Source organism: Danio rerio, chromosome 1 (assembly GCF_052040795.2).
Source record: "Danio rerio strain M-AB ecotype USA chromosome 1, GRCz13ab, whole genome shotgun sequence".
Lineage (NCBI taxonomy): Eukaryota > Metazoa > Chordata > Actinopteri > Cypriniformes > Danionidae > Danio > Danio rerio.
In genome coordinates this window covers 54,239,572-54,383,750 of record NC_141021.1, presented here as the reverse complement: position 1 = coordinate 54,383,750, position 144,179 = coordinate 54,239,572, and the positions used below count along the sequence as shown (strand labels likewise).

General features: G+C 35.8%; 2 protein-coding genes and 5 long non-coding RNA genes across 39 annotated transcripts in view; 3 read left to right on the top strand and 4 right to left on the bottom strand.

The window, feature by feature from the left end:
- The window catches only part of nfixa (nuclear factor I/Xa), a 253,724-nt gene extending 215,200 nt beyond the window's left edge, over positions 1-38,524 (bottom strand). For 19 of the 28 annotated variants that reach the window (XR_015475478.1, XR_015475479.1, XR_015475480.1 and 16 more), the window contains exon 1: positions 12,262-13,118. Coding sequence is in view for 8 of the 28 variants with exons in the window: in XM_087235002.1 (XP_087091128.1) it covers positions 12,262-12,264 (3 nt within the window). In the remaining 20 variants the exon portion in view is untranslated. Of the gene's footprint in view, positions 1-12,261; positions 13,301-38,438 lie in introns of those variants that run through there. The other 9 variants (XR_015475493.1, XR_015475500.1, XR_015475495.1 and 6 more) reach the window with 2 other exon arrangements.
- LOC141375087 (uncharacterized) lies at positions 12,323-23,645 on the top strand. 2 transcript variants are annotated; one of them, XR_015477026.1, is made up of 4 exons: positions 12,323-14,378; positions 14,616-14,729; positions 19,698-20,123; positions 20,263-21,269. It is a non-coding gene; the product is annotated as an uncharacterized LOC141375087 (long non-coding RNA). The 2 variants fall into 2 exon arrangements; XR_015477027.1 differs by lacking the exons at positions 19,698-20,123; positions 20,263-21,269 and adding an exon at positions 23,374-23,645.
- Positions 38,525-59,920: 21,396 nt separating the features above from the next.
- dand5 (DAN domain family, member 5) lies at positions 59,921-62,158 on the bottom strand. Its single transcript, NM_212969.2, has 2 exons — positions 61,591-62,158; positions 59,921-60,638 (listed from the first exon to the last, which is right to left on the bottom strand). The coding sequence occupies exons 1-2, from the start codon at positions 62,044-62,046 to the stop codon at positions 60,363-60,365; spliced, it is 732 nt and encodes a 243-aa protein (NP_998134.2). The 5' UTR covers positions 62,047-62,158; the 3' UTR covers positions 59,921-60,362.
- Positions 62,159-63,175: 1,017 nt separating this feature from the next.
- Positions 63,176-136,120, bottom strand: si:ch211-145g9.7. 5 transcript variants are annotated; one of them, XR_015477019.1, is made up of 5 exons: positions 135,888-136,120; positions 135,218-135,349; positions 63,860-63,944; positions 63,740-63,786; positions 63,176-63,653 (listed from the first exon to the last, which is right to left on the bottom strand). It is a non-coding gene; the product is annotated as a si:ch211-145g9.7 (long non-coding RNA). The 5 variants fall into 5 exon arrangements; XR_015477018.1 differs by having other exon boundaries at positions 63,723-63,779; XR_015477022.1 differs by having other exon boundaries at positions 135,230-135,349.
- LOC141375090 (uncharacterized) lies at positions 110,681-113,513 on the bottom strand. The gene is made up of 3 exons (XR_015477023.1): positions 113,479-113,513; positions 113,208-113,366; positions 110,681-112,276 (listed from the first exon to the last, which is right to left on the bottom strand). It is a non-coding gene; the product is annotated as an uncharacterized LOC141375090 (long non-coding RNA).
- On the top strand, positions 120,358-121,827 carry LOC141375089 (uncharacterized). The gene is made up of 2 exons (XR_015941920.1): positions 120,358-120,697; positions 121,122-121,827. It is a non-coding gene; the product is annotated as an uncharacterized LOC141375089 (long non-coding RNA).
- A 3,193-nt stretch (positions 136,121-139,313) lies between the features above and the next one.
- On the top strand, positions 139,314-141,186 carry LOC147837520 (uncharacterized). The gene is made up of 2 exons (XR_015477017.1): positions 139,314-139,628; positions 140,641-141,186. It is a non-coding gene; the product is annotated as an uncharacterized LOC147837520 (long non-coding RNA).
- Positions 141,187-144,179: the final 2,993 nt, after the last annotated feature.

The following is a 144,179-nucleotide window of genomic DNA, read 5'->3' as shown; positions in this document are numbered from 1 at the left end:
GATTCGAACCATTTGAACCCATTATCTCCGCATGCTAGTCTGGAACTCTCAACGCTTCAATAAATCACTTCTTGACACCTCAACCCTACAACCTGGGGTTTAATACCTCAATTTGCTCAACTGCTTCTTTGTGGAAGCTTTTCCAGAGCTATACATAAAGAATGACTACTAGGTGTCACTGTAGAGACGGGTTTTGAAACGTTTCCAAGCTTCGACAAATTTGCTTTGACTGTTTCAGTGTCGAAGCAACCCCAACCTAACAGTCTACTTATAATCTGAAGATCATTAGTTGGCATGTAGATGCAATGTAACTTAAATTCGACAAACGGACCATCAAAATAAAGTGCTTCCAATTAGGAATGGCTAAAGTGAGACTCAGTGTCGAAATCTCGAAGTGCAAGTGTTTTGAAACTGCACCGAAGCATGATCTGAACTACCCAGGTCACGTGACTAAGTTGATTCGAAGCACCCAGGTCATGTGACTAAAGCGATTCAAAGTATCAGTCATTTCAGAAGTGCTTTGAGATCTGGCGACTCGGTCTAAAAAAAAAAAGTACTTTTTCATGTAGCCTAGTGGACCAAGCGTGTGCACAGAGTAACTGTATTACAAATGGCCTGTGTTCGAATCCCGACTTGTACAAACACTCTGATATTATGACTTGATGTATTTTAATAATGTAACCTTTTTATGACCAAAACAAGACATATTTATTCATTCATGTTCATGTCAACCAATGTTTAAACACATTACAAGAACATCTATAGCTGCATCACTCTGGATTCGAACCATTTGAACCCATTATCTCCGCATGCTAGTCTGGAACTCTCACCGCTTCAATAAATCACTTGACACCTCAACTCTAATACCTCAATTTGCTCAACTGTTTCTTTGCTGAAGCTTTTCCAGAGCTATACATAAAGAATGACCACTAGGTGTCACTGTAGAGACGGGTTTCGAAACGTTTCCAAGCTTCGACAAATTTGCTTTGACTGTTTCAGTGTCGAAGCAACCCCAACCTAAGAGTCTACTTATAATCTGAAGATCATTAGTTGGCATGTAGATGCAATGTAACTTAAATTCGACAAACGGACCCTCAAAATAAAGTGCTTCCAATTAGGAATGACTGAAGTGAAACTGACTCAGTGTTGAAATCTCGAAGTGCAAGTGTTTTGAAACTGCACCGAAGCATGATCTGAACCAACCAAACAAGACATATTTGTTCATTCATGTTCATGTCAACCAATGTTTAAACACATTACAAGAACATCTATAGCTGCATCACTCTGGATTCGAACTCCCAGCTGCCGGAAATAAAACGTAAAATTACGTATTTTTTTACTTTACTGTGAAATTAAGGTCAATTTTTTTTACAGTGCAGAAATGAATGACTACACATATAAAGTCGGTCTGATCTGTCTATTTGGGCTATTCTTAGATGTCTATTAGATTTTCACTGACAGCCCAAGTTTAGCCTTGTTTTAGCCAAGCTGTCTCCGTTTAGACGTCTATTAAACATAAAATAGTTAGCTGGGAACTGTAAGGTTTTAAGCAGCGACTGCAGATATAAACGTTCTCCTTATGTGGATTTGAGGTATCGATTGACTCAAGCGTTCACGTCTGTTTAGTTTCAGAGTATTGATGACTCTCATTTTCCAGGAAATCAATGAAATCTCCAAGCAGAAACCCTTCCCACCGGCTCACTCGATTTCTCTTAATTGAACTGACTCGATCCTCAGCTCTTAAGATAAACCGGCAAATTAAAGCCGTCAGCGAGAGCAGGCCTCACAAAGCAGCTGAACAAACTCAAGCCGAGCGTGTTTCGCGGCGCTGAGATCATCCGTTCATTTGTCTTGTCCACAGATGGAGAGCAGAAGTCTAGGTTGGCGCCTGGAGGAACTCAGACTTTCGCTATTATGCTTATTTTCGAGAGGAGGAACCTCGGCCTCCAAAAAAGCTCCTATTTTTTCTGCAGCGAGCTATTAATTATATATGGGCTGTATGCATATGGAGCATATGCAGGGTCCATATGGCCAGCCCTCAGCCAGAATCTCAAGCCTCTTCTTAATTAACATTTTAGAGGCGAAGCGCACAGAGAAAAGAGGGACATTTCAAAGCGGCTCTGGGAGCCTCTGACCTAATTGGAGTCAATGGAGATGTATGTAAATGTGTTAATTACGACAAGTTTCCGCGCTCTCACCGATAAATAGCGCTCTTTGTTTAAAATGTTTAATTGGTGGGAATAAGGGAATCAAACGAGGGGCTTCCTCCATAGGTCCTAATGGGAGAGAGAGAGAGAGAGAGAGAGAGAGAGAAATGTGTATATGGGATTTGAGGCATATGGCAATATGTTTGTGGTTTAGTGGCATGCGTAAGTGGTTAAATTCCTGAAATCAGAAGTTTCTCACACACACACTTTTGTGGTCTGTAGTTTAAGAGTGAAGTGTGTAATTTCAGCGTCAAACAGAACTGCAGAATTAATGAGTGTTTCGACTACTTTTAAACCCACAGTGCCTATTGTTTGGATCAACTGTTAGCCCCACCCCTGATCTTATGCCATTGGTTGAGTTGATGTTCTTTGAAAAAATAGCCTGTATATAAGCTCTTACCTGTAAACTGTACACTTTCAGGTGATTGTCTGCACTAATGTTGGTCAGTGTATTGCTTTGCAGTTGTTAATGTGTTCTGGGTTGTCGTGTAAAGACATAGTTCACCCAAAAATATCAATTTGGTCATCTCATGTTTTTCCAAACAAACATTGGACCCCATTGTCTTACACTGTAATGTCTTCTTTGCAGTGTTAGGGGTAACGCATTAGAAGTAATGCGATTTACGTATTAATATTATTTTTTTTAAAGTAACGAGTAAAGTAACGCATTACTTAACAATATTTGAGCAAACACATTGCTTTCAATTTTTATCAATCTGTATATACGGCATGTATGGCGCCAGGAAGTTCTTAGGAGTTAATAAATTTGTTTTTTTGAAAGGTAAATGAAGGTGTAGGTTATACAGCGTGCTGTAAATGCAGAGCTCCTTTATCTAAAAAAAGTAAAACACTCAAGTTCTGAAAGAGATGAAGCCTCAGGCAGGTATAAAAAAGTAACGCAAAAGTAATGTAACAGATTACATTTCATAAAAAGTAACTAACGCAACTAGTTACTTTGGGGAGTAACTCAATATTGTATTGCATTACTTTCTAAAGTCACTTTCCCCAACATTGGAGATTGTCTGGTCTGGTCATCTCATGTTTTTCCAAAAAAAAAATTGGACCCCATTGTCTTGCACTGTAATGTCCTCATCACAGTATTGGGGGTAACGCATTACAAGTAACATGAGTTATGTAATAATATTACTTTCTAAGTAACGAGTAAATTAATTCATAAAATCAAGTAATAATATTTGAGTTATTTTTAAAAATTTAAGTCGAGTTACTTTTTTTAGATTAATTAAAACACTTTAAAAAATAGTTTACTGAATTAAAATGAGTGTAATCACGTTAAATCACACTCTCAATGAGAAAATTTGCTCCCTGTGGCTTATTTTGAGATGATCAAGTTTGAAAAGTAGACGAAAACTAAATAAAAATTGAAATAAAAAGTGATGATGACTACAACTATTATAAAAACATACTGACATTTTTGTAGACTAATAAAATTGAGAGGAGAATGTGATTGGGGGATGTTTTTTGACAAATATCCAATCAGAATAAATCTTGGTGTGTGATGCACGGTGCACATGCACACATTTGAAAATTAACTGATCTTCAGTAGTGACGGGATGCGATTACATCATCATAAGAGCAGAGGAGATTTAGTCGACTAGAACCTTATGAAATTTAGGCGACTAAAACTAGACTAAAACTAAAATGATTCAGAAGACTAAAATATGACAAACTATAATGGAATTTTAGTCAAAAGACTAAGACTGAAACTAAATCAAAATTTGCTGAAACAAAAGTAACGTGAAGCAATACATTCCATAAAAAGTAACTAAGTAGCGCAACTAGTTACTTTTTTGGGAAGTAACTCAATATTGTAAGGCATTACTTTTTAAAGTCACTTTCCCCACCACTGGAGATTGTCCGGGCTAATGTTGGCTGATGTGATGCTTTGCACTTGATGTTTTCTTGGTGGTCGTGTAAAGGCATAGTTCACTCAAAAATATAAATTTGGTCATCTCATGTTTTTCCATACATCTTAGGACCCCATTAGCTGACACTATAATGTCCTCTTTGTATAAAAAATAAGTCTAACAAGCTTTAAACATCATGACAGTGAATAAATAATGACCACATTTTAATTTGATTTATTACAAGAGGCACCAGTGCGAATAATATTTAGTAAAAACAGACAAACCAAAACCCACAATGCCTTACAGAAACCTATATGCATTTATAGAATAAACACACATTTTACATCGAGTACTCAAAACTAAAGAGTAATTCCCACTGACTGAATCAAATGGCTAACCTTCCAAGTTATCAAGACAATTTTATTCTCGCTCACTCGCTTTCCTTTGGCTTAGTCTTGATTGATAGAAGCTGTTACATTCATTCATTCAATTTCCTTCGGCTTAGTGTCTATTACAGAAGTTACCACAGTGGAATGAACCGCCTACTATTCCAGAATAGGTTTTACGCAGCGGATGCCCTTGCATTCGCAACCCAGTGCTGGGAACACAGTCACATTCACACACACTCATACACTACAACCATTTAAATTTTAATCAATTCACTTATAGCGCATGTCTTTGGACCGGGAGGGAAACCGGAGCACCTTGAGGAAATCCACACCAACAAGGGGGGAAAATGCAAACTCCACAGAAAAATGCCAAATGGGACTCGAATTAGCGACAGTGAGGCAACAGTGCTAACCACTAAGCCACCGTGCCACCTAGTAAGCTGTTACATTCAACCCAAATAAAAAGTTAAGTACAATCTGTTCCAGAAAAAATATAATACATATATAAATTATAATTAAGTTGATTCATCAAAAAATGAACAAGTTAATCCAAATCAAAAGTCAAATTACAAATCGTAATTGAACATAATCCACAGCTCAATTTTCTGAGTAATCAAGATAATTTAGTTATTACCTCTTATTTAAAGAAAATGACGTTTCAATATTAAGCTGCTGTAATGATAACAACAGAATAAACAATTGAATATTACAACTTCGACTAAACAGTAACTTTTTATTTCAAGATTGAATGGGGTACATGGACAGCTAGTGTTTTTCTGCCAACCTCCGGTAAAAGCTTAATGTGACTATTTTCAGTTTCATAAGGTTCATTTACAGCATCAGTGTAGTAATGTAATTAAAATACATTCAGTTAAATAGACAGTTAAAAAGAATTTATTCAAGCATAAAACGAGACTGTGCAGGATCAGCAGGCGAGCGCAGAAACTCCATTGAAAATACTGTGATTAAATAAACACCATCATATTTTAAAGACATGGCAGAGGAAAATGAAGTTTAACGCAGTGCTTCTTGTCCAGTCTAAGACACACTCTATATCGTATATCTATCAGGCAGTGAAGATCAATGATTTTTTTTTAAGAAATCAAACATTAAACACTGCAATTTTATAATGGAAAGTCATGCACTGGAAGCACTGAGGCTGGCTAGATGAAGTCCATGTGCATAAACTCCATTCCAGTTCCACATTTTAAAGTATACTACAGTAAATACTCCATTCCACTTCCACATTTTAAAGTATACAGTAAATACTCCATTCCACTTTCACATTTTAAAAGTATACTACAGTAAATACTCCATTCCACTTCAACATTTTAAAGTATACTACAGTAAATACTTTATTATAATTCCACATTTTAAAGTATACTACAGTAAATACTCCATTCCACTTCCACATTTTAAAGTATACTACAGTAAATACTCCATTCCAGTTCCACATACAGTAAATACTCCATTCCAGTTCCACATTTTAAAGTATACTACAGTAAATACTCCATTCCACTTCCACATTTTAAAGTATACAGTAAATACTCCATTCCACTTTCACATTTTAAAAGTATACTACAGTAAATACTACATTCCACTTCAACATTTTAAAGTATACTACAGTAAATACTTCATTATAATTCCACATTTTAAAGTATACTACAGTAAATACTCCATTCCACTTCCACATTTTAAAGTATACTACAGTAAATACTCCATTCCAGTTCCACATACAGTAAATACTCCATTCCAGTTCCACATGTTAAAGTATACTACAGTAAATACTCCTTTCCACTTTCACATTTTAAAAGTATACAGTAAATACTCCATTCCAGTTCCACATTTTAATGTATACTACAGTAAATACTCCATTCCAGTTCCACATACAGTAAATACTCCATTCCACTTTCACATTTTAAAGTATACTACAGTAAATACTCCATTCCAGTTCCACATACAGTAAATACTCCATTCCAGTTCCACATTTTAAAGTATACTACAGTAAATACTCAATTCCACTTTCACATTTTAAAAGTATACAGTAAATACTCCATTCCAGTTCCACATTTTAAAGTATACTACAGTAAATACTCCATTCTAATTCCACATTTTAAGTATACTACAGTAAATACAGTAAAACAGTACATCTTTTTCCCCAACACGCCGGAAAATACATACCAAAGTTTAATATTTAAGGGATTTGAAATAAGAGCAATGGTAATACCTCATCTAGCGTTTGCTTACAAAAAAAAACACTCAGCTCTTCCACACAGCTCCAAAAGACACACATAATAACTCATATCCACATCAATGCTGTTATCCATTCACTCAAACACAGGCTAACATATGTACCAGCTAACTTTACACACAATATTCCCACTCATAAACACACACACACACCTGGCAGTTCTCCACACACTGAAAAACCAGCTGGCTTGAGAACAATCAGCACAGGTCTCACTGATTTTCACTCGTTATTCTTTGTTTTTTTTGTGTGTGTGTGTGTGTTTGTCTCCAAACGACACAGCAATTACTATTAGCACCATTGTTTTTATCATTATTATGATTTACTAGCCACCAACTCTGAGCCAAATCAGCCAGCATATAAACCTGTCCTCTATGGCAACCGCATCAAAGAAAGAGAGATGGAGAGATGGAGAGGAAAAAAAAAGAGAGAAGGAGTGCTATATAAAAAGGATGAAGCGTCCTTTCTCTGTGTGTCTGCCAGTAGCACCTCGGGGAGAACTGTTGGAAAAATGTGATTTTTCACACCAGCATCTCAGAGGCAATAGCAGAAGGAGAAGCGGAGAGACAGACCGATAGAGAGAATCTGGAATGAACGACAGGCTGCTAATTATTAAAGCTCTGTTTGGGGTTTTGACATGAGTTTTTCTGGCCCGTGCCAAACCCAGTTTGCACCCGGCACCTCTGATCTCATCTTTCCTCGATTGGTGTTCAGGAGTGCTCCAGGTGTATCTAGGAGTTTGCGCATGTTGAATAGCAGTGGTGGAAAGAGTACTGAAAATCATACTCGAGTAAAAGTACCATAAATTGTCCGAAAATATAGTGTAAGCAGTGTAAAAGTGTCTGTTGTAAATATTACTCAAAGTACCAGTAGAAAGTAGACCTTTTAAAAGTAGTGAATATTGCGCTGTGAAAGGCTAATGCGTTTACATGCAGTTTGTGCAGGGATGTGTAAACGTAACATTCTGTAGAGCATTTAGTGATCTTCCTATATTTGTTCGCTCCTTTTCGCTTCTTTTATTCAATTGTTTGTTCGTCCCTTCATTTGTTCGTTCCTTCCTTGGTTCCTCTCTTCTGTCGTTCGCCCATTCATTTGTTCATATTTTGTTCCTTTCTTTATTTAGTCATTTGTTCATTCATTCGTTCATTCCTTCCTTCTTTAGTTTGTTCAGTCCTTCCTTGAATCCTTCCTTCATTTGATCCCTTCTTCGTTCCTCCCTTCATTTATTCATTTGTTTGTTTATATTTTGTTCCCTTCTTCATTAGGTCCATTGTTTATTCATTCGTGCCTTCCTTTCATAGTTTCAGTCCTTCCTTGAATTTGTTCCTTCCTTCATTCCTCCTTTCATTCGTTCACTCATTGATTCGTTCGTTCATATTTTGTTTCTTTCTTCATTAGGTCCTTTGTTCACTCATTCGTTCGTTCTGTCCTTCATTTGTTCAGTCCTTCCTTGAATGCTTCATTCATTTAGTCCTTCATTTCTCCCTTCATTCGTTCACTCATTCATATTTCGTTCCTTCCTTCATTAGGTCCTTTGTTCATTCATTCATTCGCTCATTTGTTTGTTCATTCCTTTCTTTCGTTTCTTCAGTTCTTCCTTGAATCCTTCCTTGATTCATTTGGTCCTTTCTTCGTTCCTCTCTTCATTTGTTCGCTCATTCATTCGTTTGTTCGTTCATATTTTGTTCCTTCATTAGGTCCTTTTTTATTCATGCATTTGTTCATTCCCTCCTTGCTTAGTTTGTTCATTCTTTCCTTAAATCCTTCATTCATTTGGTCCCTCTACGTTCCTCTCTTCATTTGTTCGCTCATTCATTCGTTCATATTTTGTTCCTTCCTTCATTAGGTCCTTTGTTCATTCATTCATTCGCTCCATAATTTGTTCAGTCCTTCCTTGAATCCGTCATTTATTTGGTCCTTTCTTCATTCATCCCTTCATTCGTTCATTTGTATTTTGTTCCTTTCTTCATTAGGTCCTTTGTTCATTCATTTACTTGTTCGTTCCTTCCTTCCTTCCTTAGTTTGTTTAGTGCTTTCTTGGGTCCTTCCTTCTTTTCTTCCTTCATTCGTTTGCTCATTTATTCGTTTGTTCAATCTTTTTTTGTTCCTTCCTTCATTAGGTCCACTGTTTATTAATTTGTTTGTTTGTTAGTTCCTACCTTAGTTTGTTCAGTCCTTTCTTGAATCCTTCCTTCATTCGGTCCTTCCTTTGTTCCTCCCTTTATTCGGTCATTCCCTCATTTGTTTGTTCTTTCATATTTCGTTCCTTCCTTTTTAGGTCTTTTTTTAATTCATTCGTTCCTTCCTTCCATAGTTTGTTCAGTCCTTCCTTGAATCCTTCCTTCATTCGGTCCTTCCTTCATTCATTCGGTCATTCATGTATTGTTCCTTCCTTAATTTGGTCCTTTGTTCATGTATTCATAAGTTTATTTGTTTGTTCCTTACTTCCCTACATCAGCCCTTCTTTGCATCCTTCATTCATTTGGTCCTTCCTTCGTTCCTCATATTCATATTTTGTTCCTTCCTTCATTAGGTACTTTGTTCATTAATTAATTTCTTCCTAGTTTGTTCAGGCCTTCCCTGAATCTTTCCTTCTATCATTAGTTCGGCCCTTCCTTCCATTCTTCCTTCGTTCCATTTAGTGATTGTTTAAGGCTGTTTGATGATTTCAGTCATCATAGAGCAAACATCCTTCATTTTCTCATCAGTGACACGCAGTCTCTGGGTCAATGTGTGTAAGGATTTTGGACATCTTCCTGGACATTTTAATGCCTTCAAACGGTTTGCTGCATTTATAAATGTCTTGAGGTTATTCAGTATCGTGCAATTTACTTTCTATGTGCTATTTGATTGGACAGGAATCACAGGACTGATTTTTCTACTTTAGCCAACCACCATAGCTAAGAAAGAAATGAAGTAGTGACTGCAGGTAAAGAAAGTAGTGAAGTAAAAGTACCAATACTGCACTAAAAAATGTACTCAAGAGAAAGTAAAATACACATTTTTAAAACTACTTAGTAAATTACAATTGCTAAGGGGGAAAAACTACTCAATTACAGTAATTGGAGTATTTATAATTTGTTACTTTACACCACTGTTGAATGGGCTGAATAAACGTGCATGTAGGTGGCTTTGCGTTATGGCATCTCATGTGCCAACACAGATGCCACAAACACAAAACGTCCTCCCATGAGAAGTTTACACCCAGAAACAAGTTCATGCAGCAGTCCACCAATCACTGCAGGGCACTGCATCCATGGCAACCCTGGCATGCAGACAACCAGTCAATCTAGAAAAGACGTTTCTGGAATTCACTGCCTCCATAACTAAGTCTGTGAGCTCTTTTTTTGCTTAATGTGAGCAAGTTTCCCGCCGTCCAGACACTTTAATCTGTCTTGAGTGCCTGACCTCGTTGACGGGGAGGAACGGCTTTGCATTTTCTTTTATTGCTTCGATCGCACAGGTGTGCTTGGGTGAAGAGGATGTTCATGGCTTTGAAAAGATTTGTCATGATGAAAAAATGCTTGCTGCAGGCAAATGTGGCGTTTCATATTCAGATCCAGCCCCTTACAGCCTGCAAAGGCCTGTCAATCTCGCATTTAAGGTCTGACTTAAAGCGCAAAATTCCCTATCTAAACACACTGCCTGATGTGCTTGCCGTGCAAATATTTATTCAGACACAATTACTAGAGCGTATAAGTGCTCGACTAACAAATAACTGGAAATTAAGTTGCCCAATGCTCGAAACTCAATTCAAAGCTGAGTTTCTTTCTCACACTCTGTAATTATACAGATTTAAAGAAGAAGATCTTAAGCATTCCTCTTGCATATATTATGTAGTGTTTGCGGCAGAAACTCTGTCAAGAAAGCAATCGTGCACTGTAAAAAATAATCAATTAGTCCTGACAGCATATGTTTTAAGTCATATTAGACTCAGTTAATCATCTTCTAACTTAATTGTATGAGCTGCACAAGCTGTTTTAAGTCAGATTAACATAAGTTCCATGGACTTGAAAGGTTGATTTAATTTAGCTTAATTTAAGGCAAATAGGTTTTTTTTTTACAGTGTTGTTTAAACTATCACTTTTTGTGCATGAAAACAATGTAATTTTCGTTTAATCATATTGTTGCTTTACCTCAACAAATTCATTCTGGCTTATTCATTTTGCAACCTTTATATTTTTTTGAAGATGAAAACATTTTGTCTAAAATATCTTGTATACACACTGTACACACTACACTGTATCATTATTATTATTACTACTACAACTACACTAAAAACCCGGTTGCCTTAAATTTTTAAGATGAATTAAATTAACCTTATGAGTCCATTGAACTTATATTATCTTAAACTGACTTAAAACAGCTTGCGTAACTTATAAAATTAAGTTGGAACTTGATCAACTTAAAGTAAACATGTGCTGTCAGGACTAATTGATCATATATTTATTTTAGTGTACATGCTAACCCCCTAAATAAAAATCTAGCGAGAAAACCCTGAACCCTGAGTCTATTTGTCTTGAAACTTTTAATGCCAAAAAATAAATCAACTGTCTTTAAAAATCAATAAGGCAGATATGGTATTGCAACATGATGTGTGACTAAATTTTGGTATTTATACACCTGATTTGCTGATTGTTTCAGAGCTGCTGCTTTTTATAGGATGATGGCTTTTCGATAAAGGTTAATATTCAAGTACAGCTTTAAAATATTATAAAACTAGCAAAACAACATATAGCTTTGAACAAATGACCTGCTGCATTATTGAATGTAGACTTTTAAAGACTGACAGATTATATGATTATATATAACTATATGCTCATCTTAGCTTATTACTCATTTTTTATATTTGTGGATGTTGCCTATACTGAAAAAAACTATATGATCAATAGTCCTGAAAGACTGTTTTTAGGTCATTGTAACTCATTAAACTAAGATAATTATGTTCTAACTTAATTTTATAAGTTAAGTAAGCTGTTTTAAGGTCAGTTAAACATAATATAAGTTCAATGGACTCATAAAGTTAATTTGATTTAGCCTAAAAATTTAAGGTAACCGGGATATAAGTGTAGTAGTTGTAATAATAATGATAATAATAATAATTATTACACTGTAAAAAGTGAGTTAACTTTACTTTTGAAAATTGAGTAAGCACTGCCTATATATTATTATAGATAAATGAGCTGTGCGTAAATATAAAAAATAAGTTACATGAGTTAAGTTGCAAGAGAAATACTTTACATTTAAGTAAAATCAACTTGTCTCTTCTAAGGCAATGTGTTTACTCACTTTAAGTAATTGCTTTTTACACGTGCTATACAAAATATAGTGCTATTGATGCTTTATCCAAATAGCTACACGCATTTTTATAACAGATATTCTCTGCTTTATTGATATTAGCTGCTAAGATTTGGAAAATAGGTTATACTTTTATCCCTCAGCGATGAGTTGTGCTTTTTTTTATTTCTAAACAACTCTCCTTAGACATCTGAAATGTGTTGGCGAAGATTTCTGAAAACAGTGGGAAAGATATTGATTCTCATAGCACGTACCATTGTAGTTCAGGGGAATTTGCCAGCTCTCCTCAAAGACCCATTTTTCTTTAAAACCTTCAGCGTCCAAAAAAAGAGGAGAGGGAGCGGGCGCACCAGTCGGTTTCTTCGGTGATACCGGAAGCGAAAAAAGAACTCAACAAGTCGGGCTGTTTCCCAGAGTTTCTTCCGTCTGAATAAAAAAACGTTAAACAGAAAAGAAAAGAGTACAGCTTTCTCCGGAACGATGGATTATCGACCACTGCTCGTATAACCCGAACTGTTCCGTCAACAAAATAGTGTTTCTCCCGCTGTCATCAACCGAGAGACCGAGCCCCGCTGTCAGCGCCGACCGGGGAAATTCACAAGCTCGGTAAAAATTCTCCGGTGTACTGCTCGCCTGAAGATGTTCTGCGCGACAGTGAGTGATTTTCCTCGTCTTTATGTCCTCAAGTCAGTTCCTGTTCGTCTTGACTGCATCTCCCTTTTTCGATCCACCGACTGTCCGCACCATAACGGGACCCCCGCTGTTACCGGACAGACGAACGCGAGAGGCGTCCTCAAATGCCGTCGCAGTCAAGTCAGTCAGTCACTAACACGGGCAGTGCACATTGCGACAGTCTAATCCGTAGAAGCACCGGAGGGATCTTGCTTGTTGGCTAAAAGCTTATACTGACGCTGCGTTTAAAAGGCACGGGATGAGTAAACGTCCCCTCCGCGTGAGTAAATATCGCTTATCGCCTCGGTCGACCCGGGGTAAGCGGGTCGGGGAGGCGTCGAACTGGTAAATTATTGATCAATGTAGCAACTGGCAGCGTGTGGCGCTCCGAGGCCGGCCGGTGTGGCAGCTGCAGCTTTGGGGCATTAGTAAGGGCTGTGGGAAAATCATGGACGGCGCGGATTACTGAACACCAAGACAGACTGTACACACACACACATACAGGGTGGAAAAAAACAACTGAAATAGAGCACGAGCAAAAGTGCGAACGCACAGAAATAACCAAGAGTTCGAGCTCGCCTGTCTGGTGATCGGCGCACTGATTGTTCAGTGAGATTCAGGGGGGGGGTCGACATTTTAAGAAGAGTTTCTGTTTGTAATATCTGGACGCAATTTGCTGAAGTTCGGTTCGCGCGGTCCAAATTGTCTTTTGGCGCCCCTAGCGCAGTTGTTTGACTCGATTATTTATTACAAGACGTTTAAACAAAACACGATTTTTGCGATTTATGTTTGATAACGTCAAAAATAATGAGAATGTAGGGTATTATGTCAGCTACATTTAAAAATATCCAGCAGCTGTTGATGGTTACCATCTAGATTTGATGGCTATAGGTTTAAGCTATTTATTATAAAATAGTTCTAAGAACTTTTTCGAAAATTCGAACGTTGCTTGGAATGAGTGACGAATAATTCTATCTGGACATATTTCCAATTTGGCGGGTAAAATGTTAAAACTCTACTCTGTAAAAAATTCAGTTTGCCTTAAATTTTTAAGCTGAATCAAATAAACCTTATGAGTCCATTAAACTTATATTATGTTATACGGACTTAAAACAGCTTACTTATAAAATTAAGTTAGAACATGATTAACTTAATCTTAAGTTTAATAAGCTACAATTACCTAAAAACATGTGCTGTCAGGGCTAATTGATCATATAATTGTTTATAGTGTGAAAAGTTCAGATGCAAAAACCTCTAAATCCCGTCTGAATTTTTCTCCTAAAATAAGCATCTTTTTCAGCCTCATGGGTTTATGTTCAGTTATTTTACTTAAAGGCAAAGAAGAGAACATGTTTGCCACTATAAAACTAAAATCACTGAGCCTACACCCAGGAGTCTGCGAAAAATGATAATTGTAGAAGAAAGCATCAAATGGCATTTTGGTTTTTGCATCTAAACTTCTTAATTTTAGTAGTCAACTTAAGACACAGTTTCAGTTCTTGCTAGCATGGCTAGTACTACACGTGAATAGGCAGTGCCATGAGGTATCCCGTACAGCCGGTGTCCCGCTGAGTGCCGGTGTCTCGTGCCATCCTTCAGATTGTGTTACTTCTAAAAAGCCACAAAAGAGCAGCAACAGCCCATTAATAATACAAGAAAGTGCATCATCATAACCTTCCGATGGGAAACCGTCCAACAGGTGCAGCATCACTTATTTATTTGAATTAACAAGAGTTGCATAGCATGTTTATATTTGGGCTTTTATAACTTCAGCCCTGATGGTGCAAAGTAGTCTCATTATAAATGTGATAGCCTTCGATTTTCCTTGATTTGTGCTGATCAAGATTCGTGTATGCAGGACATAAATTGTGATTTAAATAACTTCTGATAGATATAGTTTATTCGGAAGATTAATTTCACAACCCATATTTTCCAGGAAAAGTGTTCTGCTCTGATGTTTCCTCGGCCAGATTTCTTAAGGGGATACATGAACGGGAATGATATGAGCCACATGGTGCAGTTCTTCTTTAATTTACAAAATATGTATAAGGTATAAAACTCTGGATTTCTAAATAGTTTAATTTATTATTTATTTAATAAATGGGCTAAAAATTTAGTAGGCTTACCATAAATCTTCACTCAAAAATTAAATAATAAGCCAAGCAGTTTATTTGAGATTGTATTCAGAGTTGTTGTTAATATAGCTTATAATACATTGGAAGTACTGTACGCTTTTTAATGTTTATTACAAATAATTTAATGAATGATGCTCATGCAAATTTAGAATTTTCTGAGATAATTCACTTAGTCTTTATTATTATTATTATTATTATTATTATAAGGTGTAGTCTTTATAAAAACATGAGGAAGACTAAATGAGAATAAAAATCAATATATAATTACAATGATGTTTAATAATAATTAACTAAAAAATGAAATAATAGATCTTTTTATTATTTGTTCCTGTTATATTGAATGAAAAAAATAATATGAACAGTAAAACAAAATTTATCCCTATATAAATTAATATAAAGCCATACCCCATCGTTTATATATTTATCTTTTTAAACGAAATGATTAAAGTAAAACGTATAATTTAACTCTATGGTTTTGTAATTTTATCCATCTTACAACTGCTCTCTTTTTGTGAAAAGGAAAAAAAACGTATTAATTTTAACACTAACAATGCATTACTAACAAAAAATAACTTATAAAAAATAATGTACCATTTTGTTTTGTGCTTTGTTTTTGAACAGAACTGATTTAAATATTTAACCCTAGTGCCATTTATTTAATGTTTTAACGAACACAAAATATGCGGGTATGGATTGCATTTTATAGAGTAGTTTCATTTAGACATAGATTTAACGAAACTAAAAAGAAAATATCGAATAACAAAATAAATCTTATGATTTTTACTAATTCAATATTCAGATAAAATCAGCTTATATTGTCCAGTGCAGCTAATAGCCTAAAATTCTAATACATTTCCATTCAGTAAAGCAATTTCACACATAAAAAAATTCTGATTTGACATTTGATGATCCAAATGATACATTAATTCAGTGTATTTCAATTAATAATAATAATAATAATAATAATTATTATTATTATTATTATTATATACAGAACAATTTAATCAGCTGAATAAATCCAATAGACTTAAAGTATAGCCTAATGAATTTTACTAAAAAAATTATACTAAATGTCAATAATAATACTAAAAATAATACAAATTATCACTTGTGACTCGATTGATTACTTAAATTAATACTCAACAAAAACATCTTAATAATAATAATAAGACAAAGTGCAATATAACAGATAATTCAAGGATCATTGTTTATTATAGCTTACTTTATTAGGATAAACTCATCGAAAATATTTTCAGCAGCTATTATTGTGCCGCTTTTTAACTATTCGGGGTTTTTACGCCCTATAAAGGATTTACCCATATTTATGGCACCTATATTATGAACACATAAATCTGCAATTGCAAACAGCCACCGAAAAGACAATTCAAGCCCAGTTTTGATCCTCAAAAGGTGCGTTTATAATCTTATAATGCAATTCTGTTAAATGCACGACGTGCGTTTATTGCAGCGGAGCTGAAAACACTGCAACTTCTCTGAGAAATCATCCCCGTTGGCTCTATTTTCACACGGGACAATTAGAGCCAACAGTAAACTCGAGTTTTAACGATGGAATAATGCGTTCCAGGTCGATTTTGGAGAGAACCGGGCTCTCCGGTAATTGCGTTTGCACAGCGCAGGAGAAAGTGCGAGCGACGCGGGTTCAGCATCACTGAAATCCCGCTGCAAGTTAATGAGAGTCTCTGTTCACCGCAGCGCCTCTTAATATGACCGCAGTGCAGCACCGGCTGAACCACGCTGTTTTAATACCTGGCAGAAGACAAGACAGCAGCTGTAATAAACTCTCGGTGCAGAAACCCGACCTGCAGCGGACTGTGAGGCGTTTTTATTCAAATGGGTCACTGGAAATTTTAGCTGCGCTCAGATGCGAGGAATTTTCACAACACCGCGCTGAATTATGACAGCATAGGTTACTATGACTTTACTGTAAAAACAGTGACGATGTTACAAGCATTAGGGGTTTCCATTATACACAATCATCGTGTCGTTATATTTAATAATGCTAATATAATACAGCTAAATCATTCAATTCTATTAATACCATATGAATATTGAAGGTTATCACCGCAAACAATTAAGTCAATGGCTATAGTACAATAAATAATTCTGTAGATACAAAAAATTAAACCTCAAATATAATATTAACAGGCCAAACTGCGTAATTAATTACACGGTTTAAAAATTTGATTAATTTATAGCTTTTTAAAGTGGAAGGCTAATAAAAGCTTTCGTTTACACATTTCGTTAGCTTTTTAATTGTTACAATTGTTATGATCTTATTGAACAACCTAATCATTATTTTAACAGTAAAAAATAGAGAGACACTTATGGCCTTTGAGTTCAATATAATATCAGACAATATTATGAAAACATTAATATTAAAATAATATTACAATATTGGTTTCCTAAATTGTGAAAATATTTACAAAAATGACACTACTCTGTTAATAATCTATACACTCTTAGAAATAATGGTATAGGAGCTGTCACTGGGGCCTTTTCAAAAGGTACAAATTTGTACCTGAAGGGTTCAAATTTGTACCTTAAAGGTACTTTTTAGGTACATTTGGGTACTAATATGCCTCTTTGAGGTACCAATGTGGATTCTTTGGGTACAAATATGTATCTTTTAAAAACTGCCCCAGTGACAGCTCCTGTACCTTTATTTCTGAATGTAATAAACTTTAAAAAGTATTGCTTTTTAAAATAACTGGCCTCTTTCACATTCAGTTATAGATTGCATTATTATTTTGACAATTATTTGACATAATTGACAATTATTTGAAAAATTATCATCACTTTTGCATTATGTTTTTCAGTGTGTTGGACATATTTGCAAGCAAATTGTTGATAAAAATAGTGAAACTTCAGGCCTTATTTAACCTTAATTTAGAGAGCATGATGAAAACATTACAAATAATAATGATGAATTATAGATGAGTGCTGGTTTTCTTAAAGAGAGGAAAGTTGAATGGATTAACAATTATTACATAATATTAATAACAATAATAATAATAATAATAATAATAATAATAATAATAATCTACTAATTAGGCATAGGCCAGAGTAAGATTCTGACATTATGATAATCTTTGATAAAAATATCACGGTATTGTGATAACTGCTCTAAAATATGTGTTTTTAAATGTGTGGGTAAAAAACAAAAAACATTTTCACCATTGAACACAATATATTTTATTCTGGGAGCTTTTAGAATATTTTGGAGCAGTAAACATGTCAGCCTAATGAATTCAAATGAATTATTGACTTCAGCAGTCTTTATTAGTCTCACTGATTTCTTTACTATTTAAAACAATATCTTTGAACATCTTCTCTGCTGGAGATACTGTTGTCTTAAAAAAAACAGAGAAAAAAAATCTTACATATATTGTAGGAACAGTACAGCAGACAATTTTGGCAGTAGAAACGGTATACCTTAAAAACAGTTATCATCCCATGCCTACTACTAATACACACAATTTTTTTATCTGCAATAAACTAACCTGAATCCATAAATTGTAGTGCACTTAATTATAATGAGCACTGCATATTGCAAAGGGAAAAAAATACTGCATTGTCAAAATTTCCAATATCATGCAGCCCTATACTTTTTTGTTTTTGTTTGTTTGTTGTTGGTATTATTATTAAAAACATTGCCAAGTTTCTCCAAATACTTGTAATCCCTTAATTAATTGCAGGGAAAGACGATTAAATATGATTTCTCATGATAATACCGGGACATTAGAAAAGAAAATCTTGGTGTTTAGCCACGTACAAGTCTTAAAAGGGTCTTCAAAAGTCCTAAATTTGACTTAATGAAACATGCAGAAAGTAAAAACAAAAAAAGCTACCCAATCAAGTCGACATCCATCCAATCACCAACAATGCATCACAGTAAAACCTTATTTTTAATGTTTAAGTTGTCAGCATATTCCTCATTAAAATGCTTAATAGGGAAAGACAACCACAAATGATTTCTCATGATAATACTGGGACATTAGGAAAAAATCTTGGTGTTTAAATGCGTACAAGTCTTATAAGGGTCTTCAAAAGTGCTAAATTTGACTTAATGAAACCTGCAGAAAGTAAAAACACAAAAAGCTACCCAAACAGGCCGACATCCATCCAATCACCAACAATGCATCACAGTAAAACCTTATTTTTAATATTTAAGGTTGCCAGCAAATTCCCAATTAAATTGCATATTCAGGAAAAGACAATTAAATATGATTCCTCATGATAATACCAGGACATTATGAAAATAAATCTTAGTGTTTAACCACGTATAAGTCTTAAAAGGGTTTTAAAAATTCTTAAATTTGACTTATTGAAATCTGCAGAAAGTAAAAACTCAAAAAGCTACCCAATCGGGCCGACATCCATCCAATACATCACAGTAAAACTCTATTTTTTGTATATTTAAATTTTTAGAAAATTCCCCAATTAATTGCATATGCAGGAAAGACAACTAAACATCATTTCTTATGATAACATCGGGACACAAGGGGAAAAAAAATGTTAAAAAGTCTTAAAAGGGTCTTCAAAAGTCTTACATTTGATCTGATGAAACCTGCAGGAAGTAAAAACACAGAATTTGGTCACAAAGAAAGCAAAGACCTGCAAACCAAAAAGTGTCTTGCTTGACTTCATCTGCTGGCTGCCGATGTGCAACCACTTTTTTAATCTTGAGAGAAAGAGAGATACAGGAAAACTGCCATATACGAGTCTCCGCTCTTGTTTTAATCTGGCTCTCTAAGTGCAGTTTTGAATTACAAAACATTCTCTCTCTCTCTCTTTTTTTTCCTCCCCTCTGCTTCTTTTCTTGGTATTCTGTAACGGTTACTTCTGCTGTTCACTTTGAGGAGGAATGGAAGCCGACAAGAGAGAAAGAGAGCCAGAAAACCCAAGGAAAACACAGTTACTCCCAAGCAACAAAGTGGCAAGAATGCAAGTCTTGGCATCGACTGGTGCTCTTAACATTTTCTCATCTAAAAAGAGGACGTTTTGAGATTTAAGACAGCCCTGGCTCAAATTAGATTATAATTCACTGCAGGACATCCCCATTACGCAGGTATTGTGTGAAATGGAAACTATATGTGACCCCTGGAGCATAAAACCATCCTGCCTGGGTATATTTTGGCAATAATTGTATTGGTCAAAATGATAATTTTTATCTTTTATGCCATAAATTATTCCCATTTTATGTAAAGATCAAGTTCCATGAAAACATTTTGTAAATTTAGTAATATGCATTGAGAAGCGCATCACGAAGACCAGTGTTTCTCAACCACGTTCCTGAAGGACCACCGGCTCTGCATATTTCCCATGTCTCCTTAACCAAACACACCTGATTCAGATCATCTGCTCATTACACAGACTGAAAGGCCTGTAACAATTTAGACAGACAAAGGAGACATCAAAAATATGCAGTGTTGGTGGTCCTCCAGCGACGTGTTTGAGAAACACTGATGCAGACAACTTTAAAGCAGATTTTATCAGTGTTTTTGATTTTTTTTTTAACTCAAGTTAGGTTTCAGGAGATTGAAAAAAGAAAGATAAAGGTGCATTTTACACACTATAAAAAATTATTGTTGCTTTAATTTTTTTTAGATGAATATAATTTACTTTTATTTTTTTTTAAAGTTAAACTGTATATAACTTAAAAAATGTAGTCGACAAGTTAAATCGATTTGAATTAAAGCAACATAAAAATATGTCTTGATATTTTGTCATAATTTTTCTTTTAGATTTTTTTTCAAACTCAAATCCAATGTTTCCAAAAGGCCAATGAGACAGGAAAAAGTGTGTATCTTCAGTGTAACAAAAAATCTTGTTGCCTTGAATTTGAGTTGAATCAGATGAACTTTTCTAGTCATCTCAACTTACATAAATCAAACTGATTAAAATATTGATTTAAACTTTGTATAACTTAAAAAAATATAGTTGAAACTTCAGTTGAATAACCTATTGAAATATATTAAAAAGCAGCATAAAATGTTGTCTTGACTTTTTGTCCAGTTTCATGAGATCAAAAAAGTGTGTATTTTCACACGCTAAAAATAATTCTTGTTTCCTTAATAATTTTAGAGCGTTTGATTGATGTAAGTTGGTTCATTGTGCTGTGGGGACCCCTGATGAATAAACTTACCATGCCCAAAAAAATATATATATTGATTGAAACAGGTTGAAATTACTAGAAAAAATTATTTGATTTAATTAAAGTTAAGCCAACTTAAATAATTTTTTTTCAATCTCATAAAAGATTGGACTTAAGTTAGAACTTTATTTTTAATTTTAAGAAATTCAGGACAACAAATATTTTTATGTTGATTTGTTTATTTTGATAGGTTAATTCAACTGAAGTCAACCACATTTGTTTAACTTAATGTAGTCTTCAATTAAATTAACCTATTAAAAATTAAATCAAAGCAACATAATGTGTCTTGAATGTCTTTTTTAAAAAAATGTTTTAATTCTAGTCTTATTTTTCATGAGACAAAAAAAGTGTGTATTTACACACTAAAAATTCTTGTTGCTTTAATTGTTGTAGTTAAATCAAATTAAAATTTTCTACTCATCTCAACATACATCAAACTGACATAAAAATATGAAAGTTAAAACTTTGCAAAACTTAAATGTAGTTGACTTAAGTTGAATTGACTTAAAAATATTTAACAAAGTTAAGACAACAAATATTTTTGTTTTATTTTTTTAATATTTTTTTTATTTTTCTCAAGTTCAATCTTCTATGAGAAAAATAATGAAAAACTTTTTTTAACTCAAATTTTTATTTAAAAATGTAGTTAACTTAAGTTGAATTGACTTAAAATAAAGGTCCAAACTACTCTAAATGTTTGACAGTATCAACACAAATAATGTAAAACATACTCATTTCAAAACATATATGATTTACCGTAATCGGTTTTCTTGAGTCTACGTTAACTTAACTTACCGCATTTTACATTGTGGTTAAAGTTATTAATGTTATTTAAGTTAAACAATGTTAGTTCACTTTTACTCACTGTGCATCAACTAATGTTAACAAGCTCAACTTTAGATTTTAATAATGCAGTAAATTGTAAAAATGTTAAAAAATACATTAGCTGATGGATCGTTTTTCGAAAGTGTTACCCATAAACTTTGTACCATGTACAAGAACTGAAGCAAATAATGCCATGAGTTGAGAAAATATAGGCCGCAAATACATAAATGTTCCTACAAAATACTGGAGGGACTGATTTATGCTTTAATGCATTTAATACAATGGATTGCAGCCACATCCTAATATTAATACATTCTAAAAAGTTGTCCTGAAGGCAAAACAAACCGTAGGAGAAAAGGATTACACTTTGGTTTTGCCTTCGCTTGACTGTCTACACAAAGCACCATCACCTCAGGTGACAGGCAGCCGTTTGAGTCTGTGTGTGTGGTAATTTTAGTGAGGGGTGTGGTGAGCGCTTCGTTTATCTCCAGTTAACCACCGCGGGCCCCGTGGTCTGATAGCTGTAGATTTGCCCGGCAGCCCACAGACGCTGGCAAAGCCACAGACCACAGCGAGGGCACTTCAATACGGATAACCTATCTTTATGCAGAACCCTGCTCTACAACAGTCTGAAGCAAAGTGGTTTGGACGTACGTGACCCGAGCCTCAACGTGCACCAACATGGCGGCTGTTGTTTCGTCAAACGCAAACCACAAAACACAGCAAGACTTTTCCTCTATTAGATGGAATATGATGCAGAAAGTAATTCAGGAGGAAAAAGCCTTACTGGATTCATTTGCCCATCAAACAATAATTTACAAAGCCTCCCGATTAATGGGCTTGTTTTTTTTAATAATGGAAATTTGTACTCAAATCTCATCCTATTACTGTTAAAAGGCTTACGAGATTTTCCTCCAAAGCCTTTCATTTATTCAAACAATCTTTAGCGGGTCTGTTTCCCAACACGGCCTGCTTTTTACCACAGGGGAGATTTTCCAAAACACGCTTCAACGAGAAGCCTCAGTCTGAAAATAGTGTTTCAATTTGTGTCATTCTGAAATTTCAGGTCAGAGTTTCCATTGCAGTGTTCATGTTCCAGTGAGCAAACAGTGAAATAATCCCCTCGTTGCATAGTTTTTGCTATTAAATAGTAAAACCATGGCCACATAGTGCACTCATTTAACCTTTAACTGCACATTTCGGGTCTAAAGTTTGGCATGTAAAGCTCTACAATGCTGGCAGGATGCTGGATTTTCGTAGAACATGGAAATTAGCATTTAAAAAAAAATAATCTCTCTGGTTAACCCAAATTTAAAGATATTTTAACATTTTAAAGGGATCGTTCACCAAAAAAGGAATATTCTGCGATTTATTACTCATTCATTTTCCTTCAGCTTAGTTCCTTATTTAACAGGGGTCTCCACAGCAGCCAACTATTCCAGCATAGATTTGCACAACGCATGCCCTTCTAGCCGTAACCCAGTATTGGGAAACACCCATACACTCTCATATTCAAACAAACACACTACTCTTTATTACTCTGTTTGTTCTAAACCCAGAAGACCTTCGCTCATCTTCTGAACACAAATGAAGATATTTCAGATGAAATCCGAGAGCTCTATGATCAGGTAACGAGGGTGCTGAGATGGTCCAAAAAGAAGAACTAACAACATCGCCAAAGCAGTACATATGACTTCAGTGGTTCAACTGTAATCACATGAAGCAACAGGAACACTATGACACTTCAGCTGCTGACTCTTATGTTAATTATTCAATATAGTAAACACACAACCTGTTGCGGAAGAGAAAACAAAGTCAAATAAAAGTCATTAAAAAAAAAATGTGGGTGCTTAAGTCGACCCTCCGTCAAACCTCCTCAGGAATTTCAGCCTGATCTCACAAGGAAACGCAAGTATTTTACGTTTTGTCAGTTAATGGCTTATTCCAAATGTATGATTTTCAAAAGGAGGCGTGGCACCTAACCATAACCGTCATTTGGTGATGAGCAAATCGTACTAAATTGTATGAATTAGATTGTATGAATTCATACGAATTAGCCACTAAATCAAATAGTTATGAATTGCCGTGAGATAGCGTTGAATATTTTGACATAGTTTTTGGCTTCTTATCAGGACTTTGAACGTTTGAACGTACGGAGGATGAGAGTGCTCTCTGATTTCATCTCAAATATTTTGTGTTTTGAAGATGAACAAAGGTCTGAGGGCGAGTAATTAATAATAGAATTGTCACTTTGGGGTGAACTATCTTTTTAAAATCCGATAAAACACTTCTGTTGTACACCCTTATTATTTACACAATGACTATAAACAATGAATGACAAAAACGTCATTCTATTAATAATATATTGTCTGAAACCTAAAAATATTGTTGCCACTAATATAAAAATGTACTCACTATTTACTCTCTCAAGTGGTTTTAAACCTTTATGAGTTTCATTCTTGCATTTACCACAAAAAAAAGATATTTTGAAGAATGCTGAAAATCTGTAACCACTGACTTCCATAGCAGGAAAAACAAATACTGTGGAAATTAATGGTCAAAACATTTTTTTAAATATCTTTTTTTGTCTTCAAGAGATTAAAATATAAGAGTAAGAGTTTCATTTTGGGGTGAGCTATCCCTTTACTTTGAGGTTAAAGTCATACAACCATTCAATCAAAGCTTCAAGATTGATTTTGGAGACACAAATGCATCTTAATTAGCAAAACTTTTTTCTGGCCACAAAGATTATTTCTAGCAATAATCTAAAAGTCCAATAGGAAACCCTACTAGGCTTTTGGTCAAGGGATGTTGATTGGCCAACAAAGCCGCTTCTCTTGGACCAGCTGAAGACCAGGTGCACCTCCTGCAACTCTTCACTGGATTTGTGCTAAAGTTCAGTCTTATCCCGAGGCCTGTCTGTGATTTGTAAACCAGGACCAGCATCTCCACAAGTAACCCAACACAAAGGACGTTCCCTAAAAGCCAAATCATGCACTGGATCAGCGCAAAGTGACCTTATCAGCTGCCCGTGGCGTTTGGCCCGATACGCGCTCGGGGTCACTGCATACGCCTGGCTGTTCTTCAGACTCGCTCCTGTCCCTTTGCTTACAGCCACCAGCCAAACGCAAAACCCATTTGTGTGCCACCAGAGCGGACTTTGAGAGCTTCTCCAGCGGCTGTGAAATTTCTTGCCTCCTGCAGGTTTTGGGGTTGATCTGCAAGCCAGTTGTTTGATGACAATGCTGGTCCTCATTGTTTTCGCTTCTGGACGCTCCTGCGAGGCGAGAGGTCGGACTCCTGGGTGGGCGCCACCGTTTCGGTCGGTCCGGGGCGTTGACTTTGGCTCTCTGGGGTCTTTCAGAGCGCAGCCTGAGGGCATTCGGGCAGATTCTGGGGGGTCATTGGCGTGTGAAAGAGGATCGCTGGATGTGGGATGATAACAATGCTGCGGTGTGTGCATGTGTGTGTTATCTGGGGGTCAGATTTGCAGTGATCAGAGACGCTCTGGAAAGACACTAGGAAAATAAGTTTTGCTGGTTGTTCAAACTATTTAAAATGAGCTGAATAAACAAAGTTCTTTTGTTTTTTTGAGGGATATCTTAATTGTTTTATTGTTCAATCCACTTAAATTTGTAAAAACAATTAAGTTAACTTAATTGATTTGTGTTGAGACAACATGAAGGAATTGATCAGGGCAGCCCATGTAGAAATCTGATATATAGAAATAAAAGCAAATTACATATATGACATGTTTCGTATTTGGTCATATCTACGTATATATAGATCAAAATAAGATCAACATAATATATAGACATCATTTTATGTGGCCATATATGAACATATATATGAGCAATATCCCACGAGTAGCAGTGTGATATGGCTGTATATCGGCACTGGTGGAAGGCATACGTTGGCTCAAGGCTGCAGGCCGAGTGGCTCAGTTTCCCCACCAGAGACGATATACACTGCTACAAGTGAGATACTGTGTTTATATAACAGTTTGACGGAATAATCGTGTATTTAAAAAAGAAAATCAAACACGGAAAGTCTAAAAACCCTTTTTGTATGAGGAACTACTTTCTTCTGCCATTCATTCACATCTGCAGCTGACGTCAGAACAGCAGAAACAGTTGCTTAAAATTATTAGCCCCCCTGAATTAAGCGCCCCTGTTTATTTTTTTCCCCCAATTTCTGTTCTGTTCTGGGAAGATTGTTTCAGCACATTTCTAAGCATAATAGTTTTAAAAACTCATCTCTAATAACTGATTTATTTTATCTTTGTCATGATGACAGTAAATAATATTTGACTAGATATTTTTCAAGACACTTCTATACAGCTTAAAGTGACATTTAAAGGCTTAACTAGGTTTACTAGGCAGATTAGGGTAATTAGGCAAGTTATTGTATAATGATGGTTTGTTCTGTAGACAGTCGAAAAAAAATTAGCTTAAGGGGGCTAATGTTTTTGTCTGGTGATAAAAAATAAATAAATAAAAACAGCTTTTATTCTATCCGAAATAAAACAAATAAGACTCTCCAGAAGAAAAAAATATAATCACACATACTGTGAAAATTTCCTTGCTCTGGAAATATTTTAAAAAGAAAAAAATTCAAAGGGGGATTAATAATTCTAATTCTAATATATATATCCAACTCTTTTTAAAAGTCCCAGGCGAATAAAACAACTTCCTTTAAAAGCAAACAAAAAGTATTTGCCATAGAAATTGTTTTTCCCTTGTTCTTTTCAACTGCTATATTCCAGTGGCACATCATCAAGCATTATTCAGATTTAATTCAAGGGCATACAGTGTGAACAGCGCTGTTTTACTCTTGGCTGACTGCAGCTTTGAACAACAGCACAATAATTTAATAATCACACATTTTAGAGCAAAGTTTTGTTGAGTTTGCGACTCCTGACTGGGAGGCTAAACATTTCTTTCTTCTCATTTTTGGACGATGCTCTGTTTAATAATGAAGTCTGCGTATGTTTTATTCTCTCACTGGTCTCTCTTCACTGGCCTTCATGTCTTTCATTTTGTTTTTCCCTTCTGTTCTCTCTCCCCATCTGTCTTTAACAGGTTGAGACTTTTGGTTTGTCTTCTCCTGAGTTCTTACTACCTTACTCATCTCTATTTCGTGAGCTTCGGCTGCTTTTCTTTTCAGCTTTCCATCTGCCTCTGATTAAGTGACTCGTATTGATCAGACTTGATTTCTGAAGGACTCGTATAGCTGTATTGATCGGAAGTTATGACTCCATCCTGGCTGCCATTTCTGTCTGATTTTACTTTAGGGATTCTTACAGCAAAGGAAAAAATCTTTAGATATGTTCGAAGAGTCGAGTATTTAATGTACTGAATCAACTTTAGGTTTAAGGATATACATGGCTGTAATTCAAGCACAATGACAAAGTGGAAGAATAGAAGATTGTAGACTAAATTATAAAGCATTAAATTTAAAGTGTGTATTAAAAATGGTAAACTACCTTAAAAGCCCACTCTAAAAATTTCCAATGAAACGGTTTATATTTTTTATGTGTAAAGCTTCTGTATTTGTATTTTTGTTTTTGCACTTTTAATATTTAAATATGGATTTACTGTCTTAAAATGATGTTAAAGGCATTTTTTTCACCCCAAAACGAACATTTACTCACCTTCAAGTGTTTCCAAACATTTTAGTTTCTTCTTCCTCTGCTGAAAACAAAAGAAGATATTTTGAAGAATGCTGGAAACCTGTAACCACTGACTTCCATAGAAAAGACAAATACTACAAGTCAATGGTTACAGATTTCCTGCTTTCTTCAGAATGAAAGAAACTCATAAAGGTTAGATACAAGTAAAAGGATGAGTAAATGATGACAAAGCTTTCAATTTTGGGCGAACGGTCCCTTTAAGTCTGCAATTTCCTCTTAGCAAATATTAATATTTTTATCAAATGTACATTATTATTAGTTAAGATCACACTGTATAAAGTGATTCGTTAAAGTGAGTAAACCAATTGCCTTAAAAGCAACAAGTTGACTTTACAAATCTAAGTAAACCCATTGTAACTTGGAACTGCTCAAACAAATTGTACTCGCGTTTTAAAAATAAAAGTAAACCAATCACTTTTTTCCAATTCAACCTTTATTATATGTATGCCGCAACCCATCTCTGGGAAACATACACACACACATACACTACGGACAATTTAGGCTACCCAATTCACCTGTACCGCATGTCTTTGGACTGTGGTGGAAACCAGAGCACTCGGAGGAAACCCACGCAAAGGCAGGGAGAACATGTAGACTCCACACAGAAACGCTAACTTAGCCGAGGTTCGAACCAGCGACCTTCTTGCTGTGAGGCGACAGCACTACCTACTGCGCCACTGCCTCGCCTAATATATATATATATATATATATATTATATATATATATATATAGTGTGTCTTTTAAATTCAATAAAGGCTTAATGAAGCACTAAATGTGTAATTTTGTGATAATTATGATAATTATTTGAAAACAGATGTGCTAAAATAGTCTGACACTGTAAAAATGTGTTAGTTTTAATTTGCAATTGTAAAATTAAGTCAACTTAACAGTTCCAAGCTACAATGGGTTTACTTGCATTATTTTTGTAAAGTCAACTTGTTGCTTTTAACGGAATTGTTTACTCGCTTCAAGTTATCAATTTTTACTGTGCATAACCATGTAAATAAATTAATATTTATGTCCTCCTTTCGATAAAAAAAAATGCAATTTGTTTAAATTACCTATTTAAAGTTAGCTGAAACAACAATGAGCTTTTTTGGGACAACTTAAATGTTTCATGTTTAATCCACTTAATGTAATTTATTAGTTAACTTAATCAATTTGAAGGATATGATATGAAGACATTTTCTTTAACAGCTTTACTTATTTTATTATGAATCTATTAATAAATAATCAAAGTAACACTTACAGGAATAAATGGAAAATATGCATAATAAAACATACATGCATATGAAAACATACATAAATTTATTCTTACATTTTTTTTGGGGGGGGGGGCAACTTAAATGTTTTATGTTTAATCCACTTAAATTTGTAAAAACAATGAAGCAATTGTGTATTATGTTAGAAAATGTGGGAAAAAAATCTGCAATAAGACAATATTTTGTGGTGTGAAACGTCTGTATGTCTATTTGTTTTACACTTTAACATTGTTATTGCTGTTCTTTTGTTTATTCACTGCTTTAAATGATGTTGATTTTGCATTTATTATTAGTTGAGACATTAACCATATAAATAAATTTATATCTATATTCAAGATTATTTGTATAGTGCTTTTCACAATAATCATCATTATTCTAAAGCAGTGTATAAAGAAAAGTTACACTGCTAAAAATGCTTTTTAAACTATTTTTGTCCAGTTTCTAGTCCAAATATCAAAAAAAAAAAAAAAAATTCTTAAATCAAGAAGTATTTTTTCTAGACAAGCAAAAAAAAAAGCCAAATTTAAAGAGTTCTTCCCTTAAAACAGATATTTGGACTAGAATCAAGACAAAAAAAAAAATTCACTTTTTGCAGTCTAAGAAGCGTAGGGTGGAAAGTATAAACATATCCTTCTTTTATCTAGTAAAATACAAGCATAAATGAACAAATAAACAATAAAAAAAACACTTACAGGAACAAATGAAAAATGTGCACATAAAAAACATATGCATGCATATCAAAACATACATAAATTGGTTCTTACATTTTTTCTGGGAGGGAACAACTCAATTGTTTTATGTTCAATCTACTTAAACTTGTAAAAATGCTTTTCAAACTATTTTTGTCCAGTTTCTAGTCGAAATATAAAAAATAAAAACTTAAAAATCAAGAAGCACTTTCTAGACAAGCAAAAAATATTGTCTTGTTTTAAGAAATAATATGCCAAAATTAAATGAGTTTTTCCTTTAAAACAGATATTTGGACTAGAAACAAGACCAAAAAAATCACTTTTTGCAGTCTAAGAAGCGTAGGGTGGAAAGTATATAAACTTATCCTTCTTTACTTCTTTCATCTAGTAAAATATAAGCATAAATGAACATAAAAACAATCACAAAGAAACACTTACAGGAATAAATGAAAAATATGTGCATTAAAATATCCCTTCTTCGATTTTAAAGGGCACGCATAAATAAATGTTCGTATCGTGAATCTTTTATAAGCATGCAGAAAAAAAAGCTTTGTTCGAATAGAAAGACAAAAAGGGCCACAGAGAGAGAGACAGAGCGAGCATGAGGACAAAAGTGACGAAGAGTTAATTCTTTGGCATTAGTGGGAATCATTTGGCAATAAAATTTCACTGAGACAATGAATATTTATGATGACTTGCCGAAACCACACACACACACACACACACACACACACGCAGAGAGACAGACTCTCCAACACTTGGTCACAGCACATGGAGAGCCAGCTGTTGCGGGATGACCTGGGCATCTGCCCTCTCAGACAGCGAGAGATTACCAAAATCACTACAACTGTGACACAAACGAGTGCTGTTTTATTAGCGTCCCTCAACCAGCCAATCAATTACTCCTCCTCATCAATGTCTTACTTTCTATTCTCATTCACTTGTGTTCTAAACAGTGCTGTAGGGTTTAGTTTATCTATAGGTTTTCTTTATATTTTACTTAATTCATTAGTATACTGAGACACACACACACACACACTGTGCACCCAGCTCTCTCTCAGTCTCATGAGTGCCAGTGCCCAGGCTGTGATGCCAACAGTGCAAAACTCATGCCCAGACCTTCTGCTGCCCCAGATAGCACACAGAGTGTGTGTGTGCAGATGCAGAGGACAGTGGGGATTAGTGAATAGATCTCTACATGTGGCCCGCTTCACACACACTCTCTCTCTCTCTCTCACACTCACACACACACAGCTATATTTATGGGGACTTGCCATAGAAGTAATGCTTTTTATACCGTACAAACGTATTTTCTATCCTCCTACCCCTCACAAGAAACAAGATACATTCATTTTCCTTCAGCATAGTCCCATATTTATCAGGGGTCGCCACAGCGGAATGAACCACCAACTATTTTGGCATATGTTTTATGCAGCGGATGCTCTTCCAGTCCGAACTGGGAAACCAACAATGTTACAATCCGCAATTATTAATAACAAATTGCTACCATCTATTTTACTTGAGTTTTGTGAAGCTCAACATTTAAAAATGGCTCAAAAGAAGATATTCTGAAGAATGTCGGGGAAAAAGCTACAGTATAGTCTCGCGTAGCCAGACCTCAGACTAGCGGCTGAAGGTCTGGGAACTTTGACCACTTTGAATAGTCAAGGACCGCCCACTATGCTATTTGACCGACAGGTTAGCCAACCAATCACCTTTCATTTTGTGCCACTTCATGTTTAGGGGTGTGTAATCGTCCTCAAAATAAAAACAACAACCATGCATCATTCATTCACGAACACCTTTAAAAGTTTACAATACTCTGTCAGCAGAACATAAAAGGAAATTAGTAGGACATATAGTAAACATCGTTGTTGGTTCTTTTTGTTTTTTTATCCAGTCAGACTTGTTTCCAGGCGGAGTGTATAATGTGGAAAATATTGCTGAGAACCCGACCTCCTGAAATCCTGTATAATTAAATATTCATGGCGACTGAGTATAACAGAATTTATTTATTTATTTTATTTAATTTACTAATTTTCTGTTTATTTTTGTAATTCAATTCAAATTCATAATTATTAGTATATAAATTTATATTCTATTTAGATTATTTACTAATTCATTAATATTATGATTATTTTTCCTAATTCTTTCATCTATTTATTTATTTATTTATTTATTTAATATGATTATTTATAAATTATTAAAAATTTTCTCTGTTTGGCATTGTTAAAATGGCCATTGTCTGTTTTAATGATGGATGGATGGATGGATGGATGGATCGACAGAAACAGACAGATAGATAGAACAAGAAATAGAACAAAAGATAGATAGATAGATAGATAGATAGATAGATAGATAGATAGATAGATAGATAGATAGATAGATAGATAGATAGATAGATAGATAGATAGATAGATAGATAGATAGATAGATAGATAGATAGATAGATAGATAGATGGATGGATGGATGGATGGATGGATAGATGGAGGGATGGATGGAGGGATGGATAGAATAAAGTAACCCCATCTATGGTCTTAAAGTATTAATGTAAACAAACAGATTCGCCAAACCAGCCTCTGCACTGCTTCCCAATCCACCTGCAGCAGGACGCGTTTCAGCTGCGGGCCAGATTGCATTTTATCGACACACAACACAATGTATGGGTTAAAAGGATTTGAGACTTTGGCTCATTGTGGCTACAAAGGTATTGTGTTAGTTCAGCACTGGTAAGTGAATTAAAGGGCATTAGAGCGTACGGCGCTATCAGCTTCACATTAGCGGCTAACTGAGGGAGCCGCATCTCACAGGACGAAAAAACTCTCCTCTGACGCCAAGAGTTAGTGAAAAAAAGTGTGAGAGGCAAGAAAAGTGTGAGAGCAAGACTATTAGTTGACGCTGTGATTATCAAGGCAGTTAAAAGTATGGCACTGCTTCTGTGTATGTGTGTATGTGTGTGTGTGTGTGTGTGTGTGTGTGTAAAGTGCCTGGCGCGAGGTGCTAATTTAGAGGAATTAAAGAGCACTAGACAGGGCGCTTTTGTGGCAGCAGTTCCTGGTCTAATCTGCCTCGACGGACACACACACACACACAAACTCAGAGAGCTGAGATCGGGCACCAGGCCCATATTACTTCAGGCTATATGGAAAGCTACAACCACAGGCAACCAGAAAGAGAGAGACAGAGACACACACACACACACACACACACACACACACACACACACACATATATATAAAGTTTAATCCTACCAACAAACCATCACACTTCATTTATTTCCTGTGCTTCGCTACAGTCGTGTCGAAGTTACATTCCTGTTAGCATGCTGTGGTTTTGTCTTACGGTTCAAATTGCTCCCCCAGCTATCATCCCACCACAACAAATGCACTTCCTTCGGCATAGTTTTGGTAAGAAAGTGTCTGCCAAGAACATAAATGTAAATTCACACCAAATTTAGCCAACACAGTGGTAATGGAGTTGCTTTCACATAGGCGATCAAACGGCTATAGCTAGAAGGGATACAGCTGCGGCCGGAAGTTAACAATAATTATTTATATTTTTTATGAAATTACTCATTGTATTTGGTCTACCCATAACAAAACCCTAAACCTAGCCATCAAAATAATGCAAAACAGTAATTATTATTCATATTATTGATTTAATTACCCATTAAATGTTATTTGATTAACGTCTACCCCCACCCAACACTAAACCTAATCTTCACAGTAATGTTAAAGCATTAATTATAATGAGTACTATTTATATTATTATATCATTAAATTATGCATTAATTGTATTTTTTAATGTCTTCCCCTACTCCAACCCTAAACATCAAAGTAATGTAAAAACAGTAATAATACTCAATATTATTCATTATTTAAACTGTGCATGAATTGTATTTTATTATGGTTTATCAAACACTACTGCTAATGTAAAACAGTATTTATACAGAGTATTATTCATGTTATTAAATTATAAGTTAAATTGTATTTGATTTATGTCTGCCCCTACCCAACCATCACAGTAATATAAAAGTAGTCATTATAACAAGAATTATTTATATTAATTAATAAATTATGCATGAATTGTATTTTATTAACACCTTCCACTACTCCAAACCTTATCCCAAACATCAAAGTAATGTAAAACAATAATTATACAGACTATTATTCATATTATTTATTAAATTACCCATCCGATTTTATTAATGTCCACCCCTATCCAACCCTAAACCCAAACATCACAGTAATGTAAAATATTAATAAGAATTATTTGGATTATTTATTATTCATAATATCTATTAAATCTTATTAACATCTATCCTACCCAAACCTCACAGTAATGTAAAATCAGTAATCATAACAAGCATTATTTATATTATTTATTAAATTACCCATTAAATTGTATTTTATTAATGTTTTTCCCTACTCTAACCCTAAACCCAAACATCAAAGTAATGTAAAAACAGTAATTATACTTAGTATTATTCATATTATTGATTTAATTACCCATTAAATGTTATTTGATTAACGTCTACCCCCACCCAACACTAAACCTAATATTCACAGTAATGTTAAAGCATTAATTATAATGAGAACTATTTATATTATTATATCATTAAATTATGCATTAATTGTATTTTTTAATGTCTTCCCCTACTCCAACCCTAAACATCAAAGTAATGTAAAAACAGTAATAATACTCAATATTATTCATTATTTAAACTGTGCATGAATTGTATTTTATTATGGTTTATCAAACACTACTGCTAATGTAAAACAGTATTTATACAGAGTATTATTCATGTTATTAAATTATAAGTTAAATTGTATTTGATTTATGTCTGCCCCTACCCAACCATCACAGTAATATAAAAATAGTCATTATAACAAGAATTATTTATATTAATTAATAAATTATGCATGAATTGTATTTTATTAACACCTTCCACTACTCCAACCTTTATCCCAAACATCACAGTAATGTAAAACAATAATTATACAGACTATTATTTATATTATTTATTAAATTACCCATCCGATTTTATTAATGTCCACCCCTACCCAACCCTAAACCCAAACATCACAGTAATGTAAAATATTAATAAGAATTATTAGGATTATTTATTATTCATAATATCTATTAAATCTTATTAACATCTATCCTACCCAAACCTCACAGTAATGTAAAATCAGTAATCATAACAAGCATTATTTATATTATTTATTAAATTACCCATTAAATTGTATTTTATTAATGTTTTTCCCTACTCTAACCCTAAACCCAAACATCAAAGTAATGTAAAAACAGTAATTATACTTAGTATTATTCATATTATTGATTAAATTAACCATTAATTTTTTTTTATTAACATCTACCCCTACCCAAACCATGAACTCAACCCTCAGAGTGATGTAAAATCAGTCATTATAGGAGAACTATTTATATTATTTATTAAATGGTGCATTAATTGTATTTTATTATGGTTTACCCCCATCCAAACACCAAATCTACCACTCACAGTAATGTAAAACTGTAATTATACAGAGTATTATTCATATTATTTATTAAATTACCTATTAAATGTTATTTTATTAACGTCTACCCCCACCCAATACTAAACCTAACCTTCACAGTAATGTTAAAACATTAATTATATGAGAATAATTTTTATTATTTATTAAATTACCAATTAAATTGTATTTTATTAACGTCTTCCCCTACTCTAACCCTAAACCCAAACATCAAAGTAATGTAAAAACAGTAATTATACTCAGTATCATTTATGTTATTTATTAAATTACCATTTATTTTTGTATTAACATCTACCCTTAAAACAATTGTAATGAGAATTATTTATATTACTTATTAAGTTATGCAATAATTGTATTTTATTAAAATCTACCCCTACTCCAACCCTAAATCCAAACATCGAAGTAATGCAAAAACAGTAATAATAATCAGTCTCATTCATATTATTAATTAAATTACCCATTAAATTTTATTTTATTACCATCTATACCCAACTATCACAATAATGTAAAAAAAATTTAATGTTGTAGTGTCACAAAAATTATGCTGTATTGATGCGAGTGTCCGCAGCTGTATCCCTTCTAGACCTTTCCAAAGCCTTAGACTGCAAAGATTAAGAAAATATAAAAACACAAAAGATATTTAACCATTTATGTTTTTTGAAATGCACATAGACTACAAAAAGTGTCTGAAAGAAGTCATGCTATGCTCATTGAAAATACAAGAATGTTGCGAAATATTATTAGAACTTAAACAGTTTTTTGCATCCAAGTTATAATAAGTTTTCTGTGTCACATAAATAAATAAATAAATAAATAAATAAATAAACAGTTACCTAAATTATTAACCACAAACATTTTCTATTATAATATATTTTGAAACGTATAATGCATTTTATTTATTTATTTATATGTCTGTGATGCAATGCTGAATTTTCAGGATCATTTATAAAGTTTTTTGGTGTCACATAAATGAATGAATAAATATATAAAGTGTTACTTAAATTTATTAACCTCAAACATTTTATAATGCATTTTGAAACGCAATTCATTTCATATATTTATTTATTTTTATATTCTAGTGATACAAAGCTTAATTTTCATGATCATTTATAAAGTTTTCTGTGTCACATAAATAAACAAATAAATAAATAAATAAATACTTAAATAAGTCACTATCCACAAACATTTTCTAGTTTCCCATTTTCTGTCAAGCTGTTTAAATCAATATTTAATGTGGAAAGTATATAAAAACTTAAACTCAGGGTTTCTGAAGGTTCCACCAAGTTACATTTTAGATTCAAGAAAGACCTTTTAAGACCATTATGAAGGAAATTTTTGACTTATACAGCGCTAAATGCAAATGGATTTTTTTGACATCCCAGTTGGAAAAGATTTTCACTTGCCCTATCAACAAAATTATTATAATTTATTACATTTAATAATCCAATAATCATAATTTAATAATAACAAATATAGGTCAGCTCTGTATCCTCAGCAGTAAATAAATGGAGAACTTTTAAACAAATGTTACTGTAAGGAAAGTAATCAAAACCTGATGGTAAATAAAGTTATAAATGCTATTTCTAAAAGTTTTATTGAGATTAGGATTGTTGGTGATTGTATGAGTGTTAACGGCCAGATTGGGAAGCTATAAATGAACAAAGGAAAATTAAGACCTGTGCAAAAAGACAAAATATTTCAGTAGATTTAAGACTTTTTTAACATTTTAAAACCACCCTGTACATTTTGTTCACTGAATGCAAAAACCTATAATATAATATCATAGAATATAACAATACAAGTCATGGATTATATGGATGCTATAAAATGACTCAAAAAAAAAAAAAAAAACCTCAAAAAGTTTAGATGCTCATTCTGCACACACACACACACACACACACACACACACACACACACACACACACACACACACACACACACACACACACACACACACACACACACACACAGCATTAAACATTACAGCAAAACCATGCTGTTGCAAGACCTCTGTGAACTCCAGCAGAATGTATATCCATATACAATAACTTTGCTGATTGCCACAAATGAGTCATTGTGTTCACCCACACATTTAATCATGGCCCGATTTCAGAATCGCAGCATTCTTTATTAGATACAATGATGCAATTTGGCCCAGAAAAGGGATACACTAAAATGTCAGATTTCTTCCTGTCTGTTTGTTTCCCCCTCCCCCGTCTCTTTTTAACACCCTATCAATTTCTCTGTACCCACTTATTTCCCTTAATAACTTTCAAAGGTTGCCGGGCAACATGTTGTTCTTTTTTAAGTTACCATGGCATTTATTTGGCATACGGTATCCTTTCTCGCTGAGAACATGGGGGTTGCCATGGTATCGGTGGGCACCTTATAAAGCAGACTATTGTGAGTGTGTGTGTGTGTGTGTGTGTGTGTGTGTGTGTGTGTGTGTGTGTGTGTGTGTGTGTTGTAAAAACCGATGCCAGGTTCCTTTAAGTCTCAGCCATGCACTCTAGATGCCCAGAATGTTGGAAATACTAGGCTGGATTACATTAACTACCACATACAACAACAGCATTTTAAAAAGAGAGAGAATTAAAGTCAAATGCATGCTAGTTTAACTTTTACAGAGTCACACCAAGATTTATTTTGACTTTTGTAAACATTTAGACTAAAACAGTAAAACAAAGTCCTCCTGTTCTGTTAGCTGAAGGACCCCACAGCCATTTTACATCTAAAAACAAAGTCATCATGCTTAACATTTGTGCATTCCATAAATATCCTTATTTATTTTTTTCAGTTTCATTTACTTTATTTTATTTATTTCTGAGCACCATTTACATTTCATATACATTTTTTTTCACAAAGGTCAAATAGATTGACAACAATTTGGCATGTCAACTTTATCAAACAACAAAGAGTTGTGTCATATATGACATTATATTCATGAATACATGCCTACTGTGTCTAAACCCCTAAGAAATGGCATTTTAGAAAACTCTCACTAATATAGCCATAGTGCACAAGTTCACACAAAATAATACACTTGTCAGAGTGTCGTAAATCCTAAATGGAGACGTAGAGGTAAACAAAACATTTTTTTTACTTGATTTTGAGGGGGATATTCATTATTGGCATCCACAGTTGTGTAATTTTCAAAACAGTCTGGCGCCCTCTAGAGGATGTACAGATTTAATACAATACCTAACGCATTTAAATTTCTAATTAAGACTCTGGGACTATTCTGTTTGATTTCTGTTTTGTTCGGTTAATCTGACTAGTATTAAAAACCTTTCCTACTAATTTTTACACGAAATTAGTGTATTATAGTGTAAATTAGTGTACTAATTTTAACACGAAATTAGTAATGAAAACATGGGTTTACTTTCTCCTCAGATATCTTTTTTTCTGTAAAACAACATAATTAAATCGATTTGTGTCAACATTACCTGTGAACAACAAGGGCAAACATGAACCAGATTTCCACACAGATCTCCGGAAGGCCAAGAAGATTTACTGTTGTGAACACGATGACAAAACAGCACGATATGCTGCCTTTTTTTGACTAATGATGTGCATTTGCTCCACCTGAAACAACAGACTGTTTCCGGGCGGGAAAAAATACCGCGAACGCAGTCAGGTGATACACACAGGAAGAGGCCGAGATGTTTAGGGTCTGTACGTACTGTAGTTTTAAATGCTAATTTGTAGTTTTTAAAAATCAAAACCTTTGTCTATCCCCCAAAACTGTGTTTAATAATATCTGTTTCTCACTGCAAATGGATTATTAATTGGTTGCTTTTCTAGTTGTATATATTTACAACGTCTATATTAAGCTGCTGACACAACCTACATTGTAAAAGCGCTATATAAATAAATAAACATATATTGTACTCCAATACAATAAATAAAAATATTCAAAGAAATGGGAGTTTTTTAAAGAAATGGTGAAAATTCTATTGCATGTAAGACTCTTGCTTGGTGTATAGACTTATTAAACTGGCATAATAAGCTGTGATTTAATATATAGGGCTAACTATTATTGTATTAAAAAAAACTGTTTAGTTCATGATATGTATTTGCATCTGTAATAATATTTTCTCAATTAATAATAAGAAAAAATGAGGCTGAAGTGCTTTAAACTCTTTAAATTATAAGTCACAAAGGCCTATCTAAATCATGTAACATTCATTCATTCATTTACTTTACAGCTTAGTCTCTTTATTAATCAGGAGTCATCACAGCAGAATGAACCGCCAATTTATCCAGCATATGTTTTATGCAGCGGATGCCCTTCCAGCTGCAACCCAGTACTGGGAAACACCCATACACTCTCATTCACACACATACACTACGGTTAATTTAGCTTATTCGATTCACCTACCGCATGTCTTAAGACTTGTGGGGGAGACCGGAGCACCTGCAGAAAACTCACTCAAATGAGGAGAACATGCAAACTCCACACAGAAATGCCAACTGATCCAGCTGGGGCTCGAACCAGTGACCTTCTTTTTGTGAGGCGATCGCGCTACCCACTGCGCCACTGTGACTCCAAATTTAACCTTAAAAAAAGTAATGTTTTCCACTTTAAGTCAGATGTTGCAAGTCTACTGTATGTGCTGAATTGTGTGACAATATTTATCTAGATGTTGTCAAAGTACGTTGAAAAGACGGATACAAAAGTGTAGGATCCAAGTGCATTTAATGAAGAAATAATCGTGCAGATAACAGAAAAACAACAGGACATTCAAAAACCAAAGTAACAAAAGAACATTAATAAACAAAACAGAAAACTAAAGGCCGTACTCACACTATGTACAGTTGCCTTGAACCAGGCAAAAGCACGCTTGCCCCCCCTCCCATCTCAACCCGACGGGCCGCACTCACATTACATTCGGGCCTAGGCATCAATGCTGCATTGTTCAGTAAGCGCTTTTGCTCAGCACAGTGGAGATTTCTTTAGCTATATTGTTTAAGTCGTTTGATATGCAGTGACACGCAGTCAAATATTTACTGAACAGATCCACCACTTTTGACGCTCATAAACAATCATGAAGTCCTCGTGCTGCAGGAATTAGGAGGTTTGCTGAAGGTGCAGCTGTCATGCAGTGAGGGGTTTGCATTGTTTAAAATGGATGATACAGCTGATTTCATAGTTAACATGAATTAAAAATACAGAGGCAGACTATTAATATAATAATTAAACTCAGTTACAGTTTTAAAAAATAATGTACATTAAAAGACTTGTTTGTCTTTGTGTTCTTCATATTTCATATCTTTCAATATCATGATATCGCCAATAAAATAAAATCATAATTAAATTTAACTGCGGAAATTATTCATTTAGAAAATGTAAAAAAAATTGTTTTTACTTTTAATTTAAGATATTAAACGTTTCTTTCATGAAGTTCATCGTCGTTTCAAAAAGTTAACAACAACTTAAAGTTATTTTTAAAAGTTTAGGGTAAAAAAAAAATATCCATGACACATGTGATTTTATTATTATTATTATTATTATTATTATCATTATTATTATTTGAAACAAAACTTGGGTCACAAAATTCTTATTTGTATACCTAGACAGACAGATTTAGGGTCAGGCCAGGTTTGGCATGCAGGGTCACAGATGGAGCACAACACTGAATATATTTGAGAAACTGCCACAGATACCCAGCCATGCCATCTGCTTCACACACACACACACACACACACACACACACACACACACACACACACACACACACACACACACAGACTTTCATATATCCACTTATACGCATGTAAACACCTAACCAGGAGGTGCATGTATAAGAGCGAATGTATTCTGGCTTAAACCCCGCGCCCCACACATACACATCTAGAGATCACTTAACCTTAAGCAAAATAAAAGCCCCTCTGCTCTGTTTTTCTTGTCGCTGAAGTGTTATAGAGTCCGTGCCAAAGACAGGAGAGGCGTTAAAGACAGATAAACTCAGCCATCTTGCAGGTGTTTCTATCAAAAGACTCACCATATAGAGCCAAACTCAGCCTGGCAGAGCCTTAATGCCCCAGACTACTGTCATTCTCAGGAGACGTATGTCATTGATAATGTCTGCGTATGTGTGTGTGTTTATTCTGCACCTGTCGGGTAGTGGGAGGCAGAGTGTGAGATAGAGAGAAGAAAAAGAAACCATCTGTGTTTCTGAAGGAACCAAGAAAAAGATCTGAAAAAAAACTAAATTCTACAACAACCTTCGTAAAGAACGCATTAAATGTCTAAAAAGAAGTGTGGATATGGTACTAGTTGTAGTTTTAATTGAACTTATTATTCCGACAGTTCCCTGCTATCTATTAAACCACATACACTTGATTAATTTGTAATTGATTCGTCTAACTTGTGTTAAAATGTGTAGATATTTATTGCTTAATACTTTGCCATGTAATATTCAGCCCTCTGGCGGTTAAAGTATGAAACTGCAGGCTAGTGTTATGATAATGAAGTGAGATGTGCTTTAGCTTTCTGAATCTGATAGTTTGAGGGTGTAACTAAAAATTCAGCAAATAACGAAAGGAAAAATACTGATATCCTCAAGCAACTACCCAAACTTCCTATGCACTACGAAAGCTGGACCACTTTTTTCTGCTATTCGCGATAATGATGTACAAACAGACCAACCGATGACGTAAGTACACACTATGCAGTTTCCCGGGAAATCCCAGCCTGATCTCACGAGGAAATGTAAGTATTTTACGTTTTGTCAGTTTAGTGGCTAATTCGTACGAGTTCAGTCATATGAAAATGTATGATTTTAAAAAGGAGACGTGGCACCCAACCTCACCCCTAACCCCAACTGTCATTGGGTGATGAGCAAATCGTAAATTGTACGAATTAGATTGTACGAATTCATATGAACTAACCACTAAATCAAAAAGTTACGAATTGCTGTGAGATTGGAAATCCGAACCGAGGCATTAAACAACGATTCACGATTGTTTGAGGGATTTTTCGCTCTTTAATAAATATTTATTTGTTTCTAAGTACATAACGTAAGCTTGCTAAGAGTATGTCAAATATATGTATTACCCTGTTAGAAAAACACAAATAAACTATATTCCCTGCGATTCATTCGTGTTTGTTTTCTTTATTTACGCATTTGGATTTATGTGGCATTCACATACACTCTGACCAATTTTGATACTGACAATTCTGCAGTTTAACTAAATGGCTTTTATTGCATTGTAGTTTGAAACATTATATAGCATACAAAATAGGATACTGTATTATAATTTACATTACAAATCCAGACAATATGTGAAAATGCAAATAAAGTTTATGTATTACACATTTTATAATATCAAAATTTGTCAGAGCAAAGGTCAAGGTCCGATAATGCAGTTTAAAAGCATAAATAAATAAAAACAGTCACATGTTCTGGGCAACAATAAAAAAGCGTAATAATGTGTAACGTGTAGGGCTGCACCGTACTGGGCAAAATATGTGATATGCGATATTGCTGTTCAGGATTGTGATAATGGGCCCAATCATACACCCGGCGCATTCCAGTGCAAGGAGCAACGCAATTGTTGTTTGCTAGTTTCAGCTTGGTGCAAGAGTCATTTTGGCGTTTTGCAGCACGCTGTTTAAAAAGCAAATGCATTAGCACTCATTTGTGCGCCTATGGGCGTTCTGGTTTAAAAAAGGAGGCATGTTGAGGCGCATTGCTGGCGCGTTGCTATTATGAGAAACTATAATAGACTGCACATCAGACCAGCTGAGAGGAGGTCTAAAATCCAGCGCAGAGCACGTTAGTTGTGCGCCTCGCTTACACATTGCTTAAAACACACAGGATGTACAGCAATACGCAAATGTCTTTACAAATGAAAAAGAATTAAAGGATGAAAATATTACAGAAATTATTATTTTCCACATCAATATAAACACCACTACTTTTATGCCTTCTTCATCTCAGGTTTTTTTTTAGTTTATTCATGACAATTTGCTTATGTAAAATGTTATTATTAGTAGCAGTATTATTTATTATATGCATATTTATATTTGTTTTAATAAAAACAAGCTTAGATTTTTCCATTTGTCAGGTTTTAGACCATGGGGCATAGCATGTGTATTTGGATTTAACTATGCTGGAAATTAGAACTGAATTTAGAAATAGTTTTGAAACAAATCTTTGCGCTTAACAAACAAAATTAATGATGTATGCTACTGGATGTCTTATCCATGAGAGTGAAAGTGAAAGTAAAGATTGAGGAGGCTCATTCTCGTGCTGCAGATGCTCTGTTTAACCGTTTTCTTGCTAGTGAAGCGTTCAGTTTTTCCACTGCGTCTGCCATGTAAATAGCAAATGCACCATGGCGCGACGCAACTTACTCTTAAAGGGAATAGGAGATGAAACACTGATTGGTTTATTCTCAAAACACACCTATAACTCATGATGAGAATAAGCTCAACCCTGTTAAACCATGCGCTGCAGCGCAGAGCAGATTTTTTTGTCCTTAAAATAGGAAAAGTGGATTCGGACACACACTTAATGTTTTTGTGCCCTGCGCTTTAGACTTTGCACCTGGATCATCAAAATAGAGCCCAATATTTCTTGTGATATAACATTTAACCTAAAAAAATCATTCATTCATTTTCTTTTCAGCTCAGAGATCGCCACAGCAGAGTGAACCGCCAACTTATCCAGCATATGTTTTACATGCCCTTTCAGCCGCAACCCATCACTGGCACTTACCCATACACAGTCATTCACTACAGACAATTTAGCTTACACAATTCACCTATAGCGCATGTGTTTGGACTTGTGGGGGAAACCGGAGCACCCGAAGGAAACCCCCGTTAAGACCAACTGAAACTTGAACCAGCGACCTTCTTGCTGTAAGGTGACATCACTACCCACTGCACCATATTTTGGGCCAACTGCATCCAGAGTTGTCAGTTTCGGCCCGAAATTTTCATTTTGGTGCATTTAAATTTAAATTTATTGCACCTAGCTTTGATTACGATAAGATAATTACGATACAATACTTTTTCTATATATTGTGCAGTCTTAAGGTTTACAAAATACCTATATTTACAAAAATATAGATAAAAGGTAACTTGTATATACTGTAAACAAAAATGCAGGGTTCCACAAAACTTACTCATGTTTTCCAAACACAAATCGATTAAGTTAACATGACAAATGTAGATTGAGTTGTCAATTAAGTTGTCCCAAACAAATTTTCAAGAATTGTGTTGCTTCAGCTCTGTCTGAGCTTGGTTTAGTTACTTGTTTCAGTAGTCTGAAAAAACCCCCAGCAAAAATCTCTTTTTTGAGTGTAGGATCGCTTTAGTTTATTAATAAACCTGTTTTTGTTATAAATCTTTGTTTCTTACAATGTACTTTGTAAGAGTTAAGTTGGTGAGCTGGATAATGTAAACTCAAAAATGTTTAATTAGCTGTTTGTTCAAACTACTTATTTAAAATGAGCTTAAACTAAACAATTCTTGAGTTTTTTGGGAGACAAGTTAATTGTTGTATGTTCAATCTACTGCTGCACAATATTGGAAAAATCGGACATTGAATTATTTTGTTTTTCTGCTGTATATATTGTGATATAAATTTTATTTCACCAGATGAATCGAATAGCTCTATTTGGAAAACATGATATTCATTTAGATAGATCAGGCTGATCAAGTGTTTTTCTATGCAGTATATTTGCAGAAATTATAACAAATGAGCATATACAAATACAACAGAGCAAATTTATATGTAAAATAAACAGAGTTTTATGGTTTTCTAAAGATTCTAACAGTATTTATGAACAGAAATTGAACAATCAAGCATAAAATAACATGGTCATCGTTGTATAAATATATATACAGTTGAAGTCAGAATTATTAGCCTCCCTTTGATTTTTTTTCTTTTTTAAATATTTCCCAAATGATGTTTAACAGAGCAAGGAAATTTTCACAGTATGTCTGATAATATTTTTTCTTCCGGTGAAACTCTTATTTGTTTTATTTCGGCTAGAATAAAAGCAGTTTTTAATTTTTTAAGCACCATTTTAAGGACAAATTTATTAGCCCCTTTAAGCTATATTTTTTCCCGATATAGTCTACAGAACAAACCATTGTTATACAATAACTTGCCTAATTACCCTAACCTGCGAGTGACCCTAATTAAGCCTTTAAATGTCACTTTAAGCTGTATAGAAGTGTCTTGAAAAATATCTATCAAAATATTATTTACTGTCATCATGGCAAAGATAAAATAAATCAGTTATTAGATATGAGCTATTAAAACTATTATGTTTTATGGACTTTGTGGATGCACACATTGCGATATCGATGCTCAAACAATATATTGTAGTTCAATCCACTTAAATTTGTTAAATTTAAATGTAAAAATGAATAAGCTAACTTCCTTCCTTTTTGTTGTCCCAACTCAAATTGGTTGTTTTACAGTGTAGTCAATGCTAAAATTAAAACTTAAATTCCCAAAACATGATGTAGGTTTATTTCAGCTGAGTTGTGCTTTGGTTGATCTTAATAAGATCAGTAGTTGTATTTTCCGTCTCCCTCTCTTTACTTTAACTATGGGTGACAAGGGCACCTTGAGCTGCAGATGTTCCCACTGATGACAGATGGTATTGGCATCATCTCTGTATGTGTGTGTATGTGTGCAAGAACGCTGGCATCATGCTGGGACAGCGGGCAGAGCCCATACCGGCTTAGCGCCACCTGCACCCCCTAAAATCAAGCCTGAGACCCCTCTCCCGTTTCCGTAGCCTATACATGCTTTCTATGTGTGTGTGTGGGAGTTTGAATTCAAGGCAATCACAGTAGCTAAACCAAAACAAAGCACAAAGGGAGAAAAAAAAAAATCCCCAAACATTTGAAATTGGGCATGAAAATGGACTAGCAATGTCCAAAAAAACAATTTACCTAAAACTGGCATTCTGAGTTCAGATCAGCGCCCGATGGGAGTCTGAACAAAGGAGTCTGAATTCGCGGTGAATCACAATTGCGGTGTTTGATGTAAAACAGCCGTCCTGGATGTGTAATTGATAACAGAGAAGCTCTAATTGTCTCATTTATCTTCATGCAGACAGTGCAGGGCTGGTGGAGCGATTACTCTAGCCTGGCCAGCGGAGTTAGGCACAGCGGGCGGATCAAATCCAGCACTACAGCAGGCCAGAATCTCTCCAACATTTCAGCGCAAACATTTAGACCTCTTGTTTTCTTGTTTAAATTCCCATCCACTTCTTCGCAGAACTGCTCAAAGGGACTTTTCATATTTTTGATATTTATTTTAAAGTGTGTTACGAATGCAATGTGGCACTTTTGAATGTACAAAAAAAGAAATTATTATACAAATTTGAGAAAATAATATTAGAACGTTCCATTTTATCATTCTACTAACATTATACAGACCCCCTAGGTCCATGTACCATCAGATTATCCAACACAACCTCACGGCAATTCATAACTTTTTCATTTAGTGGCTAATTCGTATGAATTCGTAAGATCTAATTCGTACAATTTACGATTTGCTCATCCCCCAATGACGGTTGGGGTTAGGGGTGGGGTTAGGTGCCACGACTTCTTTTGAAAATCGTACCATTTCGTACGACTGAACTCGTACGAATTCGTACGAATTAGCCACTAAACTGGCAAAACGTAAAATACTTACGTTTTCTCGTGAGATTAGGCTGGATTATCATGTATATGGACAATTCTTCAACTATGGGCACTTTTAGCCTTGTGAAGTTGAGTAAAAAAACTTGTTCAAAAGTAGCGTAACACTCATAAGTTTAAACAATTTGTCTAGTTTTAGGATAAGTTTGAGGACAAACTTAGATATGAAGAGAAATTGTTAATCTTTAATTTTTTTTCTGTCGTGAAATGAACAAATGTCAATTCCAGCACATCTCAATATACAGCTTTCATTTCAAAATGAAGTAAATGATGGCAGTCAAACATTGTCCAAGATCAGTTTTGTATCTAGTTTAACCAATATTTCCAAAAACATTTACAATAATTATACATTTGTCGGGCAGACAGTGGCACAGTAGGTAGTGCTGTCGCCTCACAGCAACAAGGTTGCTGGTTCAAATTTTATTTTTTAATAAAGGGACTCATGCCGAGTTCAGACTGCATGATTTTCAAAGTAGTCGTGTCACAGATGTTTTCACACTGCATGACTATCTGGGCTAGCGTTTCGTAGCTGCTTTGTTTACACTGCAAGATGGATCGGCAACAGGGACTTTCACATTGCATGACTTTACTATAGGAAGAATCACCGACAACTTTGTCCAAACTACGTCTCACAGCCAAAAACACGTAGTGAATCTTTTGTTATTGACTACATAATGAGAAAGAAGCCTTTAATGGGGTAGAACATGTACATGTTTGCTCATCTGGGTTTAAAGGGAATTAGCCATTTCTCCTCAACGTTGATAAACTAACTTCTTTCTGTATGAAACGTCAAACAGACACAGTTGCTCCTGAGTCCTGTCAACCCTCCTCTAGTTTTTCCTCCATTTCGTGGGTCCAAATAAACCGAAAAAGAGCGCTTTTAACTTCTCCCCCAGCCTCTCGCTGGGCTGCAGCAGGTATACACACACGCACACACACAAGTGAAAGCTGCTCTCTCATTGGCTGTAGGCGATCGCTGATGTTATTTTCAGTCAAAACTCAATTTACACGGCATGATTTGAATCGCCGACAGCTCCAGATATTTAGCACGCCAAATATCTCGCAGGCATCGGCGACTCATCGGCGATTCTCTCAGATTGCGTCTTTGAAAGTTCATATTGTGTGATTGTCACTCACATGCACGAGCAGCGATTTGCCTGTGATTTCAGGCATTTGTCGGCGATTTCTCAAAACCTGTCGGCGAGCCAAAATCGGGGCTAAAATCACGCAGTCTGAACTAGGCATAAGCCGACAAGAAATAAATGATTTCTTTAGGTACACCTGTTACACTCTAACATTTACTATTAATTTGGTTAAAAGCTTACAAGAAAATAAATTAATTGAAATTGTATATCAACAGTTTCTGCTGTTCTGATGTCAGCTGCAGATGTGGATGAATGGCGGAAGAAAGTAGTTCCTCATACACAAAGCGTTTTTAGACTTTCCGTGTTTTATTTTCTTTTTTATATACATGATTATGCTGTCAAACTGTTGTATAAACACAATACACACTGGTAGCTGTCCGATGTGGCTGTATATCGTCACTGGTGGGACACAATTCAATTCAATTCAGCTTTATTTGTATAGCGCTTTTACAATGTAGATTGTGTCAAAGCAGCTTCACATAAATGGTCATAGTAACTGGAACAGTGTGGTTCAGGTTTTAGTGTTTAAGTTCAGTTCAGTTCAGTTTAGCTCAGTTCAGTGTGATTTAATCATTACTGAGAGTTCAAACACTGAAGAGCAAATTCATCGGTGCATAGCTCTACCAATCCTGAACCATGCGAGCCAGTGGCGACAGCGGAGAGGGAAAAAAAACTTCACCTGATGGGAGTGAAGAAAAAAACCTTGAGAACCAGACTCAGTTGGGCACGACCATTTTAATTTCTCCGCTGGCCAAAAGTCTTGTGCAGAGCTTAATTCGCCTTGGTTGAGGCTGGAAGATGGCCTCAGCGAAGACTCGACTGTCCCTGGAGCGTCGCTGGAATCAGACTCATGTTCTCTACTCCCCACGACCATCAGCGCAGCAGCAGCTCAGGATATGGCCTGGTCCCGGATAAGGAATCCTTGGGATCATCTCGTCTCTGGTCTTGGATAAAGGCACTCAGCCACCAGTGTCGATATACAGCCATATGCAGCCATACTCGTGTAATATTGCTCATTTACTGTTCTACAAACATTATGAAAATGTTACTCCCGAAACATTATAGATTGTGTTAAAAAACTATAGAAAGCAATAAGAATTTTAAATAATAATATATGATTATTCCATTTTATCATGTTTCAAACCTTCTGAAAATGCTACTTTTGAATGTGTTCTGACTGTTCTGATTCTGCTGCGATGTATAATTGATGTTTTCAGGCTAGCATTATGTAAACGTTGCATACAGAAAACAGCAGGAGCAGCATGTTACTATCCCGCTCTGACCCCAGCCACAGTCTCACTGCTTTTATCAAAAACTTTAACACAGCATCTGCGCCATGTTTAATACAAGACATTTAAGAGCTTCAGGGTGTTGCTCAGTAGCCTTCTCTGAGATTTGTGATCCCGGAAAGAGAGAAGAATCAAAGTCCCAAATCAATTAGAGGCTCTCTGGAGTGGGACTGACATTCACAATTCACGCTCATCTGTGCCCAGATTTCCTCAGCACAATTTGAGGAACAAAATGGCTCCCGCGGGCACTTCCTGCATCTCTGAGAGTGATGAATTCTTAAAGAGAATTCCATTTCCTCTTCCTCTTTCCCCTCGCGCACTCAAAAAGCCATGTGTCGAACGCTGAGGAACAGACAAATAATGAGCTTCTCCCCCATTAAAACCTGGCACACGCTTCTGGAAGAAATTCATCATTCTCCACTTTGTATCGTCTTTCTCTGCATTTTTCTCTCCCAGATACTAGAATCGAAATGGGGTTTTTTTTTGCTGTCCATTCGCATCTCTTTGTTCCAAGATGTAATGAGCTGCCTTGTTGTATATGGTCGAAGTCAAAATTATTCGCCCTCCTGGGATTTCTTTTTTAAATATTTCCCAGATGATGTTAAAAGAGCAAGCAATTTTTCACACTATTTCCTGAAATAATTTATTTCCTCTGGAGAAAGTCTTATTTGTTTTATTTTGGCTAGAAAAGCGTTTTAAGGTCAATATTATTAGCTCCATTAGGCAATATATATTTTTCTGATTGTCTATAATCTTCTATGTGAAGTTGCTTTGACAATCTACATTGTAAAAGAGCTATAGAAATAAAGATGTATTGAATTGTAGAACCAGCCATCATTATACAGTACAATGACTTGTCTAATTACACTAACTTGCCTGATTAACTCGCGAATCATCTCAGACTGGTTTCTTGAACATGACAATGAGTTCGCTGTACTCAAATGGCCTCCACAGGCACCAGATCTCAATCCAAAAGAATCCCTTTGGAATGTGGTGGAACAGGAGATTCACATCATGGATGGGCAGCCGAAAAATCTGCAGCAACTGTGTGATGCTATCATGTCAATATGGACTAAAATGTCTGAGGAATATTTCCAGTATCTTGTTGACTCAATGCCACAAAGGTGTACCTAATAAAGTAGCCAGGTAGTGTATAATACATACTGTATAGCTAAGGCTGAATTTCGCCCTCCTGTGAATTTTCTTTTCTTTTTTTATATTTCTCAAATGATGTTTAACAGAGCAAGGAAATTTACATAGTATGTCTGATAATATTTTTTCTTCTGGAGAAAGTCTTATTTGTTTTATTTTGGCTAGAATGAAAGCAGTTTTTAATTTTTTAAAGCCATTTTAAGGTCAATATTATTAGCCCCCTCAAGCAATTTTTTTAATTGTCTACAGAACAAACCATCATTATACAATAATTTGTTTCATTACACTTATTACCCTAGTTAAGCCTATAAAAGTCACTTTAAGCTGAATACCAGTATCTTGAAGAATATCTAGTCAATATTATTTACTGTCATCATGACAAAGATAAAATAAATTAGTTATTAGAAATGAGTTATTAAAAATATTCTCTTCAGAAATGTGTTGAAAAAATCTCGTTGAACAGAAATTGGAGAGAGAAAAAAATACAGGAGGTCTAATAATTCTGACTTCATCTGTATGTATGAATTAAGGTTCCAATAGGAGGGGATTCATAAAAATGTCAGGGAAGAACCGTTTCTGATTTTCTGAAGAACCTTTTCACTAAACAGTTTTTTTTTTTTGTGAAGAAATAATTCACCTAAAAATGAATATTCTGTCATCATTTACACACACTTGAGTTGTTCCGAACCAGTTTGAGTTTGTTCTGTTGAACACAAAAGAAGATATAGATATGCAGTTGAAGTCAGAATTATTAGTCCCCCTGTTAAATTTTTTTTCCAATTTCTGTTTAACGGAGAGCAGATTTTTTCAACACATTTACACAATAGTTTTAATAAATCCTCTCTAATAACTGATTTATTTTATCTTTGCCATGATGAGAGTACATAATATTTGACTAGATATTTTTCTAGAAACTTCTAAACAGCTTAAAGTGACATTTAAAGGCTTAAATAAGTTAATTAGGTTAACTAGGCAGGTTAGGGTATTGGGCAAGTTATTGTATAACGATGGTTTGTTCTGTAGACTATCAAGGGAAAAAAGCTTAATGGGGCTACTAACTTTGACCTTAAAATGGGTTTTAAAAAATTAAAAACTGCTTTTATTCTAGCCGAAATAAAACAAATAACTGAAAATTTCCTTTCTCTGTTAAACATAATTTGTGAAATATTTAAAAAAAGAAAAAAAATTGAAAGGGTGTGATCAACTGTCCATGGAGAATGTTGTAAACCGGTATCTATTGACTTCTATTGTATTTGTTTTTCCTACTATTCGAACCCAGCATTTCTACAGTTTACACTCAAAAATTTAAGTTTGCTGTTTGGTCAAACTGCTTATTTAAAATGAGCTAAAACAGCCCAATTCTTGAGTTTTTACTTGAACTTAAGCACTCAAATTAGCTTTTTTAACTCAAATGGTTTGTTGAAATCGGTTTCCTCAAACGGTTTGAGTTGCCTTAACTTACTGTTTTTTCCAGTACTCAGTTGGTTTGAGTTCTCTTCATTTATTGGGTTTACTATGCTCAGCTTGCTTCATTTACTCATACGGATTAAGTTCACAGTACTCATTAGGATTAGTTTTTGAACTTAAATGGTTTGTTGTAATCGGTTTCCTCAAATGGTTTGAGTTACCTTAACCTATTGGGTTTTATAGTGCAGTGTAGGTGTAATGAACAATAGACAGCATAACGTTTAAAGTAAATTCAAAATAATAAACAACTAAGACTAAAACTTTAAAGTAAACAATTCAACGTACAATATGTGATGCATAACTTGTGCAATTGTCGTTCAATGTCGTAATAACATTGTTTTTTTAAAAGAGCCTCTAATAATGTCTATTTCTTCTCCACTCTAATGTAGCTGCGCAGATGCAATGTGCTTTTCGCTCCCAGTCTTTGACCTGTGGGATGTGCAAACATATTAATTAGACTTTATAGATGAAAGCCTGCGAGATGCAGGTGATGTCACATAACAACTCTAATTGCATTAATTAGGGTAATTAAGGCTAGACATTTGGCGAAAGCATCTTGTGCAGCCCTGCCTGATGTCATATTTTCCTGTCGTCTGCCTCACCGTGCCATGTTTCCGAGCTCAGCGTCCATGTGTGCCGGTGTCTGCTGGCATCAGGATAACCGTGTTCATTTACCCTGAGAGAGCAGGAGACATAAGCTCAGTTCCAGCGCCTAGCGAGCTGCCTACGTATGCTCCGTTTTAAGGCATCATATGTGCTTTCCCAGCGTGAAAGGCTGTTCCAAAAGGTAGCCGGTGTTATTATGCTGAGGAAATCCATAAGCAGTGCTCAGCAGTTCCTCTTTTATTCATTCATTTTTCCTTCGGCTTAGTTCCTTGATTTATCAGGGGCCACCACAGCGGAATGAACCACCAATTATTCCAGCATATGTTTTACACAGCGGATGCCCTTCCAGCTGCAACCCATCACTGGGAAACACCCATACACTCTCATTCATAGACATACACTACGGTTAATTTAGCTTACCCAATTCACCTATAGCGCATGTCTTTGGACTTGTGGGGGAAACCGGAGCACCCGGAGAAAACCCATGCCCACACGGAGAGAACATGCAAACTCCACACAGAAATGCCAACTGACCCAGCCGAGGCTCGAACCAGTGACATTCTTGCTGTGAGGTGACAGTGCTACCCACTGCGGCACCATTTATTAATCAGGTGTCTCCACAACAGAATGAACCACCGATTATTACAGCATATGTTTTACACAATGAATGCCCTTCCAGCTGCAACTTAGTACTGGAAAACACTCATACACATCTCTCTTTTAAATCACTATTATTTTAAAGGATGCTTTACAACAATATATTTATGCATATAAAAGATGATTAATCAGTAGCAAAGCCAAAATCTGAGCTATATTTTAAAAAGAATACTCGGTCCCTAAATTAGTACACACCCAAATTAATATGTCAGGGGAAAATATTCAATAAAAATGTTAATAAAGAGGAGAGTAAATAAGAGTCGGGCTATCTGCCCAGGCACAATCACCTCACAGCAGGAAGGTTTCTGGTTCGAGCATCGGCTGGACCAGTTGGCATTTCTGTGTGGAGTTTGCATGTTCTCCTCATGTTCCCCATGGTGCTCCGGTTTCCCCCACAAGTCCGAAGACATGCGCTATAGGTGAATTGGGTAATCTAAAATTGTCAGTAATGTATGTGTGTGAATGAGTGTGTGTGGATGTTAAGTTGGCGGTTCATTGCGCTGTGGCAACCCCAGATTAATAAAGATACAAAGCCGAAAAGAAAATAAATGAATGAATGAATGAAGAGGAGATTAAATAAGAGTCTGAATATCTGCCCAGGTTTTTATTCATTCGTAGTTTCTAAATGTTTGGACCTTGACAGTTTTTAGATGAGAAAACTGTATTAGATAAGATACACTCTCACATTCACACACACACTCATATACACTATGACTAATTTAGTACATCCAATTCACCTATAGCGCATGTCTTTGGACTGTGGGGGAAACCGGAGCACCCGGAGGAAACCCACGCAAAAATGGGAGAACATGCAAACTCCACACAAATGCCAACTGGCCCAGCCGGGACTCGAACCTGCGATTTTCTTGCTGTGAGGCGACGGCGCTTATTTAATTTTGCAATGACTTTAATTTATACTCTGTAATTGATTCTTAATTGTCTTATATCCTCAAGTTTATACCATGTTCTTTATTATTTTTTTCTTCCTCTCATATATTTATTCATTGACAATATGATTCATATTTTGTATTACAAACAAATATTGTTACAAACATGTCAACGTGTGAAATGTGTTACTGTAATGTGTATTTGTATGACCATACACCCATAAGGGGGATCGCTCCACACCACCACCAGTGTCCAGCATCCACTTGGATGATGCGACGGCAGCCAAAGGACACACCAGCAATGGGGGACTGGAGAGACAGTGGTAGAGCCAGTTTGGTGGATTAGGATGGTTGGAAGGCCATGATGGGTAAGAGAAAGGAATTTGGCCAGTACACCAGGGTTACACCCCTACGCTTTACGAGAAGTGCCATGGGATTTTTAATGACCACAGAGAGTCAGGACCTCGGTTTAACGTCCGCCCCCTGACAGTATAGTGTCCCCTTCACTTTACTGGGGCATTAGGACTCACACAGACTGCAGGTTGAGCGCCCCCTGCTGGACTCATTAACACCACTTCAAACAGCAACCTAGTTTTCCCATGTTGCCCTCCATCCAGGTACTGACCAGGCATAATTCTGACATAAACATGCTCTTGCAATCTTAATATCTTACATTTGGCTTTAGAAAACATATATAAAAAATATATAATAGCAGATATAAGATAATATAGAAAATAATATAAACAATGCACTAATTACTTTTACAGTGTTTTGTGTATTTTTAGAAGCTTAACAAAATTTATTTTCCAGTTTTTATCCAAATGAACAATTTTAAAATGTCTCTGGAACAGCATGGAGGCACGTAAATAATCACTGTTTTCAATTTGCCATTTTGTTCTAATAGCATGCAGGGCCAGTTTTAAACTGCATACTTACGCACATTCTGTTTAGAAATGTGTAATAAATGAAAGAATAAAGGCCTAAAAAGAAGAAAATCCCTCCACAATATGGAACGAGTAGTGCGGGGTGGGGAAAATGTATCCAGAAGCACATTTTTCTTCTTTTAAATCAGACACACATTGGCTGGCAGCAAGCTCTTACATACATCTGCTTTGGGTTTCCAAGATATTGCAGGCTGGATGTGAACTCGATGTACAATTGTGATGGAGAATTGTAGGATGAAACTGAAGCACTGGAAGCTGGCCTTGCCGTGTGGCACCAACTCCCAATGGCAATCATGTGCCAACCTTGCCCAGCTGCTCCTGGGCATCCGTGCCACATCCATGTCATTGCAACCGCACTATCTCTAAGTTTACCCTGGCATTTCGCACTAAAGACCCTGAGGCATGCAGGAACGCGGCCCCTATCTCCACGCTTAGAGCTGTCAGGTCCAACCAATCCGCCACCCACCCATGGACCAGCTTCAGAACCAAGTCCGCATTTCAAAGGCCTCAATCAGTGCCACATTATTAAAAAGGTTCAATATGCAAAGGTCCAACTGGTCCACTCTCAGGAGATGTGCAGTGCTGGGCATGTGTGGGGCGATTGCATATTAAACCAGGCTCAACAAACATAATAAGATGGGCTGAGTGACAAGTTATAGTCTACTAGTTTTCACATTCACGCAGACATAGGCTATGCATACAAACAAATCTCAGCCCTAATAAACATTTATCTAGTTGACTACCACACTAATAGGTGTTGCAATGTCATCCACTAACATAACCAGTGAACCATTTCTGCATTCTTGCTACCACTTTCGTCTAATGCAGTTTTAATGTTATTTCTCTGGCGTGTTTTGCATCGATCTTTGCTTGCTCAACCTTACACAAGTACTTTGTTGTCATCGTGTACCTTTAACGAGCTTACTGACGCTGGTTAGATTTCCCAAAGCTCTGCTTCTTGGCACGAGGTGAAGCGTGGGCCCAAATAAGAAAAAAATCCCCCGCCCTTTTGCAGCGTTGCTCATGGCAACAGCGTACTCAATACTGCTAAAGCGTTTTGAAACTTATATAAAAGCTGCACATCTGTTGCGCGAGCATCCACTTTGGTTTTATATAAATAATTAACTCGTTTAAATTCACCTAATTAGCCACTGCACTGAAGAGAACTGCTGGTAAAATGCACATCACACGCGAGGAGACATATTTAAAGGGGAAGTTCATCCAAAAATGATATTTCTAGTCATCATTTCCTCATTATCCATGTGTTCCAAACATGCAGGAATGAGCTAAATACATTGAAATGTATTTTAAAATAAAACACCAAATACACCAGTTTAATGTGTACTAAAATAAACTGCAAAATACAGCAGCCACAAATGCATCAAAATAAAACACTGTATTTTGAAAATACAAAACATTTTTACAAGAGAGCATGACATATCTTCGCAAACCTTCTATCAACAGGCCTATTCGATCAATCGCTTCACCATTAAACTGACTAAGTAAAGTAAACAAAGACTGATAGCAGCAGCTTTTCTCTGAGCAAGTTTAAGTCAGCTTCTCTGTCACCTCATTCACCTCTACTGGAGACCGGGTATAATTGAAACACAGGGTGAGTTGTAGCACTACCAATTCCATGAATCAGGGATAAGATAGGGGGCATGTAACATTTTTAGTTTCCTCAGGTTTTCTTAACAATCACATGGAGATTTTCCACTTGGGCTTGCAATCTCTTCAGAAGCTACAACAGAAAGTCGAATTCTGAGGTAAGGAAGTAAAAAAGCAAGATAATATTTTGTTTAGTACCACTATTCAACTCAACTCAGCTTTATTTGTATAGCGCTTTTACAATGTAGATTGTGTCAAAGCAGCTTCACATAAATGGTCATAGTAACTGGATCAGGGTAGTTCAGTTTTTAGTGTTTAAGTTCAGTTCAGTTTAGCTCAGTTCAGTGTGATTTAATCATTACTGAGAGTCCAAACACTGAAGAGCAAATTCATCGATGCATAGCTCTACAGATCCTAAACCATGCAAGCCAGTGGCGACAGCGGAGAGGGGAAAAAAACTTAACCAATAGGAGAGTGAAGAAAAAAAAACCTTGAGAGAACCAGACTCAGTTCGGCACGACCATTTCAATTTCTCCGCTGGCCAAAAGTCTTGTGCAACTACCGTTGTAGATGATGTTGTATGAGTTGTATCAGGTCAAACTGTAATTTCTCTAGTAAAAAATGGTGTATCAACCTGCTAATTTCAAAGCATAATGCTTATTTAGCTAGCTAAACAATGGGTGAGAGTGGCGAGGTAGGTTAAACCGCGTGTTTTGAAAGTGTACGCGCACTTACACACATATGAATGGGCACATAGACATGTACACACAAACACACATGTGCATGCACAAACACACACAATATGCACATACACTTCCAATACTCACATATATAGTATTGTTGCAGTCATTTATTTAGAATAAATTGGTTGTTGTGGCATATCACTTGTCGCACCTTTAGTTTTTGTATACTTTGTGTACCTGTTACAACTTACCCCAGCACGTGTTACAACCTAGTAGTGGTGTACTGTAGGTTGTAACAAATGACCACTTTGTGTTTCCCAAATCTTAGTTGGGAGTTTTTGACCAGTCTGTAGATAATATATTTATTATTTAATAATAAGTATTATTAAATAATTGGACGTAAGTCAAAGTAAGACAGGAAAATAAGCCAAACTTATAAAAAAAAATTTACTTTATAAGATAAAGTCCTACAGTGGCAATACCTACAAAACCTCATTGGCTGCTATTTGTCTGTAACTTTCTTTATATGTGATGTATAAATCCCATCAATAGTTCAAGCATTGATCAACTTATTCAATATTAATTAAATTTCTGGTCTGATCTCAAGTCTTGGCAAATAAATAAGACAATCATGTAGACAATTTTACAGTATTTTAAAAATACTAAAATACAAGACACTAAGTATTTTGATACAAAATATTCACCCATTCTCATGAACCCCATAAAATACATCTTACAAAATACCACTTTGTATTTAAAATACTGCCCATTCCTGCAAACACGTTTGGGTTTTTTCTTTTTCTTTTGTTGAACACAAAGATATGTTGTAGAATGCTGGCCATTCACTTCCATTATAATTTTGTTAATATGTATGTCAATGGCTGTTCCCCAACATTCTTTCAAATATAATGTTTTGTGTTCAACATAAGAAATAATAATATTAATAATATTAAGAAGAAGAAGAAGAAGAAGAAGAAGAAGAAGAAGAAGAAGAAGAAGAAGAAGAAGAAGTAGAAGAAGAAGAAAAAGAAGATTATAAACACTGGAATGAAAGTAAATGTAAGAAAATGTTTGTTTTTTTGGCGAACTGTCCCTTTAAAAGCATCTCGCGCGCATTGCGTATTGCATTTAAGAAGCCGTTTTGACAGACTGCCAAGGCGATGTAAAGCACCCCCTTGTTTTCCCCCAGGCGATGTTTCGTATAGGATGAGTAAACTCGACCTTTTTTCCCAACCAGGTGCCAGAAAATCGATGAATACAACTTTTATTTTTCTCACACACGTTCAGGGCTGAAGTGCAGCTGTCGTATAGGCGACACGAGGATTCCCACAGTATTGAAAAGAGTGATTAGAGCGAGAGTGACAGCGACGGGGTCTAACTACACTTGGAGTGCATTTTGATGCTAAACGATAGTCTAATTAAAGCAGAAAATCAGGCTTTGCTTATTTGCTCACATAGAGCGAATAAAGATCAATATGTTCCTACACAGAAATAAAGGTATAAAGCTCTCACTAGGGTGGTAGCCTACCTTTTCTAAATGTTAGGCATACCGGTTGGCTACTAATGCTTTACCTTTAGGGATAGTGAGGGACAGTCGCAACACTTTCTTTGCATTTCCTTCAGTTTCTCTGAGACCGTTTTTTGTGGAAACCCAATTTTTTTATATAATAAACCCACATCTATCAGACACCCATCCATATTGTTATAATATTTGTACATATGATAATATATGCAGAATTTAAAGTTGAACAGACGAAGTCAAATGTCACAACTGACCCCGAGCAGGGGAACGGTTGCAACATTCATTGAAATGTGTTGATTAAATAATTCTGAAACATCAGGTTGGGTTTTATTTCCTTTTTTTTTTTTTTTTTTTTTTTTGGTAAAAAAACTATATAAATTAGTTAATTGTTAAATTTGTTAAATGTATAATATAAACAGACTGTTAAAAAAGCAAGCAAACAACCAATTGGTCAATTATCAGGCCTACAAAATATCAATAAATAAAATATATTTACTGAAAATCTAGAATGAACCTTTACTAAACAACTTTTTTGACATTTAAAATGAATTAGTTAATCAAATAATTTGTTCTTTGAAATTAAATTACATTGAAACTGTAATAAAATTAAACTTGTTCATTGTTAACATGCCCTCTCCTCTACATATCATTATTTGTAATAAAAAAAATTGGGTACAAACATGTACTTGAAAAGATACTGGCCCAATGATGCTGTTGTACTATTATTTTTTCTGGCTGTAGTGACTTCTGGTTAAAGAAATGAAAACAGAAACGCATTTAAACAAAACGATAACCAGGTTGATGTTTTCCTTCAAATTATTTATTTCACATTTTGTCATTTCGTTAAAATCATAGTGCACCACTTTTATGGTATTTGTTGGATTACACAATATAACTTAGAAACCTTGCAATGATATTGTTAAGCTGACTCAAATGCATCCCAACAAAATAGCCTCGAAATTAAATAGACAAGTTAATAGCAATAAGTAAAGTAAAACCGTCTTTATGTACTCTATTTTACATTTATAAATGAAAACAGACGAAATTTGGTTTTTTTTTTTGACAAAAAGCGACATTTAGTGGCGATCTATGAAATGACACATGGACATCAGAATGAGCTTTATTCGCTCAAGTGTGTGCGAATGGTGTTTTCAGGAGCTCAGGGTACATACATACATACATGCATGCACACATATCAACACAAGAAGACAGAAGCACATTTAAATAAGACATTACTGAGTCGTTTAAGTAACACTCAACAAAATTAACACAAAGATACCTCTGAATTTCAGACGGCAATTTATAGAAACGTTTCCTGTTTGCAGGGACTCGTTTAACACAGTCTTAACCAATTAATATTTCGGCCACTTACATAAAACGAACAAATGCTTTAGCCATTAGATGTGGCTATTAGTCACACACACACACACACACACACACACACACACACACACACACACACACACACACACACACACACAACATTATTGAACTTAAATAACTACTAACTTCTGCACAGAAAGGTCGTAATTAAAATATTGTAGAGATGCAGAGAGGGGCTGAGGTGTGCCGACTTTATTTTAATGTTTAAGAGGCTCCTCTTATCACTTTATTATATATTATTGTCACGCGCCCTGGTTGAGAACTTTTCCACTGATGTGCGTTTTTGCTTTAAATAATTCTGGAGTTAAATATTAGCAATGCCTTTACGATTTTTATAAACTTTAAAATGACTGTTATAAATTAAACATATCTGTGTTCTGAACTTTGGCCTCTTCGCTGCTGGTTTCACACTTGCACTCCTCAACGATCAGGACGCGCCTCTCCCGCACCTCAGACCCGCAGCGCAGGTGCAGGAGCACGGAGCGCGCTCTAGAGGGGCCGCAGCGCGTGCACTGCGCTTTCTGTTGTCCGTGAGAGCCTCCGCTGGAGGGCACGAACATGGAGCTGCACTGACCGTAGCAGAGATTATTGTGAACGGTCACCGTCTCACAGCCCTCCTCCGTTATGCGCTGTCAACAGAAAATAAAAAAGTCTATTCAACACATAAGTAATAGAAAAAAGTGATATAAAAATAATAGGCATTGCATTAAGTAATTGATATCAAGAGAAATATAATTATTTTTGTCAAAATTAAAGAAACCGGACTGTTAAAAAGGATCAGCTTAATTATTATTCTTATCATGTTTATGGCATGTTGTGGTCTCAATATAAAATGCCGTCATTATGTTTAAAAAAAAAACTCATGTTTGCTTAAGGATCTGCTTATATTAGTTTTTTGGGGGGTTTTGTGTTCGTTTAAAATAGTTTTTGTAATTTATTACATTTTATTTACTGTAATTTATGTATTTATTGTTTTTATGTATTGTAACTTATTGTTATTTATTGTAAACTCATCTGCTTAATGATCATCTGCTAACTTCATCCTTCAAAATAACTTTAGTTTTTAATGAATCAAATTTTCGATTTGATTCATTGAGATTTTTAGGTGCAGTAGTTTGATTTTAATGCAATTGCATACCATTCAGGACAGCAATTTATTGGGTTAGTATTATTTTTTTACATCGAAAAACATAACCACTACACTAAAATATCGTGTTGCGTTGGGTCATATATATACCAACCATTGAATTAAAAAGTGTCATTTAAATTAAACTGAAATAAAATAAAACCCAAAATTTGACGCGGTGTGCTCAATTGGTTAGTAGAGTTAACACATGTACAATATAATATACTAACATCGTATTACCTTTATACTTTAGGCTATATTATAATAAAGAATATTATGTATGCCTAGGGTATATAATAAGTTATAAATTAAATGTATAATGTTTATGATATTCAAATATCATATAGATCAGTATTCTAGACTTTGCAGAATTAAAATCATTTAGAAATTAAATATTTCTGACATTATTGAGTTTGACCAAAAACTCTTTTGAACAGTAATAAAGCTACTCATACCTGTGTAAAGGGAACTGCGGCACAGCTCTGTTTGTTCATGTCTTTGGGATTGATGCGCAGAGCCACTGCCTCTTTTTTTCGCTCGCTTTTGTGCACCACTTTCTTCCACATCTCGAGCCCTTGTTTCCTCCTGTCTGCACTGCTGCTCACCTGAGGCGCAGGTTTGCTATGGGTCAGGATTGCGGGGCCCGGACGTCCGAGGGCCAAGAACGCGGGAAACGCGCCTCGACTTGGTGAATTTCTGAACGGCACATGACTAACGGCGGCCCGGCGCAGAAAATGAGGGTTTAGTTTGACAATTCGGACAGATCCCCGAACAGGTTCGTCTGGTCCATTCCCGGAGGATTCAAAGTCTTTCGCCACGTGTCGGTGAAATTCCCGCTGAAATGCATTGCGCGGGAAAGCGCCAATTGTTGTGACTGACAACAGCACAAAAAAGCCGACCTGAAAAGTCATTTTAGCTAAATTATAGAATTTTACAAAAAAAAAAAGAGAGGGAATTTATTTCTCTCTAAAAATACATATAGTCGATTATTTGTTGAAAAATCTTGCGGTTCAAGGTTTCGTTCGGTCACCTTGCTGTCGTTATAGACATGGACACATTGCTGAGCATTATATACTCAACAGGTGCTTTCATGGTCATCATTGTTTTATTATGGGGTGAATATAGCTGTTTGAAACATGTTAAGACACAGGAAGAGCCAATAATGGATGTCAGTGGCAGGTGAGGTTTCGTGAGGCAGTGAGAAGTGCACCTTTCATCTCTTTTTAACCATGTCGTGGGAACGAGTTTTTGTCCTTATTTTAGCCTAATATTTTAACGCAATTCCAGACTCTTTTTTACCCTTTCAGTAGCTTACATTTTAATCGTAGCACATAGCATTTTTTATTTACACAAGAAAAAGCACCTATAGGCTAGAATGACAAAGAAACGAATTATTTCTATTCAGCAATTTCCCCTTATTTCTCAAAAAATAAAACACATATAGCTCCAATTACCAAGACAAGAATTAGACTATTTATCCAATAAACAATAACCTTAATAATAAGGTGATAAAATGATCTTAATTTCAGCATGAAAACGATTATACAAAATAATCACTACTTATGGCTGCCCAAAGGTGTCTTTCTCACGGTACTGAAGGCTTTTCTCACCTGAAGTCAGATGTTGAGCTCAGGTGTGAAGTTTTCCCTAACTTCAGGTACACTATACACGACAAAAAGCCTGAATCATATTTACGACCTTCAGGAAAACACTTTCCCAAGGGAACAAGCAAACAAAGAGCAACAAAGTGACGAGACTTTTCATTTCACTTATAAAGAGCAACGACAAAGATGTAAAAGATTAAGCTAAATTAGAGGATCGCGTTTATAATAACAGATAATTCAACAAACGCAAAGACCCAAGTATTATGTAGGCCTAAATATGCATTTAAAGCATTTTACCGGGATCATTCTGTAAGTAAAATAAATGAAAAGCGTAATTTTATTTTGCACTTCAAAAATAGTTAAACTATAATGACATATGAGTCTGCAGAACACTGAAATGTAATGAATTTTGTTCCGAAAATAATACCAGAGAACATTATGTAGTGTTTGGCAAAACTTCAGTTTTATTTACTCACATTTACTGAATTTGGGGTATGTAAAATAAGAAGATACGAGTAAACAAGTGATCCCGAGGTCTTGTTTTTGTTTAGGCTATATTTAATAAATCAAATAATTAATTACAAATACAATAAATAAAATTTAATAAATTACAAAAACTGTATATAAAAAGAACACAAAACCCAAATAAACAAATATTTTTGCATCGACGGCTTTTAATAAAAATACTACAGGATAAAACTAATATGTGCATGCAAATACATTCAGAAACCAGCAGGTGGAGCTCGTGTCTCACCAAGGCGCTATGTACAGACTCGAGATTATGAGCAAATTCATCGTTTTATATTAGTTTGGACCCTTCTGAGTGTAGCAGACTGCCTCTGTTGAGCCAGGAAGGACTGGGGCTGACTGGATCCTCTCACTTCATTCTCTGACATCTGCTTGAAGGCTGTTATCTATGAATGACACGAATATATATGTATATATATTGCTAATGTACTGATTTTACACACATACGCACATACCATACTGTGCCATGCACCTTCGTCCATGCGATGCCTGCTGACATCCAAAATTGGCCTCTGGGAACTAGAAAAAGAAATGCGCTCTTTTATTCACGTTTGGATTCCTGGATAAGTTTTTAACCATTCATGCTACTCACTCGAGTTTCCTTGAACTCATTTTGGACGGCATTGCCTACTCTTTTTTGCAGTTACTGAAAAACGCCTCGAGGTGGAGCCATTGGCCTACAATACAAACAATGCAGTCAACCCAATGGCAAAACAACAAGGTCAACAAAAAACTACTTTACCATTTATTACAGGCAAAGATATTCTACATGTGAGCCAGAACCACAAAACCCGGTCAAAATGGTCAGGTTTCTGAAATTGAGATCATATAATCTGAAAGCAGAACAAATAAGCTTCTCATTGTTTTATGGGTTGTAAGGACAATATTTTGGCCCCCATGGACCCTGTGTTCATTACAAAGGACATCACAAGTCAGTTCATGTTTTTGTGTTTCCTGAGCATTTCATCTAATTTAAAGCCTGCAGTCCATGAGAGTGGACAATTGTCATCCAATCAAATAGTGGTAAAGCTTAGGATTTTGAAATTTGAAAAAAATCCACTACACCGAAAAGCAGCATGGCATCAATTCACTCCAGACACAGATGCAGGGCCGGATTAATCCATGGGCATTAGGGGCACAGGCCCAGGGTTCTGTGCACACTTGGGGCCCCTGCAAGGGGGGTAGTGCAGATTTTTTAGTGTCTATTTAGGCTCAACGCAAATAGCTCACCTCGTTGGAATAAGCCAATTTAGTGATTTCCACCTATAACAGTTTGACTGACAGAGACAACATAACTAACGAGCGCTTCAAACAGCAGCGTGAGTGGCGTAGCTCGTAAAGCGCATGGCAACTTGTTTTGACACGATCATGAACCCAGTTTGATTTATTAAATATAGCCTAAACAAATGTCTTAACACTCTAATGGTTTTTGCCATAAAATGAAAATCAGTCATTTTGAATCAAAATATATCTTTGGCTCTTCCTACAAATATGTAACCGAAGATAGTTTTGTGGCTCAGGGTCACATATGGTGAGAAAAATTCATGGTGCTTACAAGAGTACACAAAAAGAGAACTACGAGAATTTGAAGTGTACATGCAATGGACACTTAATTATACCATGAGGCCATAAGAGTGCATTTGTTAGTGTCATTGAAGCAACATAAATGATCCTGACCAGGCACATGAGAATGAGAACTTTGCAAATGTAGTAAATACATTTTAAAATCATCTTCATTCTATACAGAACATACATTATTAGCTCTTACACAAGTATTTATTCCAAGCAGGATTTGTAACACAGCCATTGACATTTAAGGCTAATCAAAACAATCAGTTTGTGTCTGTGAAGAGTGTATCTTTGGGCCCAAAGTTCTCCCCATCTCTATCCATTTTGTACGATCTGTCATATATATTTTCACAAAACAAGAAAGTTTAACAAAACTGGTCTCTATTCTCTGTCTCTAATAAATGTGAACACCTTTGAACTGTGCAATTTCTCTGTTGTGTTACAGTATATAGGATTAAATTACTCACAAACAATGTCAAAATTAAACATGTCATATATAATATTTAGTAGCTGATTTTAATTAATACAAATATTTATATTTACTCACCACACTGCTCTCTTCTCTAGTGTTCTGAACACATTAACTCGTATTGACAGGGTAAAAGACGTGTCTGTTTATGTGTGTGTCACCCAGCAGGGCAAATGGAGCCAGTATTGTGCAGCATAGAGCAAAAACATAGAGGAGGATTTAGAGAACAGAAGAGATGCTGACCAGAGCACATATACACACACACCACAACACAAATACAAGCATGTGCTCTTGAAAAACAAATATACCCTCTTTAAAAAAAACTGTTCATTATTGCAATCAGTGGCTCCATTAGGAATGGTTCAAATGCACAAGGATTCCTAAACTTCAAATATTTAGAGATGATGTGAAAAATTATCCAAGAGAGATATTTTCAGATACTTTCTGTTGAATGAATTCTGAGCTTAGTCTTTAACAGCAGATGGTGCTGTGTGCTTTACAAAGAGCCATACTCTGCTTGCATCCAATTCCTTACATAAACCACCTGAACCTAAATCATTAATAAAGTTAGGAACATAAAAGCCAATGTACAGTACATTACTCACCAAATACAGAAGTACTCTTCTAGCATTTGGATGTATGGTTTAAAAAAATGGCCTAGAGCACCATCTGCTTTTCAAAACTAAGCTCAAAATCCATTTAAGAATGAAAAGTGTTGCAGAAATACTTTTTCTAAACAATTTTTCACCATAGCTCTAAAACAGTACACTAAGAAAAGAGTGTTTTTTTTTTTCAAAAACACATACACTCACTGCCACTTTATTAGGTACACCTTCCTAGTACACCACTTCGCCTTCAGAGCTACCTTAATCCTTTATGGCATATAAAGGCCACTGTGGAGGCCATTTGAGTACAGTGAACTCGTTGTCATGTTCAAGAAACCAGTCCGAGATGATTCACACTTTATGACATGGTGTGTTATCCTGCAGGAAGTAGCCATCAGAAGATGAGTACACCATGGCCGTAAAGAGATAAACATAGTCAGCAACAATACTCAGGTAGGCTGTGGCGTTGACATGAGGCTCAAATAGTACTAATGGTCCCAAAGTGGGACAAAGAAAATATCTTCCATACCATTACATCACCACCACCAGCCTAAACCATTGAAACCAGGATGGATCCATGCTTTCATGTTGTTGATGCCAAATATTGACCCTAGCAATGTTTTTCCAATCTTCTATTGTCCAATTTTGGTGAGCCTATGCGAATTGTAGCCTCTGTTTCCTACACTTAGCTGACAAGAATGGCACCCAGTGTGGTCTTCTGCTGCTGTAGCCCATCCGCCTTAAGGTTGGACGTGTTGTGTGTTCAGAGATGCTCTTCTGCAGACCTCGGTTGTAACGAGTGGTTATTTGAGTTACTGTTGCCTTTCTATCAGCTGGAACCAGTTTGACCATTCTCCTCTGACCTCTGACATCAACAAGGCATTTGCGCCCACAGAACTGCCGCTCACTGGATGTTTTCTCTTTTTCAGACCATTCTCTGTAAACCCTAGAGATGGTTGCGCATGAAAATCCCAGTAGATCAGCAGTTTCTGAAATACACAAAACAGCCTGTCTGGCACCAACAACCATGCCACTGTCTAAGTCACTTAAATCACCTTTCTTCCCAATTCTGATGCTCAGTTTGAACTGCAGCAGATCTTCTTGACCATGTCTACGTGCCTAAATCCATTGATGTGCTTCCATGTGATTGGCTGATTAGATTAGTTGATTTGTGGTGACAAGCAGTTGGACAGGTGTACCTAATAAAGTGGCCGGTGAGTGTATATATTGTAGTACACGCTAAGAAACACGGGGTTGTATCAACAACCAATATCAAATATGGACAAACACAGTTGTGTTAAAATGTATTTTTAAATTTTATGCAAAAAAATGAAACCAATGTTGGGTTTGTCCATATTTGACCCAATATTAGGTTAATACAACCCAGCATTTATTAGAGTGTAGAGTCACAAAAAAGGCTTTTATACTGCATAAAGTCTCTTTGAAACATATTCTAATGCATACTAATGCCTACTTGAACTACCTAGTAAATTTGCACAGCAGGAAAATGGCCTTCTGTGGTCAAATGTTCTGTATTAGGTGTGGTGAGCGTGTGTAGGCCATGTGAAAGCTATAATGCATGTTTGTGGCTAACCTGTCAATTCTCAGAACCTCACAGGAGAGATGAGAACAAAAACTGGGTGTTCTTAGGAATGTGTTTTTTTGTGTCAATATGTGTTAGGCGTCTGCAACTCTCCCCATGCTCATCTGAAGGCTGCAGTGCATTTATTTATCAGCTGACCACAAACCACATACTGCACACTCTGTGTTTTGAATGTTTGTGTATGTGCGTGTATCACATAAAGGGGAAATGAGGTGAGGTTTACAGACACATTTCTTGGAACTCGTTGTATCTGGGACTTGTGTAGACATTTCATTCAGTCTATTCTGAGAGGATAATGATCGTCTAATTTATTTATTTTTTTGCATGCAATAGTCATTAGCAAAAATTCATATTCAGCTCTGTTGGTCAACAAACACAACTTGTTGGTAGGTAAATCAAGTCTTTACATTATAAGAAGCCCAATTTTGCATCTAGAACACACAGTTGGCAGCTGTCATATGAGAACACCTTATTTTGACCAGAACTGAATGAACACAATTAACCGAATGAGTCAATGACTGTTTAAAATGAGTAAAAGCTTTTGGAGATGAGTACATTAAGTGCCAGAGACAACTTTTTAACCAACTTTTTGTGGTCTGAAAACATTCCTGTTGTGAATTAGATTAAATTTCACCGATAGCCATGTTAAGAAATATCTGTTCGCGATATATTTAGCTGATTTAATAATCTGAGGCGAATATAAACGCGGCTATTTTTTCACTCACCACAAGGGTGCGCTGCCGAGCCAAGCAAATGCGCTTCAGTCTGACATTTAAATTTGATCGAAAAATCACCTGTTTCTATTAATATTACTGTGTAAAGTGACAAAAATCGTTTCATCTAAGAGAAACAAATAAAAACATTGTTTTAAATGTTATGAAAGGTCAGTGAATCCCACATGTGAATCCTCAGAACGCTTTGAGTAATTGCTAATGAATCATTAGCATACTACTACGCCTATTTAAACCTATCTGTTCTTTACTACTAAGTTTAATCGGTAACATACGTCTATAAACAACACAACAGTGATGTAAATGTGTCTTCTTGTTAAAAACAAAAATAGAAAAATGGCCCACTGTGCCCAGCAGACGAAAATGAATAGGGAAAATGACTAAATTACTACATTTGCTCACCACAGAGCTGCATTGGTTCAGTCACACCAAACAGCCACATACCTGATGGGTTACAAGGCACATGTGAGCGCTGTGAGAATGACTTATAAGCCAGCATGTGGTTTTTCTGTTTTAGAAAACATTAGTTTCATTAGGGAGGAAAGACCTGAGTGAAGGTCTCTCAAACCCCCCTTTTGTTTCAGCGGAAATATGAGTTTTTCCACTGTTGTCTTCAAACTGTGTGTGGTGTTGCTAGCCAAACTAGCCATTATAAAGCAGCAACAGACATAATCCTACACAAACACGACATCATCGTTTCCACACGGCCATTTAAGAGTGGTTTTCGTGCAAGTAAACATCTTGCCCATATCTCTGTTTTCACACAGAACACTACCACTTCTTCATTTCTATAATTGTACTGTTTACATGCACGAATATGTTTGTGTATGCGTTTTGATGAACTGGGGAATCTAATTGTTAGCATTATTGGTGTTTATTTGGTGGATGTATGAGTGTCTGTGGCCCTGGGTGTGTCTTTGTGCAGTATATGTGGACTTCAGCATTACACTTTCCCTCCACGGTCGTGTTTAACTGCAGACTAGACAGTGTGCAAGGCGTCTAGTCGAAACTACACCTGTTAGTCTGCAAACAACCTCGAACAACGCTGACTCTTTGTGTACCCATCTGTCTGTCTGTCAGTCAGTCAGCAATTACTTCAAGAAACTCGCAGCTTCAATTTCAGACAAATATTTGCTTTCTCTCTCTCTCTCTCTCTCACACACACACACACACACACACACACACACACACACACACACACACACACACACACACACACACACACACACACACACACAAAAGGAACAACTATACCACGTTCACTTAAATCACCTTTATTCCCCATTCTGATGCTCAGTTTAAACGGCAGCAGATCGTCTTGATCATGTCTACATGCCTAAATGCATTGAGTTACTGCCATGTGATTGTCTGAATAGAAATTTGCATTAACGAGCAGTTAGACAGGTGTACCTAATAAAGTGGCCGGTGAGTGTATGTGCATATACGTTCAAATGTATTACCTATAAACCTAATATATGACCATTTTCAGTATGAACATATACATTTATTTAAAATATTTGAACATATATGTAACTCCAATGGTTGAAAACATATACAGTATATGTAAATGGTAATTTTTGCAATAGCTTGAAATATATGTTGCAAATGACATATACTTGAAACCAAATATGAACTTGTAAGTAACATATGTAATTAGCATATATTTCATAACTCAGATTTATATATGGCACACAATCACACATCCGTTTGGTTTTCCTGTGCTGTTTCAGTCAGTCTTATCAATGTGCAATTAACTACAGTCTCGCTTTTAAAGTCTAGGAGCTGGACGGCTCTTATCAGTGCTGTCGAGTAAACAGACTGTAACTGTCTATCAGATTGCATTAGACACAACAAGCCATTAGACGTCTGACTCTTTACACGCAGCAGCGGGAAATTTTGTAGCCTTTTTCTCTATGGCTGTTGAGAGGCTTGCTTTGAAGTTGTGAATCAACAACGAGCGTCAATGTGGCACTGCGGGGTCTGGCATGACCACATCAATAAAATGCAGAGTTTGATTCGCGTCAGCTTCAGTTATGCCCATAGAGTGCAACTACACAGTAATAATAAAAATAATAAAACAACTCTTTATTAATAATAATCATACATTTTCAAGACAACCAAAGTAATAAGCTTAGTGATATACAGTGCTCAGCATAATTGACTACACCCCATTTTGAAAATGAATTTTTTAATTAATTTCTCAGTGAATATAGGCCATGTATTTTGGTGCATTTAAACAAAACAGACTTATTAAAGAGATTTATTTATTAAAATAATATTTTAGTTGCCAAACATATTCAGAAATTGAAAGATAATACAATTAAACTCAAGCAAAATATTGCAAAAATACAAAATTTCAACTAAAATGTAAATTTTTTTTGCTTCTCTTTATTTTTCTTTTTTTTTAATTATATTTAATATTTTTCTATATCATAAATTTGGGTGTGCTAGTTTTTGGACCGTTATCGTCAGTTATTTTGTCAGATAAGCTCCAGTTTTGGCTTCAGTACTGACTAATCTAATGCATATGCACAAATATAATATTGTTTAACTTGCTATTAAAAATATGACATTAAAAGAGAGATTTGTGAGGGGTGTTCTTATATATGCTGAGCATTATACAATCTAAAATGTGAATATGGAGTATGTGAGTTCATCGTGTAAAGTATTTTAAAAGTACAGGATATTTAAATCAATGTAATATATATAAATCTAAATGTCAGGCCCCTGTGTTTTCATCTTGTGACCTTCCCCATGTGCTCCTTTATTCTGTTTCCCCGCCATTTCATTATGTTCATCTGTATCACCTGTGTTCATGCCCTCTGTGTCATTATAGTCAGCATGTCCTGTTTATTTATACCCCTTCAGCTGCGGTCACACTAGAGTTTGTCTGTGCAAAATTCTGTTGTATGGCGCTGCCAAAAGGGGCAGGATTAAACAAGATGATTAGACATTAAAAAAGTGAGCGATTTGCTCTATGTTTTAAATTTCTGTCCAGAGAGGTCATGTTTTGATCCTCGATTGGTCTCAAGCAGTAAAGTCATGCGATTTCGCAGGTCAGAGTTCACCAAGCTTGAACTTTGCACCGCAGCAACCTGCGAAACTGGACGCACGAACACGAGTTTCCGCTCAAACGCATTCACGTGCGTATGAATGGAAGTCTATGGGGAGACAAGTCCAGTGTGACCGCAGCTTTAGTTTGGTTAGTCTAGGTTGTGCATTGTCATCACCCCATGTCATTCCTGAGTGTACGGTGATTCCATGCTTGCCTGTTTGTCCTGTGCTTATTTCCATTGACGTGCCTTAATTTGTGTTGGCCATTGTGCTCCTCTTGTCTTTCCTCCTTGTTTTCAGTTACCCTGCCCTCTTATTTAGACCTTGTTATCCTGATTGTTTTCACCTGTCTCTCGTTTGCTTTATTCTATATATTGTGCTGTGTGTTCATTTCTTTGCTGATTTATTCCACGTGAGTTTGTCTTGTATCCTTGCCCTGTACCTTTACTGAGCTTTTTGTCTTTGTCACGAGAAAGTTACATTCTAAAAACAGCCTGCGGGTCCGGGGAAGAGCGGTTCCAGAAATCAGGTAAGATAAAAAACAGAATCCAAAAAATAAGGGCAAGAACGCAGCGAGATCAGAAAACGCGGTCGAAATCAAAGACGAGGGCTTTTGCTTTTTTTTTATTTTCTGGACGGCTTTTGCAATTCGTCACTTGGGTTTAGGGAAGGAGGAGGAGGAGGAGGAAGAGGAGGGCGGCCGGGTCGGCCGGCCGCCTGGTCGATCGTTCGGTCGTTCAGCCAGCCAGTCGGACGGACAGTCGATCCACAGCAGCCTCCGGCGGCTGTTCACGCGGATCTGCGAAAACAAAAACCGCTCGAATACGTACCTCCCGGGACGTATTTCGCGGTCTGCAGAAACGTCCGCGGGGCTACGTTTCCACAATGAGCCCAGGTTGGTTTTAAGGCTGTAAAACCCCTCACTACATACTTTTTCCTATAATATTTTTCTTCTGGAGAAAGTCCTATTTGTTTTATTTTGGCAAGAATGAAAGTAGTTTTTAATGTTTTAAAAAGCATTTTAAGGTCAATATTAATAGTTCCCTTTCGATTGTCTACAGAAAAAACTACTGTTATACAATATCATTGCTAATTACCCTAACTTGCCTAATTAACTAATAATTTTATTATATTCATTCTATATTACTGTATTGTATGCATTCATTCATTTTCTTTTTGGCTTAGTCCCTTTATTAATTACTGTAGAATGAACCGCCAACTAATCCAGCATATGTTAAACGCATCAGATGCCCTTTTAGCAGCAACCCAACACTGGGAAACACCCATACACACTCTTTCACACACATACACTACAGCCAATTTAGCTCATCAATTTACCTATAGCACATGTCTTTGGACTGTGGGGAATCCCGGAGGAAACCCATTCCAACCCGAGTAGATGCAAACTCCACACAGAAATGCCAACTGACCCAGCCGGGGCTCAAACCAGTGGCCTTCTTGCTGTAAGGCGATCGTGCTACCCCCTATTCTGTATTTACTATTCATTCATTCATTCATTCATTTAATCATTTTCTTGTCGGCTTAGTCCCTTTATTAATCTGGGGTCGCCACAGCGGAATGAACCGCCAACTTATCCAGCAAGTTTTTTACACAGCGGATGCCCTTCCAGCCGCAACCCATCTTTGGGAAACATCCACACACACATTCACACACTACGGACAATTTAGCCTCCCCAATTCACCTGTACCGCATGTCTTTGGACTGTTGGGTGAAACCGGAGCACCCGGAGGAAACCCACGCGAAGGCAGGGAGAACATGCAAACTCCACACAGAAACGCCAACTGAGCCGAGGTTCGAACCAGCTACCCAGCGACCTTCTTGCTGTGAGGCGACAGCACTACCTACTGTGCCACTGCCTCGCCCTGTATTCACTATATTTATTTTATTATATTTCAATTCTATTATACATATAGTGTATATACACATATACACACACACACACACACACACATTAGATCACTTTTCACATCAGCTCTGACACTATCCATTCACATTGTTTTTTTCTTTTCATATCCCACTTGGCAATTATAGCAACACTGATGATGATGATCATGTATGGTGATTTAAAGAGAGCTCATTATATTTCATTATGCGAGGTCGTGCGCCCTGATGTAATCATAGTAGTTGTTGTGTTATTTTAATTGTGTAATTCCTAGGAGGATGATGTTTTGAAGAAACGGCATATGCGTGGGTGTGCATGCGTGTTTTGTGAACGAAGGGCATCTATATATAAGTGTTCCTGACAGATTCCTCTTTTCTGTCTCTGTTACACTTCCACAGATGTGCTTCCTTCCTGAAAATAAAAGTGGTACTTCTCTCTTTGTCTCCTTTATAGACGATACAGGGAGGAGGCAGAATTGTGTAAAGTTCTCAGCAATGTCCACTGTGGCTTTGAGCGCTCCCTTACAATGCCCGACCTTTGTCCTCTCTGCCATATTCCTGCTTCCCAGAAACACATTGCGGAAAGCTGACTGGCAATTCTGGAATTTCAAGCTATTCGGGTTGTATATTTTGAAGAAAGATAGTTAAGTAACATTCGTTTCCATTTTCATTCATTTATTCATTTTTCTTCGGCTTAGTCCCTTATTTATCAGGGGTTGCCACAGTGGAATGAACCACCAACTATTACACAGCAGATGCCCTTCCAGCCAAAATTAATTATTTTTTATTTTATTTTATTTAAACACCACCAATCCTCTTGTTGAACCAAAAGTGAATAGTTTGTGTTTCGATTTATCATACACAACTGTCAAGGCTCAGGTATTTTAGCAGGAAATTTTGTGAGGGAAGTCTTGCATTAGAATGCAGTTGTCAAATCCAGTTCCTGGACGGCCACAGCTTTGCATAGTTTTGTTCCAACCCTAATTAAACGTGTGTTGAAGCAGGGTTGGTACTAAACTGTGCAGAGCTGTGGCCCTCCAGGAACTGGAATTGACACCTGAGGTTTAGAATGATTTCTTGTTTAGTTCTATAGGGCTGCACAATAATATCGAAAAAGTATCGTTATTATGATAATAGTATACGCAAAATCCAAGAGCAATATGTTAATTAATTTTATGTGGCAAGCATGCGTGTGCTACATGCATAGGTTGTTTATCCATATCTGACCAATCAGGTTTGCTGTATTCATCCCCGCCTCTGCACAGCTTGCAAATAAACACTAATTCTGGAAGAAAAGAGAGGAAAATGACAACAAACAATACGAATCAGAATTTCCGCTGAGGTTTTCCATCATTTGTTGTGTTTTAAACTTTAAATGTTTGCACCTTGACCTTTTTTATTAGCTCAGGAAAATATCTACACTGAACAAAATGATTTTAAATGAATTTATATGGGTTGAATTTAAACAAATAAATTCAATGTAGAAATTTTCAACTTAATTTGTTTGTTTAAATTTAGCCCAAATAAATTGTTTACAACCACTTACTCTAAAAAATTTCTGTAAATTGAATGAATAATTTTTTTAAAACATAGGCACATTCTGAAAACGTAGCCCTATATACAGATGTTACAACTTCAATGTGTTCATCTCTGGAGATTGAGAATTATTTAGCCAGAAATACATATGCCTGCATTTCGTCATTAAAACGAATGCTATTTTCACACTTACCAGCTGACTGCTTACGTCTGTGTGGACGGCTTTCCTGCTGTTACCAGTTTGTCCAGTAGTTCGACATGTACGTCGACGGATTTGAGACGCAGAGAGGAGTTGACCACAACGCCGGTGTTTGAGTTAGGTGAAGAACAGTTCCAGAAAGCAGACAAAAACAAAAGCCAAAAAATAAAAATAAACAAGTAAATAACAGGGTGAGAATGTGGTAAAATCTGAAAACGTGGTAAAAAAGGGCTTGAGTTTAAAGAAGTGGGTTGGCGCTGGTTATTCAGTGCTTTTGAAAACACTATTGGTTGGGTTTAGGGAAGAAGGAGGGCGGGTCAGTCGATCGGTCAGTCAGTCAGTCGACAGCGGCCTCTGGCGTATTTAAGCAAGAACAGCAGGCCCGAATAGTACTCGCAAAAGAAATTAGAGATCTTGAAAAAAGCATACACAGCGTCCTCTGGTGGATTTGCGAAAACCAAAACTGCAAAAAAAACTCCTAGTCGGCACCAATAGTCTAGTGGTTAGTGCGTCGACACATAGCACCCAGGTGCTCGCGATGACCTGAGTTCGATTCCAGACTTGAGGTCCTTTGCCGATCCTTCCCCTTTCTATGCTCCCAACACTTTCTTGTCAGTCAATCTCCACTGTCCTGTCAATAAAGTTAAAAACCCTTAAAAATAATTATTAAAAAAAAAAACTCCTGGGACATATTTGGGGCTCTCCAGAAATGTATTTAGGGGTACATTTTCAGAATGAGTCTGGGTACATTTTTTCAGTGTATTATCTATTTTTTCATGATCATAACTGTTTTTTTGAAAGGTAGTGTATGATAAGAAATATAGTTATCGCAATACTCAGCAACAACATGGCATATTTTCCCAGTATTGTACAACCCTATTTAGTCCTCATTCTCACGCTTACACAGGCTGAGTCTGTCTGTAACTCTAATGATGCTTGAAAGGTTTCACTGTCGAACAAATTGCTTTCTGTTGTTCACCTACTGTTTACTGACAGCTTACTGTCAACACTCAAAACAGAAAACAGTGGAGGAGGAGTACACACACATCATTGCTCTCAGCATATAAACATTACCGATATTACCATCAAAACCGGAACACTCTTTAAAGAAGTTGGATATGTTTGAATTTAGAGGAAATGTAGAAAACAAATAAGAGACCTCTAGTTTCTCTTGATGTCCAATTAATAGTTTCATTATTGTTTTATTCTGTAAACTACTAGTCACATCTCTTTCAAATGTGAAACAAAAAAGTAACTTGTTAACATGTTTATATTAATTTTAGACTGAACAATACCAAAAAAATCATTACTTGATGGAATAATCATATTTTGTTTGATTTAGTTTGAACATTAATACACTACCAGACAAAAGTCTTGCCATCGATTCCAGTTGCAAGAACAACAAATAATAACTTGACTTCTAGTTGATAATTTGGAAAAGTGGCAGAAGGTAGATTTGTGCAACGAATGATCTGTTGAACTGCATCCCAATCATCACAAATACTGCAGAAGACCTACTGGAACCTGCATGGATCCAAGATTCTCATAGAAATCAGTCAAGATTGGTGAAGGAAAAAATCATGGTTTGGGGTTACATTCAGTATGGATGATAGATCTGCAGAGTGGATGGCAACATCAACAGCCTGAGGTATCAAGTCATTTGTGCTGCTCATTACATTACAAACCACAGGAGATGGCAAATTCTTCAGCAGGATAGCGCTCCTTCTCATACTTTAGCCTCCACATCAAAGCTCCTAAAAGCAAAGAAGGTCAAAGTGCTCCAGGATTGGCCAGCCCAGTCACCAGACATGAACATTATTGAGCAATTCTGGGGTAAGATGAAGGAGGAGGCATTGAAGATGAATCCAAAGAATCTCGATGAACTCTATGAGTCAAGCAAGAACGCTTTCTTCACCATTCCAGATAGTAGTAGTAAATCAGGTAGTGTAAATATTTTAAATAAATAAATAAGTAAATATTCTAATACATTTGTGTCATCTTTATACATGAAACTATTACACTTTATTCCCTATAAAATTATGCAAAGATCTAAAATCTGCCTGACTTTCTAAAACGCCGTGAATAAACTGAGAAACTGAAATAATAACTAACAGTAGGTGTGTCCACAAATGCTGAACTAGTAGCGTATGAATATAAAACAAGCAGCCTGGAAGTGTGCCAGCATGCCCACGTATTACCGTACATGACACATGACCGTAAGATTAGATCAATGTGTGTGTGTGTTTGTGTGTGTGTGTGAGAGAGCGAAACAGACAGCAGAAAACAAGCCTTTCCTAGACATGAGGTCATAAGAGAGCAGAAACAAGATCGGCGAGAGCAATAAATTGGAAAAGAGCCCCTCCTCCGATGTTGATTCATTTATAAGTGTGTGTGTGTGTGTGTGTGTGTGTGTGTGTGTGTGTGTGTGTGTGTGTGTGTGTGTGTGTGTGTGTGTGTGTGTGTGTGTGTGTGTGTGTGTGTTGTAAGTTTTTCGTATCTCCACCTGTGGAACACTTTCACCCTCCGGCATCCGAAGCACACGGACAAACACTGGCAAACACTCATCATCATGTCAGTTTCGAAAGAGGTGAATGTGAGTGTGTATGTGTGTGTCGACACATCATTCACTAATACAAATAATCTGAAAATGCCAAAAACAGTGACAGGCTATATACAGAACTTCTTAAGTTGAATTGAATACTTTTATAATATTCTAACTTCTTTAACTACTCAAATTTTAAACTACTTTAATACTTTTTTAATACCTTAAAAACAAAATGTAATAGCAGCACGAGTAAGAGCTGCAACTGTAGTGGCGTAAATGAAATATCTTTCCAAATGGAATGACACATTGCAGATAACATATACATTTATGTAAAGCAGAGGGATTAATCAAGATGTCACAATGGGCCTTTGTCCATAGTTTTTAATCAATGTCATATATGTCATCAATACCAGTAGCCGCTCTTCTAGGAACAGTTCAGTTTTGATTGTTTTTCCACTGAGCCTGGAACACCGTGGCATGATTACAAACCTTTCTCGGCCCAGAATTCTCAGCACGGTTAGACAACCGTGTTGAACTGTGCTGATAGACTGTTGACAAGCTACAACCAGTGTTGCCAAACATAGCGGACTTTTTCCAGCCCAAAAGCCGTCCAAAACCCAACCAAACGCACAAAAAAGGCTTAAGTATTAGATTAATATTTCGTTTATTTTTAATTGATATAAATCGAAATTAACCTACTTACTTTAAATGTTATAATTGTTAACCAAACAGCAACCAACACCAGCAGTCACAGAACCACAACCTAACAGGATCACATTGAAACACTGCCCCCCTCTCACACACACACTGTACTACCTATTAGAATGTTTTACTTTGAATTGGGATATAAATCCATCCAATTTGGCGTTTTAAATTGCTTTGAACATAATTAGGCGCTGCTTGTCAATCAGACGTTTCTTTGTTTGTTTGACTGCAGCCGCTGTGTGATGCGCCAGCATGTTTTAGTTAAATAAATCAATAAGTTATGATGAAGTCAGAATTATTATACCCCCTAAATTATTAGTCCCTGTTTATTTTTTTCTCAATTTCTGTTTAACAGAGAGATTTTTTTAAACATTTCTAATCATAATAATTTTAATAACTAATTTCTAATAACTTTATTTTAAAGTCTTATTTTAATAAATGATAGATTATTATAATTTATTTAAATTATTAATTATAAAGTTTATTTTTAATAAATTAAATAATTCATTTTATCTTTGCCATGATGACAGTAAATAATATTTGACTAGATATTTTTGAAGACACTTCTATACAGCTTAAAGGGACATGAAAAGGCTTAACTAGGTGAATTAGGTTTACTAGGCAGGTTAGGGTAATTAGGCAAGTTATTGTAGAACGACGGTTTGTTCAGTAGAATATCCAAAAAAACATATGGCTTAAAGGGGCTAATTTTGACCTTAAAATGGTGTTTAAAAAATTAAAAACCGCTTTTATTCTAGCCAAAATAAAACAAATAAGACTTTCTCCAGAAGAAAAAATATTATCAGACATACTGTAAAACATTTCCTTGCTCTGTTAAACATCATTTAGGAAATATTTAAAAAAGAAAAAATAAATCAAAGGGGGGCAAATAATTCTGACTTTAACTGTATATGGTTGGCAGCAAGCCAGCCGAGTACCCAGATTGTTTCAGCGTGTGCGCAAAGAACACCACCTCACATGATTTCGCTCAGGTCTTACTTTCAAAATATAAAAAAATCCAAGCAAATTTAGGAAATAAAGCTTGCAGCCCTGCACTTAACACAAATTGAAAATTTATCAAAAAAATTTGGCTTGAAAATTTGATACCTCATGAGATTACTTTTCAATACGTTTTAATGCCATTAATTTTGGCTAATTTCATTTACTACCTTTTGCAACCTTGCAGACACTCTGAGTGAGTGTTTTTCCTTCCAGTTGAAGTTTGAGAGGGAAACTGAAAAGCCCTGAAAAAGCCAATGTAGTGCTGTAGTGATTTGTGTATGTCCTGAACTCTTAACTGATGTCCTGAAATATTATCCTACATGTCAGATTGTCGCACAAGATCAATAAGTTTGTTGAGTTGAACACCACGCACAAACTGTTTTCTTTTTTTTACTACTGCCAATTTTTAATACCTTAAATGACCTTAAAGCTAAAAGCCACAAAAACAAGTCTAATTGCATGGGGTCGTTGATTTGGATTTAGTGCTGTGATTGTGAGGATTATATAAACATGTCATCTGTTATAAATGAGCCAGTATTTATTATCACTCTGTATCTGAGAGCGACATGAGGGATGCGGGCAGCTTGATTGATAGTATCAAGATCTTGCAAGATAATGCTAGTTTAGTTACACAGAAATTAATACATTTTGTAACTTCAGCAAGCTCAAACTTGACCTTTTCTAGAAATCTGCTGTTTTGTCTTGTCAGTTTAAACTCTTGATGATTTTACGAGCTCAGACACAAAGTATAAGCACCGTAAAACAGACAATGCAATGTGTATACAGAGTATTAAACTTGAAGTATTTCATTCATTCATTGACTTTGCTTCGACTTAATCCATTATTTATCACGGGTCACCACAGTGAAATGAACCGCCAACGATTCTAGCATAAGGTATACCCAGCCGCAACCCAGTACTGGGAACACTCATTCACACACACACACACACTCGTACACTACAGCCAATTTCGTTCATCCAATTCACCTGTAGCGCATGTGTTTCAATTGTAGGGAAAACTGAAGCACCAGGAGGAAACCCAAGCCAACCCGGGGAGAACATGCAAACTCCACACAGAAATACCAACTGGCCCAGCCAGGACTCGAACCAGTGATCTTTTTGCTGAGGCGATGGTGCTAACCACTGCGCCACCATGCAGCCCAGTACAATATAGTATACAGTTTATAAATACAGTAAAGGAAAAGACATAATTGACAAACCATGCATTTTCGTTTTCCAAGTCTAACAGTCTATTATGTATATATATTTGATTAATAATAAAAAATATAAAAAATAATTCAATAAAAAGAATTATTATTAAAGTTACAAACTGTACAATTTTAGTGCTTTTGAAGTCCTAATACTGTAACAGGCCTCAAAAACAAATGCAAATAATCAATTATAATACAAACTCATCAGGATCACATGGCAATATCGATGCTGAAGCGTCATATTGTGCAGCCCTAATCTACACCCACCAGGAAAGTTTCTCAAGTACATCACAACAAGACACCAAGAAGCACTGGAAGATGTTTCTCCGTCATCCAGCCTGAAGTCTACCAGAGGGGGACAGGGGCCAGCCGGAGCCCAGAGGCCCCTCACTGCAGCTGGGTGACCGCAGGCTCCGCGTCCCCCTGTCCGTGTGTCCAGAGAGGTGTGCTGATGTGAACTGACAGCATCCTCCTCAAACACACTCACATACACACGCTTTATGCATGCCCACAGACCGCCCTGCAGCGTAATCCCTTGACCTCGCCTCCAAACGCCCCAAGAGGACACAACAACATCCACCTTCACATCCAGAAGAAAAGTCCTCATTGACACCAAATGCACTTTGCAATTATAGACAATGGAGAACGACACCAATAATCCAATTTTAATATGACTAAGACGATACTCTGATGAAGAGTCTACCAAGTAAACAGCAATTTATAATCGAGCTAAACAGAAATCGAATTATGAGCAGCATTCCTGCTTTAGTGGCAATATTGAAGTGCAGTACAGACCTGTAAACACCTTGATCAATCTACGAAATTTTTTGCAATAGTTTTTGCTACATTCTGCGACAGGATCCACACATTGCTAATAATTTTACAAATGATGCACGGCTCATTCAGAAGTTCTCTTTCTGCATCATCAAACTCCAATATAACTATTCTCTTCCACCAGTCCTTACTGTGTACCCTCATCCAGTACCTTCACACGGGGGCATGAATGAAAAGTTAGTGAATGAAATGGCACAGGTGGCCTGTTGCTTGAGAATTTTTATCCATTGTCGTTTGTTTGTATGCATAGTGTGAGAAAGTAACTGCAGCTGTACTTGTTGCTAAATTAAAATCGAAACGGCCAAAATCACATATGGTTAGGGGTGTTTATGCTCAATTTCGATTATCGAATCAAAAAAAAAATCGTTGATGCTGCCACGGCCCCATGTCACGTCAGCTTGGCTTGCCAAGCGGGAAATAACAGGCTTGTTGAAGTGCTTGTTAAACTGCAGAAGCAGGAGACCTGTCGACAGAACTTAAACACTCTCCTCTTTCAATGAAGTCGCCGGTGTGTAAGCATTTTGGGATTTCCAGTGAGTTATGTTGACAACGTTCATGTTGTTGACAAAAAAAACACAGTTTTGCAAGCTCTGCTATGTACGTATTACGTATGGTTCGTTCGATAGACAACACCGGCATCGCGATCCTCCGCCCGCCCCCGTTGCAAATCCGCTCGCGAAAAGTACACACTCAGGCCCTGTTTACACCTGTCTTTGTTTTTAAATGGCATTTTAGAACGACAACGATTTGACATCCACAGTGGCGTGTAGCATTTCTGAGCAGCCCTCCTTCCTCTCTACCTCTGAAAATGCACATCACGTGACCACACAGACACACACGCACTCACAGCCATGCGCTCGAGACAGCAGGTCCAGGCAGTCAGAGGACTGCTTCAATCTTTCACTCACTTGTACTTTGTCATTTTAGCGAACACCTCAGATGCTGTTGGCTGGTTCCTGTTGGTTGTGCGTCTTTTTTACCGACGCCATTATAACGACACAGATCACTGCCTATTCACGAGTCCCGCAGAAAAAGTGATTGACAGGTGGTAATTATGTGTGTATCTTGCCTTTATTCATTTACTGTATGATTTGTTTATGGGTAAAACAAAGACCATGCAGGTCAGGTAGTTTAAACGGTAGGCTACAAATAATTAATTGGCTATTAATTAATTAATCATTCATAATCGAAAATCGAATCGAATCATGCCTTTAGAATCGAAAATGTAATCGAATCGAGGATTACATATGGTGCCATCATGACAAACGCAAACTGCTGTTGCATGATACGCCAGAGAAAACTAGCATTAGGGCTGTGAAATTAATCGAAAATCCGGTTTCGATATCGATTTTGGCTTCTAATGATTATGAAAAACCATTAATCAAGATAAACGATTATTGCATCATATACCGCCCACACATTTGTTGCTCTGCAAAGCTCAGTTACACGTGAAAATGACTATAAGCTTGTACTGTAATGTAACTTTTCCAGCACGGGATGCGCATCATTCATTGGAATCCTTCATGTTTTTAAATGCGGGAAAGAGCGCATGCTTCTGTGTGTTTGCGCGCTTAACCTCGGAGACCAGCAGACTATACACATCTAACGTTATCTTAATGCAAGGAAAATAACTGTATATATACAGTTGAGGTCAGAATTATTAACCCTCCTGAATTATTAGCGACCCTTTCCCCTATTTCTGTTTAATGGAAAGATTTATTTTTAACCCATTTTAAACACAATAGTTTTGATATCTCATTTCTAATAACTGATTTCTTTTGTCTTTGCTATGACAGCACATTACATTTTACTAGATATTTTTCAAGATACTAGTATTCAACTTAAAGTGGCATTCAAAGGCTTAATTAGTGTAATTAGGCAAGTCATTGTATAACAGTAGTTTCTTCTGCAGACAATCAAAAATATGTATTGCTTAAGGCGGCAAATAATATTGACCTAATATAATAGGATTCAATTTTTTTTTATTTTAATTAAACCTGCTTTTATTCTAGCCGAAATAAAACAATTAAGCCTTTCTCTAAAAGAAAAAATATTATAGGAAATACTGTGAAAAACTTCTCTGTTAAACATCATTTGGAAAATATTTATATAGATATTAAAAGGTGGATGAGGGTGAATAATTTTGACCTCAACTAATAATCATTTTGAATAATTGTGATTACAATTATGACCAAAATAATCGCGATTATGATTTTTCCCATAATCGAGCAGCCCTAACTAGCATTGAATAACAACATTAATCAAACTACGTACTATAACATGTAAAACGGGAACATAAAAGAAACATTCAAAAAGCAACTTGGAGCAAATGTAAATTCAATCATATTATTATTATTATTATATCATATTAGTATCATATCATTTTTAAGACAGTCTTATGGAAGCAAAACAAGTTTATCTTTGGAATTACTAAGTGTATTTGGTGCAAAAAAAATTCTATTTGTGTTATTTTAAAGCAGTGATGTGAACCTACACTGGTCTCACGGTTTGGTTCGGTTACGATTATCATGCCATCGATTCGGTTCAATTCAATATCTCGGTGCATTACGGTGCATTAGCAATGCTTTCCATTTTATATTTTACTTTACAGCACAACAATTCTTGTATAAAAATGTATCATTTATAAATACGTTTTAATTACTCGCGCTCGCCTTTCTCGCTGTAGTAATCTACTGCAATATAACCCATATGAGATAAATGACGTAATAACCAGATCTGTTACTGAACAGATATTGAATTGTCCGTGTCTGCATCGCGGTGCACCAAAAAAAAACTATTAATTTTGACAACCCAATTTTAAAGTCCAGGTGATTTCCAGTGTGTTGATGTACTTCCAACTGGAACTGAATATTGAGTAGTGGGCGGGGCTTTCTTTTAGCGCATTATTCCCTCATAGTGAAATAACAGTAAGGGGGCGTGGCTAAGAATATTGTGGCGGAAGCATCAAACTGACGTCATCAAAGGCGTTTACATGAGTTGCTTTTTGAATGTTCCTTTTATGATCCCGTTTTACACGTTACAGCACATAGATCGATTAACGCCACTGCGTCATTGTTATCCACGTTTCCGCCACAGTTTCATGTAATTTCGGGTGCTTCATTTTTATTTTTTAACTTTCATTCAGGGGCATTTCATGCATGCCACCCTATGTTTAACAACATCAGGCCAATGAGAGATGTGGATTTTGTCACATGACTGCATTTTGGTTCTTTTCAACTGGTTCGGACCAAAGCCAGCAGTGTGGTGTGAAAACGACCCAAAGACAGCAGAAAATGCAACAATGTATCATTTATTACCCTTGGTCTGAACCAAATGAACCGAACTACAGATGTGAAAGCACCCATAATCAGAGTATTGTCTTGTATAGTATTGTAATAAAATCAGATTATTGGTGTCCATGTAAACCTACTCAGTGTGTGCTAGCAAAATAAAATTGTTCATTTTGATTTCACACAGTCTTTAAATTCTCCACTAAAGAAGCTTCTGAAAAAAAAATGCCGGAAAAGCTGAAAGGCTCAACTGTCAGTGATGTTTCACAGATGCCGGCGATTCTCAGGAAACATTTTTATTGTCTGGAATCTGTTTTAAGAGAAGGAAATGTTTGGAATTCCATGAAAAGAAGTTATTTTCATAACACACTCCTGGTTTTTCAAACTCAACCAGTTAAACTGCAGCGACCACAATTAAAAACATCACAGCTGAACCTGCTAAACATCCCAACACCCACTATTTCTACTTAAAACACAGATAAAACACACATAATCACATATTTTGAGTGGCCCGATGTTCTGCGCAGATTTGCATACAAGGAAATTAAGGGAATATTTGTGATATTTGCTGATCTCTAAGCAACATACAGCACAAACAGCAACAATCTACAATAATTAACTATAAAATAAAACAAAATAAAATAAAAAAGGTCACAATACATAATAAATATCAGGGACTTTTTAAAATTAGGTTTAATTCAGTATGTACAACCGTTTAATACTTGTATTTGTAAATTGTGAGAGAGAGAGAGAGAGAGAGAGAGAGAGGGTGTGTGTGTGTGTGTGTGTGTGTGTGTGTATATATATATGCATGTGTGTGTCTGGTTGTACTGGTTTACAAAAACTAAATTTTTATGATAGAGTCAATGGAGAGTCCTCATAAACCACCAAAATAAGCATGTGTGTGTGTGATTGTGTGTTATAAGGAGGTCAGCATTCTACTGACTCAGGAATCATAAATTGACACTCCCTATTACTGACAAGACAATGACCTTTCAGCCTTTAATCTCTCTCACACACACATGCGCAGACACACTTCCCGACTCAGCAAAGTGTGTGGTGTGTGTTCAGTCTCTTCACACCGCTGTGTTTTAGCTCTTCAGTCATATATTGTCAGATCTAGTGTCCATTCGCCTGTTTTGATGTCCTTCTGATGATATTTAAAAGGTTTATACTGAATATCAAGAACTCTTCATTTGTAACGCAGCACTTTATACTGTAGGTATGTCACTGTTTTGAAATATGGTTCATGTGCAATAGATTTTTGGCTGAACTGCTAAAACTGAAAACATTTTCCACATTTAGACTTCGTTAGAAACTTGTGACAGAACACAACACTTTGGTTTTGTTTGGTTGAAAATGTAAATTTTCATTGAGTAAACCATTCAGAATCTAATTGTGTTCAGACCAGAGGCAGATATTTATGAATATAATGGCTTGTTTTTTTTATTGTATATGTAATGTTTGTTTATTTATTTATTTATTTATTTATTACCATTTAAAATGTGTCTTGATTTATTTGTATATATTGGCCAATTTTATTATACATATATATATTTTATATATATATATATATATGTATTATAATTATATATATTATTTTTTTATTAATATGTTTGGTTATTTATTTTATTTATACATATAATTTTTTGTTAATTAATATTTTTTATTTATTTTAATTATACATATTTTTTATTAATTAATTAATTAATTATTTATTTTATCTAATTAATTAATAATTAATAAGTTGCTTTGATTTTGTTTTGTTTCTAAAATCCTCCATGTAAATTATAGAATCCATTAGAATTTTAATTTTCCTTGTGGAATCGAGAGAGATTAGAATATTTTAATTTTATATTTATAAAATATAAATTTGCATATTCTATTTGCATATTCTAAATTTTCTTTTTTTTTCTGATGCGGAATTCTATTCATACAGAACTAAACCCACTTTATTTTATTTCTTCGGCTTAGTCCCTTTATTCATCAGGGGTCGCCACAGTGGATTGAACCGCCAACTTATCCAGCATACGTTTTACGCAGCAGATGTCCTTCCAGCTGCAACCCAGTACTGGGAAACACCCATATACTCACATTTGCATGTCTTTGGACTGAGGGAAACCTGATCACCCAGAGGAAACCCATGCTAATGCGAGGAGAACATACATACTCCACACAGAAAAGCCAACAGAACCAGCCTGGACTTGAACCAGCGACTTCCTTACTGTGAGGCGACAGTGCTAACCACTAAGCCACAGTGCCACCCTTTATTTTATTCAGCATCTACATGTCTTCACACCAGGTTCAGAAATTGATCCCTATATGGACATTTTTTGAGAGATTTGAAAATTATAATTAGACTATTTTTATATTCTAAATGTTCTTTTTTTCTGATGTGGGCTTCTATTTAAATCAGAGTCAAAGCCTCGCAACAAACACCGACATCTTCTCTCAGCGTCAATTTGATGCCACTGTATGTCTGTGTTGTTATTGGCTGCCATTGTTTTCATCAGTGTGCTAAATCCACCCCATGTTGGCATGATGATCAGAGCGTCTCCACCAAACACAGCTCACTTTGACACAAAAGGTGCGACACATTCGAGATCCAGTCATCCATTAGCGGTGAAACACAAAGTCAAACAAATGAGCTCTGGACGTGCCGTTGACAATAGTCGCTCATTAACCGTAAGCCCATGTATGCTGCGTTTAATGGCTCAGAGATTAAATACTTAATGCTTAAATCTCTGATGGGTGGGAGGAAAACAAATGACACACTTGGCTCATTTATTGGGGTTTAAACCACACCTGCACATTGCTCAGTAATGAAGTTTAATTATAAACAAATATGTAATTGGGGGTGAAACAATAGTAAAAATTGCTTTTTGTTGAAGTCATACTAGATGATTATTCTTTGAAATTACAAGTATGCACAGAAAGGCGTATTTGCTTGAATATTTTCACCTCCTTGACCCAGTTTTGGTTTAATCTGTCATTAAAATGGCCACAAACTAGCCAGTATATTTCAAGTTTGAAGCAAATTTGTAGGTAAGTTGTAAAAGAAAGTTTAGTGGAAACTGTTTTATAGTGTTCATTTAACTAAACTGTGATTTATTTGTGACTCAGGATCAATCAGAGTGACAAACAAGCCCAATTTCTGACAATTTATGAAAGATATTTTGCATAGATTCAGAGCACCATCTCAAGAAAACATATAGTAGTCAACAATTGTCTTTTTCCAGATTTTTTATCTTAATTGTCAAAAAAAGGTGTTCAATAGTTTTAGGACAACTTGGTTATGTCCTTAAAAGGTATGAAAATGTTATGATGAATTTTTAATTTTGACTGTTTGTGTTGTTTTTTTTATATTAATACATAACTAAATACATTCATAAATATATCAGGTTTATTCTGCTTTGGCAAAAAAAAGAATATTTCTTTTATATTTATTTAAACATATTGCCATTTAGAACATTTATATACACTGACTGGCCACTTTATTAGGTACACTTTACTAGTAGCGGGTTGGACCTACTTTTGTCTTCAGAATTGCCTTAATTCTTTGTGGCATAGATTCAACAAGGTACTTAAAATATTCCTCAGAGATTTTGGTCCATATTGACATGATAGCATCTCCCGTTCCACCACATCTCAAAGGTGCTTTATTGGATTGAGCTCTGGTTTCTGTGGAGGCCATTTGAGTACAGTGAACTCATTGTCATGTTCAAGAAACCAGTTTGAGATTATTCACGCTTTACGACATGGCGCATTATCCAGTGGCGTAGAGGATGGGCCCGCACCGTAGGGGGACTCCGCATGCTAGCATATGTGCCCACAGAACTGCCACTAATCGTTCATGGGGCTATTAATTCTGACTTCAACTGTATACATCAGGGGTGTCCAAACTCAGTCCTGGAGGGCCGGTGTCCTGCATATTTTAGTTCCAACCCCAATTTAACAAACCTGAACCAGCTAATCAAGCTCTTCCTAGGTGTGCTAGAAACTTCCAGGGAGGCGTGTTGAAGGAAGTTGGAGCTAAACTATGCAGGACACTGGCCCTCCAGGACCAAGTTTGGATATATATATAATTAAAGTTCCAAACAACAAATAATAGTAAACGTTTTCATTTGTTGTAATATAAAAATCATGAATATTCCACCAAATATTGATTTCTTAACTGTTCTCGTGAAAACTTAAGCATTGTTTTTATCAAAAATGTATCATTTATAAATATATCTGAAAATATGGCATATATTTACAGTGCTCAGCATATACAAGTACACACCTACCAAATCTATGTTTTAAATTATAATTTTTAATAGTTGCTGCAGATTAGTCAGTACTGAAACCAAATCTGCAGCGAATCTAGTGAAGTGAGAATGAATCTGAAGTGAATCTGGATTAAAATAGCTTACAATAACAGTCCAAAAATTTGTACACCCAAATCTGTATGAGAGGGGAAAATATTAAATAAACATTTAAGAAAGAGCAAAAATAAAAGAATAAATCACATTTTGTTGAAAATGTTTGCAATATTTGTTTTGAATTTAAATGTATTATCTTTCTATTTATAACGCTGTTTGGTGATAAATATTATTTTAATAACCATATCTATTTTTAAATAAGTCTGTTTTGTTCAAATGAACCAAAATGTATTACCTATATTCACAGATAATTCAAAATGGGTGTACTCATTGCTTACCTACATACGTATGCCATAAATAAATAAAATATAATCTGAACAGTGAAAGATATTTTGTATTTTAAAAATGTGTTAAAATAAATTGGCGATTTGGCGTCACTAATCTAATAAGCCAATACTGACACTGGTTTCTATATACATTAACTCAATAAATGAAGTATTTTGACAGCAGCATTTAACTCTGTTTACTGATGTTCAGCTTGCTCGTATCACAGATATTCATGTTAGTTTCATAGTAATAATTTGCTTTAATCTGTGCACGTGAACGAAGCAGTGGGTGAGCACACGAGACAGTAGACGTATAATGAAAATGACACATAGTTATGAAGTGATGAAGCTGGACGGCTCACAAACAACTCACAAACAACTGCTGAATCAGTACTAATGTCACTTTAAGCAGAGAGGGTGGGACACACACACACACACACACACATCTTCACCCAGCCCTCATATTAAACAATCTGCATTTGTGCGCCCTCTTTTTCCTCATGAGGCCCAAAAAATGTACTGGAATTGCTATACTTGGTATACAACCTGGAACACAAGGCACACACACAAACACACACACTTGTTTCAAAATTGACTGGTACTGCTACAGTATACGCAAGGTAAAAAATTATTTAAATAAATAAATGTTGTTCAATGTAAAATACAAAATGACATTTAAAATATTGGTCAATATCTGATACTGGTCTAAGTGAATAAAATAAAATAATAAAACAAAATAAAAATTAAATAAAATAATTAATAGTGAAAAATAAATAAAAAAATAAAATAAAAAATAAATAAATAAATATTGTCTAATATAAAATAAAAACAAGACATTTAAAATAGCTGATCCTTGTCTGAGTAAATAAAATAAAATAAAACAATTATTAATAAAAAATTTAATTAAATAGAATAATTAATAATAAAAAAATAATTTAAATAAATAAATGTTGTTATAATTATATATATTATTTTTTTATTAATATGTTTGGTTATTTATTTTATTTATACATATAATTTTTTGTTAATTAATATTTTTTATTTATTTTAATTATACATATTTTTTATTAATTAATTAATTAATTATTTATTTTATCTAATTAATTAATAATTAATAAGTTGCTTTGATTTTGTTTTGTTTCTAAAATCCTCCATGTAAATTATAGAATCCATTAGAATTTTAATTTTCCTTGTGGAATCGAGAGAGATTAGAATATTTTAATTTTATATTTATAAAATACAAATTTGCATATTCTATTTGCATATTCTAAATTTTCTTTTTTTTCTGATGCGGAATTCTATTCATACAGAACTAACCCCACTTTATTTTATTTCTTCGGCTTAGTCCCTTTATTCATCAGGGGTCGCCACAGTGGATTGAACCGCCAACTTATCCAGCATACGTTTTACGCAGCAGATGTCCTTCCAGCTGCAACCCAGTACTGGGAAACACCCATATACTCACATTTGCATGTCTTTGGACTGAGGGAAACCTGATCACCCAGAGGAAACCCATGCTAATGCGAGGAGATAAATAAATAAATTGGCGATTTGGCGTCACTAATCTAATAAGCCAATACTGACACTGGTTTCTATATACATTAACTCAATAAATGAAGTATTTTGACAGCAGCATTTAACTCTGTTTACTGATGTTCAGCTTGCTCGTATCACAGATATTCATGTTAGTTTCATAGTAATAATTTGCTTTAATCTGTGCACGTGAACGAAGCAGTGGGTGAGCACACGAGACAGTAGACGTAAATAAAATAATTAATAGTGAAAAATAAATAAAAAAATAAAATAAAAAATAAATAAATAAATATTGTCTAATATAAAATAAAAACAAGACATTTAAAATAGCTGATCCTTGTCTGAGTAAATAAAATAAAATAAAACAATTATTAATAAAAAATTTAATTAAATAGAATAATTAATAATAAAAAAATAATTTAAATAAATAAATGTTGCTCAATATAAAATTTAAAATGACATTTAAAATCTTGGTCAGTATCTGATCCTGGTCTGAGTAAATTAAAAAATAAATAAATAAATAAAATAAAATAAATGTGCTTAATATAAAATATAAAATGACACCTTTAACATATTGGTCAATATCTGATCCCCATCAGAACAGAAAAAAGAATAAAATGAAATAATGCTCAATATAAAATGACATCGATCTTAGTACTGTGCGGTTCTACAAGTGTTTTTCTCGTCTTCACACAAAATCTTAAAAATGGGTGAAAACACACACACACACACACACGCCTTAGTCTGCCGCACTTCAGGAGCGTGTAGTGAGCGTGCACACACCAAACCAGACTTATAAATTACATTGATTAATCACGACAGATGAATAATGACCACCACTTAAACACATAAAACCATAATCCGCCATGTAAACAGCTCTAAGAGGCCGCTGACGCTCACCAATGCATCAAAAAGAGCTTCAACAGGTTTCTCAAAGTAAAAGTGACTCAACTGAAGTTTTTCCACTGCCTGTTGTCAGTCTAAACTTAATAAATTCTTTGTTAAAAACATAATTGCCACTTAAATACAGTTAAATAACTCTAAATGAACACTGTTTGTTATGTGCAGTTTGAAAAGGTGCGGTTTCAATTGACTAGAAAAGGCCACTTGCTTCATTACACTGTGTTCTGTGTTAGGGTTTCTTTATTGCTCTTCACCACAGATGAGATAAACAGTGCACTGCTGATGATTTTTGTAAATTATCCAGTATTTAACTGTAATATGAACTGTATTTTACTGTAGAACAGTTATGCGGTATGCTACTGTAAACTTTAAAGTTGCATTGTAAAAATTACTGCATCTTTTATACATACAATACAGTAAATGCATCTACAGCCAGATAAATGGTGCTGTGCAGTATTTTTGCTGTAATTAATTTACAGTAAGTCACTGGCGAAATTGTTTATGCAACATATTTTTTATGAATATGTCATGAAATAAGCTTCAGGAGTTTCATATTTTAAAAAAACATCCTTCAACATTTTTAAATGATCAACCATATATAAATTAAAATGACAAAATGACATACATCAATTAAACTACCACTATGGCATGATGCAGCGTGCCTCTTAAAGGGAATGGGAGATGATACTCTGATTGGTTTAATCTCAAAACACACCAATAACTCATTAAGAGAGTAAGCTCAACCCTGTTAGACCTAGACGATTTTTCAATCCTTCAAATAGCAAAAGTGGATTCAGACACGCTCTTAATGCTTTTGCGCCCTGCGTTTTGGACTTTGCACCAAGATCGTTAAAATAGAGCCCAAAGTATGAAGCTGATCGGTCTGTTCTTGACATGTGACTCGCGGTGCGCTTACAGCATTCTGAAAAGTAGTTAAGATGCCTCCAACTGGGTGCGTCTGGAAGATGCGAGTGCGTCACTCCCAATATGCGTGCACAAGCCACGTCCCTCCATTGGAAATAACGAATGAGATTTGTGAACGGCCGCTAAAAGGCTGCCGTCATTTGTGGTCTCCAACAGTTGATCTTCTTGAAAAGAAAAATACGTACCCCTATATACATTTCTGGAGATCACCAAATACAACCCAGGAGGTACGTTTATTTGCAGTTTTTGTTTTCACGAATCCACCTGAGGACGCTGTGTACCCTTTTTGAGATCTCAAATTTCTCTTACGAGTCATTTGCGCATGCTTTACTCATGTAAATCCAACAGAGGCTCCTGTCGACTGACCCACCCTCCTCCTCCCTAAACCCAACCGATAGTGTTTTCAAAAGCAATCCATAAAAAGAAAAGCCCTCATCTGATTTTTACCACGATTTCAGGTTTTGCCACATTCTCACCCTGTTATTTACTTCTTTAGTATAATTTTTAGCATTTGCCTTGGTTTTTCCTGCTTTCTGAAATCATTCCTCACCAGACTCGAGCCAAGTCGTTGCGGTCAACTCTCCAATGCATCTCAAGTCCGCTGATATACGTGGCGAGCCACTGGGCAAACTGGTAACAGTGGAAAAGCCGTCCATACGGAGGTAAGCGGTCAGCTGGAGGTGCGAAAAGGAACAGCATCACACCACCTCGTATCGTTTGTTCTAAAGACGAAACGCAGCCATACATTCCTCTGGCTACATAATTCACGATCTCCAGAAGTGTGTACAGTGGTACGTTTTCAGAATGAGCCTATTGCAAAACAAGTAATGTTGAGTTTGTATTATAATTTTTCACTTGCACGTGTTTCTGGTCATTTTAAAAGCATTTACTAATGATTACTTTTATTGAATTATTATTTATTTTTATTGTTCAATTACTGTACCTAAATACTGTTAGGCTCGGAAAATGATAAAACACTGATTATTTCAATTGTATCTTTATTGTTATTGTATTTACCTATGCATGTAGATTAGATATATTGTATTTTATGCATGATTCACTGAAATCTCAATCAATCTAACATTACAAATTATTTAATAACAGAAGTATTAATTCATCTGGTGAATTTATACTCGATAATGTAATATATAATCGCAGAAAAACTTTTTTTTTATATTGTGCCACCGTATAGTGACAGCGAGCGATTGTGTCGAGCTGCGTCGCTCTGTGTTTGTGAGTCTACAGCATCTGACAAGCGCAGGCAACACGTCTGACAGAGGATGACAGACGGCACACAAAAAACCTCCGACTCTTCACTACGTCAGTCTGCTGTCACCACCGCCTCCCTAATGAAGCCTTTCTGACAGCCGGCTGCGTGATGTTTACAACCTTTAAAACCCTCATTTCTCCCAGCGTTTCCTTAACCCTTGTAATTACTTCTAACCAGTTGGATACTATTGTCTTGTCGAGGCTTGCAATTGTAGACTCTGGGAAGCCTGTGGTGGAAAATTGTAGTAGATCTTCGTATTTTTTTGTTGGTTTTTCTCCCTCCCAAAACTGCAGATGTAGTCTAAAAGTGATCTTTCCACCATTTAAATTTAGATGTCACCTCTTTCAGACTGAAGCAAATGAAACGGGATGTTTGTTTCATGTGAAAGGCTTTTAGAGATGCTCCCTCTTCAACGCCGAGCCTGTCTGTATTTGTATCTTCTTTTTAAAGGCATGAAGACTTTTGTGGTGCTTTTTTGGGGATGCATTACGTTTAACAAAATGAGGTGTCTTTTTTATAAGTCGTGTTTCAATAGATTCTCCAATCTTAAATGCATTGATGAAAATATCCTGAAAATCTGAATGTATCACGGCTGCCAAGAAATATGAATCAGCGCAGCTGTTATCAACATAAATAATCATAATCAAAGTTCACGATCAATAAATTCAGTATACTAAAAGGATCTTTGAAGGATCGTGTGACAGAAAAGTGTGGAATAATTATGTTAAAGTTTCAGCTTTAAATCACAGAAAAAAGTTATCTTTCAAAATATATTCAAACTGTACATATTTATACGTTATATAGTACGTATGATATTGATGTTGTTCCCTATTTTTTTATTTCATATCAAATAAACGCAGGCTTTTCCCAGTACTGGGTTGTGGCTGAGTAAAACATATGCTGGAATGGTTGGTGGTACATTCCGCTGTGGCGACTACTGATAAATAAGGAACTAAGCCGAAGGAAAATAAATGAATCATAAACAGAGGCTTCTTTCTTAATAAACCTATTTAACTACTAAAAATATAAATAAAAGTCTGTTAAACATTTCAAGTTGGCAGACATTGAATGTAGTTTTCATGTTTAGTCCATGTTCATTTGCAGGCAAATTTGGACTTTATTCAATGAAAAACAAAATAAATTTGTGTCTTTTCCCCCCGGTTTGCTTTAATAAGACACAATATGTAATGTAATACAAAAGAAAACAAGACATGTACTGTAGGTGTGTTGTGTAGTTACTCAAGTGTTGATCTTTCAGCAAAAGCATCAAAAAGCATCTTTAAGAACAAATGGAGGCAACACGACTCACTGACCCTCACGACCACGTTTTCATTCACTCAAATGAAATGCCATTTCCTCTGAGTCACTCGTAAAAATAAAGGTTCCTAAAGGAAGTCTTTGCAGTGATGTCATGGAGGAATCATTAAAGGTTCCACAAAGAACCTTCTTAAAATAAAAACATTTTAATAATCCATGGAATCTTCTGGGGAATGAAAAGCTTCTATGGATGTTAAAGAATCAATTTCTATTTCTATATCTATTTTAATCTATTTATTCAATTTAATTTGATTTGTATTAATTTTATTTGTCATTTAATTTTTTTACATTTATTTCACTTATTTTTGATTTTTTTTATATTATTTTCTTTAAAAATGTTTTATTAATTTTATTTTTATTTTATTATATTTTTATTGTTTTATTTATTTATTTTTGATTGTTTTATTTTATTTAATTTATATTTATTTCATTTTTGTTTTATTAATTTATTCTTTCATTTATTTTATTTATTATTTTTATTTTATATTATTGTTGATTATTTTATTTTATTTGTATTCATTTTTATATTTTTATTGTTTATTTTATTTTGTTTGATTATTGTATTTTTTATTTTTTTTATTAAATTTTTTGTATTTTATTATCTCTTTGTTTTATTTATTTTTTATAATTTTTTTCATTTTATTTTATTTGTATTCGTTTCGTTTTATTTTATTATCTTTTATTATTTATATTATCTTTATTATATTATATTCATTATTTAATTTATTTTAATTATTTTATAATATTTTTGTTTATTTCTATTTTACGTCATTGTATTTTATTTGTACTTATTTGAATTTTATTATCTTTGTATTGTTTTATTTTATTTCTTTATTATTTTATTTATTTTTGATTGTTTATATAATGTTTTTGATTATTTTTGTTTTATTTTATTTCAAATTATTTTGATATTATTTATATTTTATTATTATATTTGTATTATTTTATTGTATTCTTTTTTTATTGTTTCATTTATTTTATTTACTTATTATTTATTTTAGTTATTTTTATTTGATTTGTATTCATATTATTTTATTTTTATTATCTTTAAACTTTATTTTTGATTATTTTATTCAAAGTATGGCTAAATAACTGTACATAGTTTGTGAACTTGTTTTTTTATTATTTGTGATTTTATTATATTTAATAAATAAAGAAGATAAAAGCTCCACTTAAAATGTATTTTGAACATGAAAAAACAAATTAATCTACAGAGAAAAAAAATACCTATAGAGAAAGAGTGTTTTGAGTTTCAGTGCTAGGGCCCATTACCTGGAATTGCTTAAGGCCCCTAAATCAATAAGTCCACCCCTGTCTTCACCCAAAACCTAAACCCAACTTCTACCTTACTAACAATTTATAAGCAGCAAGTTAGTAGTTAATTAGCTATTATAAAAGCTAGTAGTATTAGTTGATGGTTTGTAAATACAATGCATTGAGTGGACATCTTCATCCAGCTGTTTGAAGGAGCTTTATTTTGAATGTGTTGATGTGCGCAAAGGCTTGGTGTGTTTTCTGTAATTCACAGCTGTAATGTCAGGTCTGCGATGTCGTGACTCAGTTATTTTCGCAACCCCTTCCACCCCTGTCTCAATCGTTTTGACGGGAAGCGGGGCGTGTTTTTATTTGCCTTTTTTGGCTTTATAAAGAGCCGAGCTGGATGAGCAAGTTGGGTAGATGTCTGTGTGTGTTGACGGACTCTGAGTTTGTGTCTAATTATCACCGTCGGCCTTTAGAGAGTCACAAACACTGTCCCTTTGTTGCTCACAATCTCTGGAGACTGATGTGCGAATTTTGTCAAATAAGAGCACGCTTACTTTAATATTTTTTTTAGTTGCTTTTGTTTATATTAGTGGCAGCTGTTTGCTTACCTGTGACTAACATTTCAAGTTGGTGACATTTATTAGCTGCGTTTGCTGATTAAAGTATCATAATTATTGCTCATACATGGGGTTGTGGAGTTGAACAGGTAACTATAGTGCGTAATGCTGTGCTGCTGAAAGATATGAATCATTGAGAGAGGGGTATGTCTTTAAACTTTTTTAGATTGACAGATATTAAAGTCTGTGTGAAGTCAGAATTTCAACCCAAGCTCATTCTTGGGTACCCCTATATAGATTTCTGGAGAGCGCCAAATAGGTGTCAGGAGCAACATTATTTTGCAGTTTTTGTTTTCGTGAATCCACTAGAGGGCGCTGTGTACACTTTTTCAGATCTCAAATTTCTCTTGCGAATTCCATTCGTGTCTTCTCACGTAAATCCATCAGAGGCCGCTGTCGACAGACCGACTGACCAGCCCCACCCACACAACTTCCCAAAACCCAACTGATAGGCTGCGTCCGACACTGCCTACTAGTAAGTAGGTACTGCATTTGAATTTAAACATACTCAGGGCTCGAAATTAACCTTTTTGCTTGGTAGCACCGGTGCTCCTAACTTTAAAAAGTTAGGCGCATCAGCCAAAATTTAGTCGCACCCACCAATTATGAGCACCGTTACTACAAGTTTTATACAAACAGATTTATTGTATTTGAAATCAACACTAATCAAACTAACAAGCAAAAAAATAATAATATAAATATGCGTGCGTGAGGAAAATATGTCTCAACGAAATCCCGTGATCACAAGAAAATAGATTTTTATAACAGAACTGAGTGACCAAAGCACGGAGCGCTCACCGGCCCTGCACACACTGCTTGAATGAATCTGTTACGATCTGAACGGTATAACGTTAACTGTGCTGTTCTCACAAGTGCTGTCTGATATTGCACTGATGCTTTTGACACATATTGTACCTTATTATATGCATACGTCATGTTAATAGCCATACCGGTCTTTTCATGAGTAAGTTAGCGATATTAATTTACTCAGTGTAAGCCCGTTTGTGATGGTGTACGTGATGTTAAATTTGACATATAGCTGCCCCTTGCACGGCGGAGAGCATCTGGCAATTATATGAAGGATTAAACTGAAGCTCTCGTGCTAGATGTGGCAAACAGTTACCTGAAAACTCCATCCCACAGACTTTTTATAGCGGACTTGAAGCCAACAGAAGTCTTCTACTCTTGGAAAAGTGTAGATGGTGGATTAACATTCAGCACATGATCACTAGTAAGATGTGTCATTATTTGTAACTAGATGGTTTCTAAAACTAAATCTGTCCGCGTTATCTTCAATCTCATCTTTAGCGCTAGTTTTCCGCGGTAGTAGCTCTCTGTCATCCGAAGCCAGAAGGCGCTGACTGAGTGATTGACAGCTGATATTAACCAATCATTCGCGTTCAGTGCTAGAGCAGTGGGCCAATAAGAAGAGCGCGAAGCCGGGGCAAGCATTACGGACTTGGCTTTTACTGCAGCAAGTCGACATGACAACTGTTTAAAACCATTCCTGAGCGCTGCGTTTCCCGTTCCAAGTGCAAACAAAGAGCTTAGAGATGAATTCTGCGTGAATGTCTCCCGAATCCGCGCATGTGCTGAACATTTTGCAGTAAAAACTGGTCGCACACAACAATTTTAAGCACTCGCAGAAATGCTCCCAAAAATATTTTATGGTCGCATAGATAAAATTTCGGGCGCATATGCGACCAAAATGGTCGCAATTTCGAGCCCTGATACTACTCGGCCGTTATAAAAGTACGTTCTGTAAAGTATGAATGTGAGCAGTATAAATGGAATTCGTACATACTACAACCGCTATTTTGTCATGGTCTTGTGACCTACCAGCTTCAGTTGCGTAGCTTCACTTCACTTCCACTTCATGAATTCTCTCAGGGGGCATCATGGGATGCGCACTTCAGAATCTCGCTGGAAGCAGGTCATCCGGGTACTTCTCCCATACTGATTTTCAATTCTATGAATTCAGACATGCAACTCGGCTCGCATACTGATTTTAGCATACTATATAGTATGGAAGTATACGGAGGTATTTCGGACACAGCCAAAGTGCTATTTCAGAGTAATTGGTGTAATAGACTTTGAACAAGCAAACAATTCATGTAGAAAAAGAAGTTATTTTTAACTATTTTTGCATAGTTTTAAACATTTTTTAAGATCATACAAATTTTTTGGCAAAGAAATTAGATGTTTTGACCTGAACTATCTCCAAGCAAACCACCTAGAAACTGTCTGGAATTCCTTAGCAACTACTTAGAATTCCCTAGCAACCAAGAAACTGCCTAACAGAACTATAGCAACTATGAAAAAGACAAAAGTTTAAAAAATGGCTGCATCCAAAATCGTATACTTCCATACTATATAGTATGCTAAAAATAATATGCGAACCAAGTAGTATCAAAGACTATAGAATACACAAGACATGTCATTCGTATCTTTTTGAATGGGGAAAAGTGTAACGGTCAATATGGCGAATAAAGCCCGCCTTCTAGTGCAGGAACCAATCATCGATCAATATATGGCGAATAAAACCAGCCTTCTAGTACATGAACCAATCATCAATCGATATATGGCGAATAAAGCCCGCCTTCTACTATAGGAACCAATCATCGATCGATATATGGAAAATAAAGCCCGCCTTCTAGTACAGAAGCCAATCATAGATTGCTTTATGGCAAATAAAGACCGCTTTCTAGTACAGGAACCAATCATCGATCGCTATATGGCAAATAAAGCCCGCCTTCTAGTACAGGAGCCAATCATCGATCGCTATATGGAGAATAAAGCCAGCCTTCCAGTACAGAAGCCAATCATCGATCACTATATGGCGAATAAAGCCGGCAATTTCAGACACGGCCAATGTATAGTGAAAATCTAGTATATATTGTGTATAGAGCTGCCATGAAGAACTGATAAACCCGTGACGGTGACAGAAGTCTCACATCAGTCATGCATTACAGGGAAAGCAGAAAGTGCTAACAAGAACACAACAATCACACTTTTCTAGTCACTTTAAATCTGGCAAAATGTGTTTGTTTATGCTGGTTGTTGTTAGCTTTCCTAGTGCAAAGGGAAGGGATTAAAGGTATGGCAACTTTTTATCCCAGTGATGACGACATTTGTGGGGCAGTGTGGTGATTATGATGGTGATTATGAATTATATGTAATAATCTTCTGTTATGCATCACCTATGATTCCTACAGCTTATGGATGATGCGGTAGGTTTACTAATAGTTGTACTGTACTGACTTTCTGGGTGGTTGCTTTAATTAAAAAAAAATATTTGGAGTCATTTTTGATACTGAAAACAATCAACTTATAATAATAAAAATAATTAGCTGTGCTTTGGGATTGAAACCTTTCAATGAGAGCAATAATAGTTTATAATAATCAATATTTCTAAATAACAATATATTACATTCTTAGAAATAATATTAATAATAATAATAATAATACCAATAAAAATATATTTTTTATTTTTACTAATATAAAAATAAAATATTGCCATTTCATGGTAAGAGTACCTAAACACACTAATATATATATATATATATATATATATATATATATATATATATATATATATATATATATATATATATATATATATATATATATATATATATATATATATATATATTCATTTTAAAATGCTAAATTACCAAGTTTATTTGGGTGAAAACTACATGTTTACTGCTAATTTAGTATGCCATGTATTTTTTGTACATACCCCATCTTTTTTTTTTTTTATCTCTAATAATATCTAAGAGCTTTTCATCTTTAGATATGGGATCTTTCTTAAAATGTATTCTTTCAGCTTATTTTATCATTCGTGAGGTTGTACATTGATTGCTTTAAATGAAATACATTTTATTATTGTCGTTGATCTCAGTTGTAAAAGCAACAAATAATAACTTGACTTCTAGTTGATCATTTGGGAAAGTGGCAGAAGGTAGATTTTTCCGATCAATCATCATTTGAACTGCATTCCAATCATCACAAATACTGCGGAAGACCTACTAGAACCAGCATGGACCCAAGATTCTCATAGAAATCTGTCAAGATTGGTGAAGGAAATGTCATGGATTAGGGTTACATTCAGTAAGGGGGAGTGCGAGAGATCTGCAGAGTGGATGGCAACATCAACAGCCTGAGGTATCAAGACATTTGTGCTGCCCATTACATTACAAACCACAGGAGAGGGCAAATTCTTCAGCAGGATAGCACTCCGTCTCATACTTCAGCCTCCACATCAAAGATCCTGAAAGGAAAGAAGGTTAAGGTGCTCCAGGATTGGCCAGCCCAGTCACCAGACATGAACATTATTGAGCATGTCTGGGGTAAGATAAAAGAGGAGGCATTGAAGATGAATCCAAAAAATCTTGATGAACTTTGGGAGTCCTGCAAGAATGCTTTCTTTGCCGTTCCAGATGACTTCATTAATAAGTGATTTGAGTCATTGCTGAGATGTATGGATGCAGTCCTTCAAGTTCATGGGAGTCATCCACAATATTTACTCTGTCTTCACTGCAGCATGACTTCATTTTTTATACTTGACATTATTTCTGTTAAGTTAAAGACTTTTGTCTAAGCAAACTCAGAGCTTACTGTCCTAAATAAATAATTAAAAATCAAGGCATGATCATATTTTATTTTGGTAAGTGTAATCTAGAGGCCTTTGCCTTTCATATAAGCCACTTCTGATACCAAATGATCAACTAGAAGTCAAGTTATTATTTGTTGTTCCTAAAGCTAGGACAGGCAACAATACTTTTTGTCAGGTAGTGTACTTTTTTAAGTCATCAATTATCTAAAATATCCTCTAAATCATCTTTCTGATGTGTCGGTGACCCCTGTTTGCCTTTCTTTATGTTTGAATTTCTCAACTCTGGCCTCCTGGAGAGCCAGACAGTGGCATTTTCAGCAAGTCGATTTCCTCCCTCCTCTTTGCGAAACTGTTTATGTTGTGTCTTACACAGGGTTTTTCCAGTCTAGAAAGGCTATTTTGGTCAGATAAACAGTGTGGTGTGGGTGGGATCGCTAAAGAGTAGGACATGAACGAACATGGGTGAGACATTACAGAGAGCGCAAAAAATAGACAGGTTTCCATTCCACCTCAAGGTGCCCTCAGGGCGGAAATTACCGGAGAGATTCTCCAAGGACACGGCCAGATGAAACAATACAGCAGAGAATAGGAGGATAGAAGAAGCTCAGACAGCTTAATAACAACTCAGACTGTTTTTTGACAAGCAGCTCTATTTTTGAGAGTTGATTTTATCTATGTAATAGTGCGGTTCATATTTAGGCGTATATTATGAGAAACTACTTTTTTGTTTTAAACACATGAGGTGTTGTATTATGCTGTTAACAATTTTGGTAAATTACACAGTATTTAACTGTAATATGAACTATATAGGACTGTTATGCAGTGTGTTATTGTATTTTGAAGATGCATTGTGAAAATTAGTGTATATGTTACGGTATACAGATATTAAAAATAAATATGCAGGGAGTGAGGGTCCAAACACAGTTCATTGATAGCTTAGTAAGACAGGCAATGGTCAAATAGGAACAAACAGATACATGAGGATAACCCAAAATCAGAGTCGTGATCAGGCAAAAGGTCAGTGCAGGAGACAAACAGCATAAACAAAACAAATAAGGGATCAAAAATCATGAAAGAACAAGGCAAGGTAAATAAGACTCAGCAATGGGTGTGTGTGTGTGTGTGTGTGTGTTTGAGAGGTGAACATATAGTCCAGATAATCAGTCCATGATGAGTTACCACCTGTGTGTTTACTCAGGGGTGATCCAGAACTGGTGTGTTTATGAGGTGCCTCATGGGAGTTGTAGTTCAAAGTGGCAGAATTGTAGTCCAGGTAATAATGCATGCTTTCCAGCAATCTGCAAAGCCTATACGCACATAGCAAAATTTCTCTGGCCCATCTCTGGCCCACACAATTTTTGCTTTTGCTTTGGTTCCCAGACTGCAGTGAATTATGGTGCATGTCTGGACCAAGTCTGGCTTCCGGACAATAGCCAAACATGGACCATATGTGGGCCAAGTTAATAACCCATAACTGGGTCTGAAGTAAGCCAGATATGTTGGCGTGTCCTGACTGCAATGAAAATGATAAACCCATGAAGCATTGTGCTTTGGGAGCATTATGGGTGTGGTTTTTCTTGGAGCAACCTGATTGTTAGAATTTAGTTTCTTTACTCTAAAATCATTTAAAAGTATTTAGAGGTCAAAAGGTCAAGAAAGGCCAAACTTAGGTGGCCCACATATCAATTATTAATATCTGGGTCAAATACTACATTTGACATCTGGCCCATGTCTTGAAGATGGTGCCACCTCTGCCAAACCTGGGTTATGTTTGGCCCACATGCTGTCTCCCAATGTCAGATGAAAACCTGCTGTGCACGCTTTATGCCAAATCTGGGATGGAATCATTTGCTACCTGGGTAGATCGCTGGTGATCGTGACACATCCCAGTAAAACAGCTAAATGCAAAAATATTTGGACCTTTATTTTGTCCATTAGGTGTTCTTCAGATGGGTGGGATTTGCTATTGGTGAAACTCAAGTGATTGACAGGTTAACTCCGCCTTCATGCCAGTAATCAGTCACTAGGCAGTGAAAGTTATTTTGATTTAAAAAAAAAAACACTCCCCCTTTTTTGTAAATAGGCTCATTTTATGTCGCCTAGAGTTAAACAGTACAGTTTTACCATTTTTGGATGACGAGCACGTTTAGCTTAGCTTAACATAGATCATAGAATCAGATTAGACCATTAGCATATCACTCAAAAATGACCAAAGATAAGTTCTATTTAATGCTAGAATCTTCTGTAGTGTACTAAAACCGACCAAAAATAAAAAGTTGCTATTTTTTGGGTTGATATGGCTAAGAGATTACACATGATGCTAATGGTCTAATCCGATTCAATGATCTATGCTAAGCTAAGCTAAAAGTGCTCCTGCCAGAACCAGAGATTGGCTTAATGGATTCAAAAATGACAAAACTCAACTGTTCAACTGTAGGGGACTCAAAATGAGCCTATTTTCAAAAAGGCAAAGTATTTCGTTAAAGATCATGAGTTCACCAAAATCTAAAAATGATTCAAACTAAAATTTGACTTTGAGGATCTAGCGCAGTAAAGTCAGTTTCCAAACATGAGCTTTGAAACCCAATCTGATGCACTGAAGCATTAAAAAAAAAATCCCTGCATGCTTTAAATCTCCCTCGATCTTTCCAGAAGTCATCAGATGTATCGTTCTCCTTCCCAAAATCCCCCCGCTGAGTGTCCTGAGTAAACACACATGTTGTTTTCAGCTTTTACTCCCAAAACGCCTCTATCTTGGCAGGCCTCCCAAAACAGTTTGATTGGAAACAATTTACACCTCAGGATGCAATCAGACTTTTTTTTTTCTTTCTCCTCCACACATTTTTTTCCAGCACCGACACATTCCTGAGTCACTCATGGCACACATGGCTTTATTTTCTCCCCCAAAATCTTCAGGCTGCTGTTCTGGGCTTGATGAAGAGAGTCACCGTCCAGATCTCCTCCTGATTAAAGGCTCTACAGCTGCTCGTGAGTCACTCAATACAACACATATCTGAGAGTCTCTTCATACAGAGCTGAATGCATTGGTTAAGACATGTTTACACAAACACACACACACCGCTTTTCTTTCAGATCATGAGGAGGTACAGTGGAATAAGATGCGGATTTTGTTTACTGCTTGAGCTTATGTAAAAGTATAGTCTATTCATTCATTCATTTTCCTTCAGCTTAGTCCCTTGAACCGCCAACTATTCCGGCATATGTTTTAGGCAGCCGCAACCCAGTAATGGGAAACACCCATACACTCTCTCATTCACACACACACACTTACAGTATACACCTACGGCCAATTTTGTTTACCCATTACAGTATATATTTATAGTCTATACAGTATATTTTCTCTGATTGGAAGAACTTTTTTCTCTATTAAGAACTTTTGTGGAATGAAAAGGTTCTGTGGATTCTATAAAGGTTCTACAGTAGCCGTTGATGCCAAAGAAGAACCTGTTATTCTATTCAATTGGCGAAAAGATCATTAAAGGTTTCTCAATGCCGCATTTCTGTTGCACGGAAATAAAGCTGCAGCAATTTAAAGGTTTGCCAATACAAACCCACATTGGATTAACTAGCAGCAAGCCGTTGACATATTATGTCTTTTCCACACGCAAGTCCATTATTGCAAGTATGTAATGCTTTTCATAAACTGGCCCCCATGACTGACTAATTGAATAGCCCTGTTGTAGGGGTATATTTGTGGTAATGGTAAAATATTATATTTTTATTGGTCCAAATTATTGTTTTTTTATGGCAAAAAATCATTCAAATGTTACATAAAGATAAATTGCCTACCCTAAATATAGCAAAACTCAATTTCTGATCAGTGGTACTAATCGGCATAAAATAAAAATTAAAAAAGGCATAAAATAAAACAAAAAAACATACAATGAAATATGAAAGGGCTGAAATAAAAAGGCATAAAATAAAAAAGGCATAAAATAAAATAGCAAAGAAAAATATTTTAAATAAAAAGGCATTAAATAAAAAAGACTTAAAATAAAAAGGCCTAAAATAAAAAAGGCATAAAATAAAATAAAATGGCATAAAATAAAATAAAATGGCATAAAATAAAAAAAGTCTTAAAATAAAAGAGCATAAGATGAAAAAAATGGCATGAAATAAAAAATAAAATATAAAGGCATAAAATAAGGGTATTGGTTTATGTATATTTGTGGTAATGGCCAAAAATATAACATTGTATGGGTCCAAATTATTGATTTTTCTTTCATGGCAAAAATCATTACAGTATTACGTAAACATTATGTTCCATGAAAATATTTCCAAATCACCTACCTTTAATATAACAAAACTAAATGAATGATCAGTGTTACTAATATAGGCATATTATAAAAATCAAAAAGACAAAAAACAAAAATAAAATAATATATAAAAGGCATAAAATAAAATTAAACGACATAAAATAAAAATAATAAATTTAAATATAATAAAATAAAATAAAATTGATAAAAAAAAATTTATATATATATATATATATATATATATATATATATATATATATATATATATATATATATATATATATAATTTTTATTTTTTTTCATTTTTTTTATTTAATGTGTGGTCCAGGGTCACATACTGTGGTTAATATTTAAAAACCAAGCATAGTAAGTAGAAGATAAATCACATTTCACACTATAAAGATATCTTTGGTCTAAAGTTTCAATCTAAAAATGTCATATTCACCATTACATGTGATAAACAAAACAATATTATTTCAATTAACTGCTGAATAAACATCAGTACAGAACAAAATATTATAGCTATTTTTAATTTGCATTTCTTAATAAACCACATTTGCCCTTTTTTATTTGGGTAATATGTCAATATCAAACTTAATGGAATTATAAAAAGACAGAGAGAGAGAGAGAGAGAGAGAGACTTTAAGTTCATATCAAATGACAAACACTAAATATGTTAATGAACAACAGTGTTAGGAAGAAGGCAGTATTATTGTTTAATAGATATTAACTACATACTACAATGCTGGGTTGTTGTAACCCATTGTTGGGTCAAGAGTTGTGTTCATTCATTCATTTTCTTTTTGGCTTAGTCCCATTATAAATCAGAGGTCGTCACAGTGAAATGAACCGCCAACTTACCCAGCATATGTTTTACGCAGCGAATGCCCTTCCAGCTGCAACCCATCACTGGGAAACACTCATATATTCCAGCATCCACACACATACGCTACGGATAATTTAACTTTACCCAATTCACCTAAAGCGCATGTGTTTGGACTGTGAGGGAAACCAGAGCACCTGGAGGAAACCCACGCAAACACGGGGGGAACATGCAAACTCCACACAGAAATGCTAACTGACCCAGCCGAAATTGAACCAACGACCTTCTTGATGTGAAGCGACAGCGCTACCCACTGCGCCACCGTGACACCTTAAAAGTTGTGTTAAAAAGAATTGAAAAAAACAACGTTGGAGTTGTCCATATTTAACCCAACGTCACAACAACCCAGCATTTTTTAGAGTGCATCAATATTTAATAAGCATCACAACAACAACGACTAAATATTTTCCTTTCTGCTTTAAAAAAAATGATAGTCTGACACCTCAAGTGAGTGACATTCATGGAGTGAATGCCACTTGCTCTGTCGGTTTCTCACAGTGTTGTGCACATTAACACACACACACACACACACACACACACAGGCTCTAAGGTCCCGCTGTGGGGAAGGCCAGTGACTCAAAGCGACTCACAGACGTCCGCAGACTGAAACAGGAGAGCACTTCTTTTATATGCTCAAATATTCAGACAGCCTTTGAACTGATGACAGAAGCACCGACAGACTAAACACAAACACACACTTAAAAAAATAATAAAAAATGCACTAATTCTCAGACTCCGACGGGAATCCCCCAGGCTGAGCAGGCCAAATCCCTGCAGCCGTCCTGAGAAAACAAGCCTGAGTTTCACAGATGACTTCACCGCTACAGAGGGGGAAAGTTGGAGTCAAGCTCATCCCCCCGCCCACGGACTCACCTGGGGGGCTGCAGGGAGCTTGTTCGGGGAGGTTTGTGGTCTGGGACTTCACTAGATACACTCCGCTGACCATGCAGAGAGCTGATCATCATATGATCACATGATCATGCTGGAGCCAAAAACACAGCGTTTTCTAGTCACTTCTGTAATTGAGCCCATGTTCTCCATCAGGATGAGCTCATCGCATGGGTCTGATTTCGCTTTTGATGAAGGCCTCATAAAGTTTGGTTTCCAGTGGCAATCATGGGAAACAAACAGTGCCAAAGGAAACGCTTACAGCATGCAGCATCTCGCTCACTTCTTGTGGTTAACTCTAAAAAACATGCTGGGTTGTTTTTCAAATAAAATGTTGGATTGGATTCTTTTTAAACCCAACAACTGGGTTTGCCCGTATCTGATCCAAAATTGGGGATTTAAATTGAATGAATAACATTTTAGTGTTTTGCCTCAAGTTTGCTTCTTGGGGTAAAATTGTAAGATCATAAGCATTTTTAGCACCCACAAAGGATCAAACTAAATTGAAGACAAAAAACTAAACTTAATGCTAAAATAAAAAAATAATAATAAACAAAAACAATAATAATAATTTAATTTATTAATCAAAAAAAATAAAAATACAAAATATAATTAAATTAAATTAACCAAAAAAGTAATAAAAAATATTTTTAAAAACCATTCAAAAATCATCAAAACAAAAAAATGTAAATTAACAAAAAAATCTCTAATAAAAAAAATTCATCAAAACAAATAGAAGTTAAATTCAAAATTCATCAAAATATAAGTTTAATTAAGTTAAAAATTAATCAAATTAAAAAATTTCAAAAAATAAAAAATAAATAAATAAATAAATAAAATAAATAAATAAAAAATAATCAAAACAAAAAAAATTAAATAAAAATTAATCAAAACAAAAAATTTTATAAAAATTTATCAAAACAAAAATAATTAAATAAAAAATATTCTAAACCCATTTTTTCATTTAATTAAATAAAAAATTCATAAAAACATTTATTAAATTTATTAAATAAAAAATTTGTCAACATAAAAAATGTAAATTAAATTAAATAAAAAACACATCATAATAAAATGTAATAAAAAAATTATCTAAAACAAAAATGTATTTAATTTAAAATTCATTAAAACACACAAAAAAGTAATTACAACTAAAAATTATTTAAATAAAAATAAAAATTAAACTAAATAAAAAAATTCATCAAAAAATTATAAAAAATTATCAAAAACAAAAAAGTTATTGAATTAAAAAAATCAAAAACGAAAAAATATAAACAATTAATTAAATTAACAACTCTTCAAAACAAAACAACAACAACAAAAATGTTTTATATATATAAAAAATGTTAAGTTATTGGTCAATATCTGACAAATAAAATAAAGATAAAATAAAACACATTATACCAAATGCAAAACAAACACCAAACAAGCATAAAAATACTGAGTTGTTTGGTCAAATATGGGCAAAACTGTGTCATTTAAATTATATGTTTGTCCAAATGTGACCCCACAATGGTTTAAAACGGTCTCAAACTCAATCCCTGGAGAACCACAGCTCTGCAGTTTTGCTCCAACCCTAATCAAACACAACTGATAATCAAGAAAGACTAGAGACTATTAAGCAGGTGTGCGTTAAAGGTGGTTGGAACTAAACTATGCAAAGCTGCGGCCCACTAGGAATTGAGTTTGAAACTATTGGTTTAAAACAACCCAGCAATTTTTTGAGTGAGAGCAAAAAAAGGATATAAAACATAAGGAAATGTAAAAATCTGGCAAACTTTTCCAGCTAAATAAACTCATTAGTTCCACTCAGATCATTTTCTGACTAATTATCAGGAAAAGCTTCACAGTTATTGCACTATTTTTTGCATGTGCGTTTGGGCTTAATCGGCTTATGGCATGCAGTTTTGCTTCAGAAAGGCTGCTGCATCCAGCCTCCGCATCAGAGTCTGAGAGCAAAATAAATGAACGCACAAACTAAAGGAGGAATAAATTGATTTGCCCCATCAATCAAACGGAGCATGTGAAGGAAGAGGAAGGGTCGTGTTGCCAAGGCTCTACAGCTGGTGTTCGGGAGCGAATGCGTCACAGAGCCTATGATTGCATACACAGCCTCTTCTACCAAACGCACACACACACTTCTGATCTGGCACAAGTGAACACAGGGATTTATTTGCGCATTTCATATAGTGACGGCAGAGAATCTCAAGCCCGCTTATATTATTTCTGAGGCCCTCCTTAATTTAGTTTTTGATTACATAACAGTTCCTGCGATCATCTTCACAGGCCGGTTACCACAGCAACATGGAGACGGGCTGTGTTCGACTTAGAAAACGAGCACACTTGATACCAAACACAAAGTGCTCAAGTTTTAACTTTGAAGAACTTCAGATGAAGTGAAAATGATCGTTGATCCATTTAGGCAATAAATAAGGTGAATGCCATCACTGTTTTGGAGCACACTACAGCTTGATGACTGATGCTAACATCTAGACAGCTTAATTTTGATTTCACAGCGGCTTTAATTCTCATTTATAAGTCACTCTGGATAAAATAATCTGTTAAATGTGTAAACGTAAATCATGAGTGAATACTCTAATGAAAATTACTCTGTAGTTAGGGCTAGCATTGCAATATTTTTTTCATTTTGCGATATAGATATTGCGATAGAAATACAAGTTCACTAGAATTGTTGAATAACTATTTTAGATTGATTGGGATGATCCTGTAGAGGAGTTCATCTGCATAAAACATAAGAAACAATCTACAAGCAAAGACGAATTCAATAATGAACAAGATAGATTAAATAAACACTGTTTCATCGTTTTTAGAGGAGTCTAATAGTATTCAGCAGTAATTAAATGATCAAATGTAAAATAATACTGTGTAGTCTTCATTCGATAAACAGTTCAATAAAATTAATCGTTATTCATTTGTCAAAGTTACAAACGATACAATTTCTTAGGCCTGAATGCTTTTAAAAGTTTACACAACACATTTTTATTAGTTTCCATATAAACATCCTCAAATAAGTCCACTTTACTTTACTTTAATTTATCGTCCCCAGTGAGGAACTTGCCTTGGACCATACAGGCTTGTATTCGGATACACTGAACACAACAGACAACACCACATATCAACACAAAAATTAAGAAAAAGCACATTTTGGTCAGTTAGTTATTGCTTCCCTTTTCTCGGACGGCAATTTTAAGAGCCTTGTTTGAGCGCTGATTCAGGAAGTGTTTCTGAAGGAAAAAGTCTCTCTCTCTCTCTCTCACCACAAAGAAAAGGAAGTGAAACACAGTGGCATAAAGGAAACAGTTAGGAGCATTTCTGCACAGTCTACAGCGCATTTCTCTTCCACAAATGACACAAGAAAAAACTATATCAGGCTGGAAACGTGATTCGATGAGACTGCAATCAAGTTCAGAGAGATCAGTGACTTATAAAGCTTCATGATATCAAAAACAGACATTGCAATATTTAGTTTTTCTCCTATATGTATACAGTGCTCAGCATAAAAGAGTACACCCTTCACAAATCTCTCATTTAAATTAATATTTTCCATAAGATGCATTATAATATTATATTTGTGCATATACAGCGGGAAAAATAAGTATTGAACGTCTCTATTTTGTTCACAAAACATTATTTTCAGTGGTGCTGTTAACAATTTTTTTCCCGGATGTTGGTAACAACCAACAAAATCCAAATATGCAAAGAAAACAAATCTATTTAGTTTACAAATTAAGTTATGCATAATAAAATGAAATGACGCAGAGAAAAGGGTATTGAACACATGAAGAAAGGGAGGTGTAGAAAGGCAGTGAAAGCCCAGACAGCAGCTGAAATCTCACAAAATTATATCTTTCTTCAGAAACCCTCCGCCCTTCATCATTGAAAATGAATATTTGCTGCTTCATTTCAATATTTACATTAGCCAAGGAAACTCTTAAATGCTTTCAGAGAAAGAAAATCAAGCTGTGGAATGGCCCAGCTAATCCACTGACCTAAATCCAATAGAAAATATAAAGATCGAATTTGATAGATGAGACCAACAAAACCATCAAGAGTTTCACACTCAGTTAAAGTCTGTGCAAAAATTAGTAGCCCAAACTTATATGTTAGGGGAAAATATTAAGAGAACAAAAATAGATAAGTAAAATTTTGTTGAAATTTTGTAGTTTGTACATTTTTTTTTGGAATATTTCGCATGAATATAAACATACTATCTTTCTACTTCTAAAGATGCTCTGTGACAAAATATTATTTTAGTAAATATATGTGTTTAATAAATCTCTTTTGTTCAAATGCACCAAAATATATTGCATATCTTCACAGAGAAGAGCATAAAAATATTTTCAAATCGGGATGTGCTCATTTATGCTGAGCAATGTATAGTTACAACCCTGGTGAGTTTTAATAAAGCACTTATTTGGGGATCTACGGAAATGGAGAAGGCATCTGAGGCTGAAGTACTAATGCGTGTGCACCAACATATATGAAGAAGAGCATGTTTCTCTGAAAGCGGGACATCGAGTGGCAGCAGGAATAAATCTAGAGGCAAATTCCAAGAATCTATGAATGGAAATAAAATGGAGAGCACAAGCATCGTCATGATAAAAGAGAACAAGTGGATCCACTTCTTTACCGGACGTTCCCAATTATATGAGGATATGAACATTTCCATCCAACCCCATTGATTTCATTAACAATTTTCATTCGTTTTTCTCCTTTAAGTAATATAGTTAATATATTAAGATTTTCAGATTTGCAAAAATATACACAGCGCCCTCTAGTGGATTTGTCATCTGAAACGAGCGATGAAACAACCATATATCCAGATTCACAGAAATGCAAGCTGAGGTACATATTTCTAATGAGCCTGGGTTGCTTATTTTTTAACTGGTGTTTTTAACCATATCTAGCCCAATCTCATAAAAAACATAACTATTTGTATTGTCAGAAAAGTGGCTCATTTGTACAAATTCTTATGATTTAATTCGTATGCAAATATTCAAGGGAGACTCTTTTTTTTCACCCAAACACCACTGCTAAACATACACCTCATTGCGGGATGAGTAAATCATACTAAAATGCATGAATGTGATTGTACAAATTAATTCATATTAGCTAGTACAAAATCTAAAACCTACGAATTGCTGTGAGATTGCTTTGATAAATTCACACGCACTCACACACTATGACCAATTTAGTTTATTCAATTCACCTATAGCGCATGTCTTTGGCCTGTGGGTGCTCCAGTTTCCCCCAGAGGAAACCCACACCAACGCGGGAAGAATTAGCTAGAAGTGGCTAATACTAAATCTAAAAGTTACGAATTGCAGTGAGATTGTGTTGATTTATCATTAAAGGAGCAAACAAAGTAAATGTGTGAAAAGTGTCGACAGTTCTGGAGAAGGAAGCTGTCTGATTCATGGATTGCTTCACTGATTGCTCGTCATCTATTGACGTCAATAACCATAATAATAAAAAAAAAACTCTTCACCTGTTGAAACATTGAGCCAAATGTGCAAAGTTCACACATCTGCTGTGCAGCTTTTGGGAATCTGGAAGCTGTGATCTTTTCAGAGAATTTAATGAAATCACTATTTTCATCGCTGATGATGATGATAAGATAACATATTCATTAATATCCCTGTAATACCTGCGTAAAGAGAAGGGTAATAGTCAACAGAAGTACGTCGACATCCTTGAAAAACACTGACAAAGAGTTCTCAAAAGTCAACGACACTTTCATTATCTGATTCATTTTGCACCTTCTTTTGATCTGCTGCCAGTAGATGAACTGTATCTGACACACACACACAAACACACAGAGAGAAAGACAGAGAGTGAAAGAGAGAAGCCACACTAAGAATAAGACACTAAAGTAATTTGACACACTTTTTCTACATATGTCACTTATCTGATTGATAATATTTGAAACAATAATAATATAAAGACTAATTTGAAGATTAAGGCCCAATCCCAATTCTATTTTTGTACCCCTAACTCTTTCCCCTTAGCCCTTGCAACCGAGGGTTAAGGGAAAGGGCTTCAAAATGTACCCCTAAGAATTGGGACACCACTACATCACCTGCACAGGTCACCATATGTCCTCGCCATATCTTGCTTCATATAAGTTCAGATGATGGCGACTGCTGTAGAGATTCCAGTTGTGTTATTTTTTGGTATTTATCTTCAGGAAATCACTGAAGCCATGTATAATGTTATAATAACGATCTAATGTGCCAATAAGATCGTAACAGTACTGTGCATTTAAACAGTGGCCATATTCATTAATGTAACACACCAAAAACAACATTAACATTATAGCAGACACTGTAAAAAGCCCATTCCCAGCCACTAGACTTTTCTGACAGGGTATTCCAGTGTCATCGAGTGTCAGAATGTTGTAGGACTCCTCTACAGGAGTTATTATTAGGGATTATTGACCGTATTCTCCGCCGACGAGCGGGCGCTGCCATTTGAATCTTTTTGGCTTGAGACTTCCGGTCTCATTCACTTCCATTTATTTTTTGACGTTAAAAACTGCTCATTACGCTGCTTGATGTTGCAATTTGATATTTTCTTATTATATTTTTCTACTTGGTCTGTATAGTCATGCAAACATTTGTTTGTAGAGCAAGTAGTTTGACCGTTTTCTGCCGTTTATTATTCCTAGTCATTTCTCCCATAGGCGACTGAATCGGAAGTTCTAAGACAATCGCGAAAACAGGCGCACTTCCACATTTTAGAATAAGGTCAATAGATCGCAAATAGATCGCGAAATTTAGCAGTTTTTATTTTATTTTGGGTAAGCTAAATGGGGGTTTAGTGTTGGGCTATCAACCCACCTCATAAAAAACAGATGTTACGATGTTACGAAACACCAATATGGTGACTAAATATCAACTTCGAAATAAATGGCACTGGGAGTAAGTATAAGTAAGTGTAAATAATATTCAGCAACTAAACTACAGAGTGATCATGTTTGTCTCCTAATATTAAAATAAAATAAAATAAAAAAATAAATAAAATACGGCAACCAAAAGGAAGTTTAAATATAAACGCCAGTTAAATAAAATCCTAAATTCCGATCTTTGCACCAAAAGTGATTGTAAACACTAAATAAAAATGTAAATAAAAATTTGATTGAAATGTAAATATAAATAAAATAATTTTTAAATAAAAAGTAAATAAAGGTAAAAAAGATTCATTTATAGAGATTCACTAGATTTTGTAAGTGCGAAATTCTGTTGTACGATGGTGCAAAAAGGGGCGGGATTAAACAAGGTGATTAAACAAAAATAAGCAAGTGATTGGACCATATTTTAAATTTGTATCCAGAGGTCATGTTTGATCATCGATTGGTCTCTCAAGCAGTCTCGTGATGCAATTTCGCAGGTCAGAGTTCAACATGCTTGAACTTTCCAAAGCAGAAAACTGCAAAACACTGACACAGTCACATGCATATGAATATGCAAAACAATCTCACGCAATTCGTAACTTTTTAAATCAGTGGCTAATTCGCATGAATTTGTACAATCTAATTCGTACAATTTAGTACGATTTGCTCATCACCCAGTGACGGTTGGGGTTAGGGGTGGGGTTGGATGCCACGCTTCCTTTTTAAAATCCAGCTGCAACCCAGTACTGGGAAACAACCATATACACTCATTCACAAACCCTCACACACTTTGGCCAATATAGTTTATTTATTTCACCTATAGTGCATGTCTGGCCTGTGGGGGAAAACCAGAGCACAGGGAAGAAACCCATGCCAACATGGGGAGAACATTCAAACTCTACAAAGAAATACCAACTGACCCAGCTGGAACTCAAACCAGCCACCTTCTTGCAGTGAGGTTACAGTGTTAACCACTGAGCCACCATTAAAGTGATTGTTAAAACTAAATAAAAACGTTAATAAAATTAAATAGAAACAAAGTAAAAAAAAAGTAAAATAAGTGGTATTACTGAGTAATATTAATATATAATGTTAAGCAAAAAACAAAGTATATATACCTAAACTGCATAAAAGGAGACTAGAAAGCGACTATTCGTATTTAATTATATAAATGAGTTAAAAATAAAGTTAAAAACACTCGGCAGTGGACAAAAGATCTCGCTCATCTCTCTTCTCCACAGCAGGAATGACCACGGCTGATTATAATTAGCCAATTACGCAGGTGCTCGTTACAGCTTGTTAAGGTGAGCCCCTCTGATGCAGATTAAGGAGACAGATGTTTGGCTGCTTTAATTAAGAGAGAGAGAGAGAGAGAGAGAGAGAGAGAGAGAGAGAGAGAGAGAGAGAGAGTTTCATCTAAAAGTGAGCATTTCAGTGTCCCACACAACACTTGAGCTGAGGACTCTGAATCTGCTTTGTGGGCGCATTCAGTGCCTCTTACATGAAGACATACGTCACTGACAACTCATTTATTCCTGCTGTCATACACTGATATCGTAAGCAAATGTTTATAGCTGTCAACATGATGACATCAAGGAAGCATTTGGTTTCCTAATCCACATTTCTTATTTTGATATAAACAAAACATAAAAATAAAAAACATCAAATTGCAACAACCTGCATGTATATAATATATGTATATGAGATATGTATAGATTAGTGACTATGCAAGCACCGACCACTTTATTAGGTACATCTTACTAGTACCAGGTTGGACCCCCTTTTGCCTTCATAGCTGCCTTAATCCTTCATGGCACAGATTCAGCAAGGTACTGGAAATTTTCCTTAGAGACTTTGGTCCACATGGACATAATAGCATCACGCAGTTGCTGCAGATTTGTCGGCTGCAAATCCATGAAGCGAATCTCTCGTTCCACCACATATTAAAGAGGCTCTATTGTATTGCAAGCTGGCGACTGTGGAGGCCATTTGAGTACAGTGAACTCATTGTCATGTTCAAGAAAACCATCTGAGATGATTCATGCTTTATGACATGGCTTGTTATCCTGCTGAAAGTAGCCATCAGAGGATGAGTACACTGTGGTCATGAAGGGTTGGACATGGTCAGCAACAATACTCAGGTAGGCTGTGGCGTTGACATGATGATCAATTGGCACTATTAGACCCAAAGTTTGCCAAGAAAATATCCCCCACACCATTACACCACCACCACCAGCCTGAACTGTTGATACAAGGCAGGATGGATCCATGCTTTCATGTTGTTGATGCCAAATTCTGACCCGACCATCTGAATGTCGCAGCAGAAATTGAGCCTTATCAGATCAGGCAACGTTTTTGCAATCTTCTATTGTCAAATTTTGAGACTGCACGAATTGTAACCTCAGTTTCCTGTTCTTAGCTGACAAGAGTGGCAGCCAGTGTGGTCTTCTGCTGCTGTAGCCCATCTGCCTCAAGGTTGGTAGTGTTGTGCATTCAGAGATGCTCTTCTGCAGACCTTGGTTGTAGCAAGTGGTTACTTGAGTTACTGTTGCCTTTCTGTCAGCTCAAACCAGTCAGGCCATTCTCCTCTGACCTCTGGCATGACGAAGGCATTTGCGCCCACAGAACTGCCGCTCACTGGAAATTTTCTCTTTCTTGAACTATTAAGCGTGCTCCGGCTCGGATGCAATGTGAGTGCAGGCCGTGGAGATAGAGGGGAGGGGGGACAAGCATGCTTCAGCATGGCTCAAGGCAACTGTACATAGTGTGAGTACGCCCTTATTGCCATACTACTGAAGGCAGCAGCAGATAGTTCACCTCAGATCTTGAAAATAAAATAAATAAATCGTTTGAAATCAGTGATTCAGCATCTACATTTAATAATGTTAAAGAGGTTTAATATATAATATTAGATTATAAACCTTACAGTTTTGTTGAAGTGCAGTGAGTGCACTATTCTGTGCTTCTGAATGGCTGTATTTACATTTCTGTCGTGTTTCATCTAGTGCAAAAAACCCAATTGCTTATCACTGTGTATCTTGTATTGTTTGAATCTGCGTCTTATTTCGGTGGCTGTTACTGTCCACCGGAGGTCGCATTTCGGTCGCGAACACATACTTTGAGAGCCTTCATAACATAATGAATTAAAAACGCTGTTTTCCATGAAGGCAACCCGGGTGCTGAAATATAATTTGCTAAACTGGCATAGGGTGGGTTTGAAAGACTAGGAAATTTTCAAAAGCAGAATATCTGACTTCAGCATTGTATTTCAGATAAACAAGAATGTTCACTCAGCATGTTTCTTAAAAATCTGCAAACATATTATGGTATTTTATGATTTAGAGGAGTCAAACACTTACATACAGAACCTTTAAAAAAGTGAGGGATTGCTCCATATTTAAAATTTATCTACAGAGAGGTAAAGTTTTGATCTTTAATCAGTCTCATGCAGTCACGTGACGAAATTTCGCAGGTCAGAGTTCACCAAACTTGAACTTTCCAAAGCAGCGACATGTGAAACTTGTCACACGAGGTTGCATTTCCATTCGGCTGCATTCACGTGCATATGAATGGAAGTTTATGGGGCGAGAAGTGCAGTGTGAGTTCTTGGACACAGATGCATGCATTGACAAAACATAAAGTGTGTGGGGGAGGATTTTGTTTTATTTAAAAAAAGGGAGGGGGGAATGATCACCCTGCCCCCAGTGGAAGTTACACCCCTGAGTACAACTAAACTACTAAATTTGTCAATTTTTAAAACTAAAATTTTGTGCTCTTGGTCTTTTGTTTATATTAGTAGAAGAACAGCTGAATGGTCGTGGGGAGTGGAGATCATGAGTCTGATTCCAGCGACGTTCCAGGGACAGACGAGTCTTCGCTGAGGCCATCTTCCTACCTAAACCACGGCGAATGAAGCTCTGCACAAGACTTTTGGCCAGCGGAGAAATTAAATTGGTCGTGCCCAACTGAGTCTGGTTCCCTCAAGGTTTTTTTTTCTTCACTCCCATCAGGTGAAGTTTTTTTTCCCTCTCCGTTGTCGCCACTGCCTCGCATGGTTCAGGATTGGTAGAGCTACGCATCGATGAATTTGCTCTTCAGTGTTTGAACTCTCAGTAATGATTAAATCACACTGAACTGAGCTAAACTGAACTGAACTGAACTTAAACACTAAAACCTGAACCACACTGTTCCAGTTACTATGACCATTTATGTGAAGCTGCTTTGACACAATCTACATTGTAAAAGCGCTATACAAATAAAGCTGAATTAAATTGAATTGAATTGAATTGAATTGAATAGAAATATGTGCCGAGGGCTAGTTTTGAGAACCAACAAATATGTACCCTGGATTATTTTCTGGCAGTTTTACTTTTCCAATATCCACAAATCCATCCAAAATATACACCAGGGCACATTTTCGCAATGAACCTGTGTTGACTAAATGACTCTGGCATTAATTTTTTTATGATTTTTGCTGCCAATTTTATCCACACTCCAATTTAAGAGACTAAAGTAGGGCTGCACGATTAATTGCAAAAAAAGATCACAATATCGATTCGCCCTATACATGATCTTAATTCTGCTTTTCTACGATTCAGCCAATTATATTTGCAAGGTCAAGAGAGAAGCGTAAAGGCTGCCTCTTCACTTTGTTTTATTCACTTTGCTCAGCAACATAGACACCTCCAAATGGTGTTAAAAGTGTCATATTCTGTATTTAAAAGGTACAATTTAACAAAAAATGTAATTTCTGCCTCTATTCTCAACCGCAAAATAACGCATGAGCTGACATATAGTTTGTTTACCTCAGTGTGGATGCAGTGGGGTAGCGCAAAATGCGAAGGCCCCCCTGCAGGGATCGCTGATGGGGCCCCCTGATGAAGTGGGGGGGGGGGGGGGGATACGTCATACGTCAATTTGCATATCACTAACGTCATCATGTTCTACCATTTCTGTTTGTTTAACAGCCTATGGTTACTAAAGGGGTATTTATAATTGCACTACACTTTATATATGCATGTTTATTTAACTAAATTTATTGCTGTTTGAATACAGTATGTCATTATAGATGTGAAGTGTATGTGCAGTAATCTCTCATATGTAATAAACTCAGACAAGTTCAGAAACTGTCACTAAAATATCTGTGATCGTGAACAAGAAAAGAATAAACGGTCCAATTAAATTGTTAAAATAAAGTAGAAGTAGATCGGTTTGACTGTACAAGGGAAATACCTTCACACTGCCTGTGCTAAATCATTTGTCGTCGGTACGCAGAGGGGTGATCTGCTCTCGGGCTGCAGGTGGGAGAGGCTGCTGTAGAGGACTGACTGGGCCGCCTGTCAGTGCTGTGAGGCGGGTATGAAGGTAATTCAGTTGCGAAACTCGAGAGCTTGCAAATGTAAATGTGAGCACTTGTGATAATAATATTTGTATGTGTAGGTTGAAATGTACACTTACAGCTCTGATGTGAACAGCTGAAATCCTCGATTTACACACACACAACAATCCACACACTTGTGTTTTAAATTGGAAGTTGCAGATTAATAGTTGTGCATTTGTAAAATGTCATTCACAAATACAAAGTGACAGACACACGTGTGCAAGGCAAATTTGATTGCATCTTTGCTCTACAACCACAGGTCGGCACTCACAACCTCTCAGATTCGTCAGTACAACTACAAATCTCCCGCGCTCTGACTTTTGCAACACATCTCCCGCGATCTCTGTAGCAGAACTCATCTGTGCACTCGCAGATGCAGAGGCGTGAGCAGCGCGGGGCGGGGGAGGGGCGGGGCAGGTGTAAAGCTGTTTGATTGGCTGATGCCTGACCAATGAACAATGCCAGCAGCCAACAGGACTGAGGTGCAAAATAATAATTTCCCACGATTATTTCATTAGTTAGGGTTTATTTAAACTCTTTTCTGAAGAGATTCTTGTTAAAAATCATAAATTCTGTGGAAATGTACATACCAGTAAAAGAGCAGCAAAGCCAGTTTATTGGCTAGAGCCAGCCAATGAGATGGGGCGTTTCTGTTTGTCAGCACACAGGGCAGCTCACGTTGTTGGAGGCCGCGAGCAATCAGAGGGTAAGTTATGATTTTTAATAATTATCTATATGTTCAATACTGTTAGCTAAGCTAAGGACTGTGCTGGGTGCTTCTCTTGTTTGTTTCTTATATAAGAAAACAGTTATGAGTTATCTAGGAGCTGCTTTTAATCATGTTATATGGTTCTAAAGATACGATTCAACCCACATGAAATAAGAAGTTGTAATAGTATTTATAGTAAATAATATTACGTTTTTGAACCATACTAACTATAATAAACTGTATTATACTGTATATATTGCAGTATCTACAACTTTGTTAATGAATGCAACAGCACACTGTAGTATTAACTAGCATGAACTTTAATTAATTGAAGTATACTTTATATGTAAAACCTAATACATTTTAAAGCAGTTTCATTTCTTTCTGATTTATACATCTACATGCATTGCATCTGATTTAGGTCCAGAACTTGCATCCTTCAACATGATATGTGTGTTCAAAGGAAGAGCAACTAGGTGAGGGAGACAGTGTCCATCGCTCAGCTGAGGGTCCACTTTGAACATCTCATCTGCAGGGTTAAGCAACATAAGCTGAACAGTCATCATCTCTCTCTATTACAGCGAGCATCAACCAGCTTTACACAATGGCTTGCTTTCTGACCATTAGTAAAGGCTTGAGCAAAGGATTAAAGAGGAGATAACATTTGATGGGTAATGATGAAGTTGGATTTACCACCTCCATCTCATTATGAACAAGGAAAAACCCTGAAATATTTCAATACAAGTAACTAGACATTTGCACTGCACTTATTTGGACTGTAAATTTTATTTGACAAATAACATTCCCTTACAGAACAGGTGTCAAACTCAGTTCCTGGAGGGCTGCAGCTTTGCAAAGTTTAGTTCTAACCCTAATTAAACACACCTGATCAAACTAATTGAGTCCTTCAGGTTTGTTTGAAACTTTCACTTAAGTGTGTTGAAGCAGGGTTGCAACTAAAAACGTGCAGGGTTACGGCCCTTCAGGAACTGAGTTTGACACCCCTGCCTTACAGTAAAGTGTAAAAATACTACATTAAACAATTATCAAAATAAAAGTTGTGTGTGGGTGAGTGTGTGTTTTGTTCAAATCTGTAGTCATCTTGGCAGGTAAAAAGAGAAAATAAATGGTCGGCTTCCTCTTGAATGATCTGAATCATTTTGAAGTGTTTGTAGATGAGCTGGATCATCATGTCATCTTTAGCATAAATAACATCCTATTCAAGCTATGCAGCTTCTCTGAGTTCCTCATCGACTTGAAACATGCTGATCTCTCCTGTCACTCCATCCTTACAGGAAACTGAGAAATAAAGGTAGTAACTTTCATAATTAAAAAAGTGATATAAAGGACACACTGTACACAAACATGTAAATAGATAGATGGATAGATAGATATGATGCAGGTTATAATAACAAAAACCGGTATGATCTGTAAGAAACTGAAACGCCTAGTGTTATTTTTAATTGCTATTAATGTGTGCGTGTGTGTAAATATACTTCAATTAATTAAAGTTCATGCTAGTTAATACTACAGTGTGCTGTTGCATTCATTAACAAAGTTGTAGATACTGCAATATATACAGTATAATACAGTTTATTATAGTTAGTATGGTTCAAAAACGTAATATTATTTACTATAAATACTATTACAACTTCTTATTTCATGTGGGTTGAATCGTATCTTTAGAACCATATAACATGATTAAAAGCAGCTCCTAGATAACTCATAACTGTTTTCTTATATAAGAAACAAACAAGAGAAGCACCCAGCACAGTCCTTAGCTTAGCTAACAGTATTGAACATATAGATAATTATTAAAAATCATAACTTACCCTCTGATTGCTCGCGGCCTCCAACAACGTGAGCTGCCCTGTGTGCTGACAAACAGAAACGCCCCATCTCATTGGCTGGCTCTAGCCAATAAACTGGCTTTGCTGCTCTTTTACTGGTATGTACATTTCCACAGAATTTATGATTTTTAACAAGAATCTCTTCAGAAAAGAGTTTAAATAAACCCTAACTAATGAAATAATCGTGGGAAATTATTATTTTGCACCTCAGTCCTGTTGGCTGCTGGCATTGTTCATTGGTCAGGCATCAGCCAATCAAACAGCTTTACACCTGCCCCGCCCCTCCCCCGCCCCGCGCTGCTCACGCCTCTGCATCTGCGAGTGCACAGATGAGTTCTGCTACAGAGATCGCGGGAGATGTGTAGCAAAAGTCAGAGCGCGGGAGATTTGTAGTTGTACTGACGAATCTGAGAGGTTGTGAGTGCCGACCTGTGGTTGTAGAGATAAGATGCAGTCAAATTTGCCGTGCACACGTGTGTCTGTCACTTTGTATTTGTGAATGACATTTTACAAATGCACAACTATTAATCTGCAACTTCCAATTTAAAACACAAGTGTGTGGATTGTTGTGTGTGTGTGCAAATCGAGGATTTCAGCTGTTCACATCAGAGCTGTAAGTGTACATTTCAACCTACACATACAAATATTATTATCACAAGTGCTCACATTTACATTTGCAAGCTCTCGAGTTTCGCAACTGAATTACCTTCATAGGCGGGGGAGGGGCCGGCGGCATCACACGCAGCTCGTTGAAAAGAGTAGTGACGGTACAGTATGGACAAATGACAGTCTAAAAAAATCTCCAATAACACACAAAAAAGTCGCTAGATTTGTCGCTAGGGGGGTCTGAAAAGTCGCTAAATCTAGTAAAAAAGTCGCTAAGTTAGCAACATTGGCGGCAAGCAATCAGAATGAAGTATTCCACCGCTTGAGAGGTGTTCAGAGAACACAGACCTGTGAACTTTGGTTCCGACCACAGTTGTTCCCAAGAGTTTGATTATTGCGGTTGCCGGATTTTCAATTATTGAAAATTGCGATGACGCGGGGCCCCCTAATCATGTCCACTTTAGTGAACAGAACCTGCAAGCGTTGTGAATAACAGGTAATAAAGTTGTAGATAATCGTCAGTTTGTTGCACAGAGCAATCATTTGAGAGCCATCCGGGATATATGATTTGCATGTATGGTTTTTTTCTCAGAGTGACGGCGGCCATGACATGAGCGTACTCGCCAGTGAAAGTTAAACTGGGGCACAAATCATTTAAATGATTATATCGCATATTAAAGTTATGATTACAACAATCATTTGATATGTTATTTCTTTCATAGGGAACACGTGTTGGGCATGTAACACGTTATATGTTGGGCATTTTTTTGTTATATGTATAGTCCATATAACAATAAAATAATAACAATAATAATAGCTCACTCATGTTAACCTTTATTTTACATCTACACAATCATGAGAACATCATAATCTTGATTTTAGCCAGAATCCTGCAGCCCAACACTAAAGCATATCAAACATGAGAGTTTGATGCATTACAGTCAACACAGACAAAATACCATGAAATTGTGTTTCGATGGAGCATGTGGTTATAAATAAAAATAACTTTCTTTTATGGTTTTGGCTTACTAGAATAACCCAGTAATAAAGAAATCACACACTCATGCCTAGAAATCACACTCTCATAAATGCACAACACTTTCTCACCTTCAGCCCAAACAACTGCCACAACAACAATTCCAGTATATACAGAAGCACACATTAGTCCACCTTTTCTTACTCTTACTGTCAAAGCAGGCCAGTTTCCTTATAAGGTGAAGGAACTATAAGGTGCACTGGGAGAGCGATACGAGAAGAGCTGTTTTAACCGTTTGAGTGCCAGACAGTTTTGAGTGTCCTTGTGGTCTGACTGACTAAAAGCTCTCGACGTTTTCGTCAGTCTGAGAACTGGCAGCTCCGTCACGAGACCACCAAACAACACACACCCCACGAGCCACACCTGCTTTCTTGCAGATCCTCTGCCAAAATCCACACACACACACTGACATGTCTAGTCATCGCTGTGGTGTAAAGAGGGACATTCAAGCATAACCAAACACTTTAGCCGGCTTATGCACAACTCTCAGGGTTATACCAGTTAGAAAACACAATTGACCACAAAGGAAACACCCTATAATATTAAACAATCTCTCTTGAATGGCTCAACATTTGGTTTGCTTCAGACAATGTTTTTCTTGTCAGACATATCTACTGGGTGGAAGAGTTTTAAAAGAGACTGCAATGACACTGCAATGACACTGAAAGTGCTTTACAGATAGGGGGAATCTCCTCATCCACCACCAGTGTGCAGCATCCACCTGGATGACAAGACGGCAGCCATTTTGCTGCCATACCGCACATCATTGTGATGAAGCCAATTATGATATGGGGAGGGTAAGGAGGCCATGATGGACAGGCCAGTGGGCAAATTTGGCCAGGATGCCAGGCTGAAACCCCTACTCTTTTTTAATGTCTCATCCGAAAGACAGCGCTCACAGAGCAGTATAGAGTCCCCATCTCTATACTGGGGCATTAGGACCCACACAGACTGCAGGTTGAGTGCCCCCTGCTGGCCTCACTAACACCACTTCCGCCAGCAACCTAGCTTTCCCATGTGGTCTCCCATCCAGGTACTGACCGGGCGCAGCCCTGCTTAGCTTTAGTGGGCGACCATGTGAGAGTTGCAGAGAGCTAGTTGCCTGCTAACACTCATTTAAGTCAAAATTGAATTAGTTTTTTCTTAAAATAAGCTAAATAATCTGCCAATGAGGCAAGTAAAATAATCCTGTTTTCAGTTTGAAAAAATATTTTTTACTTACCTCATTTACAGATTGGTATGCTTGGAAAACCTCACTTAATTTTGACTTACAATTTCTGAAAACAAAACAATATTTGTTTACTTGTCTAGAAAATGCTTCTGGCTTTAAGACTTTTTAAAGATATTTGGACTAAAAACAAGAAACATCTGAGAGCAAGGTGATGGTTTGATTATGAATATGAATGAATATTGATTGTCATAATTATTTTTAAGCTTGTTTTGTTATTATATGCAAATGATATGACTCGTTATATTATCTGATTCATTATATTATATGATTTAAAAGTCTAAAGCAGTGGCTCTCAAAGTGAGGGTCACAAGACAATGAGGGGGAGGGGGCACTATGATTAATTATTAATACAATAATTAGTAATTTCATTTAATTAAAATTACTAATACTATTAGAATTGCCATATATTATCCATAACCTTAAATAGTTTAACTTATAATACATTTAATATATACTTATTCAATATTTACAAAAAACAACAACATGCAAATAAAATGCCATCAGCCCTTCATTTTTTTTCCAGTGGATTGTGACCCCTGGGGTTATAATGCTAGATTAAAGTCAAAGCAATAGTGTTAGTTGCAGCAGATTGATTTTACGGCACAATGTTAAACATTGACACCTTTATAGCACTCACATACATTAAAAATAAAGCCAACGACTGAACATGAAGATGATCTCCAAGTGGCGATCTTTAAAATTATACCAAGAACAGTCTTGTTCTGTAAACACTGTGCCCACCATCTTCATTAGGGGAGGTTGTTATATGGGTGTCAGACTGTTGCACTCTTTTGTGTTGTCAAAATGCTCATGTCTATATAGTTTCTATTGGTGTGTGTGAACCATTGGTGTATATATAATTGGATCCTTCTGTGTAGCTTGACAATCTGTGCCAATTTTGAGAAAATACAGAAATGTGACATCCAAGAAAACATCCAAGGCGAGAATCTAGTCAAGAAGTTAAAAATATTAAGAACTTTGTGTCATCCTTAACTCGTATTCATCTACAAGTCTACACTTTTACATCTGTTTTTCTTCTGTGGTACAAATAAAAGGACAAATTGGATTGAAGGTCCCACTTTATATTAAGTGTCCTTAACTACTATGTACTTACATCAAAAAAATAAATACAATGTACTTACTGTGTTTATAATGTATTTGAGAACACGTGTGTGCTTTTGAGTTGGGATAGAGGTTTTCGTTATGGACAGGTTCGGTGGCATGGGAAGGTTTAAGGGAGGGTGTTAAGGTGTAAAGAATGGTCAACAGTGTATTTACAAATGTAATTACAAAAGTTAATAACAGATGTAATTACACACATGTATTTAATCAAGCATAAATACACAGTAAATACATGTATTTACACAATAAGTATATTGTAACAAACTATTTATTCCTGTGTAAGTACATATTAGTTAAGGCCACTTAATATAAAGTGGGACCGGATTGAAAAATCAATCCAAAGAAATAATGAACCACAATGACTTTGCTCATATAGGCAAAAAAGCAATAAATAAACTACTAATTATCTGTTTATTATAATAGTAAAGTAGAAGCTGGGTTTAGGTTTTGGGTGGGATAAGTGATGCAGAAAAAGATCATACTTAATAACTACTAATGAACAGTTAATATCCTAATAATAGGCTTGCACTAAGCCAGCAGTTAATAATATGAATTGTGACTAAACTAAAGTGTTTCCAATATTTTCTGTTGTTTTGGATGCACATATTCATGTTCTGTGTCAACGTGTGGAAAAACTAACTAACATAAAAGTGTGATTTTGAGTCAACAGACGAAAATACTGTGAATTTTTTTTAAGATTTGCTAGAGAATGCAGCTGACAATAAAAATATACAGTATATATAATTGGATCGTTTTATGTAGCTCGAGAATCTAAGCGAATTTTACGAAAATCCTCAACAGAAGCGTTTGGAAAAACATCCAAGGCGTCAATTTAGCAAAGAAGTTAAAAATATTATGAACTTTGTGTCGTCCTTTACTCATATTCATATATCATTCAACACGTTTACATCTGACTTTCGTCTGTGGTACAAATAAAGGGGCAAAGTGGATTGAAAAATCAATCCAAAACAATAATAGACCACAATGACTTCCATCATATAGGCAAAAGCATTAAATAAACTACAATATCGATTTAAACGTGGCATTATTTCCCCTGCATGACGTCTATTAAGCCTTGAAACTGCTCCACTTGGAGACGCATTAAAGCACATAAACTCATTCTGCTATTTCATAGCGTGTTATAAACTACACAGCATCTGATGTTTACTGAATTGGGGAATGTTCTTGCACACATTAGCGTGCATGTCATGAGTAAGATCTTGCATCGAGAGAGTTGAATTTAAATAAGTTGTACAAAAGTGTATCTTGATGTTCACACCCTGGTGTTGATGATTATCGAGGCTTTGACAGCTGCAGCCATCGGTCGGAAAAGAGAAGCAGCCGGACCAGTTCACACACACACACACACAGAGAGAGAGAGAGAGAAAGAGAGAGAATGATACTTTCAGTTTCTCGACAAAACCCACACACACTCACTCATATGCACGCATTAACATAACCACAGGTGACAATGCGTTTTTCTAGTTGTTCACACTCAGTAACAGACAGAGAGTACAAGTAAGTATCTGGAAATTCACAAAGTGAGTAAAACAAGCCATCATATTTTATGGTAGTCTGTGAGTATGTATATATATATATATATATATATATATATACACACACACACACACACACATATGTGCAAAAGTAAAAAATTTCATATTTAACCACAAAATAAAAGCCCCAAATGAAATAAAAAAGAAAAGTAATCCGACTTTTATTTATTAAGTTCCTTGCTAAAGTATTTAATTTAGATGAAAAGGCAATATATTTTATTTGTGAAGTATTTTTGCATCACTTTCGTATTTGTTGACTCAGATTTCATTCATCTTTTGTTTAAAACTGCATCAGATTAATGTGAAATAAATATAAAATAACTATGAAACAAATAGGAAATAAATCTAAATAAATACCAATAATAAATAAATAAAACATCCATTTTCTTTATGCAGTTTTAAAAATATATACCCGATGCATCTTCGTGCTCACTTTTCGCAAGAGTCGCCCACATGTAGGCCAGGTTATGGGAAGATGCATTGCTGGAACCCAAACTAGGCGATCAGACCACAGCAAGATGACTAGAACATCTACAAGTACACCGCTGGGTCACATTATTACCACAGAACTCTCTGAGGGAAACATATGCCAGCATGTGACGGCGGCTTTATTAGCAGATGCGCAGCACAGTAATTCTGACACTCACTGATGAGTAACACATGAGATCAGTACTGGCTAGTGACCATGGAAATGCTACTTAGATCACATGAGATCAAGCTTCTCACTGAAAGCATTGGAAGAGGGGAATGTTTTGTGAGGTCTTTCTATATGCATGTGCTGTTAATGCTCGTAACAGTGCGGTAACTAAAACTACACAGTTAAACTAACTGTGTTGAATACAGTGCTTAGCATATAATAGTACACCCCTCACAAATCTATCTTTTAAATTCATATTTTAATAGGAAGCTGTACAATATTATATTTGTGCATATACATTAGATTAATCAGTTCTGAAGCCAAATCTGGCTTATCTAACAAAATAACTTACAATAACGGTCAAAAAGATAGTACAGTTGAAGAAAAATAGTTATATAAAAAAAATAAATGCAAATTTTAAAAAAGAGGGGAAAAAAAAGCAAATTTTTTTTAAAGATTTCGTTGAAATTTTTTAGATTGTAATTTAGTTTTGCAATATTTTCCAGGAATTTAAATGTATTATCTTTCAATTTCTAAATATGTCTGGTGACTAAAAAAATATTTGAATAATATATCTGTTTAATAAATCTGTTTTGTTTAAATGCACCAAAATACATCACCTATATTAACTGAGAAATTGATAAAATATTTATTTTCAAAATGGGGTGTACTCAGTTATGTTGAGCACTGTATATGAACATTTTTATGTTCGAGTTGACATGGATTCAACATTATGAATTTCATTTTTTGGAAAATGTGGTTGAAAACAAAATATCTCATTGGTTATTTTTGTTTATCATGGTCTGAAGATGATCTGTTGCATTTTTTGTTCAAATCTGTAGGAAGAGTGCAGAAAAAAATCTGGGGATGATTGAATATATGTGAATTTCTCACATTTTTAAAATTCATTTAATTCATTGATTTATATATTTTCTTTTTGGCTTAGTCTCTTTATTAATTAAGGGTCGCCACAGCGGAATGAACCGCCAACTTATCCAGCAAATTTATCAGTTAGTTGACGCCCTTCCAGCCATTTATTTTGACCACTAGGTGGCGTCGTTATATGTGCCAATTTTTATCAATTCGATGGTATGTTCCAAAATAAACTTCATGAGATGTTTATGCCAAATAGTTGGTAAAATACAGAAAACCCAACCACAGGGTTAAATTTTTAAATGACATTTCTAACCAAACCACATTACGCAAATTTGAATTTCAACAACTCTTATTTAGAGTATAGCCACTGAAATCCATAGCAGGAAAAAAATACGATGGATAAAAAAGATAATTCATAAATGTTTATCTAAATATTTCAACAAAGGCTCATTCTGAAAACGTAACCGTATGTACATTTCTGGAGATCGCAAATTATGTAGAAAGAAGTATGCATGGCTACATTTTGTTTTTGAAACGAATGCTACTGGGCGGAATGACACTGTTCCTTTTCGCGCTTACCAGCTGACCACTTACCTCCATGATGACTGCTTTCCCGCTGTTACTAGTTTGTCCAGTTAGTTCGCCATGTACATTGGCAAACTTGATATGCAGAGAGAAGTTGACCACAACGATGGGGTTCGAGTCTGGCGAAGAACGGTTTCGGAAAGCAGTTAAGACAAAAACAAAAGCCAAAAAATTTAATAAAGAAGTAAATAACAGGGTGAAAATGTGGTAAAATCTGAAAACATGGTAAAAATCAGGCAAGGGCTTTTCTTTTTCAGGATTGCTTTTAAAAATTTGTTGGGTTTAGGGAAGTGGCTGGGTGGGTCAATAAGTGTTTTTGAAAACACTATTGGTTGAGTTTAGAGCAGGAGGAGGGTGGGTCAGTTGATTAGTCAGTCAGTCAATTTGAGATCTGAAAAAGCATACACAACGGCCTGTGGTGGATTTATGAAAAATAAAAAAGTAGCTTCTGAGTGGTATTTGGCGCTCTCCAGATATGTATATAGGGGTACATTTTCAGAATGAGCCTGTGTTGAAATATTTGTTTACAACACAAGTGGAATCAATAAATGATGACATAATTTTCATTTCTATCATTTAGAAATAATGTGTCACTATATTAAAAAGGTAATATAGATCACGTTTACTCTCCAATGTCCAAGTTATTAATGCCCTATTACTTCCACTGCGAGACATTTTGCCTATAAAGTCGATATGATTGTGTGAGCGTTTCCTTTTTCACATGCATCACCTATAAGTGCAATGCAAACCACACTTCCTCCAGACATCACTCTCTCTATATATCAAGCACTCACACATACACACTCACACTTCTTTGTAAACCATCTGCAGGGAAGTGAGTTAACACTATAGTTTCTGGAAATGGCTTTTACTGTTTTATATTATCGACTGATGAGTCTGCAGGGGGGGAATCAATACAACACAATTAAGCATGTCATCTTAGCATTACACTCCCAGAATATAAAAAGACAAGTGATGACATGAGAGGTGACAGATTTTTATTTATTTATAAGGCCTTATCTGTCTGCTCAATCATTGTTTTCTGTGGATGCTAAGGGTGTCAAGATCCTCCAAATCCTCGATTCGATTACATTTTCGATTCTAAAGGCACGATTCGATTTGATTTTCGATTATGAATAATTAATTAATTAAAGACCAATTATTTATTTGCAGCCTACCGTTTAAACTACCTGACCTGCATGGTCTTTGTTTTACCCATAAACAAATCATACAGTAAATGAATAAAGGCAAGATACACACACAATTACCACCTGTCAATCACTTTTTCTGCGGGACTCGTGAATAGGCAGTGATCTGTGTCGTTATAATGGCGTCAGTAAAAAAGACGCACAACCAACAGGAACCAGCCAACAGTATCTGAGGTGTTCGCTAAAATGACTAAGTACAAGTGAGTGAAAGATTGAAGCAGTCCTTTGACTGCCTGGACCTGCTGTCTCGAGCGCATGGCTGTATGTGCATCTGTGTCTGTGTGGTCACGTGATGTGCATTTTCAGAGGTAGAGAGGAAGGAGGGCTGCTCAGAAATGCTACACGCCACTGTGGATGTCAAATCGTTGTCGTTCTAAAATGCCATTTAAAAACAAAGACAGAGTAAACAGGGCCTGAGTGTGTACTTTTCGCGAGCGGATTTGCAACGGGGGCGGGCAGAGGATCGCGATGCCGGTGTTGTCTATCGGACGAACCGTACGTAATACGTACATAGCAGAGCTTGCAAACTGTGTTTTTTTGTCGACAACACGAACGTTGTCAACATAACTCACTGGAAATCCAAAATGCTTACACACCGGCGACTTCATTGAAAGAGCAGAGGGTTTAAGATCTCTCGACGGGTCTCCTGCTTCTGCAGATTAACAAGCACTTCAACAAGCCTGTTATTTTCCCGCTTGGCAAGCCAAGCTGACGTGACATGGGGGCGTGACAGCATCGACGATTCTATTTTTTGATTCGATAATCGAAATTGAGCATAAATTTCTATCTATTTCGATTATAAATCGAAATCGTGACACCCCTAGTGGATGCATGACGAAATCGCACTCAATCGTATTTATTTCTGTAACTTCAGTTCCTGCTGGTACTAACATCCTGCTTAAATCAGACTAGGTCAAATCTGATAAGCAGGAAAAGGTGTAAAAAAAAATCACCTGACAGACAGAATGGAAGACAACTCAAGGTCAGCAATCCAGAAATGACTGATTTGCTTAGTCATATTCATTCAAAATAAAAAATGTTTTTCGTATTCCACTATCCCAATCATTGATCCAAAATATCCTTAACAGGGTCATATTATGCTTTTTTTACCAGATGTTATACAATAGAAATATTCAGTGTCAGAATATCTGTCTGTACAGATTCATGCTCAAAATACCTGACAGATCATTTATATATTATACTATGCTGCAAGTCCTCCGTTTATGCGTCTTTCATTTATTTTCCTCTGGCAAAGTCCCTTTTTTATCAGGTGTCTTTACAGTGGGATGAACCGCCAACTATTCCGACATATGTATGAGATGCGCTCTCCAGAATCTCGCTGGAAGTAGTAAGTCAGTAAGTTTTTCGAATTCTATGAATTTGGATATACTACTCGGCTCGCATACTGATTTTAGCATACTGAATAGTATGGAAGTATGCGGTTTCAGACGCAGCCTATGTCTTTGGACCGTGGGGGAAACTGGAAGAAATCCCAAGCAAACACAGCAAGAAAATGCAAACTCTACACAGAAATGCCAACTGGCCCACCCGGGACTCAAACCAGCAACCTACTTGCTGTGAGGCGACAGTGCTAACCACTGAGCCACCGTGCTGCCCCATGTGTGTCTTTGTAAATGCAAATGAGCTGCTACTCCCCGCCCCCTTTTTCAGAGAAGGGAAGAGCTTTTACAGCTTGTGCCTCAATTACTCTTGGAGAAAAAAAAAACATCTGCATAATAGTTTAAATCCTGTCAGATTAAACTTTTGATGTGCAATTTTCTGCAGACTTTTCCCAATCTCACCACCACCCCCTAACCCCCATCCCCTACTCTCAAACATCCTGTCAATATATACTGTCCCATTACAAAAAGTTCCAAAAATAAATCTGAATCAGGAGTGCCCAAACTTTTTCCTTTGAAGGGCCAAAAACCAAACATCATTGAGAGCTGTGGACCGAACATAAAGCTACCATGGGTTATCAAGGGTAATTTCTTAATGTATGTCCTAATATTTTAAAATAAATCAAAAACATTACTTTGAATTGTATTGTCTAATGTAGTATCACTTTTAAAATAATAACTTATAGCAATAAAAACATAAACAATCACATTTAAAACACAGTGGAGTTCAATGCTGAATACAATAGTCAAGCAGAATCTGCCCTTCACTTAATTTGCTCACCGAAGTCTCTGCATTGCAGGATGACAGTATGTACATTTAAACAAAATGTGATTAATTTACACCATCTAATTGAAACATTTAATTTCAGTAAGCTTTCAACAATAAAACAAACAAAGGGTTTTATTAAAGGGTTGCATTAAATTTGAATTGACAATCTCAAAACTATCCCCATCATTCTCTCTCTCTTCTCAGATAGGATGGTGGGCCAAATCTAAGGTTACCATGGGCCAACTTTGGCCTGAAATCCCTAGTTTGGGTATCTCTGATCTAAACAAATGTCAAAACTCACAAAAATCCTCACATTTACCAAATAACCATGTCTCTTGGATACAGTGAAAACAAACTGCTAACATAACTTAATTGATCACTTATTTTTAATTGTTTCACATTCCTAAAACTCAGAATTCAGGACAATCCAGATATTTGACAGAGGTTGGAAGATTACTTACATTTGTGCATGGTGATACAGAAAGTAACTCTCTTTTGAGTGGACTTAAGTACTATCTTTAATATGTTAATTAACTCCTCCTTTCCTAATATACACCTACATTCTTACAAAACAATAGCTAGTTATCATCAACCAGACAATTCCCATCCTACAAATGTTCATTCATGCAATTTTCCTTCGGCTTAGTCCCTTTATTCATCAGGGGTCGCCACAGCGAAATAAACCACCAACTTATCAGATGCTCTTCCAGCTGCAACCCAGTACATGTTTCCAGCTTTAAAATATCTTCTTTTGAGTTCAACAGAAGCAAAATAGAAAATGAAAACAGGTTTGGAACAAATGAAAGTTGAGTAAATTATGGCAGAAATATAATTCCCTTTAAGGTGTGTTCTTGTGTTTGTAGTCCAGGCTGTTCTGGAACACACATGCACTTCTGCTAATTTCGAAAAGAGGAAGCACTCCAGAGCCAAGAGAAGAAGCCAGACTAATGGCTAATTGGGGTGGTCGTAGAGCACATTTCTGTTTTTCTTTTCCTTTTTTCTCTCTTTTGTTCCCTTTGGGTGGAGGATTATTGAAAACTCTGATTGCAACACTGCATGAAGCAACAAGACATGTTGGGGCCCAAAAAAAGAAAGATCGATGTGCTTCTGCTAATGCGTGTGAATGGAAAGCAAACAAAATATAGCTACCAAAAGTGTGTGCACACTCATATGCATGCCCGTCCTGCAATTTACAGTTACAAACAGCATTTAGGTGAAACTTTACTGACAGCGCACCGCCACCAAAAGGGAAATCACCAACACCTCAGAAAGCTAAATATAATTTAAGACAGTTCACTTTGCAACATCGGTTTCAAACAAGGTCTGCCTGCTCAAACAATCTCACACAACGACTAGCATAGAAATAATTAAGAAGGAATGCTGACTGAAAACAGTGCCTGATGTCATTTAATTGCACTTAAAACACCCTTATCTAGACATGCCATTTCAAAGGGGAAGACCTCACAAGATTTTGAGAACATGAGCCAGGCCTCGGGGCGCCTTTATGTTACAGAAAGAGAAATTTAAGGGAACCCAAAACAATGACTGTGCTTCCAAAAGTATGAATAGTCTCTCACGTGTGTGTGTGTGTTTGTGTGTGTGTGATGTGATTTGTTTGGGTGTGTGTGGGACGTTACTCACAAAAACACTCACTGATACACTCTGACCTCACGACATCAGAGAAATGACATCACTTTTCATGACCTGATGGTGACCTGTAGTCGTTCCTGAGTCCCTGGATAAGAGCGCTGAGAAAATAGCATGACTTCTGACCTTCAGACAAGTGGAAAATATGATTATTATTATGTTTTTAACATTTAACCAATTAAATTAGTTAATACAAGAACAATTTATTAAAAGGAACAGAGCGTTTATTAAATAAATTGGGTGGAGCTGAGACAGCATTTGTTGATGACTATATTTTTGGCACCACTCCCTATAATTCTGAGAATCAAGGCTAGTAAATGTTGCTCTGTGGGTCTGGAATTTATTACCAACAAGTTCTGGCATGGTAAAGCAAATCAGATCATTTACCACAGACACATTTGTCATTGAGGTTCAAATTAATTCTTGGAGGATGCTTAATTAACACCTAAAGTAGAAGAATAAGGGTTTACCTTAGATACATTACCTAAAACCACAGGACTAGCACTCATTCAGTTTGCCAGTAAGTATATTAAACGTGAATGCAGCTCTCATCAGTGCTTAAATATTCCTATTGATGTCTCAGCTTTAAGTCATGTTGTTGTTATTGTGTTGTCTGTTTGCAAAATAGAAACTATTAAGTAATCGTTACTTATTTTGTACTCACCCGTCGCTCCAAACTCACGACGTTTTCATTGATGAAAAACATGAGGAGTTCGTTATAAAGCGCGCGAAAAAACACACAAAGTAGTCCTCAGTGTTCCTGTGTAGTGTTCAGTCTGCTAAATACTGTATATTCGACGGTTTTGTGTGAGAAATTACGCCGATTTGAGTTGTAATCATTTAAAATCAGTTCCTCTGACGAAATTCGAACGCACGTCAGACGTTACGTCAGCGCATGGAGTCCCCGCGGCCGACGCCATAACGAAAATACCCGCCCGAAAAATGACCGCCAATAACTATCGCCTGCCTTCAGCTTGTCGTTCTCAAAAAATCATACAAACACAAGCAAAAAGTCATACAATTCAATGACAGAACGCATCCTTGATTACTGTCAGCTTCTCCATCATCATTTTATGTTAAATTTATTGCAAATGTGACAGGACTGACAGAAACATGGGGAGTGGGGACAATTGTAAATATATTTGTGGAATTTATTTATAATGTTTGTAGTGTTTTTAATAAATTGATGTGAATGATAATAACTTAAACTTGCCAACAGTTTTTAGCATAACAAAAAGCTGTAGGTTCAATTGGGCTGAGGACAAGGACAATGACAGGGTTTGTGCATTTGTAAAGTGTGTTTAATACGGTGGAAAAATCTGATAACCAAACGAATTACATACTCATAGGGCCAGACGGAATCTGCAGAGGTTTTTTGAAATTTCTGCTAAGAATTTTGGTAAAAATCTGCAGATTTCTGCGGAATTATTTTGAGAGTATAACTAGTAACTAAAACCTTAATATGTAAATAAAAAAATTATATCTTTTAAACTTTTATTTAATGTTTTAAATGCAAATCCAATTAGATTCACTTTATTTGTTAAACAAAGCAAGTCTCTCATAAAATATATCTACTAAAAGACAGAAAATATTACTAAACAAATGTATTGTACAAAATTGTACAAAATTCAGATGAACATTTCTATACTAGTCAATAATTTTACTGTAATTACTTTAAAAACTGAATATAGATTTACACACATTTACTCAAGTAAATAAACAAAACTAATGATAGGCTAAAAATCTGCGGAATTGTGCGCACACATTCCATGTGGGCCTACTCATAGCATAACAACTCACAGAAATCAACCATCAGTCCTTTTTATTCACTATATCTTTTTATTTCAGGGACTGATAATGTACGCTTCTGGTAGAATGTAGAATGTATTTGAAAAAAAACTTTTGTGTTTAGCTATATGCAATTAGACAGAGGTTTAAGTCCAAATTTGACAATCCTACACTCCATGATATGATACTTCAGAGTAATTTCCATTAAACTACAAACAATATGTGAATTTCTTTTAAACTGAGTAGACTGGTGAGATGTCATTATTATCCTAATGGTTCATCCATCGAATATTAAAAAAACTTTGACTTTTTAGAAAATGTCATTTTGTCTCATGTTAAATAACAAAGCATTTATTTATATGATGGATTAAAAAACACACACACACACACAAAGCCAAATACAACTTAAACACCATTTTTTATTATTGTGTAATTTTTATTATTTGTTTACCAGCACCTTATTGTTTAATGTGTTTTTATTTTTTTAATGTAATTTCACCAAACCAAGTGCAACCCATAATTTACATAATAGAGAAAAAGTTAGACAGAAACTGTATTCAAATTCAAGGATTTTAAATGATTGATGATTTATGACCTTTTTAAATGATTTCATGAATATGAATATTATTATATTAATATTATTAATGTGAATATAATATGAATTATGAATTTATTATTAGTCTTTTTCTTTTAAAAATAATATTCCTGTCAAAGTTCCCCAGCGGGCACCTTGATGTCAAAACAGCATAAAATTGACATGATGTCTGAGACCACGTCAAAATGCAAAATGATTTGTTGTCAAAACCTTGATGTACATTTGAAATCCACCTACTGATGCCCTTTTGACCACCAAAATAATGACACAAAGTGTATTTATTCATCTGAAAGCTTCAATTCCAAATTTACAGTGAATTTTGTATCCCTACAATGCAAGTCAAGTACCCCAGCAGACACACAACATCATAAGACGTTTTTAATATTAGGTCAGATTTAGGTCACCAGTGTCTAAAGACAATGTTATTTTGAAATCCAATAACGTGAAATGATGTTATTTGGTTGATTTTAGGTTGTGTTGGAAAGTGACCAAAATCCAACGTTGAGCCAACGTCTTATAATGTCATATTGATGTCAAATACTGACATTTATTCATAAGGTATGGCAACCGAAATCTAACCTAATCTGATAGACGTCGTAGTGGTAGCGTCAAAACAACGTCAAACTGTAACATCATTAGATGTTGATATTTTGTTCTTTTTAGGTTGCGTTAAAAAGTAACCAAAATGCAATGCCTGTCTGACGTTGGGTTTTGACGTCCACAGGGTTCCGCGATGTTGAGGTAAAATGTCAATCTGGCGTTATGTTGACGTCCTGTGCCTGCTGGGCCCTTGATGTTAAAACAACATCAAATTGACATCAAATATTGGTGTCAAAAATCAATCACAGGACTGTCCTGAAATCAACGATTGATGTGTATTTTTGACACCAACTTTAGATGTCATTTTGATACAGTTTTGACACAGATTTGCATTTTTAACATGTTTATTGATGTAATTTTGATATCAAGGTGCCTGCAGGATCATATATAGGCATAGGATGAAAACTTTTACAGTGGTTTGGAAAAGTCAAAGTTTTAAAACCATCAAAATTTTCTGCTATACCATTCCTATGGTACGATATATGTAATGTTTTTTTATTTATGCTTTTGTTTTTAGGACAACAGTATCTCCAGCAAAAAAGATCTCTAAATATGCTGTTTTAAATTGTAAAGAAATCTGTGTTTTTAAAACTAATTAAGACAGCAGAAGTCAATGATTGATTTGAATTATTAAGCTTTACATGTTTACTGCTCCAAAATATTTTAAAAGTTTCTCAAAATAAAATATATTATGTACAAAATGAAAAAAAGCTTTTGTATTTTACCCAGGCATTTAAAAAGCACATATTTTAGAGCAGTAATCACAATGCTGTGAAACGGGGATATTTTTGTATAAGATTATCATACTGTCAGAATCTTATACCGGCCCATGCCTAGTCATATATACACCATGCTTGACATAGATAAAGACACTTCATGTAAATAAATAAACAAGACTTTTTTGTACCATATTTAACAACTAGCACATTTGTAAGCATATTCCTTTAAGTCTTCAATAAAAAAATCATCTCATTTGTAAAAAAAAAAAAAAAAGCTGAAAGAGCATTACACTCTATTTAACTGGCGTCTGGCATGTAGTCAAGTGGCTTCACTCATGCTCTCTAAATATTTCCCCTCCTCATTGTAGTCCATATGCCCCCTGTCTGTCTGCACGTGCCCTCCAGTGCCAGGGCAGCGCGGCGCGGCCTTTTCCTGCCAATCTCCTTCATCCCGTTGACATCCGCGCGCCTTGTGCTAAAGGTCTCCGACTGCTAAGAGGCTCCTCTGCGCATCACCTGCAGCGATGCGGCTGTTCCTGCGCAGTCACAGAGTGGCGATTAGCAGAGCATTCATTAGCGCGATTAGCCGTGGACACAACAGACCCCTGACCGACGGCACAGAGGATAATGAGGGCCGGGGTGGAAAAACAGAGGGGGGATGCTTGGGTCTTCAAATGCTAACAGCCATCTGTTAGCAGTAACTGTAAGCTTACTCTAACTTTCTTTATGATGAGGTTGTTGTTCTTCTTAATATGCTTGCGAAGGACTTTGTACATTGTTTCTCCTTGCCCATGGGGACAGAAAGAGTCACTCTTACCTGACTCATGACTCCTACAGGCCTCTCACGGATCAGTGCTGATGCTAACGCTAACCTTGCCCAAGAAGGAGAAGAGATATGCGCTGACCTAAGTGCTTGTTAAGTGCTGGACAGTACAGTAGTTTTTTCTCCAAGGACTATTGACGTTGTCACATACTAACTAGTCATGTTAAATTAAAATAAGCATGCATGTATGTGACAGTATGTCATCTCTATGACATTTTGTAGCTATATCATTTTAAACATTCCTGATTTGTTTTTAATGAACATGGGTGAAAGTTAGGGTTGGGCCAATACATGATATTATATTGAATGGCGATAAATGTTTTGTCAATAATAATAATAAACTCTGGCCTTTTTTACTCTATATTGATCTAAGAGCCAATCACACAGCAGAAATGCGCAACAATGGGAGTCTAAAAGTGGGTTGATATTGGAGATGTACCGAATTTTCGGCCACCGAAAATTTATCGACCGAAAATGTTATGCCATTTAATGAACCCCCTAATTTTTGTGGCTTCATTCATTGTTGGGATATTTTTTTTAAATCTGGAAGCATTAACAACTTCTATCGAAATATATATCGTTATCATTCAATATGGAAAATAATTATCGAGACTGCATTCTTACCATACTGCCCAGCCTAAAGTGAAAGTACACCCAGATATAAAAAAATGAAAATAAAACTAATGAAAACTAGGGATACACCGATATCGTTTTTTTTTTACATCCAATCTCATACTAAAAATTTAGATACAGATACCAATCCAATACCAGTGCAGTTGTTTAATATAATACAATTTATGTTGTCCACGCAGGTTTTTTGCATCTCGTTTATATACACTATGAACAACAGCGACGCTAATTATTCTCTTCATTCTCTATTTCCACTATGCAGCGCCACTGATTCGATCCAAGACCAGCCACAAGATGATCCCAAGGTTTCCATAATCCTGAGCCAGGCCGTATCCTGAGCAGCTGCTGTGGTGGTTATGGAGGAGTGGAGAGCATGAGACTAATTCCTGTGACACTCCAAGGACAGACGAGTCTCGCTGACGTCCAACTTCTACAGCCTACGTAGACTGCAGCTCTGCACAAGACGTTTGCCCATAGGAGAAATGGTCGTGCCCAAAAGAGCCTGGTTTCTCTCTGGGTTTTTTAATTCTTCCTATTCGCAAATTGGTGAAGTTTTTTCCTCACCGCTGTCGCCAATGGCTTGCATGGTTAGGGATCTGTAGAGCTGCGCATCGATGGATTTGCTCTTTAGTGTTTGGACTCTCAGCAGTGATTATTAAACCACACTGAACTGAGCGAAACTGAACTGAACTTAAACACTAAAAACTGAACTACCCTGTTTCAATTTATGATGATCTTCTATGTAAAGCTGCTTTGACACAATTTACATTGTAAAAGCACTATACAAATAAAGGTGAATTGTCTTGAATTGAGCTGATGATCTATAATAGCCTAAAATGCAAAATAATCTATAGGCCTAATATGATTCATTCTCAAAAAGCACTAACATACAATAGAAAAATGTATGAAAACTTGGTGAAAATGAATAGTATATTACAATAATATTAAATATCTACATTAGGCATTTAAATATCACAACTTTTAATTTAATTTTGCAAACTGATAATAATGATATCGTAGGCATTTTGGATTCATTCATTCATTTTCCTTCGGCTTATTCCCTTTATACATCAGGTGTCGCCACAGCGAAATAAACCACCAACTTATATAGTACAATTCCAGCTGCTACCCAGTACTGGGCAACACCCATACACTCTCACACACAGACACGGCCAATTTAGTTTATTCAATTCACATATAGCGCATGTCTTTGTGGGGGAAACCAGAACACCCGGAGGAAACGTGAACGCGGTGAGAGCATGTAAACAGGCCAAGAAATGCCAACTTGCACAGCCAGGACTTGAACCTGTGACTTTTTTGCTGTGAGGTGACAGCACTACCCACTGCGCCACCGTGCCGCCCTTCAGAAAACTACATTGTAAAAAAATGCTGGGTTCCACACAATTGATTTGTGTTGGGACAACATAAAGGTATAAAGTTAACATAATCATTTTTACAAATTTAAGTTGATTAAATATAAAACAATTTGGAAAACCTGAAGAATTGTGTTGTTTCAGCTCATTTTTAAATGAGTCATTTAAACAAACAGCAATCATTATTTTTTTGGAGTGTACATGCATCATCCACCAAAAGTCTCTCCAATCAACTAAATCAAGGTGGTTGAGATGTCAAAAACTATTTGGTGTAAATGTCAATGTGCAATCGTCATCTACTTGTGATCCTATCAACCAAAACACCAGGCCTTTGTGATGTTACACGACCCACAAGTTCAAATTCACAAGTCACAAAATTACAAGAATTGTCACAAATACAACAAGCAGTTCCTATTTTCCTTCTGAGTACACTCCGAAAAAGCAGACGTTCGACTAACAGAAAGTAGAAGCTTAACAATCTTCAAGAAAGCTGCTCGTTCAAACTACGTATTTAAGATAAGCTGAATCAACACAGGGGCAGTACAGTGGTTAGCACTGTCACTGGTTCGAGTCCCGACTGGGTAAGTTGGGATTTTTGTGTAATGTGTGCATGTTCTCCCTGTGTTGGCGTGGGTTTCCTCCGGGTGCTCCAGTTTCCCCCACTGTCAAAGACATTTGCTGTAGGTGAATTGAATAAACTAAAATGGCCGTAGTGTATAAGTGTGAATGTGAGAGTGTTTCCAAGTACTGGGTTGGGCATCTGCTGTGTAAAACATATGTTGGATAAGTTGGCGGTTCATTCCACTGTGGGGACCCCTGATGAATAAAAGGACTATGTTGAAGGAAAACAAATGAATCAACATAATTCTAGAGGGTTTTTAGAAATAACTTAATTCTTTTATGTTTAATCCACTTAAATTTGTAAAAACAAATATATTAACTTAATTCCTTTATGTTTCTCCAACTTAAACAGAACGTGTGGAACCGTAGCATTCTGTACACTGTATCTCCCATTTACCCATGCAGTGAACTAGCCATCCGCTCTGGCAGCGAAGTGTGCAGTGATGTGCTAATAGTTAGTGAACATATTTAAGTGTTCCCTCTCTCGGCTAACCCGAAGGCTCCATGTTCACCAGCTTGACTGATGTGACCACAGGCACGACTCTCTCTTTTTTTCTCTCTCGTTTCTTCAGCTTTTCCCTTTTCACCCCACGCCATGTCTTCTCCACCGCCATAAACTACGATCTGTCAACACTGATTATCCATCCGCTCAGAACAAAATGACACTTTCATGGAAATCGCTTATACATGAGCCGTGAATACATTTGTGTGTGTGTGTGGGAAGCATGAACGGGCTGCTGTGCATTAGAAACTCCAGTAAGCGTGATTGAAATGATATGAGAATTATTATCAATGTTCTTCTAAACGTTTCTTAAACAGAAAGTACTGTGACTGTCCTATAATTTCTCACGTGCATCGGCCTTATCTGGAGAAAAACAACTCTTCTGCGTAATTTGGATTTTACTGTAGAAATAAATGACTAATTTCAGCGGTAAAAAAACAGTAAAATGCTACAGTTAAAATCTGTAACCTGGTTAACAGTAAGTATCCTGAATATATACGGTTAATAACAGCAAATTGACTTATTTTAGAATTCCCTGCATGAAAATTTATGTTTTATGCCATTTTGTTGACATTACTATGGTTATTTTTAGCTTTTTTCTCATCAGTTAAACCGTTAACAATTTCCTGTAGAATTTACAGTAACTTACTGGCAGCAGTTTGCCAGTAACTAATTATAAAATAAATACAGGTAAAATGCTGCATTTACATTTACACCACCATTTATCTTGCTGTATATGCATTTACAGAATTGTTTGTACATCTTTACTGTAAAATATACAGTAATTTTCACAATGCCACTTTAAAATACAGTAACATACTGCATAACTGTGCCAGAGTAAAATGCAGTTCATTTTTAAAGTTAAATTGTGTGTGATTTACAAATTTCATAAACAGTCGATGTTTCATGGCTAATTTTGATATTCATTCATTCATTTTCTTGTCGGCTTAGTCACTTTATTAATCCGGGGACGCCACAGCGCAATGAACCGCCAACTTATCCAGCAAGTTTTTACACAGCAGATGCCCTTCCAGCCGCAACCCATCTCTGGGAAACATCCACACACATACTACAGACAATTTAGCCTACCCAATTCACCTGTACCGCATGTCTTTGGACTGTAGGGGAAACCGGAGCACCCGGAGGGAACCCACACGAAGGCAGGTAGAACATGCAAACTCCTCACAGAAACGTCAACTGAGCCGAGGTTAGAACCAGCGACCTTCTTGCTGTGAGCTGACAGCACTACCTACTGCGCCACTGCTTGCCTTAATTTTGATAAATAATGTTATTAATTATTCTAAT

Bases quoted from the DNA above. Each gene is read 5' to 3' on its own strand.
- dand5 (NM_212969.2), bottom strand. From the start codon at position 62,046: ATGACTTTTCAGGTCGGCTTTTTTGTGCTGTTGTCAGTCACAACAATT. The intron at 60,639-61,590 runs GTATGAGTAGCT...TTCTGTTGACAG, and splicing joins CCGCAGTTCCCTTTACACAG to CGCATAACGGAGGAGGGCTG.